Raw genomic sequence first — 142,932 nt, 5'->3', positions numbered from 1 at the left:
AAAAAGGACTCGGATTTCAGACTTTCTGCTTCCTGGGGTCCCCAGAGCACTCTGCACTGACTCCCTTCTCATGCACCGTGTGCTGAGGTGTTTGTGTCCGTGCCCTGTTCCATACACCGGACAGAAGTCTCTCCCCACCACCACCACCCCCCCACCGCCTCCCTTCCTTCCCCACCTGCTGCTGTGTGCTGCAAGACAGGTGGTACGACCCTCTGGCTTGGTCTCAGACCCACCCAAGTTCAGATCCCTGTCGCTTCCATATTTGTCTTGAGCAATTCATTTAAATCTGTAAGCCTCAGTTTCTTCAGCTGTGAAAGGGGATGGTGGTGGTGTTTATCCTGTAGGGTTAGCGTGACAATTACATGCTGGTCAATTGCCTCCTACTTAAAAGGTTCCCCAAGGTGGCAGCCACTGATAGCCAGAGTCAGGATGAGGGCGGGTCCCAGCCAAGTAAAGGAGCCAGAGGGTACGATATTTGGTAAGTAGAGGGTCAACTAACCCAGCCAAGAGGACCCAGGAGACACCTTTGTCGACGGGGAAAAGAGGCCGAAGCTGAAACCAAACCAAAAAGCATTTATGTGGGGTCTCGGAGTTACAATTCGAGGAACACAGATTCGAGTACCAACCCGAATAGTGTCCCTCCCACCCCTACCACTTGCAAGACAAAAGTCAAGGTTTCTGAAAGATAAAAGGGAACGTGTGTTTCTGTGTATGTTGTTTACAAAGAATTCTGATTGGTGTTGGCGGCAGAAAACTACTCCTGGCTGAATATAATTGGTTTCAAAGCAAAGTCTCTTAGTGTCGCAAGCTGCACATGTTACGACCCAGTCCTCGGGCTATTTGTGGGTTGGCCCCGTTCACAAGTTCACGGGTCCACCTGGTAAGGACATGCATAAGGCCCGCCTCCTTATGGCCTCCCGGCTCAATTTTATTTATTTAATTTTTTTTTAACACTTATTCAGTTTTGAGAGACAGAGAGAGACAGAGGATGCGTGGGGAAGGTTAGAGACAGGGGAAGACACTCAATCCGAAGCAGGCTCCAGGGTCTCAGCACAGAGCCTGACGCAGGGCTTGAACTCACAGACCCAAGAAATCATGACCCTAGCTGAAGTCCCTGACGCTTAACCGACTGAGCCACCCAGGTACCCCCTCCCGGCTCCGTTTAAAAACGCTTTGACATAATCGACCCCTCTTTATTTGACTTTTTTTTTTTCTTTTTTGGCAGCTTTTTTAAAGATTTCACAGCTTTGACTTTTTTACAGCTTCCAGGTGGGGCTTGAGGAATGGCTAGGGGTTGCCTGCAGTCAGGCTTCCCAAACTTGACTGCACGTGCAGACCCCCAGCGATCTTTATCTTGTTCGGATGCAGATTCTGACTCGTGGGGCCTGAGATGGGTTTCACGTTTCTGATTGCCTCTCAGGTGATGCCGCGAGGCTGTTCTGAGGATCCTGCCTTGAATAGCTAGACGCCAGGGGTCGGCGGGGAGTCGGGATCCGAGACCAGTCTGACCCCAAAACCTGCCTTCTCATGAGCCCACCAGGAAGATGAGGGAACAGGTACATTGGGACATCCGGCAGGGGAGGTGGGCCAGGGGAGCTGTAGCCTGGGAAACCTCCTTGGCATTTCTTTATTTTATCCTGAACTTCTGTGGCTGTTTTGCATTGGACGCTGTGCTGCATTTGAGCCTTTTCCGATATAAAAATAACCGTGTCCGGTATTTTCGCTGCAAACTTTGTTTTTGTTGTTGTCGTTGCCATGTAACTAATTGGCCGTAGCGAAGTTTTGCCGTAAAAGAGAAAATCACGAAGAACACAAGAAGGGCGTTCGTTACAAAGGATATCACGAAACACAAAAGAAGACAAAATGAAAATTCTGCTCTACTGCGGAATAACAAAATATCTGAGTGCATTTCAAGTGTGTGTAGAGTCATGGCAATCCTGTGGGAGTAATCAATTTTCTGAGTTGTACCTGAGCACTTAACTTCAAAGTCTTTCGTTCGTACTGTCCTACTTGTCGTTGTTGTTGGTTCGGCATCACACTTTTTCTTCACTGAAATGTCTTCCTTCGTTAAGAGAGGTATCCGTTTCCCCATACCAGGATGCTTTGGGTTGTGTCGTGAAAGGCCTTGTACGCTATCCTTCGTTCTTGGCACATTGTCACAAGTGCGTTGGTGGACCTTTTAAAGTTCCGTGGGAAATGTGCGTTCAAAACTCTGTGCCTGTGTGTAGCCCATTAGGAGGGCTGAGATCAGTGGGGAAATGGAAGGGTCGACCAGTTGATAAAACCAACGAGCTGTCAAACCAAACTCTCAGCCGGCTATTTTGTTTTTTAACTGTTTCCAGCAAAATTGCCTGACAGCCGATGAGGTCCGCAGGAAAAACGTGTGTTGTAAAGACGCTTATGGCAAAAGTACTTAGAACCAAGATCGCAGTCCCCTCCCTGAAGATTCTTCTAGTACAACTGATAGTCCAGAAAGCAGTGACTCCCCATATGGTCCCACCAGTGGGTGGTGGGCATGTGTGATTGCTGGGCTGGACACCCGTTTACTGGCTCTTCCTGGGTCTGTACTGTCTGCCTTGGGCCCCGTCTCAGCCCGACTGTGTGAACTCCGAGAGGCATGTGTCCTGAGACGCTTGAGGTGGGTTTTGTTAATGCAAGAATCCTGCGTGGAGAACGTTCTCTAGGAAACCCCTGGCACCGTGCCTCTGATTCTATCATCAGGGCTGGAGGCCTGGGCTCCAGGGCTGGCCTTGCCTCTTAGCAGGTGTGTGACTCGCTCTTCCAGCCCTAGCTTCCTCGTCTGTAAATCGGGGCTTATGACAGCCCCCCCCCCGGGGCTGTTTTGAGACCTAAGTGAAAAAGGGGGGTATACGACTGAGGGCACACCTGCCCATTTTAAGTGCTCACTAAGCATATTGCTGTCACAATTTGAATATAACCGTGTCGTGGGCATCTAAGTGCTTCACGTGTGGCGTTCATTGATGTGCTTAGTTCTTTCCTCTCTAAGGTTCCATTTGCTCAACTGTACCGTAAGAGAGTTGATCTAGTCCAGGGGTTGCCAGGCTATAGGCAGTGGACCTGCACGCAGCCTCGTTTTGCAAATACCTCATGGGTCAGGGGTGCTCGATCCTGCAGAGTCAAAAATCCACATGTAACTTTGACTCCTCAAACAGTAACTAATAGCCTACTGCCGACCGGAAGGCTTAGTGATAACGTAAAAGTTGACTCACCTGTATTTTGCATATTAAGAGGTATTATACACTGTATTCTTACATTAAAGTGAGCTAGGGGAGGGGCGCCTGGGTGGCACAGTCGGTTAAGCGTCCGACTTCAGCCAGGTCACGATCTCGCGGTCCGTGAGTTCGAGCCCCGCGTCGGGCTCTGGGCTGATGGCTCAGAGCCTGGAGCCTGTTTCCGATTCTGTGTCTCCCTCTCTCTCTGCCCCTCCCCCGTTCATGCTCTGTCTCTCTCTGTCCCAAAAATAAATAAACGTTGAAAAAAAAAAATTTAAAGTGAGCTAGGGGAAAGGAAATGTTATTGGGGATATCCTAAGAGAAATTGCACGTATAGTCCCGCGCTGTAAGAAATCTACAGATAGGTGGACCCGTGCAGTTCAAATCCGTGTTGAGGGTGAGTTGTACAGTTTTATTGGCCCACGGCCTTACCCATTCCTTTATGTACCGTCTGGCTGCTTCCATGCTACAAAGATTGAGGTGAGCAGTCTCAACAGAGACCTTATGCCCACAAAGCCTAAAATATTTGCTATCCAACCCTTTACATAAAAGGTTTACTGACCTACTCCAGCGAATTGCAAACTTTTATTAGCTGATGCAGGGAACACTTTGGGTTGCGTCTCTGTTGCACGTCAGGTTTTCAGAGAAGCAGGTTCTGAAATGGAGTTTAACGTGCGGGATATTCCTTAGGGCATGCTTTTGGATCACCACTTGTTCCAGGTGGGGAAGGAAGCAGAAAGAAAGAGGTCGATCTGTAATGCAGGCTCAGTGACCGCCTCAACTGACCCCATAGAGAGATAGGATGGCCTTTTGGGGTTGTCCTAGGTTGGGGTAAGGTGTTCAGCCCTTGAAACCCTACATTATGGGGCGCCTGGGTGGCGCAGTCGGTTAAGCGTCCGACTTCAGCCAGGTCACGATCTCGCGGTCCGTGAGTTCGAGCCCCGCGTCGGGCTCTGGGCTGATGGCTCAGAGCCTGGAGCCTGTTTCCGATTCTGTGTCTCCCTCTCTCTCTGCCCCTCCCCCGTTCATGCTCTGTCTCTCTCTGTCCCAAAAATAAATAAACGTTGGAAAAAAAAAAAAGAAACCCTACATTAATCAGTTGTTGGATGTCCACTGTCCCGGGAAGGGTGCATGGTCCCTGGTGAGGTGGTTGTCTGCAGCTGAATCAGTCCTTAAAGGGGCTGACAGCTGAGGTCAAGGGCTTTATTGAAAGGGGTGGTGGGGCACCTGGCTGGCTCAGTTGGTTAAGCGTTCAGGTCATGATCTCATGGTTCATGAGATCAAGCCCCGCGTTGGGCTCTGCACTGCCAGCACGGAGCCTGCTTGGGATGCATATTCTCTCTCTCTCAAAATAAATAAATGTAAGAAAAAAGAAAGGGGTAGCAGATTCCACAGTCTTCTCACTACCCCACAGATCTTCTTGACATCTGCCTTGCCATCAGAACTCTGATTTTGTTTGAAGCAGCAATATGACGAGCCCCCAGGATACATCCTGACTCTGTTAAGCCTCTCCTGCTTCTCGCCTGGGCCTGTGCCACCTATTTATTCTTCAGCCTCCTTTACAGCCAGCAGTGGCTTACTGGAGTCTAGCTCTGGCCAATAGAGTATAAGGGGAAGTCTGCAAGGATGGGGCAGTGTGGTTCTAAGATAGTTTGTTTTCTGATGAAAAGGGACAAGCATGAGAGAAGGAAGAGTTGGCTGGCAGCCCCCCTCCACTTTCTTCCTCCCTCAAATGTAGGCATTGATGCCTTGGGCTGTGGCAGCCATCTTGAGGCCATGAGGCAACACCTATGCATTCATTATCTTTTGATGATGACACTAAGAATGGCGAAAGAGAAAGAAAGAAAGAAAGAAAGAAAGAAAGAAAGAAAGAAAGAAAGAAAGAAAGAAAGGAAGATAGATTGGATCCTTGGTGTCATTATTTGAATCATTATATTGGGCCTGGAACTGTCTACCTTCAGTCCTCTTGTTCAGTGGGATAATAGTATGGCAGGTCATTCCTTGCCTCAGGCACTGGGTTTTCATTCTCCATCTGTAAAATGGGATAAGAATAATACTTCCCTTGTGGAGCTGCTATGAATCATCAAATATCTTGGCATATTTAAAGTGAACTATATAGGAAATAAAGCCAAGGAGGATTCTATGGTAACCGATCTAAAGAGAGGAATGACAAATATAGTAAAAGCCATCGTTACCAATGAGGATCACCAAATTCCTAGAAAGAAGCAGTTGGCAGCTTGAGGCAATTAGCTCTACAAGATTTCTCTTACCTTTTAAATATATAATACATGATACAGATATGTATATAAGGATCTATATAAAGATATGTATTACTATATATATATATATATATATATATATATACACACACACACACACACTATGAGTTAGATATTCTAGTACTTAGTGTCCCAAGCATTCTAAACTGATAAGGAGGGGATTGTTTTATCATATGAAACCCTGCACAAAACTTCAATGTGTGAACAGAAAACTATCACAATTCTAGTTAAAACTAATTTGGCGGCTTGCATCGCCCTCCTCTACTCCCCTCCTTCTGGACACTTTCATAGACCTTTAGAACCCTGAGGGAACCCTAGTTTCAAACCCCTAGAATGGGTGGTATATCAGTTACCTACTGCTACAATGATGCTGTCTAGCAACACAAAATTTCAATGCAGTTAAAAATCAGGGTTCGTTGCTCTTTCGTCTGAGCTGGTTGGCTAGACAGTTCTGCTGATCTTGGCTGGACTCCCTCTGATGTGTGGGGATGGCTGATTGTTGACTGATCTAGGATGGCCTAAGCTTGGGCAGTCGGGGAGAGCTTTGCTGGCATCCTCCAGCAGGGGTAAGAGGCATGTAAGAGGGAGATCAAAGCTAATCATGCAGGTACATTTCCCGCCTCTGGTTACATCACATTTACTAACCTCTCTCTGCCCAAGGCGAATCACATGGCCAAGCCCAGAGTCAGAGTGGGAGGGTGCTTCAAAGTCACATGGTGACAGGTATAAAGAAGGGTGAAAAGCTATGGCTTCATATATATACATGGTGTGTGTGTGTGTGTGTGTGTGTGTGTATCACCTGTGGTCTCGGAGAATCCTCCTGATTTTAAACACATGATCTTGAAAGCTCCATAGAAACCCGACCTTAAAAAGGTGGCTTTTTCTATTTCACTGGTTGGGCCTCATGGTGTGTTGTTTGTTTTTTTTTTCCTTAGGGCTTATGCTGCAAAAAATTATGTGCTCTCAGATGTTCAGGCCAACTAGCTGTTGATCAGTTCCCCCATTTGTGTGACTACAAATAGGACTTACCCACCATCTGTATCCCTAAGTTTAAGCACAAGACTAGAAACATTGCACTAGGGGGATCAAGGAGCTTATGGTCCCAACTCAAATTGCCTAGAGTGGGGAGGGGTGACTCGCAGTTCAGCAACACAGGAAGACTGTCAAACGTCCTGATGATATGAAATCAGCCATATAAAAGAGTGGAACTTAAGTCACAGTTCTGCTTGTTCTGTGATGCATAATTTCATCAGGATAAAAAGGAAAACACGAAGCATGCTTGTATATCTAAGTGAGGCTGGCACAGCAATTAGGCCCTGTTGATGGGGGCTTGGTCTACTCTCCTGCTCCGAATAATTTATTTGTGTGGCACCCACACAGCTTTGTGCCACTGAGCACATGTGTTCTCACTCTCCTGTAAATACTTGATTTTTCTAGTCCTGCTCCCAAGTGGTTTCTTTCTTGGGAGCTGCTACCACTTGAAAAGTTTGTCCAAACAAACTGACCAAGACCTGGTCAGTCTTTTAAGAAAACTGTCTGCCTCTATGCATTTTGTTTTTATTCATGTCTTTCATTTTTCTCCTCTTTCACCTCGATTAAAATTCCCAGGAGGGTTGGCCTGAAGTTATGGGAGTCTGTAGAGAAACCGTGGTTATGTAGCATACATGATGTTTCAGGACCACGGACAGAGCACCTCCCGCTGTGTGGATCTCGTATGCCTACAACACAGCCTGTGGAGAACAAACCTGTTGTTTAATTTTCCTCTGTGTAGGGCACCATTTCATCAAGAGCTGGTTCAATGGTTAACAGCTTGAGTCTGGGGTTAGAATGTCTGAGTGTAATTTTGCCATCTCTCCCGTTACTAACCGCTTGACTCAGCCTCGGTTTCTCATCAGTAAAATAGAAATCATAATAGTGTCTAACTCCCTAGAGTTGTCGGGATTAAATGGCACGGTAAATTGAATTATTGGCCCCGATTCTTCATTCCTACTGGTTTGCATGCTATGAAACTTGGCAGTCGACAATATGGCTTGTTCATCCTATAGAATGGTAGCAGATGAGATGTAAACAGTGACAACAAATATGCTTAGAAACCCTCTCCTGTGCTTCTGTCCTTACCATGAGCAAAGCTTCCCTTAGGTAGTTCCTTCCTCGTCATCCTGGGCCCTGGGGTAAACCTATGGGGTCAAATTTGAACTCAACCCTCAATCTGGAACATAGAGTCTGGAGCCCCGTCTATCCCTGCCAAGTTGCAGCCCACACCTAGACCCATGAGAATAAATGATTGCTGTATCGAATCACTGAGTTTTAGGGCTGTTTGTTATGCAGCATAATTGAGGGAGTAGCTGACCAATAAAAGTAAAATAAAGTATGTAATACACTTAAAACAGTGCCTGTACAAAGTAAGTGAATTATTCATTTTGGCTCTCCAGGTCATCATTATCAGGAGATGTGAAGATCAGTGGTACATGACTAAGATCTGGCTGTCTGGCCTTGGGCAAGTCATTTAACCTCACTGGTCCTCACTTTGCTTGTGTACAAAATGAAGCTAGGAATGCCCCTTCTGAGTATGTCTGAAATCATCAAAGGAGATCTGAACCTAAAATGGTATTGGAAACTATAGGTTGGTCAACTGTAAAAGCAATGTGATCAGGTGCTTCTAACACATCCTATGTGTCAGAAACAACATTCAGATTATGAAATCCAGTCTGAAGACCCAGTAGTACCAATGGGGGAAAGAGCCATGAAACCAAAAAGCTACTAGCTTTAAACTGATTTACCAGTACAACCCTTTTTACTGATTGGATGCTAATTCCCAAGTACAGAGTCAGGCCTCACCAAATAAATCACACACATTGTGTAATTTAGCATCAGGAGAAGATCCAGGTAGCTCCCATCCAAATAGCTCTTGGGTCCAAGAGACTCTCCAAGTAGTATCTTGTGATGGCTGGAAAAAAAAAATGCTTCCATGAGCAGCATTCTCTTGGAATAAGGATCTTGATTTTGCAGGTCCCTTTGAAAAGGTGTCTAAGTTACTAACAGACACACAACGATAGTTACACATCTAGCAAAAGATGAGCAAGCTGTCTACCAGCTGGGAGAGGGAATGAGACTGAGAGCAGATGTGTTCTGATGGTGGGGGTGAGGTAGGCTGGAGGGACAAAACACAAAACATGAAATCCAGTCAAGCAGGAGGAATTGGGGGGGGGGGAAATAAACAGTGGTAATTGTGGAAGGTTGTAGGAATTCTCAATATGCCTGGGTTCATAAGAGCATGTGGAATTTACAAAAAGATTTCTTAAATCGGATGCAAGAAATACTAAAACAGAAGAACTGATAAGTTGGGCTTTGTTAGAATGAACAATTCTTCCCCTTCAAAGATGTTAGGAAAATGAAAAGGAAAGGCACATACTTAAAGCCCTTACACCTAGAATATACAAAGAACACTTATAACTAATAAGAAGACAACACAATTTTTGAAAGGGGCCGATTATTTATTTTAAATTCTAGTATAATTAACATGCAGCGTTATTAGTTTCAGGTGTACAATATAGTGATTCAACAATTTCATACATGACTCAGTGCTCATCAAAATAAACGTACTACTCTTTCAACGTTTATTTATTTTTGGGACAGAGAGACAGAGCATGAACGGGGGAGGGGCAGAGAGAGAGGGAGACACAGAATCGGAAACAGGCTCCAGGCTCTGAGCCATCAGCCCAGAGCCTGACGCGGGGCTCGAACTCACGGACCGCGAGATCGTGACCTGGCTGAAGTCGGACGCTTAACCGACTGCGCCACCCAGGCGCCCCAAATGTACTACTCTTCATTCCCTTAACCTATATCAAACATCTGCCCACCTCCCTCTGGAAAACACCCATTTTTTTCTCTATAGTTAAGGGTGTGTTTTTTGTTTTTTCGTTTGTTTCTTAAATTCCACATGAGTGAAATCATGTAGTATTTGTCTTTCTCTGACTTATTTCACCTAGTATTATATCCTCTAGATCCATCCATGTTGTTGCAAATAGCAAGATCTCATTCTTTTTTATGGCTAATATTTCTGTGTGTGTGTGTGTGTGTGTGTGTGTGTGTGTGTGTGTGTGTGTAAACACCATATCTTTATCCATTCATCTATGAATGGACATTTGGGTTGCTTCCATATCTTGGCTATTGTAAATAATGCTGCAATAAACATAGGGGTGCATATATCTTTTTGAATTAGTATTTTCATTTTCTTTGGGTAAATACCCAGGAGTGGAGTTACTGATTCATATGGTAATTCTAGTTTTAATTTTTTTTAGAAACCTCCATGCTGTTTTCCACAGTGGCTGCACTAGCTTACATTCCCACAAACAGGGCACAAGGGCTCCTTTTTCTCCACATCCTTAACAAAACTTTTTGTTTCTTGTGTTTTTGATTGTAGCCATTCTGACAGGTGTGAGGTGGTATCTCATTGTGGTTTTGATTTACATTTCCTTGATGATTAGTGTTGTTGAGCATGTTTTCATATGTCTGTTGGCCTTCTGTATGTCTTCTTTAGAGAAATGTCTGTTCATGTCTTCTGCCCATTTTAATTAGATTGTTGGTGTTGTATATTGGTGTTGTATAAGTTCTTTATATATCTTGGATAATAACCCCTTATCAGATATATCATTTACAAATATTTTTTCTACTTGGTTATTGTTTTTATTTTGTTGATGGTTTCCCTTGCTGTGCAGAAACTTTTTATTTTGATGTAGTCCTAATATTTTATTTTTTGTTTCCCTTGCCTTAGGAAACCTTTCTAGAAAAATGTTTTTATAGCCAGTGTCAGAGAAATTATTGCCTGTGCTCTCTTCGAGGATTTTCATGGTTTCAGATCACACATTTAGATCTTTAATCCATTTTGAGTCTATGTTTGTGTATGGGGTAATAAAGTGGTCCAGTTTCCTTCTTTTGCATGTAGCTATCCAGTTTTTCCAACACCATTTGTTAAAGAGACTGTTCTTTACCCGCTGCATATTCTTGCTTCCTCTGTCAGAGATCTATTGACCATATAATTGTGGGTTTATTTCTGGGCTCTCTATTCTGTGCTGTTGATCTATGTGTCTATTTTTGTGCCAGTGCCATACCATTTTGATTACACAGCTTTGTAGTCTATCTTGACATCTGTGGTTGTGATACCTCTAGTTTTGTTCTTTTTCAAGATTGCTTTGCCTATTTGAGGTCTTTTGTGGTTACATACAAATTTGAGGATTATTCTAGTTCTGTGAAAAATGCTATTGGTATTTTGATAGAGATTGATTGCATTACATCTGTAGATTGCGTTGGGTAGTATGGACATTTTAACAATACTTGTTCTCCCAATCCATGAGCATGGGATATCTTCCCCTTTGTACATGTCATCTGCACTTGCTTTCATCAATGTTTTATAGTTTTCAAAGTACAGGTCTTTTACATCCTTGGTTAACTTATTTCCTAGGTGTTTTATTATTCTTGGTGAAATTGTAAATGGGAACGTTTTCTTAATTTCTTTTTCTGCTACTTCATTATTAGTATATAAAAGTGTAACAGATTTCTGTATATTGATTTTGTATCCTGTGACTTTACTGAATTCATTTATAGTTATAGTAGTTTTTTGGTGGAGTCTTTAGGGTTTTCTATACATAGTATCATGTCATCTGCAAAAAGTGAAAGTTTTACTTCTTCCTTACCAACTTGGATGCCTTTTACTTCTTGTCTTTATTTCTCATCTGATTGCTGTGGCTAAGAGTTCCAGTACTATGTTGAATAAAAGTTGTGGGAGTGGACATCCTTGTCTTGCTCTATATCTTAGGGGGAAAGCTCTCAGGTTTTCCCCATTGAACATCTGGATTTTTCATATATGGCCTTTATTATGTTGAGGTGTGTTTTCTCTGAGCCTGCTTTGTTGGAGGTTTTTATCATGAATGGAGGTTGTACTTTGTTAAATGCTTTTTCTGCATCTATTAAAATGATCATAAGGTTTTTGTTCTTTCTCTTCTTGATGTGATGTAACACATGGATTGATTTGTGAATATTGAACCACCCTTGCATCCCAAGAATAAATCCCATCTGATTGTGGTGAATGTTTTTTTAAAATATATTGTTGGAATTGGTTTGCTAATATTTTTTGAGGAATTGTGCATCTATGTTCATCAGAGATATTGGCTGTAGTGGTTGTTTTTTTTTTATTATTTGTTTTTGTACTGTCTTTATCTGGTTTTCTTATCAGGGTAATGCTGGCCTCATAGAATGAATTTGGAAGATTTCCTTCCTTTTCTATTTTTGGAACTAGTTTGTGAAGAATAGGTATTAAATATTTTTTAAATGTTTGGTTGAATTCACCTGTGAGGCCATCTGGTCCTAGACTTGTTTGCTGAGAGTATTATTATTATTGATTGAATTTCATTGCTAGTAATCATCTGTTCAAATTGTCTACTAATGATTCAGTTTTGGGAAATGATATGTTTCTAGGAGTTTATTTCTTCTAGGTTGCCCAACTTGTTGGCATATAATTTTTCATAATATGCTCTTATAATCCTTTGTATTTATGTGGTGTTGGTTGTTTCTTTGCTCTCATTTCTGATTTTGAGTCCTTTTTTTATGAATCTGGCTAGAGATTTATTAATTTTGTTGATCTTTTCAAAGAATAAGCTCCCAGTTTCACTGATCTGTTCTATGTTTGTTTGTTTGTTTTGTTTTTTGAGTTTCTATTTCACTTATTTTTGCTCTAATCTTCATTATTTCTCCCCTTCTACTGTTTTTCTTTTTCTGGCTCCTTTGGTGTAAGATTAGGTGTTTACTTGAGATTTTTCTTTCTTCTTGAGGTAGGCCTATATTGCTATAATCTTCCCTTTTAGAGATGCTTGTGCTGCATCCCAAAGATTTTGGACCCTTGTGTTTTTATTTTCTTTTGTCTCTGTGTATTTTTAAAATTTCCTCCTTGATTTCTTGGTTGACCCCTTCATTGTTTGGTAGCATGTTATGCTACCGATATGATTAGATTCCTCCATGTATTTGTGTTCTTTCCAGATTTTTTCTTGTGGTTGATTTCTAGTTTCATAGTATTGTGGTCAGAAAAGATGCATGATATAGTTTTAATCTTCTTGAATTTGTTGAGACTTGTTTTGTGGCCTAACATGTAATCTATTCTGGGGAATGTTCCATGTGTACTTGAAAAGAATGTGTATTCCACTGTTTGGGGATGGAATGTTCTGAATATATCTATTAGATTCATCTGGTCCAATGTGTCATTCAAAGCCACTGTTGCTTGTTTTTTTCTGTTTGCATTATCTATTAATTGGGATGTTAAAGTCCCTAGTATCATTGTATTCCTATCGATTTGTTTCTTATGTGTGTTAATAGCTGCATTATGTATTTGGGTGCTTTCACGTTGGGTGCATAAACAGTTATAATTGTTACATCTTCTCTATTGGATTGTTCCTTCTATGAGTATATAGCATCCTTCTTTGTCTTTTGTTACAGTCTTTTAAAATCTATTTTGTATAATATTAGTAATGCTACCCCAGCCTTCTTTTCACTTCCATTTGCATGATAAATGTTTTCCATCCCCTCACTTTCAATCTGCATGTGTCATGAGGTCTGAAAGGAGTTTCTTGTAGCCAGCCTAAATATGGGGCTTCTTTTTTATCCATTCCATCACACTATGTCTTTTGATTGGAATGTTTACTCTATTTACCTTCAAAGTAATTATTGATGTGTTTGTACTTATTGCCATTTTGTTATTTGCTTTATTGTTGTTTTGTAGTTCTCTGTTCGTTTCTTCTCTTGATCTATTTTCTTGTGGTTTGATGGCTTTCATTAGTAATATGCTTAGATTCCTTTCTCTTTATTTTTTGTATATATGTATTACAGGCTTTTAATTTGGTTATCATTAGGTTTATATGTAATATCCTATATATAGAGTAGTCTATATTAAGTTGATGGTCACTTAGATTTGAACCCATTTTAGAAGCACTAAGTTTTTACTCCTCCCCACCACAACACACATGTTTTAGGTATACGGTGTCATATTTCACATCTTTTTATTTTGTGAATCACCTGCCTGATTTTTATGCATACATTTCATTTTTCTGATTTTCTTCTCCCTACTTTTCTTACCCCTGTTTTGGTCTTTCTTTGTCATTCAAAGAATCCCCTTTAACATTTCTTGTAACGCTGATTTAGTGGTGATGAATTCCTTTAACTTTTGTTTGGGGAAACATTCTCTCCTTCTATTCTGAATGATAGCATAGCTGGATAGAATATTCTTGGTTGCAGGGTTTTTTTCCTTTTAGGACTTTGAATATATCCTGCCACTCCCTTCTGGCCTGCAAAGTTTCTGCTGAAAAATCAGCTGATAGCCTTATGGGGTTTCCCTTAGATGTAACTGTTTTCTTTTCTCTTGCTGCTTTTAAAATTCACTATCACTACATTTTGCCACTTACTATGCCTTGAGTGGACCTCCTTAGGTTGATTTTTTTTTTTTTTTGAGGGCTCTTTGTGCCTCCTTGATCTGGATGTCTGTTTTCCTTCCCCAGATTTTGGACGTTTTCAGCTATTTTTATTCAAGTAAATTTTGCTCCCCTTATTCTCTCTCTTCTCCTTCTGGAACCTCTATAATGCAAATGTTATTACACTGATGATGTCATTGAGTTCCCTTAATCTATTTTCATTTTTAAAATTCTTTTTTCTTTTTCCTGCTCTGCTTGCTTGATTTCCATTACTGTCTTCTAGCTCACTGATCCATTTTTCTGCTTCCTCTACTCTACTATTTATTCCCTCTAGTGTATTTTTAATTTCACTTACTGAGTTAATCTGATTATTTTTGATATTTTCTATCTTTTTGTTGGCAGTCTCCCTGAGATCCTAAGTCTAGTGAGTATCTTTAGGACAATTATTTTATATTTTCTGTCAGGCATATTGCCTATCTTTTTCATTTTGCTCTCTTGCTCTGATTTTGTCTCCTTCTTTCATTTGGGACTTAGGCTTCTGTCTCCTCATGTTGTCCAACTTTCTGTGTCTGTTTCTATATACTGGGAAAGTCAGCTATGTCTCCTGCTCTTGAAAGTAGGGCCTTGAGGAAAAAGAGGTCCTGCAGTGAAAAGGACAGAGTATTTGAACAGACACTTCAGCAAAGAAAATTTAGAGCTAGTGAGTGCGTGAAAAGATGCACAACATCATTCACCATTAGAGAGATGCACATTCAAACCACAGTGAGTACCACTCACATCCAATAGGATATCTAAAAGTAAAAAGAGGGGCGCCTGGGTGGCGCAGTCGGTTAAGCGTCCGACTTCAGCCAGGTCACGATCTCGCACTCCGTGAGTTCGAGCCCCGCGTCAGGCTCTGGGCTGATGGCTCGGAGCCTGTTTCTGATTCTGTGTCTCCCTCTCTCTCTGCCCCTCCCCCGTTCATGCTCTGTCTCTCTCTGTCCCAAAAATAAATAAACGTTGAAAAAAAAATTTTTTTTTAAAATAAAATAAAAGTAAAAAGACAGACAGCACCAAGGGTTGGTGAGGATGTGACTTCTCCTCTACTGCTGGTAGAAATAGATAATGGGACAGGGTTTTGGGAAAACAGTTTGGCAGGTTTTTTTAAATAAAATTCAACATCCATTTGTGATCCAGCAGCGATTCCACTCTTAGGTATTTACTCAAGAGGATGAAAACTTGTATCATCACAAAGATCTGTATGTCAACATTTATAGCAGCTTTACTGATAATAACTCCAAACTGGAAAGAAGTCAAATTGCTATCAATTGGTGAATGAGTTAAAAAAAAAAAAAAAAAGATGTGGTATGTCCATACAATGGAGTACTACTAAGCAATGGAAAGGAGTGAACTCTCGATACTGATCACGCAACAATATGGAAATATCTCAAAACTATGAAGTTAGCTGAAAGAAGAGATACTTGTATGATTCCATTTATATGAAATTCTGGAAAATTATAATGATAGAAAGCAAACCAGTGGGGGAGGGCACAGTGGAAGGAGGAAATCAACTGCAAAGGGCATGTCAGAACTTTTGAGGAAAATGGTAATGTTCTATAGCATGAAAGGGATGGTAATCCTATGATTATCTCATGAGTATTAAAATTCACCAACTCCTATACGTGAAATTGGCAAATTTTGTTGTAGGTAAATTTTTTTCAATAAAAGTGACCAAAAAAACCCACCGAGCTCGTGGTAAAGAAAATATTAATATTGACAACAATAATTAAATCCCTTTAACGAGTCAGATGCTCTGCATACATTTGTCTTCTTTTCTAGATCTAGGAAACACATGCTCAAAGGTATGAAACAACGTTCCTAACGTCACACATCAGGGAAGTAAGTGGCAGAGCTGGGACTTGAACCTGGAAAGGTGAAAGCACAGCCTACACATTTTCTACAGGACCCCTCAACTGGGCTCTGAGACCAACAACCTACCATCCTGTGGCTTGGAAATGGAGTCAATTGCTGGGGAAAGATGCAACCCTAACACCTGAGGAGCATCTGGTTTCTCCTTGGGAATTAGCTAACAATTACCAAATCCATGCATTTAATGAGGTGGAAAGTGGCCTATGATAACAGTAATTAGCACTTAAACATTGCTCTTTAATATTAGCTTGCTTTAAAGGCATGTTTATTAAACACTTTCCACAGCCCTGGGAGGCAAGAGAAGGATGGAATGGCTGGCTTTCCAAGAAAGCCAACCGAGGTGAGGAAGTGGGCACATTATCTTCCAGGCCAGTCTCCTACCAGCCTTCCATAAGAAAACAGTGGCCTCAGTTCATTCAGCCAACAACATGCAGAGAAAGGGCACATGGTGGGTGAAAGATCTCTGATTCACAGCTTTGATGTCAGGGAAAGTAGGTGTGAAATGTGGTATGCCTTTTGGCAAGGCCCTTCCCCTCTCTGGGCATGTTCCCCCGGTGGGTTAGTATGCATGACTCCAAGCCCTGCATATGCCCCTTGAATTCCCATTCCAGGGATGACTGAATCCTTAGGGGATCACCCAGTTCAGCACACTGGTTTTGCAGAGGGAGTGACTGAAATCTGGAGAGGGTGGAGCCTTGTTTAGGCAGTCTTTCTGAAGCAAAGTTTAGTTCCATGATTTAGGGAGGGTGGAATGAATAGGTTTGGAATGAAGGAGGAGTGGCTGAAAAAGCCACTCTGTGGTTCAGTACTCTTGGGACAGCCTGAATCTGAGGGAGGGCTGGACACATTTTGGGGAATATGTTGGATAAATAGAACTCACCAGTGAGTGAGTAAGGGTGTGATGATAAGTAGGTTGTAAGCCAATGAGTTTCCAAGGAGCGAGTGACCAAGCAAATGAATGAATGACGGGCCGTACTTTCCTGTTTCTTTGCATGCTTTGTGAATTTTTTGTGGACAGCCGGGCATTTCGAGTATTATAATGTGGTAACTCTGGAAATCAGATTTTCCCCCCTTCCCTGAGGTTTGCCCCTGTTGATGGCCAGGGGTTGCACCTGTCTGTTTAGTGACTTTTCCAAACTCTCCCACCCCCTATCCCACAGAGATTGTATTCCTTGTCAAGTGTGGTCACTGAAGCGTCCACTCGGCTATCCCAGTGGTCAGCCCGAGACCTGAGCCCTGTCATTTCCTTACAATGCAAACATTCAGTTCTTAAGTCATTTTCTTCACAAAGCATTGTCCTGGCTGTTGGAAGTCTTGGATTAGGTGTCGAAGCTTTGATTTTTGTCCAGAGTTGACTTCATCAGGGTTCGAAAGTTTGTGGCGGTTTGAGTGGAGGCTCTGATTCTCTAAGCGGCTTGCTCCATGATTTCTGGTAATGCCAGTGGGATACAGAATTCCCAGTTAGTCACGGTTCCCCATCCTTCCTATTGCCCCCCACCCCCGTGCCAAGTTAGCTACCATGTAATGCTGTCCTGGTATATTTTTCTTAGAGAATTACCTCTCTCTACGTGTCTCTAATAAAAGTGTGAAAATTAAATAAGGGATATGAGAACCCGTGTTTTAAGAAAATAAAAGGGGGAGAGTATGTTTCTATATGGAAAAGAGGAATATTATTTTGTGCTCCGTGTGTGGATTGACTGCATGCGTATAACTCACTTGCAGTTACTCGCGTGGTTTTTCTCCTTGGAAGAGTGGAGAAAGGAAGATTTTTGCCCAGTCTAGCTGAGCCAGTGTCCCCTGGAACCTGCTAGGAAGCGAGCCCACAGGTAGGGGCTGGGGGTGGGTCAAATGAGCTCCTCCGGGAAGATCATTATTGTGACATTAATCGCCAAAGAGCCTCTTGGTAACTCCCTCCCTCCCCTGCCAACCTGTCCTCCACCCTTTGTCTCAGAGTCCCTCCGGGTGACCCAATTTCACTTCCTAGGAATTCATTCTATGGCAGAAATCACATCAGCCAGGCTCACGAAAGTGAGGCAGATCGCAGAGGCAGGAAAAGCCACTTTCAGGTCAGGGCTGCCGCTCAGGCAGAAGGGTGACCACTCCGCTTTGCTGAGCACCTACTGTATGCTTTAAAAAAAACATAAGCTCATCCCATCCCCCCAGAGGCTCGAGTGAGATAGGCACCATGACTTCTACCTTATAGAAGGGAAAACCAGGACGGTTTCCTCACTGGCGGAGGTGAGATGTGAACCCAGCTAGGGAATTGTATGTCCATGGTGAAGCACACTTGTTTGCTCACTTCTGTCTGTTGCTCACTTCCGTCTGTGCTCACTTCCAATCAGTTGCGTCTGGTGTGGACAGTTCTGTGAAGGCCCCTATTCACATCCTCTTTCCTGCCTTGCCTCAAGTGCGTGCTACACAACTTGCTTTTGGTCCTAGGCCTCTCGAGTGCCATGAACTCCTGCTGCATCTTGTGGGGACCCCCACAAGGGAGTCTGAAGCCCCGCTGAAAACCCTTGACCAGTGAAGGTGGAGAGCTGATGGGCAGATGGGCCTGGGAGGCGTTCTGTAGACTTCTCAGGAGGTCCTGGTGAAATGGCCCCTTCCCTTCCCCGCATGGCCCTCAGCCAAGACACATAATACGCATAACATGTAACATTGGCCTTTTCTTCTTCTTGTCTTGTTTTCTCTGCTCCCCGGGGTCGCCCCTTGATGAAAGGACCTGCACACAAAGCCTCACCCCAGCTTCTGCTTTCAGGAGACCCCACGCAAAGGCAGGCACCATAGATTTCTTAGATCAGGAAGCATTCTGGAGATGGATGTTGGGATTCTGATTGGTGAATGTAGGAGGGGTAGGTATGTAATTACAAGGTGGAGTTTTGCACAGACTGCCAGACCAGACATGCCCACAAGGGGGTTGTCTGTCTTCTTCAAGACAATCCTTATGACCAGTGTCTTGCTTCACACTGATGGGAGAAGTTCCTACACTTTGGGGCTAGCTTACAAGCTACCCAGGGGGAAACCGTCCCATGAGCACACTGTTGTGCTAAGTTTTCGGTGCGACAAGACCCCTCCACGCGACAAGACCCCGATCGTGTCCATTGAGGCTGCTATAACAGAACGTCACAGACTGAGAGGCTTAAACAACAGACATGGGTTTCTCATGGTTCCGGAGACCGGAAAGGACCCGCTTCCTGCCTTCTTGCTGGGTCCTCCCTTCGTGGAGAGAGGGAGGGAGGTTGAGTCACTTAGTGTCTTTTTCTCCATTTATAAGGGTATTAATCCCATCATGACCTAATCTAATCCTAATTACCTCTAAAGGCTGCCCATCCTAATACCATCACACTGGAGATTCGGAGTATACCTTTTGGGAGGACACATTCTGTCCCTAGCAGTCTCTGGTCCCTCAGGTTAGCCAGTGAGAGATGCTTCTCCTACTTACTAGAAATTGAATCCCTCGGGGCGCCTGGGTGACTCAGTCGGTTGAGCACCCAGCTCTTGATCTCGGTGCAGATCATGACCTCACCGTTCATGAGATGGAGCCTTTCATCGGGCTCTGCGCTGACGGTGTGGAGCCTGCTTGGGATTCTCTCTCTCCCTCTCTTGCTGCCCCTCCCCTGCATATTCTCTCTGTCTCTCAAATAAATTAAAAAAAAAACACACAACAAATCGACTCCCTCATTTGTGAGATCTTCCCCAACACCATTAATAACAGTCATGCTAATAAAGAGAATAATACCCTTGTTCTTTCCTTCCCCTGTAGAGATGGTCCTGTGCCCAGGACAGCAAGCCCTGTAGTTCTATTTCATAATCTCCATTTTAGAGATGAAGACATGAAAACCCAGGATGTGTAGCAGCTGGCCTCAGGTCACACAGCTGAGTCCCGACGTGAGTCAGGTTGGATGTCAGAGGAGCTCTGTATCCCACACCTCACCCAGTTCACTGAATGAATGAATAGCTCCCCTTTAAAGTATTTTTTAATGTTTATTTTTGAGAGAGAGAGAGAGAGAGAGAGAGAGAACGCATGAGTGGGGGAGGGGCAGAAAGAGAGGGAGACACAGGACCCGAAGCAGGCTCCAGGCTCTGAGCTGACAGGGCTTAAACCCACGGACCACGAGATCATGACCTGAGCTGAAGTCAGACACTTAACCGACTGAGCCACCTAGGCACCCCTACCCTTTTTTGACATTACCCCAGAGACTGTCAACCTTGGCACTATAACGTTTTCGGTCAGGTCCTTCTGTGTTGTGGCAAGAGCCGTTCTGTGCTTTGTGGGGTGTTGCACAGCATTCCTGAACTCTACCCAGTGGAGGCCAGCAGCACCTCTCCCTCCCCCCACTGCGACAGCCAAAATTATCCCCACTCATTGTTAAATACCCCCTGGGGTGCAAGATCGCCCCTGCTGAGAACCCCACTATTGGAGGTATCACGTTCGGTTTTGATTAAAGCTAGGATTCCGTTGCCCTCATTTGGAAACCACTAGATTAGATGATTTTTTAATTTCCTACTTCAAGTCCCAAGGGGTTTACACGCTCCCCGAAACTACACACAGAACTCTGTGTGCGTGGGTACACGTGCATGCTCACGTCTTGCCAGGGAGGTAATTCATATTTTCATGGTTTTTTTAAGGTGGCCTGAGAACCGCCTTCTGCAGTCCCTTTCCAGTCTGATGACTGGGCCTTTGGGGTTTTCAGCCCCTCTTTCTCTTTGCTTCTGCCCCCTACCCCAGTGTCCCTGCTCCATTGTCCCAAAAAAAAAAAAAAAAAAAAAAAAAAGGCATCTGGGTTCATCCTTTCTCCATTCCTCCTGGGGAAGAAGCTGTCACCTTGCCTCTGGGGGCTGGGGAGAGTGGCAGTGAAGGGAGGAGGAAAGAATTTCTAGAGAATCACTGAGCTGTGGAGTAAGAGATTATTGCCTAGCTGTTGCCATGGGGATCTATAAATCAGCCTTGCTGCTTAGAACCCAGAGCCGTCTGGGACACCAGCTCCCTGCCTGCTTCCCCAGGGGCAGCCTCGTTTCTTTGCACCCCCCCCCCCCCGGGGACCTCAGCCCCAGAAAGGCCAACCCTTCACAGGGTCTCTTTTCCTCTCTCATCTCCTGTGCTTCGGCCTGTCTTCTCCCTATTGTCTTGCCAGACCTGCCCCTTCCTTCTTGGCTTGGGGCTCATTTCTCCCCCTGGGAGGCAGGGTAGTGATTAAATATACAGCCGCCTGATGTCAAAGTCCAGTTCTGTCATTTCCCAGCTGTGCGACCTTGGGCAAACTACTTACCTTCCCTGACCCTCAGTTCCCTGATTGCAAAAGGGGGAGACTGAGTCTCTGCCTCCCAGGGTCCTGGTCATGACTCAGGGACATTATACGTGTGAAGCTTCTAGCACAGTGTATCTATAACTAGTACTCCAGAATATAACTAGTTCTCCGTAAATATTAGCTCTTCTCGTCGCTGTGAGTAGTTTCTCATTTCCATTTCTTATCAGCCATTGTCCAGGCAGCTGGATCCTTCTATCCATTCACTGCAAAGTTTGTGAGAGCTGAGGTTGGTAGAGAGTGTTAAATGTGATTGAACAATTCATTCTTCCATTGGCTAAATGTCTGTTCATTATCTAGTCTTTGTTCGGAGGTGAAGGCATGGTTTCTGTCCGAATAGAGTTCATACCCTGGTGAGAGAGAGAAGGGGGCGGTGGGGCAGCGGGCCGGCGGGGGGGGGGGGGGCGATCCTAAATTACTGAAGTGATAACAATGGCCACGTCCAATGCTGTGATCCAGGGGGTTAGAGGAGGAGCTGAATTTGGTCTTTGCAGTCATGGGAGGCTGCCTGGAAGAGGAAGAGCCTGAGCCAGGTCTTAAGGAGGCAAAGATGTTAGCCAGATAAAGCCTTTCCAGAAAGAGGGGACGGTAAGAATAAAGGCACAGAAAAGAAGCACGAGGACGGTGTGCACCTGTGTGCTTGGGGCCACGCCCCCACCCCCCACCCCCCACCCCCCGCGCCGCCAACAACAAAAAAAAGACAACCCTGCTTGATTTGGAGCATTTGCCAATATCCACGGTGTAAATATTGTCACCACTGTCAGTTTCAAGCTCCCAGTGCGACATCACGGAGTGTGAATATGAGAAGAGATGTGCACAGTTGGTTCTCAAGGGTCCGTAGGAGTGGGCTATGCCACGCCACTGGCTTTGGGGACTCAAGCAGGGGGTAATTCAGTATTGCTGCAGATAGAATCCAGCGCAGCTAACGGAGTAATAACTCAGGTCTGCTTTGGCCGCTGATTGGTGGCTCTTCTCTGAGTCCCAAAGCATCAGCCTTGAGTATTCCTTAACTCCCTGAGAACAGTCCACACACACTTCCGTCACACCTACTATGTGCCAGGCGCTGAGCTAGCTCTGGGGGGTACAGAGATCATAATGCCAAAGAGCCAGGATGCACGGATGATACCAACCACGGTGCACTTTCTGCTGCAGTGACTGCCCAGGCTGGCAGGTGTAGACACCCGTTTGCCTCTCGGCAAGCACAGAGGGTCCCTCCCACCCACTCCTGGGCTCCGTCGTTGGGGGAAATCTGACTCTGAAAGTCTGACCTCAGGCCTGGGCATTCCGAGTTTTGGAAGCCCGGGTAACTGGTTAGAGGTTGGGCGCTAACTTGGGTCACAGAAGAGAATTTGGTCCCGGAATTGCCGCCCCCCCCCCCCCAGTTTAGGACACCCCCAAGTGTGGTCCCCACCAAGATGGACCTTCTCTCTCGCTTCTGGCCGACTGTTCGTTCCCCATAATTATTTAGCACATGACTCCAGAAGACCCCCGAAATCATTTTGTTACACCACATTCCGTTCTATAACGACTGTTCGTTTCAATTAGCCGTCAGAGACCTGAGGTAGAGACGCTCGGCCCTGCTCGGATACATCACCACCTTTGTTTGAAATTGGATTTAAGGCAGCCGGGGCGTGGGGGGTGGAGTGGGGGGATAAATATTTTATCATTTCTTCCTCCCCGATGTTCTGCCGGTTCTCATTTCCATGTTTCTCCCCCTGCACGGCAGCAGATTGCCGACTATAAATTTGAAGGGAAATAGTAAACGTGCGAACATGATAAATAAACATGTTGCTTTTGCGGGGACGGATATTATCATACAGATTTATGGCTCTCCTCGCCTGCCCGTTTTATTGCATTTGGGGAAAAGCCGAGCGAGGTTTCCGTGTTCCATTGATCAACTATCTGCCCTTCGCCCTCGTCACCCCCCACCCCCCCTGAGTCACTGAAATATCAACCTGGACCGGGGACGCAATTTCTCTCCCAGGAAGTGAATGCATCTTGACAGGTGTTTTCTTTGGGGACAGTTATTTATAGCTGCAACCACGACTGCCCCGCTGGGCACTATTGTCTACACCCGCCCCTTCCTCAGTTCTCAAAAGTTGAACATATTTTTGTTCTCCTGGTGGGAAAAAGTGGCCAAGTCAATGACTTAAATCTCTGTTCCTCTGTTTCTCTCTTTGTGCCTCTTTCTCTGCCTCTCCCTAGTCTCCGCCTCTCCGTCTTCCACCTTCTGGACGGTCTCTGGATCATTCCCAGGTTCAAATCCCAGCGTTGCCCCCGATTTTTGTGTCACCCGAGCAAATGACTGACCTTCTCTGAGCCTCTCGCCCTCGGGGCCACGCCTTTTCTCTGGTGTTCCTCGTCACCAATTTACAGGGAGAAATTCGGGAGTTATTTCTATGCCTGTCTCCACCTTCCCTCCCCGGTCTCACCCAACTTGCTTGGGGACGAGGGGCTACGTCAGCTTGCCTTCTTTTCTCCCTCCCGCACCTGCTCCTCCGCCCCATGTTCTCCGTCTGTCACCGACCTCTACCCGGGACCTGCCCCGGCAGAACTTGGTGGCCCCTTTGCCTTCTTGGCTGCTGCCTCTCCCCACTTCCAGTCTGTCACCAAGTCCTGTGGATTCCTCCGTGTGCCTCTCTCTGCACCCCTCCCCAGCCCTCCACCTCTATTTTTGAGTATCCCCAAAGTGACAGGCATTGAGCGGGTCTGGACCACAGTCCCGTCTCAAAAGGATCGCTCCAGCGGGGGTCTTTGCCCCGCCCCCCTCTCCCGGCTTGCCGCGCCCCACCCCCACCCCGTACTTACTGTAACAGCTAAGGGACACCCGGTGGAACCCAGGCCTGCAGTTCTGTTGCTAAGGAAACCACTTCCTTGGTTACCGGCCTGGGTAGCACGTTGCCTCACTGTGTCTGCCTCCAGCAGCGTGGCCCCCTCTCTCCCCGGGAAGATGAGGAGGCGGCAGGAGAGGACAGCAGGGGTGGGGGTGGTGAGCAAGAGACAGGCAGAGAGAGAGAGAGATCGAGAGATGGAGAGATGCTTGCACAGAGCAGAAATCAAGAAAGCGCTCCGGACGAAACGGAGGGGAGGCGAGGGGAGGGGAAGGGCGGTGAGGGCAAGACAAAAGAAGTTTAATGAGCAGCTGGAGGAAATAAAAGCACAAAGAGCGCCGGAGGGCATGTAAAGACAAATAGCCAGAAAGAAATCGATGTGAGAGCGAAGGGGTCTGGGCCTCCCCGTGGGCCCTGCCCTCCAGCCTCCCCTCGGCCTCCCCATCCTTCTCCCCCTCCCACATTGTGCCCCAGAAACACGTTTGCAGCCACCTCCTGGGTTACTGGAAAATTCGGGAAATCCCAGCCGTCAGCAGATGCCGGGTGCTGCCTGGTCTCTAGAGGTGACAGCAGGATGAGCCGGGGGTCCTGGCTTCCAGGCTGGGCATGCCCCCTGCGCTGGGCATCCACTGGAACCCCCAGCTTTCCTTCTCCGATGCGCTGGTGCCGTCACTCTGGATGTGCAGAGGGACTTTCTGGGGAAGGCCCTGACTGGCCAGTTTCTGCCATCACCTCTGTGGGACGTGGGCCGGTTCTGGCTAGTGACTGGGCATCAGCATGCAATGCCCCAGTCCACCGGGGTTGAGAATACCCTCCTGGGGTCAGTCACAAGCCACCTAGGGACTTTCCTTCTTTGCTCCCGCCCCATCCCCCTCCTTAAAAGCTTTCCGATTACTTACAAGTATCTGCTCGGTACTTGGTAAAATGCAAACTGTGGGGACCAGGATTTTTTTTGTCCCTTTTTAAGCGTCTAGAAGCTAGAGGAGTGCCTGGCCCACAGTAGATGCCCAGTAAAATATTTGTTGAAGAAACGAGGGAATGAATGAATGTTGCCTTGGTTCCTTCTGGGTCTGACCTACAGATTTGATTCAAGAGGATTGCTGAAGTGTGATACAAATGGGCAGAAATTGGCCAGAGAGAAGGTTGCCTAACTGGCCATCTTGCCCCGGCCTAAAGGGGTGGGAAACCCCTTGCCCCCTGCCCTGCAGTGATCTGTGGTGGGAGAATATGGCAGAGAGTCTGTGAGATCTGAGGAGGAGAGTCCAGGAAAGCGTGGGGCTGCAGGTTCCATGGCTTCCCTCCCTTCTGGCCAGGGAGGAACAGATCATAGAAAGGGGAAAGGAGATTGGCATAGGGCTTCAGGGCTCAGCTTGGGACCAGAGTCAAGGCTCTGTCTGAGGTCAGATGAGGGCCCAGACAGCGTTCAAGGTCAGGGCCCAGAGTGACCAAGCAAAAGCCCCATCCAGGACTAGGTCTGGGGCTCAGTCTGTGGCCACAATCAAAGCAGTGGGCAGATTCAGGCTCAGTCTGGAAATACCATCAGGATCCATTTTGGAGGCGGGCCAGGGTTTAGCCTGTGACCCAGGTGGAGTGCTGTCGGTGACTTGGGTCAAGACTCCGTGGACACTTCTACCACACCCACCCTCTCCCTCCCTCCCTCTCTCTCTCTCTCTCTCTCACACACACACACACACACACACACACGCCCATTTGTGAAATCGCCTCACACAACACTCCATGACATGGCAGAATACTCAACAAAACTCGCTTTTTAATGATGGTGTTGACCTGAGGAATCTTCAGACTGAGGCTTGTGGCCTGAGTGGCCACCAGCAGAGCTGGCCCAGGTCTTGGACCAAGAGTCACCCCAGAGAGCGCTGATCTCTAAGTGGGAGGGGAGGCCACGCCCTCGACTGCTTCTCAAAAGACTAGAAATTAGCCTGGGTGGGGGGTGGGGGAAGAAACATGGTATAAAATACATTCAGGGCCCCCTGGCTGGGCCCTGCGGTGGCCCGAATCCCACAGCTGAGGGAATCAGGGAAGAGAAACACAGGGTCAATCCCTAAGCCCTTCTCTTCGAGTGGCCAAGTGCCAAGGGGCAGAACATATTAGTTCTATTCCTCTTAAAAAAATATATCTCTTTACACGCTCCTTCTCTCTAGTCTCTTGGGTATTTGGGAACGGGCATTTTTACCTGCCCCCCGAGCCTTTGAAGGGGCTGAGTGGGGGGGGGGGGCGCTGCTCCAGACAGAATAGCAAAGATCTGTGACCTATGGCTTTCGCATCTACGTGGTGGGGAATGAGACAGGTGCACGGGTATGGGCTGGATGTGAAGCTACTGGTATCCGAGGCGGGGGAAAGATGGGTCCTGAATCGATGCTTTCCAAGACAGATAATTAGCAACCCAGGTCCTTGAGAATCCTTTGGTTTGAGGTCTTAACCACCAAGGGGCAGTGCTTGTATGGAAATGAAGAACCATTCCCATTCTGAGGGAGGCCAGCCCCACTGGACTATGACCAAGGGGAGGTCAATGGTCTGAGAAGGTAGTAGGCTCATGGTCCCACCTGATTTGGAGCACTTTGCTCTCTCATCCGGATGGCAAAGGACCCACTGGTAGGGGTCAGAGGGCAGTGTAGGATCAAGGTGTTGGGCGCCACAACAGAGAGCTGTGTTACTCAAGATTCTGCACGTGGCCATCCTGGTGGGGTGACTATTGGCGCCTGAGAACCCCTAGAAGGGAGATCAAAGATCCCAAGGTCACCTTCTGGCTACAGCAGGGGAAGAAAAGGGCAGAATTCCGGCCCTAGAGGTGGCCAACCAACCCGGTGGCTTCTCAGGAGCACTGTGGCGAGAGGTGGGCTCATGACAACAGCGGCCCCATGCAGTGGTGCCCGTTAACGTCCTGTGAGCATCATGGCCTCCGCACCCCACCCGGGCTGTCTGAGACCCTTCTTCAAACAGAAGCGGCCCGGATAAGTGTTGGTGCCTGTGATTCCGGGGGTGGAGGGGAGAAGGTGGGGGGAGGCCGTGAATGTTCAGCCCAGAGGGGAAGAGAGTCTGGGGCCACTTTCTCCTGCTACAGTCCCTTCCACCCCGGCATCGAGGTCCTTGGCATCTGCAGTGGGACACCCATGTCCTGGGGCCACCGTGAGCCCTCCCTCCCACAGGTGGGGCCCAGAGTGGCGGGGGGGGGGGGGGCAGGGGCAGAGGAGACAGAAAAGGGTCCACATGGCTAGAATGTCTCCAAACCAGGGGCCCCCTGCGCCTCCAAGGGTGGGGAGCGCCCAGTCTCTTCCCTCGAGCCTCCTTGGTCATGCAGCAAAGTCACTGAAGGCCGACAGCGGCCAAGGGGATTGTCCCCAAGCCAGAGAGAGAGGACAGATGGGTTGGGGTGGGGGGGGGGGCGTCCCCAGGAGTCTCGAGACCCCTGCTCGGGCGGGACTCCCGGCCCCTTCCCTGCCTGATGCATCATCTGGGGTAGTAGTCGTCAGGAACACCGGTGAGGTTCCTCCCCTTCAGGGCCGCGTCCACCATCTTGATGTAGGCAGAGATGACCTTCTGCATGTCGGCCGTGTAGGGGTCGTACTCGAGCTTCCGGAGCCCCGAGCGCTTGAAGTTGCCGTCCTTCTGGCTCTCCACGCACAGCAGCCGGTCCTCCCTGACGGCCACGCCCAGCAGGCTGACCATGCGGCCCAGCTGGACGAACAGGTCCCGCTTCAGGTCCTCGAAGTGCACCACCAGCACCTTCTTGCCGAACTTGAGCCAGTCCAGCGTGTGAGTGGCCCACCACGGGGCGTAGTTCCGCACAAACTCCGGCCACTCTGGAGAGAGGAGGCAGGGCCGGGTCAGAGGGAGGCGGGGCTCTGGGGACAAGGGTCAGGTGGCAGCGGACGCAGTGACTGACAGCGACACCCTTACCCAGTCCTTCGGATCCCCAAACTGGCCTGATTCCTGCCCCCTCCGTGCCGCCGCTTCCTCCTGGAAGGTTCTTCACCTTGTCTTTGGGGATAACACCACCACTCGTTTGGTGCTCACTGTAGGCCCGGCACAGACTTATCCACAAATACGTGTATTTACTGTACTTCTATATGCATTTGTATTCACATACAACAAGCGTATGAATAGAGCTACTCATTCACTTATTCCTCACGACTCTGTGCGACAGGTACGCTCGTTTTCATTCGACAGGAAAATAAAAGAGGCACAGAGAGGTTAAGTCAGGTGCTCTTGGACACACAGCTAATCATCGGTAGAGCCAAGATGGGACACCGGTCTGGCTTCAAAGTCTAGGCTTTTCACCATCAAGTTACCCTGTGTAGTAGCAATTCTCCTCCTTGGTAACGGTTATCTACTCCCAATCTACTCCCAGGTCCTACGATAGTAGGACCTTTGTATGCGCAAGCGGATTAAAGCATAGGAGGTTTTGAGCTTGGGGCCCCAGGCCCAGGAAGTGCTCAGTAGATGTTGACTCAATACTATTCCTGTCATTATCCTGAGATGAGATCTTGTCTTCCCCGGCTCTCCTGGCTCTGGGCTCCGCAGCCCCCTTTGAACTCCCCGCGTATGTTGTCTCTGATGGACTGGGCTGGGGGTAGAGTTGAAGTCAGATGCTCTATATCATCATCTTTGCCTTCGTGTTGTTTCTCTACTTTTTATCATCATACACTATGTTTTGTTCTGTGGTGTATTACCTTGCCATGGGAAAATGGCAGGGTGGATTGTCACCAGCATCGGGAAGGTGTTTGGGGATGGTCTGACTCGAAAGGCAGGCTACAGGAGAATGTGAGTGACGGCTTGGGGAAACCCTAGAGAGGACCTCAAAGAGACACCAGCCAGCCCTGAAGCTGCTGAAACTGACAGAACAAGAATCTGGGTAACTGTGGGAGGAGATCACAGAGGATGCTGGGAAGGCAGAAAGGGATTCCAAACCCCCACTAGGACAATCAGAGGGGTCAGGCGCCCCAAAACGCTGAAGCCAGACCCTCTGCTGCTCACAGAAGCACCACCGCCCTGCCCCCTCCAGAGGGATTTGTTTATTGAACGACAGTCTGGTGAGTTTTCCAAGCTGGGTTGGGGGAGCCCAACTGGTTCTTAATAACTAAATCCTCAACCTTTGCTGGGTGATGGGTGCCCATGATCTCATTTAATCCTAAAAACTACCCTGCAAGGAAAGGGCTACTGTTCACTTGTATCACCAGTGAGGAAACTGAGGCTCAGAGAGGGCAAGTGACTGGCCCGAGGTCACACAGCCCCAGGCAGCACCCTCCAGACCAGGCCTGTCTGATCCCAGGTCCTAATCCTTCCCAGGCACCAGGAGCCTCACCCCCACTGCCTTACACCCAGCAGGGGCTCAATAAATGCTTGTTGAACTAAATTGAAATTCCCAACCGCCAAACTGTGACGTGATAAAGGGCTCCTCTTTCTTTGCAGAACACATCAAGACCTGTGGAGAGGCTCCGGCTCTCCCAGTGGCCCCCCCGGAACACCACCGCTGCTTGGGAAATCTATATCCTGGTGACAAGGATAGATTTTATCCTGACGATAAATTATTTACAATGTATCTGGCTAATTGGGCCCACACTGTTGTAATGGGTTACGACCAGATGTATGAGTGATTAAAAGAACATATAGCATGTGTATAGTTTTGTTTTTTTTTTCTTTTTAAGAATCTCTCCACTCCTGAGTCACCTCACGGCGTCCCGGATGGTTCAGGACACCTGCTGCTCTGATGGCAGAGGCCCAGGTGGACGGAGATGGTACTCAGTCACCTAGTAACATGCAGATCGGCTTTCCAGGCTTGGCCGCTTCTGACCATCTCAAATATTTGCTGGAGGGGGTGCTGCACGGTGGTCGTCGAGGAGAAGGAAGGACCCGCCTGCACGGTGGTCAGAGTCCTGCAAACGGGGCTCCTGGCCTTCAATGCAGGCGGGCGGAGACAGCATGGCATCCTTGCTGACTGGAGATCACCGGGGGATGAGACCGTATGTTGCCTGAGCACCTACTATGTGTCGGCCACCTCCCCTTTTCCCAAGAAGCCTGGAGAGTGAGACTTGGGCCCATTTTACACACAGGAAAAAGGAGGCTCAGAGACATGAAGCCAGTTGCTCAAGGCCACACAGTAATCACCCAAGACAGGATTTGAACCCTGACTGAGCCCGGCTCCTGCCCTCCTAGGAAACCCTTCGGGATCAGCTCCTAGTTTACCACGGCTCACTTCACCTTGGGCTGTTGTTCTACGACTCGGGGGTCTGTTCACGGACAACTTGGGAGTCAGGCGGACAGCATTCGCGACCCCTTTCCTCCCTAGAGTAGCTGAGGGGCTCGGTCGGTCTCCCGGTGGCTCAGTTTACCCATCGGCAGAACAACTGCGCGAAGACCTCCATCCTGGGCGTGCTGGGCGGAGGGAATGGAGTAAGCGCGGCAAAAACCCTGGCACCCCGGCCTGGGATCCAGCAGGTGCTCCGTAAGTGCTGGCTACGGTCACGATCATCCTTGATGCTGGTGCCCTGGCGTCACCGAGGTGCCCCAGGTGCCCCACCCGTCGCATCAGAGCTTCCGGGCAACACCCGAGCTGCCTCGGCAACAGCTGTGTGCCTACCCCCAAAGATTGCCATCCTGGCTGTTCCTAACCCACTTCATCAGAAAGAAGGATAAAAGGTGAAGACAGAAGCCCCGATTAGCACAGGATTCCCGGTAACTGATCGCTGCCTTCAAAGCGGGTAATAAAGGCAAGCCGAGCCACGGACCGTTGGTCACCAGTGCTGGTTCCACTGGAACGGTCCCACACGTGAGCCTGGCAGGGCCCCTCGGGCCCCTCTTTGCTCCCTCTTGTCGAGAAGAACCGGGGCCTGATTAATAGCTTAACTGCACTTAATTCCCCACGGAATCATCAAACACAGTCTGTTTCATTAGACAGATCAGGACGATTCACCTTGTGTAATCATATCACATAAAACTTTGCTTTGGACCCACTCCAGGGAGACTGTAAAATTAACGTTATGGAACCCAAAATGGGGGGGGGGGTTGCAAGGGCCTTGACCCAGCTCTAAAGGGGAAGGGGGCAGAGGCAGGGTGGGACGGATGTGCTCAGCAGCTAGGGGAGCTCTGCTCTTAGGGAGGTGACCGTCACCTGCTAGGGGAGGGCATTCTAAGCCAGGCGTTCTCAAACTTGCAAGTGCCTAGGAAGCTTCCCAGAGAATCTTGTTAAAATGCAGATTCCCATTCAGGGACCCTGGCAGGGGGTGGGGGAGGGCTGAGATGGGCTTTTTGAGAAAAGCTTTTCAGAAGCTTCCAGGTGATGGACACCACTGATCCACAGGCCACACTCTGAGCTGCAAGGTTTTTATGAAGGCAGTGGTTCTCATGTTGGGGCATCAATGTGTATCAAACATCTGGAGGGATGGGTAAGACCCAGATTTGTCAGGCGCCCGCCCGGAATGTGACTCCGCAGGTCTGCGGTGGGGGCCGCAGAATGTTTTTCTAACCAGTTCCCAAGTGACACTGATGTTGCTGATGCAGGGACCCTAAAAGCAAGGGTCTCAAACAAGTGCCTCCAAGGGCCAGGCGTTAAAGCAGAGAGAGAACTGGTTCTTTGGGGGAAGGCTCTCAGAGCACTTAAGACCGGGGTCAGGCCTGCCTGAGAGGTGATGCAGTGGAGAAGCCCTCCCCACCCCTCCCATCCTGGACTCAGGTTGGGACCCCAGGCGCCCAACAGGAGATACATTTGCTGGAATCTCTTCTCCCCCATCCCCTGCAGCCTCGTGGTTGAGCCTGTCCTGACACCTCCCTTGTCTTTGGTTTTCAAGCTCCCAGCTGCCTTGATCAGGAAAGAGGCAAGGGGCTCCTGGGAATTGGAACTGTCTGAATCTGAGACCAGGCACTAAACCAGGAAAGCAGCAGTGAACTCATCAGGAGGTCAGAGACCCCTCAAGGTAAGAGAGCCTGGTGGCTAACGCCTGGGGTTGAACCCCAGCTCTGCCAAACCCTGGGGCCTTAGCCCAGTGAGGTGAATAAGCCTTCCTGGGATGGTTTCCTCGCCTGTGCAATGGAATGCCACCTTGACCACAAAAGCCTTTCTTCCCTCTTCCTGGGATTAGAAGGGTTAAATGCCATGAAGCATGCAAAGTGCCTGGCCCCATGAGAGCCTCCCAAGTGAGTCCCCTCCCTTGTCCCTGGGGACATCGGGATACCTGGGAGCCAGAGAGCTGGATTCTACTCCTTCCCTAACGACCTTGGCAGGTCCCTGCCTCTCTCTGGGCCTCAGTTTCCCCATTAATAAATAGACAATCAGTGGTTCTCAGTCCTGCCTGTATCCTGGACGCTTTAAAAAATACCGATGCCTGGGATCCACCACAGCAATGGTCCGGGTGCAGTCTGGGCACTGGGACTTCCCCACACTCCTCCAGGGATGTTGACGTGCGGTGGGGGCTGGGGACCCCTGGGCTTGGTCAGCCCCAGGTCCTTTCCAGCTGGTCCTTTGCTGGTGCAAAGTCTATGCTCAGGACAGGCCCTCTGCCCTGGGCGCCTGCAGACTTCTCAGCCTGGCCCTGAGTGGTGTTCATTTTCGATTGTTCTGTAAGTAAATCGGAGGACCTTTCGGGGAACAAGGGCACAAATGTCACCGCCTACGCTTCCACCCTCTGGGGGGGGGGGGGCAGTGAGGCAAGGGAAGGCGCAGAGGACCCCCCTGACTGAACTGGGAAGCCAGGGCACGGTTGGCCAGACAGGCACAAGAGTCTTAATGAACGAGGTCACTGCTGCGGGTGTAACTGTCGGATTGCTCAGTGCATACCGTCCCGTCAAGTTCCGGTCCTCTCTGGGGAGGGGCCAGGGCTGGAGAGCAGTTGTGGGGAGTCGGGCAGGGGGGGGGGGATGTGGAAAGCACCCCTCAGTGTTGAGGCTGGAGCAGGCTGGGTAAGGTGGAGAGAGCTCACATTTACAGAGCACCTACTGGCCTGCGACGCCCACCGTTCCATCGACGTTTTGCCCCATCCGTTACCACTGTGGTGGTGAAGGGCCGGGGCTCAGGAGCAAGACTTTCTGGGGTCAAACCCCAGCTCTCCCGCGTCCTGGAGAAGCCTCTTCACCTCCCTGAGCTTAGCTTGTCCCAGCTGTTAAAAGCAGGGTTAAACGAATGGGGTTTCAAGACTCTCGTTACCGCGATGGCGATGCGGGTGGAAGCCGACAGGGGATTCTGAGAGCCAGAGGGATTAAAGATACTCAGGAGGACAGAGCTTGGGTCTGACGGTAAAGCTCTCTCCATTATCGTGGGCCACCTCCCTGTGAGACATTCATCCACACAGCTGTCATCTAAGTACCAGAGGTGAATGTCAAAGGCAGATCATATTAAGATTCACTGCTGGGGGGGTCAACGGTCACCTCCCAGGTGTGTGACCGGGCGCAGGTCACTTCACCTCTTGGAGCCTCACAACCCAGAGTTGTTAGGGGTGGTTCACCGCAGTGCTGTTCTGCGAGTCCTTAGGAGCTCCTAAGTGACCTCATGGCCACCAGCCACCGACCCGGGGCTGAATTCAGGTCTCCTGACTCCCAAGGGGAAAGGGCTCCTGAAACGGTTTCAATCCATCCCATATCAATCATGTGAGGGTTTCTATCTCCATCACGAGTCACATTTACAGAGTGGTTTTAAAGGGTTAAATTCTTAGAGCCTCACGATGATTACCCCCATTTTATAGATGGGACAAACTTAAGTCCAGGGGAGGGAAGTGGCGGAGATGGGCATTGAACCCAGGGAGTTGCTCCTGGGCCCAAGCCGAGGCCCTTGCCCGCTGCCCTAGGGCATCACACTGGCTCTCAGCAGGGGACGCCGGGGGCGGGGGGAACGCGGGGGGCCTGCCTGGATCCCTCGCGGCAGAGAGCACCGGCCTCTCACCCCAACCTGCCGCACCCCTGCCTCGCGCCCCCCCTCCCCCGTACCTTTGCCCTTCCAGTGGGCATGTGCAGCGAAGCCGATGTGGCCGCCGTACTTGCGATTGAACTCTGCCATGAGCGCCTTGTAGGGGTTACGGATGAGCAGGATGGCGGCATCGAAGGCCTCGATCTCCTTCTGGCCGCTCTCGTGCGTCTTGATGCAGATGGTCCTGCCGCTGCGCCAGTGGTCCCGCTCACCTTTGAACCCTTCCCACGGGCAGGGGAAGGGGGTACAGGGCCGTGAGCAGGGGAGGCGAGGAGTCCCGCCACACCCTGCCCACCCAGGCCGCCTCTGTTTTCCTCCCACGTTCATTCACGCTCCCATTCCTTTCCTCCTGTATTTACTGAGCACCTACTACGTGCCAGGCATTGTGCTGGGAGGCGGGGATAGACTCTGCAAAGAGACCCATGCGTCTCGCTGTCGTTGGGAGCCAGATTCTGTAAACCGTGACCGAAATAAACGTAACGAGCCACAGCGCTGCCCAAGAGGCATGGGATGCTCGCTGAGGCACGACGAGAGGCACCTGACGGTGACACACTGGGGGAGCCCTCTTTGGGTGGACTCCCCATCCCCAGGCACGGCCGGTGAGTCGCTCTGGCCGCTGGGATGAGGACAGAAGCGGGTCTCCGTCAAAGCCCCCAGGTGCCCCACATGCTTGTTTACTCTTGTATGTTCCTCCATCACTGCGAGAGGGACGTGCACCAGCAGGCTGTTGGTCCCAGACGGTGAGAGACTCAGGGAACAGACACGGATATAACCCACGGTCTGGAGCTGCGCAGCCCAGCCCGCCTAGCCAAGATCGCGGACCTAGTCAGGCGGCATCCGGCAGAGTTTCCTGGAGGAAGAGGTGCTTAGGCTGACATGTGAAAGCCAAGGAGGAATCTACTAGCCCGAGAGAGGAAGGGAAAGGTGGTGGGAACAGCAGATGCAAAGGTCCGGGGGTGGGTCGGAAGGAAGGTGCCACATGAGTGACTACTGAGAGCAGAAAGAGGGGAGTGTAAAGCCAGATAGGACGGTAGGGGTTGTGACCAAGAGGTCAGCACGAGACCACAAACATTAGGCAGCCCTTAAAAGGATTTAGGCAAAAGAGAAAGGGACATGATCAGATTTTCATTTCAAAAAATGGGGATGGGGCGCCTGGGTGGCTCAGCTGATTAAGCCTCTGACTCTTGATTTCAGCTCGGGTCACGATCTCGAAGTCTGCGAGTTCGACAGAGATGGGCGCCTGAAGGTACGGAGCCTGCTCGAGAGTCTCTCTCCCTCTTGCTACCCCTCCCCTGCTTTCTCTTAAAATAAACTTAGGGGGGAAAAAAAGCTGGGGAAATGGGAGAGATTTTATAGATGAGGAAACAGGCAGAGAGAGAGATCAAAGAACGTGCTTTGACTATACAGGCAGCGAGAGGCAGGGTCAAAATTCAAACCCAACTCATCCAGGCTCCTGAGACCGAGTTCTCCAAGTCGCTTAGATGGCATCTTGCAAGCCGCGTAGCAATAGTATCGTACCGGCACCTTCAGGATACCGGCTGCGTTCCAACTCAATGTTATTTCTTTGGCTTCCGTGTCCTCGTCCATAAAATGGCACCATGCACCTTCCCTTTCACAGGGCTGCTGTGAGAAACCACTGAGGCACACAGTTGTCCGTGTTTCGATAAACAGCAGCTCAAAGAGAACAAGTCTAGGGGCAAAGCCACGGACTGAGGAGCCACCCTGCGTCCTCAAACCTCAGAGTTCATTTTTCTCTCTCCTGGCCCACGCACGAAGGTTTCTGAGGCTCTGCCTTTGGCCTTTAAGGTGGATTAAGATGAGGCCGGCATGGGACCTACTTCTGTTCCTGGAGATCAGGCTTCAGAAAGGTCTGCCCCCACCCCCCCCCCCCCCCCCGGGGTCACAAGGTAACAACGCCAGGAATGGAATGTCATGTCCTGAGCCAAATTCCGTCCTGGGACTTGCCCAGTGAAGCTGTAGGAATTAGTCCAGCCTTGCAAATCGGCGCTGGCCCGTGCCCACAAGGAAACATGAACCCACAGCCTTTGAGGCCCACGGGCAGCACAGTGTCATGGGCCACTGAGGAATGGGGTCTGGGAGCTCGAGCGCGAGCCCGGGACACGGGATTTCACGGCGTGCAGTCACACGACCGGACAGGCTGCCCTTCCTGTGCCCCACCTCCCCCTGGCCCTCCCCCCTTCCAGCACCACCAGACTATTTGATTCACCAATCACACGGTCTCCTCTCCTTTCGGGTGAGTCCTGTCCACCTTCTGCACATACAACCCCCACCCAAGACTGAATCACAAACTCTGTAAGCACGCATCCCAGAGCCGGGCCCATAATGATCAGCATTAGTACCAGAGACATGACATTTACAACAATAAGGGCCCCGCTACAAGGAAGGAGAGCCCTGGATACAAGGGAGAAAAGCAGGAAGACGTCGAAGTCGGCCAGAGACGCTGCAAAGGGGGATGTGACCCGCAGCTTGGGGAGGTTTCCAGGTAGAAGAGCTAGGAGGGGGGTGGGGCCCGAGGTCCCAGGGAGAGGAAACCCGCGTGCAAATGGCTGGTGTGTTTTCCACCTGCGAACTCATCATACCTGGGGTCTGATGTGTGAAAGGGGCAGCAGGCTGGCCCCCCAGTGGGGGCAAATCCACTCCCCACCCCCCCACTCCAGGACCCTCCAGCTCTGAGGACTTCCTTATGCTGTGGTGGTGGCAGGGACGTGGGGTTAGCAGAACCGACTGATGCTATGGGGGGGGTCCTCTACGCACCTGTCCCCCACTGCCAGCCCCCAACTCCCAGGGCCAACTCACTGTTCCCTGCAAGGGCTCAGGACACAGGAAGCATTTTGAAGCCCCTCACGAAAGGGGAGCTGCTCAAAAAGCTTCAGCTGCCCCTCTCAGAGGGACCTAAGGAAATGTGCACACGGTGTGAGCCTGAGGAACGGCCAAGGAGGGTGTATGTTCTCCCTCTCTCTCTTTTCCTTTTTAAAATTTTAATACACACCTCGCCCCCCTAATTACCAACTCTTGATATGCCCCCAAGACTCGAGTGTAAAATACACGGTATTTTTTTTTAAGTTTATTTACTTATTTTGAGAGAGAGAGAATGAGAGAACAAACGGGAGGGGTGGGGGGGGAACAGAGGATGTGAAGTGGGGTCTATGCTGACAGCAGACAGACCGAGGTGGGGCTTGAACTCATGAACCGACCTGAGCCAAAGTTGGATGCTTAACCGACTGAGCCACCCAGGTGCCCCTAAAATACACAGTATTTTTTGAATGCCGTGGGTCCAGAGGTGAGAATACTGGGCTCCCGGTCTAGGAGCCAGGGGCCCCACTCGGTGCCCGAATCACCTGGAGAGGTTTTAAAAAACTGACACCCTGTTCCCCTCGTAGGATCCTGATGGAAATGGTCTCAGGTGCAGCCCGGGCATCAAAACTTGAAAAGCTCCCCGGGTGATTCTCATGTGTCGTCAGAGGCCAAGCCCTTTCCTTTGCCTAATAGTTGACTGTCCCAGTTACACGTTGCTTAAAAAATAATGTATACTTTACAACATAGCCTCACACACACGGTCTTGTTATATTTCTTTCAAAACCGCTAGGAGTTCAGTGTGGACATCCCTACAGTATAAATGAGGAGACTGAGGCTCAGAGAGGCAAAGAAATGTTGCCCAGGGTCTTGTACCGGTAAGAGTTCGGTCTGAAAATTCAATCTCCTGACTCCATTTTAAGATTGTTTCCCGTGGTCCAACGTTAGGAGGTTGAATTAGACCAGAGGTGGTAAATACCTGGCAGGTGGCCACACTGTTCCCCCTCCTACACCGTCAACCGACATCACTACTAGATTAAGGCACTTTGGTTTCTGAAAGAGAACAGAACCTCAGAATCCTTCTTAACACATAGATTCACTGGAATGGACGCATGAGGTGATACCACTTTGCATCCCTGGACTAAATGCTCCTGAAGGACCCTCCTATCCGTAACGTTCTAGAATTCCATAAAGGAATTCCATCACAGGAAGGTTAGAATGTGAGCCAGCCACGGGATGCTTTCGGAGTCGGCTTCCCCGCTGCTGCTCCCCAGGGCAAACCGGAGAGAGTCCCGTCTGTGCCCGGGTTCCTCCCAGCAGCTCCCGTAAAGGCAGCTCAGCTTAGGGGTTAGGAGCAGAGATACTGTTGAAAGCCAGGCCTGGGTTCAAATCCTGGTATAAGCAAGTGAGACACCCAGCTTGGAGCCTCGTACGTATTAAGTGCTCAATAAATGATCACTTACGCCAAAACTAAAGCCCGATCGATATACAGAAAGTCGGGATTCTAAGACCGACCCCCCTACCTACTGCTAAGCCCATCCTTCAACCCGTCCCTTGTCATCCTTCTTGTCTTTCTTTCCTCCCGCTTCTCACCCTCAGACAGACACCCCCTGGCTCTCCCGGAGCTGGGATTGAAGGATGGGTCTCTGTCAACACCAAGCTGCGTCCGGCCAGTGCCTGGACCATAGTATTCACAGCCTCCATTTACTGAACACTTACTCTGTGCTAAGCCTGTTACACATACCAACTCACTAACCTTCACAATGACCTCACCAAGTACATACTGTTAGCTCTGATTTGCGCACGATGACACAGGACCAGAGAGGCACAGAAGCTGGCTCAAAGTCACACAGCCAGGAAGTGGTCTTCATCTGGTTTACAGACATAAAGACCCACAGCCAAGGGCTGCCCCACATACGTCCCGATATTCCCCCGGCCATGTCTGGGAGGGGGCTTCACGACCCATGGGTATTTCATCCAAGACATTCAGTTCCCCAGTGCGAACCCCCAGGACTTTCTTGCCTATGTGACAGAGAGGTAAGGATGTGGGCTCTGAAATGCAGACAAGACCCCTGACCAACAGCAGGTGCTCCATAGGCCCCCCCCCAGAACGAACCTAGTTTTGTTACCTCTGTATACAGCACAGGACTGCTGGTCAATAAAGGTCTGTGGTGAGGAACCTGCACCTAGTAGGTGCTCAAGGAGTGTTTGTGGTGACCTCAACAGAGGGAAGGTACCGCATGCACGCAGTAGGTGCCTGATGGCACAGAAGCTGCTCAGGCGATGTCGGTGGGCTCTAAGTGAAGGGGGGGGGCAAGTGCACAGTAGGTCTTGGCGAACGTGCCCGGGTGAGTGGAGTGGCGCACAGTAGGTGCTCAGGAAGGGTATTCCCATGCCCTCCCGGTGGGTCCTCTCTGCTCCCCTCTCCTCCTCACCTTTGTTGTAGAGAGAGCCGTCAAAATAGTAGCTGCCCGTATAGAAGCCAGTGGCCAGCTCGATGAGGTGGCGAGCCCACGTGTTGCCAGCACCTGGGAAGCTGGCCAGAGCGATGAGCTGCTTGGACTTGGCTGGGAGGAACCTTCTGTCCATGCAGCGGTTGTCTGCAAAAGGCAGGGCATGGTCAGGGGCGGACAGCGCCCGTCCGGAAGGGACCAGGGCCTTGAGCCCCATCCCGGCCCGCTTCCCAGCCATACGACCCAGTGCACAAGACAGAACTCCTTCCGGGCCTGCCTCCCCATCTTTAAAAGGAGAAAATGGTTCCTCATCACAGGATTGACGTGAGGGTTACATCAGCTCATGGATGAAAAGGGTTGATCGCCCAGCAGGGATTCAATGAACATCAGCTACAAGGAAGCGTCTTCTCTCCTGCCTCAGTTTCCCCCCGGAACAGCGAGTCGCTCTCTCACACCGCCCCCAACTCCACTGTCCTTTCCTCTAGATGCAAACCCTCATACGGCATCCACCTGCATGGGATCCAGTCCAAGGTTCTGATCTCGGCCTCCAAGTCCCAGGTGGCCCGGCTCCTTCGTCCTCCGGGGCTCATCCCACCCCCCCCTGCCTGCCGGCCCTTGGGGTCTCTGCGCTTCCTATCTGTGCCCTGCTCCTTCCTGACTCGGCACCTTGGGTAGGAGCCTTCGCTGCCCTCCCACCTGCCTTTGCCAGGCAGACTGCTGCTGTCCTCCCACTCCGCTGAATCAGCACCGCCTGCCTTCCCTACTCCCTGGGCTATCATTCTCGAACACTGTCCGTCTCCCCCATATGGCTCATCTCAACTGTTACTCGAACGACTATTTGTTTAGTTGGAGACCCTGCCTACATTGCTTTCTGCTGCCTCCCCAGCACTTTCCGTATCATGTGGCATAGAGTAGGGACGATACCAGTGTCTTAAAAACGGATGGATGGACAGACACGTAGATGGGCAGGTAGGAGGACGGAGGGTAACAATATTTACTTTGCAGGCATCTTGTACGGGCTGACATGATACATGTAATATGTTAACGCGCTAAAGTGCTCGGAGGGGGTAGTTGGTTTTTTTTAGCCTTCAGCTTCCTCATCTGTACATGGGTTGGGGCAGGTGGGTACCATTCTGATTCTCTGGCTTTCCAGAGTCCTCCCAATGCTCCTGTTGTCAGAGCCTCAACACCTCCCACTGCAGCCCGCCCCGGAGCTGAGAAGGCACCGCGGTGGTTTCTTTTGGCCCCTACGGATGTAAGGGAAGCTGAGGGAAGGCCAGCACAGGGGACTCTGCAGTGGAAGGGGAGAGGAGAGAATCCTAGAGTTGGGGCTCCAGCCCTGCCTCTGCACTCTGGCCCAACGACCTCAATCCTCAGTTCGGGTTGTGGACAACCCCCTCTCCCCTGCCCGAGCTCACCACACTGCTCCGCATCCTACTCCTACCCTCTCTTCCTTCCCTCCCATTCCCGGGGAGGGGCAGAGAAAAAGAGAGAGAGAGAGAGAGAGAGAGAATATCCCAAGGGGGCTCCTCACCCAGGACTAAGCCCAATGTGGGCCTCCATCCCACGACCACGAAGCCATGACTGGAGCCAAAATCAAGAATCAGACACCCAACCGACTGAGCCACCCAGGTGCCCCCAGGTCACTCCAGGATTAAACACTTCTGTTTCGAGGAGCCACTCTCTGTCCTCACCCCGTTTCCACCCCACTGCTGGCAGACTTGTCCACACTCTCCAATCCACTTCCTCCTACTGTTCCCAGCAGCGCCATTCCGGGCTCCAACCCGCTGCTGCAGGGAGCCTGTCCCGCCCGAGGCACCGGTGACCGCCCCCCGCTCAGCATCTGATACCGCCCTCCATCCCGTCCTTCCCAGAATTCCTCCCGAGGTTCCACATGGTCTTTCCTGTTCTGCCAGACCTGTCATTACTGAAATCTATGAGCCACACTGATGCCTCGTAACGGCCCCTCGAGGGAAAAGTTTGAAGTCCTGAACTGAAATTCCAATTCCTCCGGCGACTTGCTGGGTGACCTGGGGAAAATGATGGATCTGAGCCTCAGTTTCCTCACCAATAAAATGGGACTATTGACAACCGTGGTGTCCTCGGGCGGGTCAAATGAGGGCGTGTGCCCTTAGCACAGGGCTCTCCCACATAGGGGTGCCAATCAACTGTGGCTCCTACTAGTCCGAGGGCCGGCTCCCCTCCCCCACTGCCCAGGTTGAATCTGTGCAGAGCACAGCCGACTTTGGAAAAGAAGAATCCAGTCTTTGTTGAAGCCAAGGGGGTATCTGGGAATGGTTTTCGTGGAAACATACTGCAAAACAGCCTAGGTGTATAACTTTCCGGAGCATGGTACGGTCTTCTATTTTAATAAACATTTATTCATTTTTGAGAGACAGCGTGAGCTGGAGAGGGGCACCGAGGATCCGAAGTGGGCTCTGAACGAACAGCAGTGAGCCAGACGCGGGGCTCGAACCCACGAACTGTGAAATCGTGACCCAAGCTGAGGTCACAGGCTCGAGTGACTGAGCCACCCCGGCGGCCCAGGTCTTGCGTTTTGAAAGGGGCGTGAATTATCCACTTGTCACCGAATAGCCCATTTAAAATGGGTGCATTCTACGCTACGCAAAGGTCACTTCAAAAACCGTAAGCGAATATTGCATTAAAATTAAGGATACGTACCCTGAAGTGTCTCAGTGTTTGCACCTGAACAGCTGACCCTCAAACAGCATGGGTTTGACCTGTGAAGGTCCACTTATCTGCAGATTTTTTAATAAACACAATAGGCTACCCTAAATGTGTTTTCCTGAAGATTTTCTTAACACTTTTTTTTCTCTAGCATATTTACTGTGACACAGCATACGATACACGGAGCATTGAGGCTTGCAAATCAAGAGCAAGCCGTTGGTAGTTAAGTTCTGGGGGGAGTCAGAAGTGACATGTGGATTTTCGGCTGTGCAGGGTGTCAGCACCACCCCAACCCCTGACTTGTTCAAGGGTCAACCGTACCTTGAAACGCATGACGAAGACAAGGACCAAGGATGGCGAAATGGGAGGTGGAGGATAAATGTAACAGAATGCTGACAAATGTGAAATCTATGGGACACATTATGGGTGTTTACGGTAGGATTCTTTTTTTTTTTTTTTTTTTTTTAATTTCCTGGAGGTTGGACATTTTTCCATCATAAAATGCTGGGAGGGAGGAAAAAAAAAATCTGGCCCCTCAATTTCTCCAGAAAACAGAATGCTCCATTCAAATACTTGAATGGGGGTCGCCTGGGTGGCTCAGTCGGTTGAGCGTCCGACTTCGGCTCAGGTCATGATCTCACAGTTCGTGAGTTCGAGCCCCACATCAGGCTCTGTGCTGACCACTTGCTCAGAGCCTGAAGCCTGCTTCAGATTCTGTGTCTCCTACTCTCTCTGCCCCTCCCCCGTTCACGCTTTGTCTCACTCTGTTTCTCAAAAATAAATGTAAAAAAAAAAAAAATTTAAAAAAAAACAAAAACAAAAACAAATACTTGAATGGGAGGCCAAGACCCTCCCTGAGGTTAAAGGCTGTTGTTTTCAGCCCTAAAAAGAAAAGTTTATTTGGTGCTTAAGCTCCATCAATCAAACAAACGCTGGAGGCAATACTGTAGAGAACTCTGGAATCAGACAGACCTGGGTTTTAGTCTAGGGCTGTTAAGGGGGAGCTGTGTGATACTGAACGAATCTCTTCCCCTCTCTGAGCCTGTTTCCTTACCTGTAAAATGGGGCTAATCACTTTACAGGATTAAGTGGATAAGATGTGTGAAGTATTTCCAATATATACTGAGAAGCTGTGGTTAAGAGCGGAGCCTCAGGGGGTGCCCGGGTGGCTGTCGGTTAAGCGTCTGACTTTGGCTCAGGTCACGATCTCACAGTTTGTGAGTTCGAGCCCCGCGTCGGGCTGTGTGCTGACAGCTCAGAGCCTGGAGCCTGCTTCGGATTCTGTGTCTCCTTCTCTCTCTGCCCCTCCCCCACTAGTGCTCTGTCTCTGTCTCTCAAACAAATGTAAAAAATAAAAAATAAATTTAAAAGAAAACATTAAAAAAAAAAAAAAAAAGAGGAGCCTCAGGACCCAGACCGCCTGGGTTTGACTCCCAGCTCTGCCCTGTCCTAGCTGTGTGACTCTGGCCAAGCTACCCAACCTCTCTGTGCCAGGTTGCATCAACTGTAAAAGAGTAATGATGGCAATGCCTCGGTCATTGGACTATCGTGGAGGATTAGAGGAGTTAGTGGCTTAGACCGTATCTGGCACTCAGGTGTTCAATGACCATCTAGCTCCTGGCAGGAACATGAGTGTTTAGCACATAGTAAATGCTCAATAAATGGCAGCCGAGACGGACCAGGCTTTTGGCAGCCCCGATAAGCCACAGGCCTCTCAAACCTCGCCAGCGTTGAGGAGCTGCAAGCCTGATGTGGAAAAACTGACCAGTAATGGCCTGGGGATGCGGCACAGGGAAGGAGCAAAGTCATCAATGAGGGGCTCTTTATCTGCTATTGAAAAGGCTCCAATGTCTGTTCCCCATCCCCATCAAAGCCATTCGCGGTCATGGAATGATTCATCTACGTAGAACTCTCCACTAGGCTAGGGGACACAGTTCTGCACAGACTGACAGACCCTTTCTGCAGGCGAACAAAGGCTCGTCCCCCTCACGGGAGTGTAAACAAAGCCAAGAGCCACACTTGCTAAACTGATTCCCGCTCCCTGGGCTCTTAGCAGGACCTCAGGTGCCACGGAAGCAGCCACCGATGGCCACCCCTGGTAGCCCCATGGGACCGAAAAGGGGACAAGATTTTGCTGGGGCTGCCACTAGCTTTTGGCACCTCTATGCACATCAGGAAAAGGCGCTCTCTCCTTCCTCTGGGCAGAGAGAGGCACTTCCATCCAGAGGGCAGAGCACGGGCTGGCTTTCAGGCACCACCTTCCCTGTAGGTTGTGCCTGTGCAGTGTCCAACCTGCCCAACCATACGGGGTGGCCCGGTTCCTGGGAGATGAAGAGGAGTCTAGCCCAATGGTGTTCTATTGGGTCTCCAGGCTTCAGGGGGTATGGGGAGTGTTCTTTACACTGGGGCCAGGGCTTTCTAGCAGGGGCTCTGGAGTCAGAAACATGAAAACAAACCACTCTTGTACATGTACAATTGTGGCCAGTTCTCACCTCCCGGATCTTGCTTCTCCTACCTGGAAAATGGGGATGATATTGCCCTGGTCGTAGACTCACTGCAGGCTTTACATCATTAAATGAGCTGAGGCTTCGCACTCGACCAGCGCGTAGTAGGTGGTCGGCATATTCAGACATCGGGGTAACCCCTCACGGGGTTCCCTTGGGCCGAGTGTCTGTCAAGGCACCTCTCCAAGAGCCACCCACCCGTCGTGATGCCTCGGTCAGGGGGGATGGTTTTCATCTAGAAGTTTTCTCAGTGGCGTGACCTCAGGCAAGGCCCTGAACTGTTGTGAGTCTCAGTTTCCCTACCGTCAAGGGGCGGTGATGATTATTCCTGCCTCCCAGGAGAGCTGAGGGGATTCAGAGAGAAAGCGTGAACTAAGGACTCAACACGGACTCTGGCGCAAAGACTGTCCCGGAGACGCATCCTCAGCACCGCAGCCACGGGCTGGCAGCCACAAGGGGCGGAAAGGGAGCTGAACAGGAAGAGGGGGTCCCACCAGCAAAGGGAGGGAGGGGGGCAGAAGTGGAACGTGTGAGACGGAGAGAGAAGAATTTATACCTCAACAGACAGACTCCTAGAATTCAAAGGGCTCTTGGAAGTCCACATTCTATAACTTCATTTTACCGATGGGGAAACTGAGGCCCGGAAAGGGGAAGTGGCTTGCCCAGGATCCTGCGGCGGCTCTGTGTTGGTCCCCCAGGTCCCCCACGCCCAGCCCTGGGGACGTCACACTCAAGCTCACTGCCTCCACTGCAGGAGAAGAGCCACCAAAGCGGGGGGCTTCAGTATGCGGGACAGAGATGAGGGTCTGCAGACCGCCCCCACCCCCCCCTGCTCACCTGAGGCCCTCCTTCCGTTGCCCGTCAGGGTCGCTAAAGCCAAGTTCCCCAGCCAACCCCCACCCCCCCCCCCCCCCCCGGTCTGAGCAGCACCAGCGGCACGAAAGGGGCTGACCAGGGCACCTCCGGGGAGGGAAGCCCCTGGACAGCATCCGGGGGTCAGCTGGGGGAGCCCAGGCTTACCTTGGACCTGCGTCTGGTACACGATGAAGTAACGGGGGGTCCCGCAGCTCTCGAACTCCTCCGCGCTGCACTTCTGGGCGCAGAGCTGCTCGTCCTCCCGCTCGTGAAGCGGGAAGCGCGTGGTGGGGAACCCGCAGTGGCAGGCGGTGCCCGCAAGGGCCGCCAGCGGGTACTCCTGGAGCGGGACACGGGGAGGAAGGAGGTCACCAAACCGCGGGACTGACCGGGCTCGCAACGCAGAGGAGGGCTGGCGTTCCCAGCGTCCCCTTCGCGGCCAACTTCACTCTTACAGCTCTGCCCCGCCCTGCGCGCCTCCTACGCGGCTTTATTAAGGGGTAACTGACAAATAAAACCAGCACCGGCGTCCACGTCCACGCCGTAGCTGCAAACACTAGAGAAGGAAAACCATGTGATTCAATTGCAACGAGGCCCTGAGCCGGGTGGGCTCCGCTTTTCCTGCAAAGGCGGAGACTAGCGGAAGGCGGAAAGTACTGGAGACACCTGAGCTCCAAGAGGAAGCTTTCTCCGGGAGGACCGGAAGGAAAACTTACCAGGAAATGTTCTTCTCACCGTCGCCCGCCCTGCCACCGTTAAGTCCCCCGGGCCGAGGGGGGACACGAAGCCCACGCCTTGGGAGAGGCTGTGTGAGCCCGTTCTTTCACGACAAACAGGATACTGACAGCCACCTGCAGCCACGATTTCGTGGCGACAGCTGCTCCCAATTGCTTCATTTGTCCCGAGGAGCGCCGAAGCGGGAGCAAGGGGGGGGGGGGGGGACTTGGATTCGGAGGGGACTGGGCTGCCCCTTGCCCTCTGCTCCAGATCCGCAGCCCTGAATCCTCCCCGATAGCGGGTCCCAGGAATAATCTAGTAACAAACCAATTCAGCAAGCGTGGCACCATAGGATCGGTTTCTTTCTAACAGACATTGAATAGGGACTTCACCTCTTAGCGGAGACAGAAAGAGAGGGAGGGAGAGACAAAGACGCCGGTACGCAGGTGGGTCTGCGTGGGCCGTGACTGATGGCATTTTCTAACAGGTGATACACAGCGAGACTCCCCCGATATCCTAGATCTCCTCCACCCGTGGCACGGCAGCGCTGTACCCTCAGTCACTTAATCCCTGGGATTTTTTTTCCTTCCCTAAGGAGATCAGAAGAAACTGGAAGAGGGAGGTCTGCAGGGGGGGGGCTTCCTATCCACCCACATACCCTCAATTCCCAATCCCACGTGCAGTCCGACCCTTTGTTACACGCTGCTTTGCCCTGGGACCTCATTGTCTCACTGTTGGTGTCCCATCTGCAGGCTCCAGGGCCCTCGGGGACCGAGGACTGTCCACCTGGAGGGGATGCCATGGAAGAGGGGCATCCATGCCCACCCGAGAGAGAGAAAGCTGGATCAAAAGCTGGTCAAACCTCCTAAGCCTATGAACTTGGCCCCTGACTTGCCAGGAAGTCTCTTAGGAGCAGCAGAGCAAGCACTCAGGAAATGCCTGGTGACTTGAAGTTGCCTGCCTGGAGGCTCTGGAAGCCTCTCTGGGGAGGGGGAGGGGAGGTCTCTAGGGTAGCTCAGAAATTCAGAGCGTAGGTGTGGCAGGGGCCTTCCCCTGTGCGGGCCTTGGTTTTTGTCATCCGTGAAATGGGGGTGAAAATTCTCAAGTCCAAGCCTTGACGTGAGAGATGAAGCGTGAGATCCGTGCTCGGTGAGTGGCAGCCCTCTGCGTTCCTGTGAGGTGTGCCTCATGGATCAGGGGCCCCCGTGAGGCCTGGGCCAAGCAGGACAATTCAGTGCAGGTGGGGCATTCGGGAGTTGGGGGTCCAGGCTGGAGCACCCAGCAGGAGCCACGAGGCAGGCCCCCCCACAACCGCCAGCATCTTTGAGGACAGACACGCCATCTTGGTGACCGTGCATCCCCAGCACCGAGCACGGGGTCTGGCACAAAGTAGGTTCTCGGCATGGGCAACCACCTTTCTGTGGTGGGGGAGGGGCGCTTCTGCTCGTGCAATGAGCTCACCTTGAAAGAAGGACAGAGTTCCTCAGACATCACTGAGTGCCAGTGTTGTGCCCAGCTCTGCTCTGGGTATCGGGGGGGGGGGGGCACCAGTGTTCAAGGCACAGCCCCTACCCTTGTGGAGTTCGCTCTCTGGTCAAGAAGGGAGGATCTCGGGCTGAGAAAGGACCCACAGATCATCTAGTCCAACTTCAATCCAACGCCCAACGTTCTGGATGCCACACCTGCCCTGACTCGACGTGCTTGCCTCCAGTGACGGGGAGCTCACTCTGTCCCAGAGTGGGGCTGCCCTTGCCTTTCCCTGACAATCGTCTACTCATGCCTGTAGGCCCAGTTAGAAGGTCAGCCTCAGGCCTGAGCATTCCCCACAATTAGAACAAACCCGCTTCCTCAGGGGGAAAGAAATCGACCCCCTGTAACTTCCGCCCCTTAGATCCACAGGAAACTGTTGCATTTCTCTCCCGTGTCACACATCAGAGGGATGACCCCCTCATCCTGCCCGAGCTGTGGCTTCTCCAGCCAAGCACCCCCTTTCCTCCAGCTGTTCCACACTGCACCCCCCCCGCCCCCACCCGGAGCTCTGTGAACAGGACCCCGGGCTCACCTTCTCAGTGCAGAGATCCACGCACTTGTCCACGGACATGTTCGGCATGGCGGCTGTCACGGGCAAGGCCAGGGAGAGGTTGTCGGGCCTGCGGAAGCAGCCTCGGAAGACAGCGCTTCCATCTGGAGGGCCAGAGGGAAAAGCAGTGGTCAGATCTCAGCTTGGCAAACCACTTTCTAAAGAAAGGTGCTTTTATGTATTTTTTAATGTTTGCTTATTTTGAGAGAGGGTGAGAGGGCATGTGCCTGTGAGCAAGGGAGGGGCACAGAGACAGGGAGAGAGAGAATCCCAAGCAGGCTCCGTGCTGTCAGCTCACAGTCCAACTTGGGGCTTGAGCTCACGAACTGGGAGATCACGACGGAGCCCAGATCACGGGTCAGACGCTTAACTGACTGAGCCAGCCAGGTGCCCCGAAAAGTGCTTTTATTTTTAAAATTTTTTTTTTCAACGTTTATTTATTTTTGGGACAGAGAGAGACAGAGCATGAACAGGGGAGGGGCAGAGAGAGAGGGAGACACAGAATCGGAAACAGGCTCCAGGCTCGGAGCCATCAGCCCAGAGCCTGACGCGGGGCTCGAACTCACGGACCGCGAGATCGTGACCTGGCTGAAGTCGGACGCTTAACCGACTGCGCCACCCAGGCGCCCCCGAAAAGTGCTTTTAAATCGAAGCCCAGAGAAGGCAAGAGTCTTGCCCAAGGTCACACAGTGTACCAGAGTGGAGACGGATCGGCTACATAATTCAAAGTCTTCTCAACCCCGGCATTTTTGTCAACGGTCCTGCGATGTTCCTGTGGGGCCCTACTGTCCCCTTTTGTCAGCGTTCCTGTGCCTTATTCATCCTCCACAACGGTCACCCCCCTTTCAGGGGGATGATATACGCCGTGGAGGATTTTCGTGATCCCCTCAGGAGACGGCTGCTCGAGGATCGAGGGAAGCAAAGTACCCAGGGCTGTCTTCTCCCTCCCATCATCCTCTGCCCACCCAGTGCTGAGCACGTACAGGTTACGAGGGACTGATCTGCCGGAAGGACCGCCTTTAAGATAACCCGATCAGGCACACAACAGGGAATTCGGAGGCCGCACAGTCACCCCAAAGCAACAGGCAGCGATGGTGCCTGAGGCCCGGTTTGCCACGAGCAGGACCTGAGACAGTGTTTTCTTGAGGTGCGCTCTCAGGAGAAGGGGGCGGGGGAGAAGCAGGGCAGGAACCGAGCAAGGATGTCACCTCGGCTGGGTCCCACCCAAGCACGGACGACAAGCCGTGCCACAGCCGGTCCCACTGCAAGGAAAGGGGCCCGGCCTTGGCCGTGTGTCCCCCCTTCCCTGCCGCGCGTCAGATATTGGCCGCGGGACACAACGTCCCGGGAGAGCCCGCTCCTCTGGGGCCAAGGTTTATTTTTGCGCAAGTGGGCAGACGTGAACCACTGGCTGCTGGCAGTCACTGCAGGGAAAGGGGACGTGGGCGGGCCCCTGTGGCACCCACTGTGGGGGGCACACAGATGTATAAATAAGGACGTTCCCCACCGCACTCACTCGCATTAACACGTGGAAGACTGGGAACCGCCGGGTGTCCAACGACGAAGCACCGGGCAAATAAAATACAGACCACCACCACAATGGGACTCCATGCCCCCGCCAATAATAACAACGGCATTCAAGGCTCCTTTAGAGAGCTAAAGATGCATTCAAGATGCTAAATATAAGCAGAGACTATCAAACTGCCCATATGACCAAATATCAATTTTGTACAAAAGTGATCTCTCAGGGGCGCCTGGGTGGCTCAGGAGGTTAAGCGTCTGGCTCTTGACTTCGGCTCAGGTCACGATCTCAAGATTCTGAGACGGAGCCCCACGTCGGGCTCTACCCTGACAGCACAGGGCCTGCTTGGGATTCTCTCGCTCTCTCAAAATAAACAAACATTTTAAAAAGGCTCATTTATGTATTTATTTTTAACGTTTATTTATGTTTGAGAGAGAGAGTGCGGGAGGGGGAAAGAGACAGGGAGGGAGACACAGAGTCCGAAGCAGGCTCCAGGCTCTGAGCTGTCAGCACAGAGCCCGACGCGGGGCTCGAACCCACGAACCGTGAGATCGTGACCCGAGCCGAAGTCGGACGCTTAACCGACTGAGCCACCCAGGCGCCCCCATAAAAAAAGGTGCTTTTTTTTAATAAAAAAATGAACCCTCAACATTAATCTCTAGAGGGACCTACGCAAACATGTTGACAGCCACAGTCATCTCTGAACGGCAAGCATGATGGTCGTTTTATGTCAACTTGGCGAGGCTGTGACGCCCCAGTGTTTGATCAAACATACGTCCAGGTGCTGCTGGGAAGGTCCTTTGTAGATGTGGCTAACATTTATAATGAGTTCACTTGGGGAAGACTTACAGGAGAGTTCCCTTGAGCACACGGGTGGGCCTCATCCAATCAGTTGAAGGCCTTAAAAGCAAAACCTGAGGTTTCCCAGAGAAGGAATTCTGCCTCAAGGCTGTGGCATCAACTGCTGAGTTTCCAGCCTGCTGGTCTGCCCTAAAAATGTCGGGCTTGCCAGCTTCCACAACTGCATGAGCCAATGCCTTAAATAAGTCTCCTAACGTATATATAAATAAAACTCCTACAAGTTCTGTTTCCCTGGAGAACGCTGACGAATGGAGTAGCAGTAGAGGCAATTTTTATTTCCATCTTTTTAAAACCCTTTTCTTTTTCTACAGTGAATATGTATTTTTCAATGTCATTAAGACAAATTTAAAAGTTTTTAAATGCCCCTGTCAAATTTCCCAAAAGGTTCATGATGCCCATTTAATTCTTCGCTGTTGTTTATTTTTGAGAGTGAGAGAGAGCGAGCATGAGTTGAGGAGGGGGAGAGAGAGAGAGGGAGACACAGAATCCGAAGCAGGCTCCGGGCTCTGAGCTGTCAGCACACAGCCCGACCCGGGGCTCGAACCCACGAACCGTGAGATCGTGACCTGGGCCGAAGTCGGACGCTTAACCGACTGAGCCACCCGGGCGCCCCCATGATGCCCATTTAAAATTGAGGTCAGCCGTGCTCACGTTTGAGTTATGTGAACCTTTCCAGAACACGGCTTTCACGTAAAACCAAGGACACCGTTCACACAGTGCAGATCAAAACCAGGAGCACAAAAATAGACGTCAGTTACCGAGTGCCTACCACGTGTGAGCTGCTGTGCTGGGAACTTCACAAACATCACCTCACTGCACCTTGGGGAAAACTCTGGAAGGCGGGGGGCAAACTCTCATTTTGCAGCCGACAGTGGCAGGACTTAGACCAGGAGGTCATGGGACCAACCTAAGGCCCCCACCGGTGGCAAAAACTTACTATGGGTCGCTGTCAGCAACAAAATGTCAGCCCTTCAGAAAAAGGGGAGCAAGTTAAAGTTGCAAACACGTATATGCCCCCACTCTATACGTCTGTCTCTGGGTCTCTCCGGGGAGTCAGCCCGCCCTGTTGGCATATACACATCTATTCACGTTCACGTGCAGGGAAAGGGCTACGCAATCGCTCCCCAGGCAGAAAGACGGTGGAGGAGGGGGAGGGAGGGAGTTCGGGAACGATCGGCTTAAATGTCAGCTGTCACCCTAGTGATTCCTTCTACCACCTGGCACCCAGTAGCCCGAAGGCATTCCTCGCGGAGGCAAATCTAGCAAACGGAGAAGACATCTGGAATCTGGTTAAATGGCTCATTTCCAGAGCGCGCCGCAGGCTCGCACCATCCAGTTCTCTCTTCCCTGCCTTCCTGGAGCCCTCGCTCCTGCTCCAGGCTGGGGAGGGGGGTGGCGGGGGCTGTGGAGGCTGGGGGTGGCCAGGATACTGCTGACTCGCCCTGTGGTCCTCCAGGCCTCGGTTTCCCCCTTATGCATGGCAGGGTGGGGGACAGACTATGCACATTGCTCTCCTGGACAGGACAGCCCTCCAGCCCCCAGATGAGGAACCGCTACCCCCCAAAGGCCACCGGTGTCCTGTGTGGGGAACACGCGACAGTCTCCCATCCCGTGGCCCAGGATGCTCAGAGGGAAGCCCCATAAACTCATGAGTCATCCCGAGGACGATTCGATGATGCTCAGAGAATGTGCTGCCCAAGGGGAGGTCAGGGAGGGGAGCCAAGCATTTGAGCCAAAGACTCGCAGCAGTGAGGTGGGAAGCCCAAAGCAGGTGCACGGACCCTCGCTTACCCAGAAAACTCAGCTGTCAGCCCACTCGGGTCACAGGGCAGAGAGACCCCGCCTTGCTTTTAGAAACAAGGGAGGTCGCCTTCTCTCTTCAACTCTGCTACTATTCACTGAGTCCCCTCTGATGCCAGGCTCCCTGCTGGGTGCCTGGGATCCACTTAACCCTCACGGCACCCAGATGGGGTAGATGCTGGGGCCTCTCCCATTTCACAGACGAGGCGCCTGAGGCTCAAGGAAGCTGCCTTCCAGTGGCACAGAGCAATCAAATAACGGAGTGAAATGGAAGCCAGGTTTCTCTGTCTCCCAAGTCCATGCTCCTTCCAATAGTAACGATGCTGTTATGATAATGAGGCGCTTATAGTAATATCAGAGTATCCCCGTTAGGTTGTGGCTCCTGAATCATCAGTCGCGTGCTATCCTCCGGGAACCAGGCTGAGCGCTCCCAGGCGTGGCCTTGTTGAACACGCACATCGGCTTGTGATCCCAGGATCCCCATTTTGACAGATGAAGAAACGAGGCTCAGAGGGCTGAAACCACTCGACACAAGTCAGCCGTGCCACTTGAAGAGGCAGAGCGGATACTGGAATCTAAGTGACACGTCTCCTCCACTCTGGAGGGTATTATCGGAGGCTGTGTGCCAGGCAATGTGTAAACACTTGAGATACTTAAAAAAAGTTTTAGTGTTTACTTATTTTGAGAAAGAGGGAGAGCGCACGCACACAAGCAGGGGAGGAGCAGAGAGAGAGGGAGAGAGAAGCCCAAGCAGGCTCCACACTGTCAGTACAGAGCCCAACGTGGGGCTCGATCTCACAGACTGGGAGGTCATGGCCTGAGCTGATATTAAGAGTTGGGCTCTTACCCCACGCACCCTAACACTTGATATACTTGGTCCTCTATTCCCTACAAGGAAGGTCTCTTTCTCCCCATTATACAGAAGGGGAAAGCAAGGCTCAGAGGGGGACAGTGACTTGCCCAAGGCCACACAGGTGACAAGTAGCAGCTTCTGGATTCCAACCCAGGAACGTCTGAGCTCAGAGTTCTCACGCTCTCTGGGCTGTCTCTCTTTAAGTTAGCCCTAGCGGGGGGCCGGGCTAACTTCCCCCCCAGACAGGCTCAATGCCACCCCTGGGCCTTGAATCGGCATTTTCAAAACACTGGGCCATTTATTTTGTCCCAGGATCCTGCCCTTCACACTCGCTCTACTTAATCGTTCACAAAGTCAAAGCTGTCGCCCTGGGACATCTGGACACTGGAGTCGGATTTCTTGGAGCACAAAAAATGCCCAGGTCTTGACTCTGAGTCTCTAAAACCATATTCAAATTAACCTTCCTCTTTCCCACCAGGACGCGAATCAAGAGACCATCTTCCCCGGGTCATGGCTGAGGCCGTGAAGGTTGCTACGGGAATCAGTTTTGGGGTGGAGGCTAAGGGTGGCCCCTTTGGGACTGGGGCAGTCCTGGGTACACTGTAGGGACCCGAAGCCCACGACCTCTTACCCTCTAGGGTGCTTCCTTCATGGATCCCCACCCCCACCCTTCTTTTGAGTTGTGTCAGAAGTGGGGGGTGGGGGGGCGGTGTATGGGCACCCGTGGGGTGAGTGCATCCGTCTGCCCATCAGCGGGGCGGGAGGGGCTGACCGTGAGATTACCTGTGGGCCTGGTTGTAGTGAGGGCGTGTCTGGGAGGTGGGACGTGTGTGCATAAGGTGTGTGACAAGGAGGCAGTGTGTGCATCTTGTGGACACATGCGGTAACGTGAGAACCGATCTGTTTGGGCATGTGAATGCTGAGCACCGAGCCCACCAATGTGGCCACGTGGCTCTGTCTCAGTGGGAATGTAGGACCCTGAGGGTGTAGGCTGTCTCCTGACGGTGGGCATCTGTACGTGACCGTGTGGTTGTGCGTGGGACCTCTACCACGGGGCAGAGATGCAATCCTCGGTGATCTCTCTGGGTTGCCTGGCAACCACGTAGCTTGGGTGGAGAAGGGCTCTCTCTCTCTCCTAGCGGAGGGCCCGGCTAAGCCGCAGCCAACCTCCCCCCCAGACAGGCTCAATGCCACCAGGGGTTGGGCATTTCTCAAAAATTCCCTGAACAGCCAGGACCTCAGATCCTGCAAGCATGTCTGTTTCCCCAGTGCGAGGCCACTTCATGCTTGTACCGTACAAGAGACAAGATCACAAGGCTCTCCCCGGGACGCTGAGAGCACGGGGACCCCCACGCCTGGAGCGCGCAGCCGGGGCACTGCTGGGATCTGTTTCGGTCCTGTGTAACCCTGAACCTGACGTGAGTCTCTGCATAGGAGTGTGTCTGCCCATGGGCACGTGACAGCTGGCGCCCCGCCCAAGGTGGTCTTTGGGTCACCACTGCTAGGAGTCACCCCTACATCCTCTTGCAGATACGACCTTGAGTAGCTGAGGTCACCGGGGCATCACTCAAGGTCCCGTGAGCCCACACGCGTGCATCTGGACCCCACCCTGGCCAAACACCCTGCCTTCATCACCCCCAGCTGGGGGGGCCTGGCTCTTGGGCTCTGGCTGATGGGGCTACATCAGCCCTGCGTCTGCAGGTGGCCTTGAGGGGGTCGGCCCTGACCCAGGGGCTCCAGAAGAGGCACCAGTCTGGCACCACACCAAGAAGCCATAGCACTTTCCTGGAACTGACAGGCTCGGGACGAGCCGCCTGGCTAAGGAGCGGAAGCCTAGCGGCCAGGAGACACGAGCTCTGGTGCCACCTCTACTTCCCTTCCCTGGACCTTGGAGTCTGTGCCTGTCACGCAGGCAGCTCTTCCCATAGTGCCCGTTGGCGGCTACCCCCCTCCTCGGTGTTCGCCCTTGGGCAAGTTTCCTCCCCTTTTGGGGCCTCGATGTTCTCATCTTTAAAACGGAGGTGCGAATGCTGGGTGGCTCACTCTGAGACGGATATGCCTGAGTCTGGTGAGCCCGAAGTAGAGTGGAAGGGGCAGGTGAAGGTCGGTGGACCGGTCTCCTTGCCTCCTGCTCTAAGACTTAACCCGAAAAGCAGTGGGGGAGGGGGCAGGAACCTCTTCCCTGCCATCTCTCCATGTGATTTCCTCCTTTTGGCCTGGACGCCTGGACGAAGGCCATCTGCGGGCCGCCAGACTGAGAGAGTGGGAAGGCGGAAGGAAGACCGTAAGCCCAGTTCCACGGAGGTTGTCTCCCTTTGACATTTAAGCATCTGCTAATGAGTCCCTGACCCTACCAGCTTAGAGAAGAGGGCTGAGTTGAATGCCTCGAATACCAAATAAGGTGAGGTTTCAAGGAGCCAGAGTGGGATGAGGAGGCATTGCTTCGAGTCTCTCTTTGGGCCATGTGTGTCCAAGAGTGTGGTAAGGAGGGGACCAGGTGCGGGAAGGCGGTTCCAGGAGCAGTGGGCCTGTTGGATGTGGGGTTTTCCTACAGTCCTGCCCATTCCGCTTTTGGGGGGGAAACCGCAGGGTCGCAGAGGGCTTCCTGATGTCCGGCAGGAAGGTGGGGTTCTCGGGGATCAGGGGAGCACTCTGCAGTCCATTTCTCTCCACAGGTTGCTCTCTACTATGGCTTGGTGGTCAGAACATGGAGAAGACATTTAATTCTCCCACGCCCCTCCTTTCCTCCATCTGTAAAATGGACAAGTGGTCCTCCCCGTCAGCGGTGAGGCCTTCTCATTACTTGGGTCTGCAAAGGAAGGAGAGGTGGCCAGTCAGGATCCCTTGACCTTCCTAACACTCTTCTGTGATAGAATTTTGCACTCCCACAGCATGAACAGATGCCTTCCCGTTTGCAGAAAGCTCTGGTGCCCAGCAGAAAGAGAACTGGCTTTAAATTCAAACAGGGGCGCCTGGGTGGCTCCGTCAGTTAAGCGTCCGACTCTCGATTTTGGCTCAGGTCATGATCTCGTGGTTCGGAAGTCTGAGCCCTGCCATCGGGGCTCCAGGCAGGCAGTGAGGAGCCCACTTGGGATTCTCTCTCTCTCTCCCTCTCTCCCCACCCCTCCCCCAATCGCATGCACTCTCTCTCTCTCTCTCTCTCTCAAAACTAACTAAATAAATAACTAACTACATAAATAAATTCAGACAGACCTGGGTCAGGTACTTACTAAGCTGAGTGTCCTTTTGGGCATGTGTCTTCACCTCCTAAGCCTCGGTTTCCTCATCTGTAAATAGGGATCACATCTGCGCTGCACGGTGAGAGTGGAGGTCCCATGTGATGGCATTTAACGTGCCTAAGACCTAACCAGGACTCAGTATCCCTCCCTGCTCCTTTCTCCTCCGCTTGTCCATGACGCGTGAAGGGTGGCTAGACTTTACAGAGCAGACGCTCTCAATGCCCCGGTGTCAGGGCCCCTGGCGCTCCCTGTCCCGATACAGATGGACAGCGACCCACAATATATACCCAGGACTCTGCCTTAGGGCTGGTGAAGACAGGCTGGGCCATGTCCCCAGGGGCCACCCTCAGCCAATGATGGGGGTGTGTAGGAGGGTAAACGCTGCAGCTTCCTGCCCCTCCAGGGGGACACCTCTGAAGCACGTTCACCGCCATCTCCCCGAGCTCCCCAGTGGGATTAACTTCGGCTGTCCTCAGCGTGCCCTGCTCTGTAGCGGACCTTGTTTCGGCTCTTTCCCTTCCTTGTCTCATTTCTCCATCCCTCCCAGAGATGCATCCTGGGGTCACTTCCCAAGCAAACCAAGGTTCCCATCCTTGCCTCTGGGGGAACCCCACTTAAATTCGGATCTCGGAGCACTTGTAATCCCCCAGGGAAACCCCACGTGGAGTTCAGGGCCACTGTTCTTCACAGCCCAGACTCTCTGAGAATGGTCCCCCTGGACAACAGCAGCAGCCCTGGGTCATGTCTTCCTCATGGCCAATGCTACTACACACTCACGATGGTAATCACATCAGCTGTGCTACATCTTGTACACACTGTATCTCAATTAATCCTTGCAGCAGCCTGTGAGGTGGGCCATACTATTATCCTGTTTTTCAGGGGGAGGCCTCGGAGATGTAACGAGATTCAACTGCTTTTCCAGGTCACACAGCCAGCGGGGAGCAGAGTTGGGATGTGACCCCAATCCTATCCGACACCCCATTTTGGTTTCCCGCCCCTCTGCCGTTCTGTGGGAAGCCTGCCCAATCCTAACACGGTCGGGGGCTCCAGAGACCCCATACCAGCCACCTGAATTTCCCAGAAACCCTCTCCGGGCCCACAGCAGGGGCCCCAGCGTCACAAAAGCCCATGCCCCACATTCTGGTAATGTCAGCTCTTCGTTGCCAGGCCAGCTGGGATGGTGCATGACCTCGGCAGCTTGAGGCTTTTACTAGCAAGAGGTGAGCAGAGCAACTGTTCATCAACTCTCTTTGCTGGGGGCAGATGAAGAACAGCCTGGAACCAGCTGCAAGTATCTCTGAAGTCCTATCATCTCTTTGTTCCGAGGCTTCACAAAAATGAGGTAAATGTCACCAGGCATCAGCTTAAAGGCAGGCGTGGAAGAGTTCCCCTTGGTTTGAAAGAGGCCACCACCCCCTGGGTAATTAGGCCAGGCTCTACTGCATTAAAGATGCCAGCGAGGAGGAAAGGCAGTGAGCTGGGAGCTGCTAACGGCCACCTATAATCAGAGAGAGATTGAATTACACAAAGAGCCTAACTGTCCGAGAAGAATTCAAACCAGCTATTTTTAGGCAGCACCAAAGGCTCCTGAGGGCTGTTGCAAATTCAAACGGCTTGAATTGGGTGCTACGTGGAGCGCACTAAGGAGTTTTCATTCTAGGAAGAAAGGGGCATCACAACGGCTCAATAACCTTGTGCTATGTGCTTTCTCGATTTTATCTCACTTGGTGGTCACAGCAATCTTTAAAGGTTGGAACTGTCCCCATTTTACAGATGAGGCGCTTGAGGCTCAGAGAGGAAACAACGTGGCCAGAGTCAACACGGCAAGTAAGTGAGAAAGCTGGGATAGAAGCGATGTCTGCCTGATTTCAAAACTTACGCTGCCCCCCTAGCCTTTGTGGACTCTGCTTAGGGGCAAAGAGCAAACCAATTCTCCCCCCTCAGGACGCAGAAGGAGGAAATTTTTCTAGCTGTCATCTCCTCGACGCTACACAGCAGAACTCATGAAGATTCATATAAATTATAAAATTCAGGGGTCCCGGGCACCTATTAAAGTGAAGGAGAGACCTCCAGAACTGGCAAAGGAGGAGCTAGGCATGGTCCATCCATCTAGTGTGACTTTCCACGAACATCTGAGGCTCCCCTTGGCAGAAGCCACCAGAATGGAGGATCAGTGAGCACAACACAAGTACTGCACGAAATTCCCCTTCTAACCTTCAAAGACAAAAAAACTGCCAAGACTAACAGTACACAAAATACACTGTGTAAAGTGAGCCATAAGTCAAGGATCTATTTTTTCATGGTACTGTAAGCTTCATAATACTTCCACCAAGACAGAAAACAAACAAACAAGCAAGCAAGCAAGACGAAAAGGTGCTGAATCCTGAGAGAATCTGGCCTGCCTGCAGTTTTGGGGGCTTTAGGCTGCACGAAAGGGCGGTCAGCACCATGGACAGCCACCCAATGGGCCCAACGTGTATCTAACACATTCAATGTAGTTCTAAGGAATCTTCTAACACAGATCTTGCAAGAATCTTTCAAGCAAATGAAATTTCTTGCAACATCCTGTAAAGCCGTAACGTTCTCAAATCGCTGGCAGGTCTCTGCCCCTGGGAGGAGAGCTACACTTGCTGACACATTTAGCAAACTGCTGTGAAAAATGTAATCCAACCAAGAAGGAAGTCCATTTCTCGGTTCTTTTGTAACAAGGGCAAAGAGTCCACGTGCCTGAGAGTCTGTGTCAAGGAAGAATAGCAGGGTGCCTGCAGACATTTGCTCTGCTAACCTTTTAATGCTCTCACTACTTACTGTAAGAGCATTCCATCACCTCGGAAACATGTAGGCTGCCTCCCTATGCAAGGTGTATGCCCCACCAGTGGTGCTTGGGAGACAAGAAGCCTCCTTTGGATCTTTCTAATCATTAAGAATTCTGTGCCACTGCTCAGGGAAACGCAGTTAAGATACATTGTTGATATCAACTAATGACTCTACAAACGGAATCCGGTTTCCACCATACCTGTTTCCTGGTGTGTTTACTCATTTCCCTGCCTGGTATAATACTCGCTGCTATCGTGTGCCAGTACCTCGGAAGGCCTCCCTTTCTGATTTACTTATGTATAAATCGTGTCCAGGAATGGAAAGCCAAAGGTGCCACTGGGTTCTGACCCAGTCACAAGGACACTGGCAATTCTGTTTTGCTTCGAGTCCGCAAATGGGGCAGAAGGAGAGATCAGAGGTCAGGGAAAGGAGGAGGTAAGCTAGATCCAAGGAGTTCTCCCAAAAGAGAGGAGATGAGGTCCAGAATCCCTTACAAGAGGTCAAGGTGTCTACAGCACTGTAGTGAGTGAGCACCCAAACTAGCAGTCAGGGAGCTGGGTTCCAGCCCAAACTCAGTCCCTAAGAAGCACTGCGGCCTTGGAAAAATCATGCCTTCCCATCATTTCCTAAAGCTACCTTTAGGCTTTTGCATACCCCATTCCCTTTGCCTAGACTTCCCTCCCACCCCTTGGCAACTTCAGTCTGGATATCCTCCTCTTCCACACCAGGAAAAAAATCCCATGCATCTTTCAAGGCCCTAACCAAACAGCCTTCTTCTGTGCAGAGTTTCAGTTTCTAAAGCTGTAAAATGGGACATCAGCATATAAGAAGGTGCTTCCAATAGGGCACTCAACACATGACCTTTGCTGACCCTGGACTTTTTGTTCATGGCTGGAATATACGGCTCTCCCTCTCATCTAGAAGTCTCCTTAAAATGGGATCCCACCCAAATGTCGCTCCCTCGGCTCCTGAAGACAGAGCCCCTGCCATTCCCCCATATATACACCCCCATGCTTGAACAGACCCCATTGGTGCTGGATCTGTTTCTCCACTAGACCATGAGCTCCTCAACCATGGAGACTGTGCTTTATTCTCCACTCATCCTCTCCATGCCTAATCCCCATGGATGCTCATCAAGTGTTTTGGTTCAACGAATGGTCTCCATGTTCTCTCCAGACACCATGGTATCAACTGGGCGCCCACCAGGAGTCTCGATTTGGCACATCGTCAACCATCCATCTCCTTATCCAAGCCACTTCCGTTCTTATCTCAGCCATAGCAGCCCTGAGGTTAATAAGGCTTCAATTTTCTTCTGGAATCTCCAGCTGAAGGTGCCCAAGCTTCCAATCTTGTACAGTGATGATTCGGGACAACTGCGGTGGACTTGGAGAAGCCTAGACTCCACCCTCAGCAGACATGACTACGTTCCCCTCTTGGACATAAATATAAAAGACTCCTTTCTCAGAGGGAACAAAACACCATCCTGGGTAACTTTTCTGCTGCCGAGGTGGGCAAGCGGAGGGGTGCAGGAACATCCCCACCAGCATCAGGGGCTACTCTGCAGCACCCACACAGCCCCCCCACTGCTACAAGGGCAAGACACACCCCCTTATACAGAATCTACTGTCTTTGTGTGCCGAGGCTTGTATATTTCAACGGACCGAACATCTTCGATGGCCTGTGACAGTGTGCTTCACATCAGGTGATCACAACAGTGTGTGTGCGTGCGCGCACGCGAGCATGAGAGAGAGAGACAGAGAGCGAGGGGATACGTCCAGGTTATCCAGTCAATCTGAACATTAACCAAAAGCAGGTCTGGCTGATATCTAACGATCTACATGGCCTTATTCTTGTTATCCAGCCCATCGTCATCCACTAGGATGTTGTAGCGGCAGCAGCCTTCTCACGAAATGCCCATGATTTTAGGGCCATCTCTTCACATAGTCAAGGTCACCATAAAAATAACATAAATATTGGCGTAAGGGGATCAGTGTGAGGACGGTAGATTCGCCATCAAATTAAAACCTCGTGGTGCGCCTGGGTGGCTCGGTCGGTTGGGCGTCCGACTTCAGCTCAGGTCATGATCTCACGGTCCGTGAGTTCAAGCCCCGCGTCAGGCTCTGTGCTGACAGCTCAGAGCCTGGAGCCTGTTTCAGATTCTGTGTCTCCCTCTCTCTCTGCCCCTCCCCTGTTCATGCTCTGTCTCTCTCTGTCTCAAAAGTAAATAAAAAATGTTAAAAAAAAATTAAAAAGAAAAAAAAAACAACAACCTCGTTACGCTAGCGGCCAAACGAGGGACTCGCTGTGTGGCCATTCTCCCGCCTGGGTTTCACACGCCACCTCGGCCAGCCAGGACTCCAGCCCCGGGGGTGAACTGAGGCCCCCGTGGGGAGGCAGACGGTGCTTCCGCTGGCAGCAACCCGCACCTCTGCAAACTGGCAACACGCGCCACCCTACTGCGCGGCAAAAGCCCGAGTGGGGCTTCGAACACACGGGATTTGGGAAACAGAACACATGGCCAAGCAGGCCCACCATGAATTTTTTATCAACAATGGCATTCCCATGGGAAAAGCCTGTCTCTACGTTCCACCAAACCCACCTGTGTCCTGGGCAGGCAGCGTCACCTCTGCTGAGGTCTGAGGCCTTATTATTCAAAGTGTGGCCCCTAGCCCAGCAGCCTAACGTCATCTGGGAGCTCCTCAGAAATGCAAACTCTCACCCTGACCGGCCGAACCCGAACGTGCTCTGTAACAACATCTCCATAGGGTTCACGGGCACATTCAAATGTGAAACGCTGGCCCAGGGGTCAGAGGTGTGGCTGTGGGTTCCTGTCCCTGCCTCAGGGACTGCATCACAAGGGTAATCGGCAGAAACCCAGCCCTCCATCTCCTGTCAAGGTCATCAGCAATCTTCATAGGTTTGCGGATCACCTTTAAATACACTGTGTGGCCTTGGGCAGGTTTACTTAAACTCGATAAGCCTCAGTTTCCTCGGTGTAAAATGGGAATGATTAACACGGAGGCTGTAAGGAAGAGAAATGAAATTGGGCCTGTCGTGGGCTTGGGACAGTGCCTGGCACAGAGCAGATTCCTGCTAGACAGACATTACCTGTTCCAGAAGGGGGACCGAGGGACAATGTCTGCGGAAGAGGGTCCATGCTCACTCCCCTCCCTCCCTCCGTGTGGAAACTGGAGAGCACGTCCAATAAGACCAAAGCAGAGCATGAAAGACGTGGGCCCTGTAACTGGTTTAAGTCCTCCGCTGCTTATGTGACACTGACCCTCAGTTTCCTTTACTGTAAACTGGGAGTTAGAGAATAATAGCGCCCGTTTCCAGGGTCACCGTGAGGATGTGCTACTCCACATAAGGCACTGAGAAAAGGACCAAGTGTCTGCTTTTGTCATTATCTCTGTCTGCATCATCACTAGAGACAATACACTTTCAGAAAATCAGGAAGGCAGGCCGAGCTCAGGCTCCAGCTCACTCTGTCAGGGAGGAAGACAGGGGAGGAGGCGGGAAGACAGGAGGCCGCTCTGGGTGGGAGGGAGGGAGGGGACACAGCTCGTGGAAACATCCGAATTCCACGGATCAAAGCGTTCGGCAAGGGCCGCGGTGGAAGGTGGGGCGGGCGCAGGGCTGCGGGGAGTGCTGGGGAGCCCCAGCAGGCGCAGGGCAGGGAGCAGGCGGCCTTGCGGGGAGGGGCGGGGCCAACTCACGTACACCTGCGCGCAGACTCCTGGGCCAGCTGCAGCCGGAAGACGGACAGGCGGTTGGCGCCGCCGCACACGCTGCCGCGCTCGCCCTTGCACTCCATGTCGCACTCGGCCTCGCTTACGTTTGTCGCCTGGATCTTGTGGCCGCAGTAGCACTCCGCACCGAACTCCAGCCCGGCATACAGGTAACCCCTGGGGAAGGCTGCTGTCAGTCCAGGGCAGCTACCACCATGCAGACCCCGGGGACACGTAGGCTCACCCAGCAAAGTGGAGACCTGGGGCAACTGGAGGGCTCTGGGGACAAGGACCCCCAGGAACCCTCCCCCCCCCATAGCCACACCGTGTCCTACTGACACCCACTTTATACACTTCCACACGTGGCACACTTCACACACACGCGCACACACACACACCCCCAAGCCCCGAGTCCTTCTGTCCCAACCCACTCCGTTGCTCCTCCCTGCCTAGAGCCGTGCTCCAGAGTCCAGCCCCTTTATTGCAGGAAACATCCCCCAAAATGATGCCTCCATGTCCCTTGAGAAAAGCTGGAAGGAAGGGAGGAGGCAGGGGCTCTCGTATCCCCTTGGAAGATGGCAAAACCAAGGTCACATATCCAGCCAAGGAGAAAAATTCCTTTTCCTAAAACTCCAGGCACGGCAAGGTTTTTGACTTATTTTCCCCTTGGCCTTGGGATCGTTTCCTAAAAAGGACTCTGTGGACACTCGTTCTGTAAACAGATGAGACGCCACGGCCTGTCTTGGCTGTAGCGGGTAGGGGCGAAGGGAGAGGATTAGGACAAGCCCTCATCAGCCCCTCTCGCCTCGGAGGCGGAACCAGGAAGGCTCCTCTGGGAGCAGCCTCCAGAATGCTGGCCACATAAGGCTGGCCGGAGGGGAACGGTCAGCTCAGGTCGTGACTCTGGACACCTGCGGGCAGCTGGAGAGACAGACCCGCCCGGACTCGTGCCCCCACACGCCTCAGTGACTCCGGGTGGCACCTGCCCTTGCCTGCTCCACACACCCGCCTGGCCGGGTGCAGGGAGAGCAGCTTAAACCAAACGGGTGTCTCGGTGCCTGAACCCCACCGAAATCCTGGGGCTCGGCCAGCCTGCTTCCACCCGTCTTAGTCTTCCCGTCTCTCTGAAGCCTTTGCTCTGGGGTACCCCGGACCCCTCTCATGTAACTGGACCCACTAACAGAAGGAACAATTTCCAAGGGAAAAGAAAAAAAAACCACTTCCAGTGGGTGTTATAACTCCAGAGCCGGTGGGAGCTTCCTCCTCGCCCCTCCCTTGGACAGGAGACACCTGCCACGTCAGGACGCACAAGCGGGCCCCAAGGACACGTCCGTGTGGTGAGGACCCGAGGCCTCAGGCCACCAGCCAGGTGCGTGCCTGTCTCGGGAAGGGATTCTCCAGCCCTGTCCAAGCCCTCAGAGGCCGCAGGTCTCCGCGGTCCCTTGAGAGCAAGCCCATGGGGACACTGAGGCAGAATCATCTGGCTAATCCCACTCCCGGGCCATTATTTCCTGACACCCAAAAATGGTGTGGGATGATAAGCGTTTGTTGGTTTAAGACACTACATTTGGGGGGCGCCTGGGTGGCGCAGTCGGTTAAGCGTCCGACTTCAGCCGGGTCACGATCTCGCGGTCCGTGAGTTCGAGCCCCGCGTCGGGCTCTGGGCTGATGGCTCAGAGCCTGGAGCCTGTTTCCGATTCTGTGTCTCCCTCTCTCTCTGCCCCTCCCCCGTTCATGCTCTGTCTCTCTCTGTCCCAAAAATAAATAAACGTTGAAAAAAAAAAATTAAAAAAAAAAAAAAAAGACACTACATTTGGGGATCATTGGTTGCCCAGCAACGGATAACTAATTTGGGAAGGGAAACGGAGTGAGCCTTGCCATCCTTCAGGCCATTGGGGTGTCCCTGGGAGCGCCCCAGACTACTGATCCCGATAAACCTCCTGTTGCCCTTGCCGGGAGGATCTTTCCAGAATTAAAACAGATCATACCCCTCCACTCTCTAAACCAGCCCCCGCCCCCCCGGGGTCTCCACCGCAGGCAAATAAGCTTCCAGATGGCTTGGCTCAGCCTACCGACCCTCCTATCTGGGGTTCTTTAACATGGACGGCCATTAGGATCACCCAGGGAGCATTTTTTAAATGCCACACCTGGCTCCCATTTCGAGACAGTCTAATTTAATTGGCACTGTGACCCTAACGTGCAGCTGAGTGTGAAAATCGGCGCAGCGATGCTCTAACCATGGTCCCAGGACCCGCAGAGCCTGGACAGTCTTGGAACTCTTGAAAAATGCAAATTCTTGGGCTGTACCCCAAGCCCGCTGAATCAGAAAGTGAGAACGGGCAATCTGGTTTTGCAAGACTCCGGGTGAGGTTCGTGGTCACTCCGGGCTGAGGACCCTGCCCTAGATCCACCCTCCCTGCCCCTCCCCTCCCCCGCCCTGCTACCTACTGCCTCATTCTCAATGCCTGGCATCGGGTAAATGTTAAATAAGTATTTGCCGAATGAATGGACACCACTCTCCTGATGAACGCCGCCCAGCGGTTCCCCCCTTGCCTGCGGCCAAGCCAGATGCTTCGGGTGGCATTCAAGGCTCCGTGTCAGCAGGCTTCAGCCAGCCTTGCCGCTTCCCCTCTAGACAACTCCCCTCGGACCTTCTGTGCACCCCCTCCCCACTGCCTATGCAAGGATGCTGGCTATTTAGGATGTTTCAGGAGTTCTGATCTTTGAGTGTGCTGTTATTTCTGTCCTCCTAGGACTACCTAGAAAACTCCTATTCATCCTTCAAAACCTAGCTTAAGCTCTCACCTCTGTAACCCTTCCTGAGCCCTCCATTCCCTCAACCTTCACGGGCCCCCTGTACTTTAAACGGCACCCTCAGCCCAGCACCCATCACGCTTGAGGTCTCCATACCCTGGTGTCCTCGATCCGTGCAATGTGGATCACAACATTCCTGCCTCTCGGGGTCTCGTGGTGGATGAGAGTTCATATCTGCCAAGTGCCGAGAACAGTGCCTGGCACAGGGAAATGCCCGCCACGTGTAAGCTGTTGGTTTTCTACTGCCCAAGCCTGCTCATGCCTCTGTCTTCCCAACTAGCTGGGGAGCCCCCCACGGAGGGCAGGGTTATGGCGGACTCATCTCTACACCTCCAGCACCTCACACACACGTGGCAGGGATAAACACTTGCCGAACTGAAGGGGATTAAGTGAGTTCGTCTGACTCGTCCTTTGATGCTTGGCTGTCACCTCCTGGGACTCCTTCCTGACACCCCAGGCGGGCTGGGGGCCCTCTTCTGCATTTCTCGTCTGCGATTCATTCCATCTGAACCCTCACCCCGCCCTACTGCCCTTCTCTGTTCACATGTCTGTCTCCCCATCAAGGCTGTGACTCCATGGGGCCGTGGACGCTGTGGAATTCACCTGGGTCTCCCCACGGTCTGACAAATAAATTAATGAATCGATACCATCAAGGGCTCAGAGACCTTCCCAAGCCGGAGACAGCCCTGGGCTCAGGCAGATGATTATAAAGGGGACAGTGTTTCCTCATGAAGGACACAGGGAGGAGTCCCTCGGCCACCCACTTGCTCATTTCCACGACAGCCATGTAGCTGAGGTCCTCCAGAGTTGGTGACCTCAGGGCCAGCCGGCTAGAGTCTGAAAGTGAGCATGGCAGCAGCCTCTTCAAAGCTATTCTGGGTCTGGGGCGCCTGGGTGGCTCAGTCGGTTAAGCGTCCGACTTCCGCTCAGGTCATGATCTCGCGGTCCGTGGGTTCAAGCCCCGCGTCGGGCTCTGTGCTGACAGCTCAGAGCCGGGAGCCTGCTTCGGATTCTGTGTCTCCCTCTCTCTCTGACCCTCCCCTGTTCATGCTCTCTCTCTGCCTCAAAAATAAATAAATGTTAAAAAAAAAAAAGCTATTCCAGGTCCAAGGTGGCAATGCTGGGGCCCGGGCTTGGACTGAGGGTCCCATCACCACCTGACAGTCTTTTGGGGCCTCGTCCACCCTTGGAAAGTCAGCTCCCTCCCCCAGTGCGTGTTCTCCTCGAGAACATCATTTTCTTCTTCAATTGGGAAACGCTGTGTTTCTCCCTGGGGGGAAGAACAAGGGATTATGCACCCCTGACCCCCAGGCTCCCACCTCACCCTTCCCGTGGGCATCTTACAAGCCTCCCACTCAGATTCACACCTCTGGGCTTTTCCCACACACAAGCTCAAGTCCGGACCCTCGCACACACATTCACAAAGTCTCCTGCACACACAGCCGCTAGTGTTTAAAGACCATTCCGTGTGTGCACTAAGCTTACAAACATGACCCGCTGACTCCGCACGCTGTACATGCAAACTCCCACCCAGGCCACTGCGTCCCACGACTCCACGATCACAAACTCCCACAAACCACCTCCCGAACAGTCCTGCTCATCTGCACGCGTGCATGCGCGTACACACTCACACGTGAACGTACACATACACACACCCTCGTATCACTCTTTCCACGGGGCCACGGGCTCATCCTCCACTGTGCCCTTCCACGGGAGAGGAAAGAACACCACGGAAGGAAGGGGTCTGAAATGAATGGAGCCCGGGACGTCGGAGCCCTACCGTTCTGCACAGTTGTCCTGGCAACGGAAGATGGTCATCTTCTTGTAGTCGAAAAAGGACACGCCTCGCAGGGCCCGGCTCTGGGTGTCATCCAGGTAACAGCCGATGTACTTGGCTTTGGGGAGAGGAGAGAAGTCAGGTCTGGCTGGGGACAAAGCAGAAAGGGTTTCGCAAACCAGGGGCAACCAGCGTCCCTCCGGCTATGTGGCTTTCTTGACCTTTTGGTACCAGCCGCTCCCTCTGAGCAGAAAAGCAGAAACGAGAGACTAAAAGTCATGTGTGCTGGCTGACTCTGATTCATAAGGGCAGCGCAGGCCACAGAGGAGGAAGGGACTCTTCTGGGTAGCCAGGGTTAAGACCAAGCCCCTGGGCTCTACTGGTGACAGCAAAGCACACGGGAAGCCAAGCCAAGGTCATTCCCTAAGCGCCACGCAGATGAGACCCATAGTAAGACAGCTCTGAAGAGCTTGACATGGCTGAGAGCATGTTGTCATTTCTACAAGCTGCCTTAAAATGTCTGTTTTTCCCTGGACACATGGACTGGGATATCTCAAAGGCACCGGGTTAGAGAATACTAACCCAGTGAGGCCAAAATGGAAGGATCTGCGTAAATGTTTCTACCACAGCGTCTGACACACGATAGGCACAAAGGTACGATGAGTGGAACAAGAAACCGGCCATTCGCTGTGTCGTGCCGTACTTTATAGTTTGCCAACACGCGGGCCAGCGTGAGTGCTTTCATCCAAAGAAAGACTTTACATGATGTAAAACCACCAGTAAGAAACCATACACAACAGGGGCGCCTGGGCGGCTCGGTCGGTAAAGCGTCCGACTTCGGCTCAGGTCACGGTCTCACAATGCGTGGGTCTGAGCCCTGCATCGGGCTCTGTGCTGACAGCTCGGAGCCTGGAGCCTGTTTCGGATTCTGTGTCTCCTTCTCCCTCCGCCCCTCCCCTGCTTGCTCTCTGTCTCTCAAAAGTGAATAAACATTAAAAAAAAATTAAACAAATAGAAACTATACACAACGTTTTCTTAAAGTAGTAACTGGGTTCCTGTATTTCATGGTAAACAGTAATTCTCACATGAAGACCACACTTCACAGTTTATACAAGTCTTTCCCCATATGTTCTTATAATTATTATGACCTAGACATGTGCTTTGCTAAGTGGTTTCTACTTACTGTCTCACCGAATCCTTACAGTGATCCTCCTCCAAGGTAAGTACTGCTATTCCCACTCTGTACAGAAGAGGAAACTGAGGCCCAGGGAGATGAAGTCACTTGCCCACGGAAGCACAGCTGGTGGTGCCCACGCGGAGCCAGGGTGGACCTGGGCGATCGGGCTGCAGAACCGATGTTCTGAACCACTGCTCCCATCTACTGAAATCCAAAGATCCTTGCGAGGACTCACATGAACGGCGGGGAGCACTGCCACGTTCATGCTCTCGGACGACTGAACAGAGGCCCAGAAAAGTCACGTGTCTGGCCCAAATCCTGTGGCTCACTGGTGGCAGAACAAAGATTTAAGTCCAGGTCTAGGGGGCCCTAAGCCAGCGCTCTCTCCACTATTCCATTTGGAAGTAACTGGAAGATCCAGCCAGCCCTTGGGATCAAACAGCCCTCGGGGGGAAATGACTGCGGGAAATACCGCGTGCCACTTGGTCACTTTCCCTGGCTGGCCTGCTGTCTATTTCACCCACGGGCTTGTGACCCCCTCGCTCACAGTGAACAGCAGGGTCTGGCGGGGGGGGGGGGCAGGCTCGCTCCCGGGCAGTCGTGCCCCCCAGCGCAGCCCTGCTAAGTGCAGAATTTGTCAGCCCCACTGGAGATGGGCCTCGTCCTGATCACTCTGAATTTCTTCTCTAAGACAGAGGTGATAGGGTTGACTGAAGAACAGTCCCTCTTTAAGAGAAAGCTCGCCTCCCTGGAGCGGGGACGTCAGATGGTGACAGCTCTGGAGAAGCCCACGTCTTGTCCCTGCGCTTGTTCAAGAATGTATGTCCCTGCCGTCACAGATGGGAATCCCAGCCCCTGGACTGGGGCGTGGGTGCTGTTCACACCTGAGCTGGGAGGCAGCCCCTCTCGTGAGCGTGTCACACTAACTTTAGGTCAATAATTCACTAAAGGGCAGAGTGTCCCATGTATGTAGAAGGGGTGGGGGAAGAGAAGAGATTGGGGGAGGGAGAGAAAAGATAAAAGAGGGAAGGAAGGAGGAAGGGACAGGAGAGAGGGAGGGCGAGGGAGGGAGAGGAGGAGGAGGAAAAAGGTTTTTTGGGAGCATGAGGTCTTTATTGTCAGATCAAAAGATGGTGTGTGGGTGGGTGGAGCATGTATTGAGCACCTACTATATTCTCTCTACTAGGGGCCATTCCTCATTTTTAATTTTTAAACGTTTAAAAAAAATTTTTTTAATGTTTTATTTATTTTTGAGACAGAGAGACAGAGCATGAACAGGGGAGGGTCAGAGAGAGAGGGAGACACAGAATCTGAAGCAGGCTCCAGGCTCTGAGCTGTCAGCACAGAGCCCGACGCGGGGCTCGAACTCACAGACCGTGAGGTCATGACCTGAGCCGAAGTCGGACGCTTAACCGACTGAGCCACCCAGGCGCCCCAAACGTTTTTAAAAATTTAATTCCAGTTCAGTTAACCTACATTGTTATAGGAGTTTTGGGTGTACAATACAGTTATTCAACAATTTTTTTTTAAAGAATTTTTTTTAAGTTTACTTATTTGTTTTGAGAGAGAGAGAGCACGCGAGTGGGGAGGAGCAGGGAGAGGGGGAGAGTGAGAATCCCAAGCAGGCTCTGCGCTGTCTGCAAAGAGCCCAACATGGGGCTTGGCCTCAAGAACCGCGAGGGCATGACCTGAGCGGAAATTAAGTCAGACACTTAACCGACTGAGCCACCCGGGTGGCGTTCCCCACCCCCTTTTTTAAAAGTAGGCTTTATGCCCAGTGGGGAGCCCAACACAGGACTTGAACCCACAACCCTAAGATCAAGACCTACGCCGAGATTAAGAGTTGGACGCTTAACGGACTGAGCCACCCAGGTGCCCCTGATTCAACAAATCTGTACATTACTCACTGCTCATCGTGACAAGTGTCCTCTTGGTCCCCAGTCCCCTAATTTCGCCCATCCCTCTACCCACCTCCCCTCTGGTACGATCCTGTTTATTCTCTGTAGTTAAGATCGGTTTCTTGGTTTGCTTCTCTCTCCTTTTTTTTCCCTTTGACCTTTCGTTTCTCAAATGCCACGTATGAGTGAAATCATATGGTGTCTTTCTCGGACTAGCTTACTTTGCTTAGCACTGTTTTAAAATTAATATTGTCACACACTTGTGAACTCATTTTCTAGATGAGGAAACTAATTCCAATGACCGTCACACCTGCCTGCGTTAGAAGCGAGTCTGGAGTTTTGGCACATGGGGTATGTTCTGACTGCTTGCCATTGACGTTACTCCTGTTCCTCCTCTTTGCTCAGTAGAATTAGGAGCTATGGAATCTGCCCAGGTGCTGACACCCCATAAGGGTCTCGCTTGAAATTTAAGCCCAGGTCTCTTCTCCAGCCCTTTCACACGTGGGGAGGGTCCACTTCCTTTTGGCCCAAGATCACTAAAAGCCACACTGAGGGCTGACTCAGAGAAATGCTAGAGCCCCAGATAGGCCGGGCTTGAAGCTGGATGTGCTGTGGCTAAGGGTGGTCTCACCTAAGGGTGAGGGCAGGGGCGTTTGGCTGCATGTGGGACGGTGGATCGTGCTAGATGAAATTTTTGTAATCAGTCACATCAGTGAGAGCGTATACGCGCAGGTACAGGCACGTGTCCACTCTGGAGTGTGACGATACTGTTTGCATCTTCAAAGCGCCCCCTCTTCCTGTTTTTCTATTAATAGACCTTACCCGCCAATTACATTGTCCCTCCCACCAGCCAGTGACTGATCGATTGCTCCGGGAAAGGGCACGCGGCCCACACTTTGGATTCTCACAGATCAAAGACAGAAGAGAGCAATCTGTTTCCCCTGGGTTGTGACGTCGGCAGCCCGTAAGCCCAGAGCTACGAAGCCACGGTCCCTGGCACCAAAGCCTGTCTGTTTGGGGAGGTGCAGCGAAGGCAGAGGCAAGCGGAGATGAAAAGTCAGAGAGAGAGAAAGGGCACAAATCGGTCCTTTGAAACTCCAGTCCCTTCTGCAGCTGGTTGACAAGACACAATACGTGTCCTTCTTTAGCTTCAGCTGGTTCAGGACGGGTTTTTGTCCCTCGCCACCAGTGTAGCACTCACATATCAATACTCCAGCTAAGGTGCCCGAATCCACCCAGCCATGAGGGTCTAGACCAAGTCTACGCCCATGCCTGTCTGTGCCAAAGCCGCCCCTTCCCGTGTGCCACAGCAAGTCTCGGCTGGGGAGGAGGACGCCCACCAGAGAGAGCGCCCAGGGGAGGGTGGGAGAGAGAGGGTCCCTCGGAAGCCGGCTGGGATCTGACCTGAGGGCCATCTGCCTCAAAGCATGGGATTTTATTTATTTTTTTTTTTTAATTTTTTTTTTCAACGTTTATTTATTTTTGGGACAGAGAGAGACAGAGCATGAACGGGGGAGGGGCAGAGAGAGAGGGAGACACAGAATCGGAAACAGGCTCCAGGCTCTGAGCCATCAGCCCAGAGCCCGACGCGGGGCTCGAACTCCCGGACCGCGAGATCGTGACCTGGCTGAAGTCGGACGCTTAACCGACTGCGCCACCCAGGCGCCCCAAGCATGGGATTTTAAATGCTGTACCACCTGCTCTCTGTCCCCCCCTCCAGGCCAGACATCAGTGTTCGATGTCTCGCACAACAGGTGCTCAAAGCCTTTTTAGAGGAACAGACAATCCTCCGTTTCCTCATCTGTCAACAGGAAGGGGGGGGGAAAGAGACACAGTCTCTCCTTAATGTCCTGGAGAAACACAGGCGTGTCACACACTGTGACCTGATGAACTGGCTGAGCTCCGCGGGTCAGGAAATGGACACTGAATCAGTTTCCTTCCCGTCCTGGGCAAGGGCTGGTTCCTCCTTCCCCCACAGACCCTTCCGCACAGGCTGTGGCCAACACAACTGCCATCCCCACCCCTGACACCCTGCTGACCTCATCAGTGCACTTGTCGCCAACCTGCTTCAGCCAGCGCCTTGCCTTCAAATCCTGCTGTGGCGGCAGAATCTCCCCGAGATGTGGGGGGAGGTTAGGTATGCAAAACAGGGAGAAAATCACAGGCCACTCGAGGGGGGATAAATGACTGAGTTCACACAATCTATCAACTCATCTCCGCAGCTATCCAAATATCGCTGAAATGGCAGAGTTGTCCCCAGCTGTCCCATTTATCTCCAGCACAGGAACCAGTGAGGGGTGAGCCCGGGAGAGCACAGGCATCCAGAAAAGAGCACTCCCGACTATTGGGTTTTTTTCCTTCCCTTCCCTTCCCTTCCCTTTTCCCTTCCCTTTTCCCTTCCCTTTTTCCTTTCCTTTCCTTTCGTTTTCTTTCTTTTGCTTCAATTAATCTGCCCTTTCAGGAAATTTTGCTCTCTTCAACAAAAGTAATCTGTTAGAAGGATAACTAAACTGCTTTGTATTTCTCTGATTTACTGTTTGTGAGTAGATTCACAAACAGGAGGCATTACGCTGTGCTAGAAGACAGCCAGCCCTGGGGTCAACCAGATGTGGGTTCCAATCCTGACACTGCGGTGGCCTTGCGGTGTGACTCAGGCTCTTGGAGGTACTGTTCTCTTGCCTGGGAAGTGGGAATAAGAAAGAGGTGATATGGGTTGAACTGTGTCCCCCTCCCCCCACCTGCCGCCACCAACCAAAAATCAGTAAATAAGAAGACAGGTTGAAGTCCTAAGCTCAGAAGCTCAGTGTGCGACCTTATTTGGAAATAGGGTCACTGCGGATGTGATCTGTTAAGGTATGAGGGCATATCGGAGTGGGGGCAGGGCAATCACTGTGACTGGTGTCTTTATAAAACGATGGCCATCTGAAGACAGAGCCGCAAGGAGGATGCATGTGAAAATAGAGACAGAGGCTGGAGTTTTGCTGAAGCAAGCCAAGGAATGGCCACAGTTGCTGGTGATGCCAGAAGCCAGGGGTAAGGCATGGAACGGGTTCTCCCTTGGTGTCTTCGAGAGTGCACGCCCCTGCTGCCATCTTGATTTTGAACTTCTGGCCCCCAGAACTGCGAGAGCACACGTTTCTGTTGCTCTGAGGTACTCTGTTACCACTGCCCTGGAACACTAATACAAGGGATACTTGTTAAAACAGACTATAAACAGGATTAATCTATTCACGGAGCCCTAGCACCAGGATCGGCAAGAAACTCAAGAAACTCAAGGAAGAGTTCTTTTCTCCGCCGTCCTGGATTCTCCATCCTTCGAGATGACCCACTCCAGTGCTGTCTGGGTTTCCTGGCACAGATAATGAAATTTTCTGCTCGTACCTGGGCTTCTGTGGGGCAGAAGGGATGCATCTTTCACTTTGGCCAAAGCACACAGATACTACAGACTCAGCTCCATAATCTCCTCCTCCAGGAAGGCAGCCATGATACACCCCCATGACTGAATGGGATCCCTCCGTTGGGATCCCAGATGCCCTGTCCCACCCTACCACAACGCTTTTGTAAACCATTTTCCAGGTACTGGAAAATTTACTTTTTCAAATTAGAAAAAACTTAGACTTATTGTAGAATTTTTAACACAATGAAAAGGTGCTGTCATGGGGGGAAGGCAAGATACGACGCTATATATATGTAGAAACAAAATGTGTGCTTTGGAAATACGCACATGAAAGAAAGAGACAGAGGGGCGCCTGGGTGGCTCAGTCGGTTAGGTATCCGACTTCAGCTCAGGTCATGATCTCGCAGTTTGTGGGTTTGAGCCCCACATCGGGCTCTGTGCTGACAGCTCGGAGCCTGGAACCTGCTTCGGATTCTGTGTGTGTCTCTCTCTTTCTGCCCCTCCCCCACTCACACTCTGTCTCTCTCTCTCTCTCTCAAAAATAAACAAACATTTAAAAAAAAAAGAGACAGGAAGGTAAGACACCAACAGTGTTGATTGTGGTGCTGGTAGATGAGGCTCTGGGCCATTTTTATTTTCATCTCTTTCTATACATTTCCATTCTTCTACAATGAACATGGATGATTTTGAGAATTAGGAAAAATTATTTTTTGAACATATAACTTATGGTTTTACTTGCCTGTCTTCCCCCAGGGGCTGTGAATGTTCCTTAGAGGGGAAAGCTGTGTTGGATCATTCCTGTGTCTCCACCTCCTAGCACTGGGCAGGGCACATAGTAGGCATGTGATAAGTATAGGATGGATGGATGGATTGAGGAGTTAGAGATTATATAGCTCAGTGGCTAAGAATAAGAGCTTTTGGGGCCCCTGGGTGGCTCAGTCGGTTAAGCGTCCGACTTCGGCTCAGGTCATGAACTTGTGGTTCGTGAATTTGAGCCCCGCCTCTGTGCTGACAGCTCAGAGCCTGGAGCCTGCTTCAGATTCTGTCTCCCTCTCTCTCTCTGCTCCTCCCCCGCTCGCACTCTGTCTCTCTCAAAAACAAATAAAGATTTTAAAAATTTTTTAAAAAAGAGTAAGAGCTTTAGACTCAGAATTGGGCTGGAGTCTGCTCTGTCTCTTAGCAGCTGGGTGACACTGAGTGAATCACTTAACCTCTCTGAGTTTCTGTTGAGCCCCATCTGTGAAAGGGGCTCAAATTCTTGCTTGATGTGAAGCTGAGGGTCTGGATGCACAGTCCCTGACGTAGACCAGACCCTCGACACCTGCAGCAACAGCATCTTCAGCTGGAGAAGATGGGGAGCGAGTGCCCGGACATTCCTTCCAAGAATACGGACTGACCCTCCCCCAAGTCCTTCATGTTCGGACTTCAAAATCAAACTGGATTTGGCTTCTGGCTCTGCCTGTGACTGGCTGTGTCACCTCAGGCAAGCCACATCACCTGTATGCTTCTGCATTGTCTTCTGCAGAATTACGATATTGATGACAATAGCTGGCACATATTAAGTGCTTACTGTGTGCCAGCCTCTGAGCCGAGCGCTTCCTGTGCCCCGAGAAGTGAGGTGATATGATGGTTAAGGTTCAGGTGTAAGACTCAAACCACCAGGGTTCAATTAGTAGTTTACCCCCTCCTCCAGCTTGAACAACCTTGGGCAAGTTACTTAACCTCTCTGTGCCTCAGTTTCCTCCCTACAAGGTGGAGTTAATAATAGTGACCTCACTGGGTTGCTACGAAAATTATGTGATATAAGAGATGCAAAGGACTTGGGAGAGTGCCTGGCACTTAGCACATAATCGATTTGTCTTACACAATCATCACGACAGCCATCTACTCTTACGGACTTATCCCCAGGAGGAAACTGAGGCTCAGAGAGGTGAAGTGACCTGCCCAAAGCTGCACAGTCAGCAAGCTGCAGAATTGGAAGGTGCACCCTGATTTGGCTGCTTAAAGCACAGGCTCTCCCAAGGCCAGGGGAGGCCAAGGACCCAGCAAGGTACATGGCACATAGTAGGTGTCGCTCCACCTCAGAGCGGACTTCCCACCCAAGCCCCAGCCCCAGCCCCACCTCTAGCCTGGAGGCAGCTCCTCCCGCCCCTCCTGGCCTGAGCTGAAGTCCCGCATCACTGCATCAAGCAGAGCCCTTGCCAGCTTCAGAGAGAAAACAAATGTGTTCAGCGTCAGGTCAGAGAAGCGTTCGTTTTTATTAGCGTTAATCTAATACGTTGTCTTTCCTCGCTGAACTCTGAATAAGTTAATCAAGGACAGGCTGGATTTGTGTTTTCTTAATAACGCCGCCTGATTCCGAAGGCTGCCTGCTGTGAGCTCTAGGCTCCGGGCATCTTTCTTATTTTCTCTTGCTTCTCTCTTTACATTTTATAAAAATACATAAGATTTCCAGGGGCAGAGGGGTTAGCGTGGCATAGGAGGCGGCCTGCAAGCTTTGGAATTAAATGAATCTTGTTTCAGATCTCAGTTCCTCACTTCTACCCGGGTGGCCTGCGTTTCTGAGTTTAAAATTCTCCTATTTGTGAAAGAAAATAACAATAGTGTCTAACTTTCTGAGTTGGGTGGTAATTAAAGCAATGAAGCTCCTACAACATGGTCCAGCCCATAATGATCACTCAATAGACAGTAGCTATTATTACTTCTACTGATAGTAACTCGCTACCAGGTCACTATTAAGTGACCTAGAATCATGAACCAGGAGATGCGATAAGCATTTTCCATAGATCCTTCCATTCAAATACGTGAAGAGCAAACAGGACAGCGGCTGGCGTAGAGTAGGTGTTCAAGAAATGGCAGTCATTTCTGGTAGAAGTGGCTGTGACAGTTTATTCTCACAACAAATGGGAGGTGTTGTGAGTGTTGTTGGTTACTGATGCACCACAAGGAACTCCCACTCCATCCGGGACCTCAAAAGCACAGGTGATCACCATTCACCTAATGGCCCTGATAGGGACCAAACTGGGTGGGGGGTCAGGGACAATTTCCGGGAGGCGAGCTAAGCTGAGAGCGGAAGGAAGGGTGGCGTTGACCCTTGGAGGCACTCCAGACAGAGGAAGGGTCATTCATTCATGTGTCCATCCCATCATTCCTTCATTCCACAAGTATTGAGACAAGTATTTATTGAGCACTGGCTCTGGGCCGGGTGCTGTCCCTGGTGCTGAATGAAGAGAATGGGGGAAATAGGACAGGCAACGTTTCTGCCCTCATGGCACTGACAGTCTGGTAGGGGAGGCGGACTACAAACAAGGAAGAAACACATAAACAAGACGCTTTCAGATGATGGTAAGGTCTGTGACAAAAATAAAACCAGGAAATATGGTTGTGACCAGGTACAAAGTGGGGCTGTTTTAGTTAGGAAGGCCTCTCTCAGAAGGCGAGGTTTGACTGGGGACCCAAAGGAAGGGAGGAAGGGAGCCATGCAAGGATACGGAAGAAGAGCATCCCAGATAGAAGAAACTGGTTATACAAAGACCCTATGGTAGGAACAGGCTTGGCACATTCAGCGAATGGCAAGAAGGACAGTGGGGCAGGGTGTGGTGGTGCGGGTGGCAGGGGGGGGGTTGGGGGGGTTGGCGTGCAGAGCCCTACAAGATAAGTTTGGAGCGGTGGCCATAACAGGGGGCTCTGGAATTTATCCCAGGTGGGGTAAGAGCATATCCTAAGGTGCAGGCTTGTGACAAACTTTGGGATTTGTAAACTACTAGGAGTTCAGAGTGGCTAGGGAGAGATACAGCTGGGTGGGTGAAGAGAAGCCACTTCACAATTTCTCCATTCTGTGTAGCACCTCGTACCTCACCTGGACCGAGAAGATGGGGTCCCTCCCGCCAGCAGATCCACGAGGACTTCCTGATCACCTCTAAGACCCACAACGTGCCAAGCACTGTGCTGGGTACTTTCCTAACCAGTGTCCCAGTGAGCTCTCAGGAGATGCCCAGAAGGGAGGGGTCGTTATCCCCATTTTACAAACAGCAAAACTGAGTCATGAGAAAGTGAAACTATCTGCCTGGGCCACATGGCTGGTTGGGACAGAAGTGGAACATGAATCCAAGTCCCCCAATCTGTTCTGCCACGTCCCACACTCTCTTCCACCTCCCTGTGAACGCCGGGTTCTTAAAGAAGCAGAATTCTAGGAGATCCCCGAGCGTGGGAAGGTGGGGTCCCCTGGATGGCTCCTGAGCCCAGTACAGGGTGGGACCGAAGCCGGGGAACGTGCTCCCCTGTGTGAGTCCCTGCCACTAATCCCGCTTCCCTCCATGGCGGAAGAAGGGGTTTTCCATGAGCTGAATCACAGCAGAAGTGTGATATATGGCAGGGAACACAAAGGCTGGGGAGGTTTTCCTTCTGTCCTGATTGGTGCTGGATCCTCCCAAACCATCTGGCCCGGATTCCCAAAACATGCCATGTGTGTTCATCTCCAGAACTGCAGGGTTGCGGGCTCCTCCCCCGCATGCTGGTCAGCCGGGCGGACGTCGGCAGACTCTGGAAGGCGGTCCAGGGGCCAAGCGTCCAGGCCAGATGTGCCTCTCCCCAGCTGTACGGCCCTGGGCAAGTGTCTCCCTTCACCAAGCCTCAGTTTCCACATCTGTTACCTGGGTGGAGGGTCACACCCCTTGTTCATGAGGTATAGTGGAAACCGAGTAAGGTAACGCGCTCACAGAAGAAAGCCTTTTTCGACTGAAAGGCTAAGAAAATGCGAGGCAATACCTCCAGGGCAACGATGCCCTCCAACTGCCATCACCAAGAGATCCGTCAAGATGGGCCGACAGGCAACACGGTACAGCAGAGCCACGGCATGCCGTGGAAGCCAGAGCTCACAGAGTTCCTGAGCCTTCTCACGGGCAATGTCACTGACTAGCTATGTCACCGTGGGCTCTTGGTGCCTTGGTTTCCTCATCCTTAAAATGGGAATAACTGTTGTGGTAACAATTCAATACACATTAAAGTGCTTAAGTACCTGGCACATCGTAAGTGCTCAGTAGATGCTGTTTTAATGTCCATGTGTATTTATTTAACAAGACTAAAAAAGGCTGCGAGGAAATGTCAGACTTTGAACTCTGGCAGATGTAGGGTTCAAGTCCACGCCTGGCTGTTTACAAGCTGTGTGACCTTGGGCAAGCTATTTCTCTGGGCTTCAAATTTCTCCTCTGAAATGGGGATGAGAGCGAACCCCCGGGCATGTCTACAGCCGTGACTATATGGCAGCCGGTTCCTATTCAACACTGAAACCTGGCGGCGGTCACTGTATTCTTCTCACCCCCTCCCTTCCCCTTGGCCACCTTCCCTGTCTGCCCCTCTTACCTCGCTCCTCCTCCTTCTCCCGGACGATCCTCCCCTTGAGGGCTCGGCTCCAGGCTCCACCGTAGTCACCCAGCTTGGCCCTCTCGCTCCCGTCCTTGCCCTTGAACCAGGGTCCGTACCTGCGGGCAATGTTCGAGGCTTCACCCGTGTCCCGGAAGCCTCTGCCCAGATGCAGGTCACCCAAGAAGGGCAGCTCAGCGCCTTCGGCCTGGACCCCCGCGGCGGGGCTGGCCTGGCTCTGGGAGATGGCGGGCTGGCCCACGAAGCCAGAGTGAAGGAAGACCAGGCTCCCGGCCGTCAGGTAGAGCACCAGGAAGGTAAAGAAACGCACAGGCTTCCTGCGGAAGTACCGCTGGAATTTGAACCAGAGCTTGGCCATAGCAGGATCATTCCGGACTGGCTCGCTGGGGCTTGGCTGGCGGGGCGGTTTCAGGAAGGGGATGGAGGGGGGGCTGCGTTCCCGAAGTTTCCCTTCGGGATGGAACCCCTGGGGGTCTGCAGTCTTATTCCTTCCGCAAAGGTGATGCTTGGCTGATGCCAAGAGAATGGAGCCCTGCTGAGGTCAAGGTGAGCTTCCTGGAGCCACAGAAGGGACCCCACACCCAGGAGTCAGTCCTATTTTCCTACATCTTGTTCCTCACGTCAGAAAGCTCCCAAAGAACTTGGATAATGGCAGTCGCAGGAGGATTCTGTCGGTCACCAGCACTGCAGCTCACTTTGCGCCTTTTCTTGGCTCTTCCGGCCTGTCAGGGCTGGATTCGTTCACCGAGGGCCATTTTCTGGCCCCTTTCCCAGCTGGGGGCCACGCTCGGTGTCTCCACCTCGTGGAAACAGAGGCTGCCGGGTTTCCATCTGCTCACGCATTAGGGCTCAGGACTGCCACCTGCAAAACAGCACGGACACGGGCTTAAGAAGCCTCCTCACGGAGGCCAGAGCTCAAAGCGTTAAGCCTTCTCACCGCGAATGCAGAGCCCCGGGGAAGGGAGGGAACCAATGGCCTGAAGCACGGGGCTTACATTCCAGTGGGAGAGATCAAAGCCATAGCCCCTCTCCTCTACCCAAGGAAGAAAAGGAAAAGAAATCTGATTTAGCGACACAGCCATCACTCGGCATTTATTTAGCATCTACAGTCCGCCCAGCTCTGTGCCGAGCCCCCTACATGCGTTAGCTCACATGGTCTTCCCAGGGTTCCTAGGGGAGGAACAATTTCCCCACTCCACAGATGAGGAACCTGAGGCCGCACAGCCAGTGAGCGGTCGACTTGGGAATTGAACCCAGGACAGTCCAAATGCAAAACCACAGCTCTTAACCACTGCGTTTTTGACCCGGCTTTTGTCCTACACGGACTAGATATCACTTGGGGATTCAGAGATAGGCCCTGAAGCAGCAACCGGCCTCCACGGCCTCCCAGGGACACTGCTCACTGTCTGACAGGGCCCCTCAGGGTGTGGTCCACGGAGCATCTGATGCATGATCACCTGAGAACCTGGTTAACTACGAAGATTCTGGACCTCTCCAGCCCAGATTTCTGGTAGAAGGGGAAGTCTACAGGTGTAACAAGGTGCCCTCAGGTCACGGTGACGGGCACGGAGGGCCGAGGGCACTGCTTTATGAGTAAACGTTAAGGATCATCAGCCAGGAGGAAAACAGAATACAAATCAGAAAACCGAATACTCCTTTTGGCTGGTGCGATTTCATGTTATCACCAGCAGGGGGCCTCGTGACAGTCTTGGCCAATGTACAGGACTAACTGGCAGCCAATGGCTGATCTGAATGGTAACAGCCCCTCCGGAATGCAGACAGTGGCATGGGAGTTTAACTGTGGTTCAGGGGAGATGCCATCAGTAGTCCATACGCCATCCCATTCATTCAGGTACTAAGTGCTAAGCACCTAGTATGCAGTTATTGTGCTAGGCACTTGGAATAGATAAGTGAAAAAAAAAACAGCTCCAAATTTTTGTGGGGTCGAACTACCCGTTTCTCCATCGCTCCGTCTATCTGTCCACTGCTTTAACCCATCCATCAGGCCACTTGCCCACCCATCAAGTCACAATCTATCCATCCATCCACTGTCCATTCCTTCATCCATCCATCAATCCACCTGCCCGTCCGTCCATCCCTCCACCATTCGTCTGTTCATTAATCCACCCGTTCACCTACCCGTCCATCCAGACCGCTGCAGCCCATGCAACCATACCGCTCTCCCCCACCCATCCACCTACCCATCCTTCCATCCGTTCAAAAATGTGCATTGCTTGCCTACTGTGTGTGCTTGGGATACCGAAATAAATAATCCAGAGTCCCCCTTTCAGAGAATTCAGAGTCTGCCGAGGGAGATAGCAACTTTAAACCACCACTGTACGAAATCACTGCACTAGATCGTGCTAAATCCTGTAGTAGATGTATGTAGAAGATACAGAACAGCAATTAATAGCTAATGTTTACTGAGCACTTCACAGAGCCGACATTGCTCCCAACACATACATACTCTGAATCCTTGCAACACTTCTACGGGGGAGATCTGTAACCATTTTACAGAGGAGAGAACGGAGGCTCAGAGAGATTAAGTAATTTACCCAGGGCCACATAGTTGGCGGGGTGGGGGGGGGGGGACTTGAACGCCAAGTCCAGGAGTCTGGACTATGTTCTATCTGCGTGCGTGCGGAACCACTGAAGTTTCAAGGTCACACTGATACTTTAAACCAGGCAGTGGGTGGTGACCCATGGTATTCCGTGGAGATCACACACACACCAGATGTTTCTGCAGCTGGGCCAGGATGAGAAAAAGCCAGCAGCCATCATGGGGATGGGCAGAAGGACACCAGCCCTTCCAGAAGCAGACGAGGGCATGGGCTTTGGAGGTGGACTGACCTGGGTTCAGATCGCGCCTCTTCCACCCGCCGGCTTGTGGGACTGGGTCAAGACACCTGTTCTCATGAAGATCCTCACCTGTAACGTGGGTGTAAGAGTCAAGACACCTCCCCCCAAATATATTTGCTGGGAGGTCTGCACTTAAAAATGTAGGAAGAGTGCCTGGCACACAGTAGGTGCTCAAGAAAAGCACCCCCTAACCCCACTCCTCTCAAGGGCACATGTGAGCAGTCTTCAAAGGCATTTGCCGCAGCAGCTCATTTGCTGCCGTGGAGACGGCAGAGATTCTGGCTGTTGTGTTCCCTGTGGCTTTTTGTCTCTCTGAGGATATTTCTGGGTCTAGTCCTTTTTTGTTGTTCCCTTCTTGTTCTTTTCTATTTCAACACATCTTTTCTCTAAGTGGGTGCCAAATGGGTTTTAAGAGGATAATGAGCTCATTAGAAGCTGGCAGGGAACAGAAAGAGACAGAGGCATCGGTGGTGTGGGGAGTGAAGGGGACCCATCCGGGAAGGGACTGTGGGGAGGGGGGCTCCTCCAGGGGACAGGGGGGCGGTGCTGATTTGAGCCACCCACGCCACCTGCCAGTGCTGGGAGGGAGGGCACCCGGAGGGAGAACACCCTGGAACCTGGGCAACATGGGCGTGGGGGCGTCCAGTTGGTTCTCTCTCCATGTTAGCCCCAGCATCTGGCACACAGCAGGTCCTCAAGAGGTGCAGGAAATGAGTGAGAAGAGTCAGGGGACTGACCTCCCCTGGGGGCTTAAACCTAAACCCTGTCACCACAACACTGGTGACAGCCTCAGAGAATGACACTCAGGGCTCTGTGAAGGGAGTACGTTTCATTTCACAGCTCTGGGTGGTCCTGGAGTTCAGGGGGCCCCGATGAGCCACAGCCCCCCCTCCCCAAGGGAACCCCAAAGACTTCTCTGCTTCTCACCACCCTCTGTCATCCTCTCCCCATCCCCAAGCCTCTCTCTGTCTCTTTCTCTCTCTCTAGACAGAAATCCTAACCCCAAAGGGAATGCGGAAATGAAATGAACGGCCATTTATTGAACACCTACTATATGCCGGACGCTGCATTCAAAGACTTTACAAACACGTTCTCACAAACTCCTCCCTCCCAGCAACCTGTGAGAGCAATGGCTCTCCCCAGCCCACAGATGGCACATGGACAATGCCCCCGGGGAAGGGGGCACGTGTTGGCCTCCACCTCCCCGTCTCCACTTGCCCATTACATGTTGGAAGCCATAATCCCGTCAGCATCCTGTCCTGTCACTTACAGGAAGCCTTACAGAAATCCATGAGCCTGAGCAGGGGGCCCGCCCTCCCTCTCTCTTCAGCCGGGCAGGGGCCCGCGCCTCTGTGAGCTCCACTCTTCTCTTGTGAGCCGACCACAGTCTTCCTGCTGGGGCCCTGGGAGGGTCCGGTGAGATGCCCACCCCAGAGGCCTGGAGTTGGTGCTATGAGCGATCAGTCTCCATCCCTCTCCATTTTGCATGACAACCCCCTGAGCCTCAGTTTCCCCATCTACTCAATGTGGCGGATGAGCCGATCCCTCCCCTGCCTCCCTCCCAGGGCTGGCGGGGGTTTCCACCACCGTGAGGGCAAGACGTCCCCCCTCTGCAGGAATGGCAGCATTTGGTTACTGCAGTTCGTGTTTCCAGCTGGAGCCTCGCAGCGTCTAAACACAGCCTATTTTTAGCACCAGAATGAACTTCTGGTGTTGAGCTGCCAAGAAAGTAACTGGTGGGGCAGAGCTACCCTGTGGGAAGGGAAAATAGGAGGTGAGCCGACCCCGTGTCCCCCGGGGCCCCTGGGAGGGGCCGTGGCACTTGTCCTTCCAGATGGCGGGGGCAGGTGGGTCTGGCCAGAAGTCCGTGAGCCTGAGCAGGGGGCCCGCCCTCCCTCTCTCTTCAGCCCCCTGAACTTGACTTGAGGGCCTCAGTTGACCCCGGTGACCATCCAAGCCTCTCCAAGAAATAGCTCCCCAGAAACCAGGTTTGTCAAGTTTGGGTTTCTCCACACTTCTGGCCAGGGGACACACCTGGGGATCTTCAAGCGACTGGGAGCCCAGACCAGAGACGAAATTTTAGCGCTGGCCTAATGGTGACATTGGAAATCAGCAGTGTCTGTTGAGCGTTTACTATGTGCCAGGCACCGTGCCTTATTTCCACCGTGCCATTTAATCCCCTCTAGAACCCTGTGAGCTGCTTATTAACCTCTCTGTGCCTCAGTCTCCCCATCCGTAGAATGGGGGAAACAGTCCTACTTGTCTCGTAGGGTTCGTGTGGGGACTACGCGCGTTTCACCGAAGCGTTACCTCTTAACGGTAATAACGCGTAGGGAACGTGTATGGTTTTGTGTGCCCAGCACCCATTTTGTTTCACTGGTAGAGGGACCCTATTTTCCTTCACAGGGCTTCTCCGTCATCGGTTCTTAGCCTGTATGGCTGGGGTAGAATGAGTTCCCCTCCCCAGCTGCTGCCACACTCAACCCTGTCGTCTCCTGACGCCTGTGTACAAGCAACGCAGGGTGCACCTATACCCGGGAGTGGCGTTCCTAGGGCCTGCTGTGTGAACATCTCACGACTGCCCTAAGAAATGCTGGTGTGTTTTCCAAAGGGCTGCAGTGACCAACTCCCCCCAGTAGCCTACGGGCGTTCCTGTTCTTCCAGATCGGCAACGTGGCTCAACACTGTCAGCCTTTTTTGGTTTTGCCAATCGTTCGGTAGGTCTTTCACAGATTTTGTGTGCGTCCCACCCATAGACTCAACTCCCAGATGCTACTTGGAAGGAACAATGGGAGCTGGGTGGGTAACCGCCCCGGGCCCCCTCGCCCCTGCGACAGGAGAAATGAAATGTCAGGCTGTGTTGATGCAGGTTCCCTCACTTTCCCCAGAGGGATTCAGCCTCAGTCACTCTCAGCGGTAGCAGACTGGAGCACCCCTGTATTGGCTTCTTCCCTTCCCCGTCTCTCTTCCCCACTCAGGGAAGGAAAGGAGTCAGTATGCCCTCCGCCTCGGAAATAAACTACTTACCAATGATTAGTGTGTGTGTCAACTACTTGGAATATATTGTGATTCATTCAAGCTTTTCCTTGTCGGTAGGCCTATGTGATATTTCCAGTTTTCCTCCCTCATAAATAAGTAATGCTACGATAAACCTCCTGTAGGTAGATCTTTGTCCAGATTCCTGGAAAGCAATACAGGACCGCTCAATAATGATGAGACGTAGTTACGATCACACCCATTTTGCGGATGAGGCAGCCACGGCTCAGAGAGACGAAGTGACTGGTCCAAGCACACGGCTTGCAAGACAAGAGCAGGGATTCAAGGGCAAGACTGTCGAAATCTCAATGTTGTGATGCAGTGGCCCACACCGTGTGGACCCCCTGAATAGCTAGAGCCCCTTACCCACTCTGCCTCTCAGCTGAATCCCAGCCTCGATGGAAGGATCCTTCCTGAGCTTGGGGACGTGGAAAACCGTCCCTCAAACACTTCTTCTCCAGGTAGTTTACTCAAAGTTCAACTCCTTTCATCAAACTTCCTTCTCATCCTTCTTGCTCCAGGACCAGCCCCTTGGCAAGTGAAAGAAGTTACAACACAGCCCAAGAAATACCATTATAAATGACGACCTTGTGGTCACGGTCTTTAGGAATCTAGAATTTTATTAACCCAACTAACCCCGGGGAAGAACTTCACACCCCTACATGGTGTGTGGACCCCCTCTGGGACACACCCGTCCCCTCACTGGTGTCCAGAGTATAATGACACCATTGCGTCCATGATGGACCCTCGGTGTCGTTCTCCCCAGTGCCTGGCCGACCCTGTGCAAAGGTGTGACGGGTACTTCAGTCAGCACATACAGAGTGGCTCTGGGGGCCAAAAAAGTGGGATTATCGTGTCCAAGACTCTGCACATCTGTGTGTGCGCCCACAGGGGAAACCTTGCTCCGGCCTCCTAAAACCCAAGCACGTGCTGCCTTCCGCACACTCACCCGGCCGCCAGGAGGAGCCCCAGAGCCCCCACACTTCCTCCCTTCCGGTCCGAGGACAGGGACTCACCCGCCACCACCCGGCATCCACAGCTCACCGTCCGTGTCCATTATCATTCATCTTTCCCCAAATTCAAGAAAAATAAACGAGAAGGCAAAGTGCCATTAGCTTAATGGCCTTTAACACCCAGCCATCTGCCATGATGTAATTAAATAAAAAAATCAAAAGGAGCATATGGGGCCCATTAAAAATAAATATTAAAATTTCGTTTCCCCGGGTAATGACTCCAATGCCTTCTGTTCCACGGGCAAACTTTATGGCCACCTTCACTTGTTGCAGAGAAATCAGGCTGCGCCACAGTGAAGAGAAACCACCAGGGAGGAACCACAGGAGGGGGTCAGACCGAGGGTCGGACATTTCTGGTTTGAACCTGCCCCAGCGACACGGCGGCTGGGATCTTCGGCAAGTGGCTTCTCCGAGACTCAGTTTCCTCATCTGCAAAATACGACCGATCTCCCCCCGCTGGCTAGAAAGGTCTGAGGGTTATATGAGCTAACGTGTGTAAAATACACAACGCCATAATAATAGCACGTGCTAGTAGGTACTAAGCACCTACTGTGTGTCGGGCACTGTTCGAGACACAATTTGTTTCATCCTTATAACCTAAAAGAAAGGTCTCCTTTGTTAGCCCCCGATTACAGATGAGAAAACGGAGGTTCAGGAAGGTTAAGGCACCTGTGGTGAGGTCACACAGCCAGAGAGCGGCGGAACAAAGTTCACACCCGGGCAGTCCGGCTCCAGAGCCTGCATTCTGCGGAGACCCATAACGATTGCTCAACAGATGGTGATACTCTACCCCCCAACTCTGGCCAGCTCAACAAACCAACCGCCACCCCTTCTCACGACAATCCATTTGCCCAGACTTCGTCTCAGAAAAGGATGAAGGTTCAGTGACTTGCCTGTGGTGCATCTTGACCACCCAAGGGAGGTGTGAAGGACACATTTGGGGGGGGGGCCGGCCAATGAGTGGCCTCTACCCCCTGCTCATGGAGGCAGCCCCAGGGGCCATGTTTGTACCGCACAACGTGCCCACGGGCACTGCTGGTGACCACAGGGGAACTCAGATATAAAACTGATCCATCAATACATCCTCCCCCCGCCCTGGAACATGGAGTTGGGATTTGAAACATGACTATCTCTGCCCGTCACTTAGACTAGAAGCCGTCATCACATGGCCAAAGAAAGAGCAAAGAGAGGAAAACAGATGAGCACAGAGACCGAGGCAGAGGAGCTGAGAAAGTCTGGAGTTCCTGACCCACAGAGGGCCAAGGGCCGGCCTCCCAGGGTCAAACGTCTCTGAATGAGACTGAGATGTCACTGAATGACAAAACCTGAGTACTTTTCTTACTACGGTGCTGGGTGTACAGCAGGGACTCAATAAGAGCTGAAGGTAGTCTTCAAAGGGCAACCATACAAAACTAAACATACTCCTACCATCTTACCCTACGATCCAACAATCATGCTCTTGGAATCTACCCAAAGGAGTGGAACCCTTAGGTCCACACAAAAACCTGCACACAGAGGCTTACAGCAGCTTTGCTCATCAATTGCCCAAACACGGAATCAACCAAGATGTCCTCCCGGGGGTAAATGGAGAAATAAACTGTGGTATACGTGGACAACGGAGTATTATTTGGTGCTACAAATCGAGCTACCAAGCCATGAAAAAACACGGAGGAACCTTACGCGCACATTACTCAAAGATGCCAGCCTGAAGAGGCTATATTCTGCAGGATTCCAGCTACAGGACATTCTGGAAAAGGCAAGACTACAGAGACAGTAAAAAGATGACTGGCTGCCAAGGGTTGGGGTGGGGGAAGGATGGAGAGGGGGAGCACAGGATTTTCAGGGCAGGGGAATATCCTGCATGATACCGTAATGGTGGAGACACGTCACCGTAAATGTGCCCAGACTCAAAGCATGTCCACCACCAGGAGGGAACCCACATGTCAACGATGGGCTTCGGGTGATAATGACGTGTCGGTGTAGGTCCACCAACGCCCCCGCTCGGGCGCGGACGCTGACGGTGGGGGTGGCTGTGCGGGGGTGGGGAGGGGGGTTTATGGGAAATCCCTCGACTTTCCGCTCCATTTTGCTGTGAACCTAAAACTGCTTTAAAAAGTCTATTAAAAAGGGGGGTCGCAGTCATACACCTGAAAAGGCGGAACCCAGAAGAGCAGATGTCAACGAGCCATTAAAACTCCGGGCTGGGGGAACGAGCTGAGCTGCAGGAAGGGACGGAGTTGGGGAGGAGGGGTAAGAGGTGAAATGACAGCTCTTCTCGTCCAATGGTTTGATGAAAGGAGCCTGATCCCCTGGCCTCCCCACCAGACAGACAGCTGGCAGGCCCTCTCGGAGCCCAGATCACTTTCCTCCCCAAGAGGGACTTCTAAAGAAAGGCCCTAAATTCCTATCATTAAGCCATCTGGAGTCATCCTTCTCCTCCAGGAGATGCTCTGTCGCAGGTCAATTAGTGCACATTTGCATAGAGTTCCTTAATAGGTTGCTAATTGTCTGGGGGAGATAATGGATGGCTCTGGTGGTTCTGGGCAGAATGTTTACCCACAGGGGCAGACCTACAGGGGGTATCAGAGAATAGGGAGAAAGAAGGGGAGCAGGGGAAAGGAGGGGAGGGAAGGGGAGGGAAGGGAAGGCATGGAGGGAACAGAGTGAACCCTTACCGACTCACATGCAGTGAAGGAGACGTGTTATTTTGTGAACCCTTGGGTTCAGGTGTGTGTGTGCATACTGGATCCTAGCGGAAAGTGCCTTTCTCGCTGTAGGTTCGTTGGAATTACTGGAAAGCCCCAGTGATGGAGAAAAGCATGGGGGGGGGGCAACTTTGGATACGGTGGGTGCAGAAGGACCCACTGGGAAGGCGGCATTGGAGCACGGAACTGAAAAAACCAGAAAGGGGGCAGCCACGGGAAGATCTGGGGCAAGACGGTCACAGGCAGAGAGGACACGGTGCAAGGCAGGAGGTCGTACAGGGCCCAGCACATCCCAGAAGGGGGAGGGAGGCAGGGGCTAGGGAGTGTGTGGACCCCACCCCACAGGGGCCTTTCTGAATTACACTGTGACCCACGCCTGTTTCACCCACTGGACCAGCGAGGAGGTGGAGGAGGAGGCCTCTAAGGACCCTCCTGTCCCAGGGGGCTACGGCCAATGACTCAGTGAGCGGCTCTCCAAGGCTGAGCCACAGTCAAGGAGTATTTGTTGACTAGCAGAGCTGAGAGCAGGCCGAGGTCCTGGCCCTTAGCGGGGATCGGTGGTGGCTCTAGAATTTCCTTCTAGGTGGGGCTCAGGGGAAGACTCTGACCAGGAGGGCAGGCTCAGGGCTTGACCTGACACCATACAGGATGGCAATCACTTGGATGAGGTGAGAACATTCGTCACTATCAGAGGGTGGCAAACCCTGACCTTGGCCAAACTGGCTCCTGGCCTGTTTTTGTCAGCCCTAGAGTGAAGAATGGCTGTTATATTTTAAAGGGTCACGAAGAGGAAGAAAGACAAGCAGCAGCAGCCAGCATGCGACCCCCAAAGTCTATTAATATTTACGGTCTAGCTCTTTACAGAAAGGTCTGTCAACCTTGATCTTTATCGGCAATGGAGGCTGACGGTGGAGATCACAGGGGAGAAAGGCTCAGGCCCGTCCCCAAAGCTCGAAGAGGAGGTGACAACGGGTTGGAAGGAAGTCTGGAGATCCTCGGCCTAGCAAACAGTCTCCTTTTCCAGAAGGGGAAACTGAGGCCCAAGGAAATTCAAATGAAATGACCCCCATCCGTGTGCAATGCCTCCCACGGCCCTGAACCCAAGTGAAGGTTCTAGAAGTTGCAGCTCGTACTATTACTACTATTGTTATTATGTTCCCACAGTAGAGGTCAAAGGATTCTCAGAAGCCAGTTACTGCTAGTCTGACAGTTTACAGATGAGGAACCGGAGGCTCAGAGAGGTTGAAGGGTGGCCCCGGGGTCACACAGCCAGGCGAGGGCCACACCGGTTCCCAGCCCACACCTGCTGGCCTGCAGCTCTCTTCCCCATGCACACACCTCTCTCCCTGCTGCCCCCTCCCCACCCCCATCCCCACCATGAGCCAATCGACACTTGCTGGCTCCACACTGGCCAAGGCAGAATTAAACTCTGATTTAGGAACCTTGACGGCTTCCGTTAGCAACTCTTCCCGAGAGGAATTTTTCACCAGGGTTTCCCCTGCAAGAACCCTGGCTCTCACCCCCAAATCCTCCAGCCCAGTCTTTCTTCCCAAGCCAATGTGTGTGTGTGTGTGTGTGTGTGTGTGTGTGTGCGCGCACGCACATGTCAGTGTGTGCATGCCTGTGGCTGTGCAGGTGCATACGTGTGTGTGTATGTCTGTATAGGTGTGCATATATATATATGTGCAGGTGTGTGTACGTTTATAAGTCTGTGTCTCTGTATGTATGTATGTGTGTATGTGCATGCAGGCGTGTATGTAGATGTGTCTGTGTGTCTGTGTGTCCGTGGGGGGGTGGTCTCTGAGCCCCCAGCCCCAAGCTCTCTTCCCTCGCGGAGCACCTACCCCCTAGTCCTCAGAGCAGAATTAAAATGGGGGCTCACAGTCCATCAGAGCTGGACGGAAGACCCTTCACAATCCCCAGGCCACTTTCCTCATTGACAGATAGGGAAACTGAGGCCCAAAGGGGGCGGTGGAGTCAACCAGTGACTCTTCCCAGACCCAGGCCTCCTGAACCTCGGCCATGAGCCTTGACGCCCTCCCTGGGAAAGAAGGAAAATGGACAAATTACCACTTACTGTGCACCTACTGTGTGCCGGGCCCTCCCAACGACCCCGTGTCACTGAGCCTCCCCAGTGACTATCTGGCAGGCTGGCTTTCTTCTCACTTTACAGATGAGCCATCAAGGTGGGGGAGGGGGTCAGTCAACCGACCAGAAAGCAGAGGGGTGAGTGGCACAGTAAGACTCGACCCCGGGCCTGTCCAACTCCGGAACCTTAGTCACATCATCCACATGTCAGTGCCTCTGACTACGGGACCATCCTCTGACCTCTGCAGGCTGGAGTGTCCAGAAGGCTTTTCTCTGCAGAGTCTGCTCAGCAAGCTGGTGCCCCCTCGGCTGCGAATGAGGGCAATGAGCCCCTTCTAGAAGCCACAGGGGTCCTCAGACCCCGGTGGTATCTTCACCATGTCCTTCAGTGACCCAAGGACACTGCTGGCATCCAACAGAGAGACGTCCCCTCCCACGAGGGTAACTGCTGCCAGAAACTGATGAGTACTTCAGCCCCCTGGTTCACCCTCTGGATACCATCCAGGGGCGGCATGGGAGCACACGCATCACCAGACACGCACGCGTGCACGAACACGTACGTCCCCACGCCCGTCACCTGCCCTCACGGCACACGCACATATGCACACACCCCTACTTCTCCATCCCCATTCTCGGCACATGGCAGGGACGCTTCAACCCAACTCACGGACGAGAGACAGCAGACACTAGAGACCTGCCCAAACACGTTTCGGGTTGCAGCTAAAGCCGGAAACCAAAGCTTCTCATCCTGACCAAACCTGGTTTCTTATCCCCTGGGATTGCCAAAAGAACAGAGGAGTGGACCAGAACACCACCCCTGGACCCCTCGGACTCCAGATTTACAGAGTGTAGTCTCTGGTTCCAGAGCTCAATTCTAAGATTTTACCCCAGTGCTCTGTCGTAAGATTGACTATAAGGTTCCCTGCCAGGATCCCCCGCGCCCCCTGCACCTGACATCCTGTGCTGGGATACCAGGGTCGGCTTCAACGTTGGTAGGTTCTCAGATTCTGAAATTCCCTTCTGAGCCCCAAAGACCCCAATCTCCTCCTCCCGTGCCAAGGTTGAAATTCTCCCCGGGAGACAGCCATGCCTCGCTGCCTTCCAGTGACCAGGATGAAAGATGTGCGCATGAATTATACATTTCCAGGCATCTCTAAATTGCTCGGCGATTACAGAACACCAAAGGTCAGCTTGCCTGGGGCAAGAATGTTCCCTTCGGCAGAGAAAAACAGCTGGATGGAAACTCACCAATGTACATAAAGACATTACCTCTTGCAGAGTAGGTGTAGGAGTGAGTGTGTGTGAGTGTGTGTGTGTGTGTGTGTGTGTGTGTGTGTCATTTTGCCCGTCTTCTCTTTCTCCACTACTGGCCGTGGTTTAAAGAAACAGACGGAGGGTGCAGGAGTTTTGAGGTCACCGAGACTTGACTTGGTATCTTGGCTTTATCACGAGCTCTGAGAAGGGGAGGAAGCCACTTATGTCTCTTAAGCTGTAGGCTCCTCATCCATAAACTGGGATGAGAATGGTGGGTGCCCGCGGCATGGACCGTTTGAAGGATTCTTCCAAGTAACGCACGTAAAATGCTTAGGCCGGGGCCAGGCACACCACTGGATCTCAACAGGATCGCAACTCCTGTTAACTTCGCGTTTGAATCAACATAGGCAGCCAAGGCTCGCCGGAGGGTGCACGGGTTCTGGAACACACTGGAGTCCCTGAAACCCTCCTTGTCAGTTCATAACTCAAGACCACGGCAGGGCAGGCCCCTCTCCGAACCTCCGTCTTCCCAATCTATAAAATGCACAACTACGCCACTTCTCAGGGTCCCCCATGGGCATCTGGCACCAGAAGACGAGCCTCACTGTTGTTATCATTCTTCCAGCTAGTTAGCATACAGTGTTAACATTAGTTTCAGGTGTGTGATACAGTGATTCGACAATTCCATACATCCCGCAGCCAGCGCTCTTCAGGCCAAGTGCACGCCTTCACCCCCGGCCCCTATTATTACCGTCAGCTGCCAAAGGACTGGCAGGCAAGGAGCAGGGCGAGGCGCACCTGGGGCGCAGAAGTTAGAACCGGAGGCGGCTCCTGCTGTCAACTTATTCGTGATTCTTCTAAAGGAGAGACCTCACCAGTCTCAACATTAATAGGCTGTTGCTGTCATGATGTCTTTAAATTTAGACAAACACCCCCCCCAAACACGCATCCACCCACGCACCCCCAGGAATAAATCTTCCCTGGGGAGGAGGGAGGAAGGTCTGTCTCCTTACATCCTGGGAGGGAGAAGGAGGCAGGGGAGCTGGCTGTGTGCTCAAGGCAGCAGCAGCCAGGCGGCCCGGGGGGGGCAGGGAAGCTCCTCTCCTCCCTGCCCAGAGCGATGGACAGCACGTCAGGGCACTCAGGCGCTCAGCCCTGGGGGCTCAGGGGCGAGGCTAGCACACTCAGCGAATGAAGCTGATGACCACTGAAGCCCGTGGGTTCGAATCTGGACACCGGAAGACAGGTGTGGTGTCCTGGATGAAATGGGCAGCCTGTCTGAGCTGGGGTTTCCTTGCCTGTAAATGACGTGGTCACGGGGCCCTTTCCCTGGGTGTGCTACCTGTGCACTTGGTTTCACGCTCTGCTGCCGAGGTCTTGGAATTCGTAACAATTACCGAACAGGGAAGCATTTGCACTTTGCATGAGGCCCTGCAACTGACAGGGCTGCTCCCGGGGGGCTGTGAAGGTTGGAGGGAGCTCGTGTCTGAAACTCCTAGGCTGGTGCAGGCACGAGGTAAAGATTCATGTCTGTCTCTCGTTCCCTTTCCTATTCCTGTTCCAACCTGTCAAGCTCGTTCTATGACTGTGTGTCCCAAGGCAAGTGGTTTACCCTCTCTGTGCCTTCAGTTTCTCCCTTGGAAAGCACAAAAACAAAGACTGCCCAAAACGTCTTCTGGCTCCTCCTTACTGATGACCGCCCCCCCCCCACCCCCATTCAAACTACAATTCACTCACTCGTTCCCTCAACAAGCACTCGCTGCGTGCCAGCCACCTGCCAAGCCAAGATGTGCCCCGCAGGCCTGACCCGAACCCGGGGATCCCTCTAAGGTGAGAGTCTATCCTGCAGAAAGTTCACAGATGCATCATCCTCGGGGGAAAACTTCTCCTTCATCACCTCAGACCACCTCTGCTCTGATCCACGGGAGCCCGATAGTCTCCCCCAGACCCCTGTGGCGGGGGGGAGGGCGGTTTTATTTCTTCTCCATTCGGCAAACATTTATTGCGTCTCTAGTGCGTGCCAGGTGCTGTGGACCCACCCCTGAAGAAGAGGCGGCCTCTGCCGTCAGGAAGAGGACAGACGACCTTATTTTTTAGCTTTTGAAGTCTTGGGGGTGGGGGGAGGGGGGAAACAGGCGAGGCACAGAGGGATTTTTGAGGGGTGACGGATGGCTGTATATCTCCGTTTTGCAGGTGGTTCCACGGCCGAGTGCACTTGTTGAAACGTATTCACTGGGTGAATTTTACTGTAGGTAAATTATACTCAAAAACCTGCTTTTTTCCTGCTATGCCGGCCGAGCGACGAAGGAAGGGATGCTTCCAAGAAAACCAACACCTGCTCTCTTCTCATCCCCGGCTCCTGGGTGCTCACCTGGAGGGAGGGGGTGCCGCAGGCGGGGCAGGGACAGCTCCCATGAGCACCTGGGTCCCCACGTGACCCTCCTCTCCTGGCCTGCTGGGCTCCAAGAGCAGGAACAGTCAGGGTTATTTTTGCTCTGAGAAGGAGCAGCCATAGGGTACTTTCTCCCCAGGCCGCCACCCCCTGCTGGGTTTACATAAAAACACATTTGCCCAGGGCTTTGTTTCTGCATTTGCCTCCTTGGACCGGATCCTATGAAACGTGGGGAGGTCTGATCATCTGGCTGGAAGCCGCTGATGGGTGAGGGCAGGCTGAAGGAGGGTGGTTCAGGCACGTGCTTCCTCCGGGTCCCACGGAGCCCTGGGGTCTCTGCGCAGGGGTGACAGGAGTGCTCACCGCGCTCACTGGTGCACGCACCTGCGTTTCTCAACCTTGGCGTTACTGACATCCGGGGCTGGGATGATTCGCCGTTGAGGGGGGCTACCCTACCCCGTGCACTGCAGGATATTTACAAGCACCCTGGCAGACTTCTGCCTACGAGCACCCCCTCCATCAGTCATGACAATCAAAACGGTCTCCTGGGGGCGCCCGGGTGGCTCAGTCGGTCAAGCGCCCAACTTCAGCTCCGGCCATGAACTCACAGTTCGTGGGTTTCAGCCCCGCGTCGGGCTCTCTGCTGTCGGTGCGGAGCCTGCTTCGGATCCTCTGTGCCCCCTCTCTCTCTGCCCTTTCCCCACTCGCTCGCTCGCTCTCTCGCAAAAATAAAAATAAACTTAAAAAATGTCTCCACTGTCAAATGTCTCCACGCAACGATTCACACACGCAAGCCCAGCTCAGTATCCCTCTACCTTCCAAGAGCCACCTGAAGACAGAATTGACTCTATCTTTCTCACCTCTGTATCCCTGACTCTTTCCACAGTGCCCGACGCATTGGTATTTTATCATGTTTGTTTATTTTGGAGAGAGAGACAGAGTGCCAGTGGGGGAGGGGCATAGAGAGAGGGAGACACAGAATCTGACGCAGGCTCGCGGGTCAGCACAGAGCCCGATGCGGGGCTGAAACCCACGAGCTGGGAGATCGTGACCTGAGCCGGAGCCAGACGCTTAACTGACTCAACCCCCCAGGCGCCCCTCGACACAGTCGCGTTTTAGAGGCTCAAAGCCATCAGCGGGATGGGCTGACCGTGGCAGAAAGAGTGACGCTGATAGTCCCCAGCTGCCTTGGTTTGGAGGACGCTGTCCGGTAATCAGACTCCAGCCACCGCGTGTGGATTTGAACCTTGTGCCAGGCTGTTCCCACATCACCGCACCCAGCCCCAGGACGGAGGTCTGTGACGGTCTCCATTTTACAGGTATGGAAACTGAGGCACTCAGCTAGCGGCTGGTAGAGCCAGGGTTTGAGCCTAGACATGTCTGACACCAGAGCCCAACGTCTTAATTATCCAACTCCACTTAAGGCAGCTGCAGCCTTCGTTGTTTTTTTAAGGACAAGACGGGGAATAAATAGTGACAAAGATTCTCTGCTTAGCGAAGCTCTACTCAGCCTTCCCTGAACTTGTCTTCAAGTGGGCATCTCTGCATTGTCCAATTTTAGCAAGAATCTGGTCAAGTGAGTTGAGCAGAATCCCCAGCCCCCATACCTGATCACCTTCAATGCCGCCCCCCCCCCCCGCCCCCATCCCCCAGGTAACGTCTGATCACCTGACCCGCCTTCAGCACGAATCCTGTTGGGTCAGGTTAGCCAGAATCCTGCCTTGTTCCCGATGTTTCCTAGTCTTCTATCCACTGACCACCACCACCCCCAACCCTGGGCTCAGCTGTACGTCCCCGCTCGCCCTGCCGTGTTCGGGGTAGGGCTGTGCCATCCCGCGGTCTCTCTGCCCCTTGTTACCACGGTCTTGAATCAAATCTGCTTCTATCCCTCCAACTCAGCTCAGTGGTCAAAACGCAGAGACCCTCCCAAGATGAATACGGTCAGGAGCGTGGACTTGGGTGTAAGACAGACCAGCATCCGAACGCCGCTTGGCCACTTACCAGCTCTGTGAGCTGGGGCGAGAGACCAAGCCTTGATTTCGTCATCTGTAAAATGGGGACAATGACAATAATGCAGCCCAGGGTTTCTGTAATGATTAAATGAGACAATGCTGTAAAGGGCCTTTCTGGAAAGGCCTGGAAAACAGGTCTGGAAAGGTCTGGAAAACAGCCTGTGCACAATAAATATTGGTGGGATGGGTGTGCAAATAGGCTTAGGGGAGAATGGCCCCAGCTAAGGTGGAAACCAGAGATAGAGGGGAGTTTGCATCAGATCAACCAACAGGGCAAGCGTGTTCAAATCCCAGACAGTCCCCACCACACACACACACACACACACACACACACACACACACACACACACACACACAGTGAGCCAGCAGCCAGCTACTCCTCAATGGCCTCCTGCCCATTTGACCGCATCAAATGAAGGTCCGCTGTGTGTGCTGACCAATGACAGGCTGCCGCGTTGGGTAAGAGGCCCCTCGGGCCCCTCTGAATCGGCGTCAGAAGCCAGCTGACCCCCTGGAAACTACATCGCCTAATTCAGCATCCCCCGGCCCCTTCCAAACAGACACACCGAACACAGGCGACTCTGACCTGGTCTCAGCTGAAACCGCTCTTCTGGGAACCGCAGAGAGGCCCCACCGTCCCTCCCAAGCCTGACCAAGGGCCAGGACAAAGGGGGCGGGGGGTCCAGGCCATCCGTCATAGAAGGTTCCGCTTCTCCTCGTTAATTCAAGAGCATCCACGGCTCCTGCTGAGCAGCTGAAGAGCTCTCTGGAACCTCTTTTCAACTGAAAACAGTAATTTGCAAGAGCTCACAATGCGAGCAGCAGACGGGATGCACAGTTGAACCACAGCCACAGCGGCCTTTCTCATAGCCCACGGCCTGTGGCGCGGCTCTGAGGCTGGGCAGCTGCCACGGGCCACCGGGAGGGTCCGCGGACAGGAGGAGGGCACATGCTGACAGCTCCCCGGAACCAGCTGGGGTTTTTAATGTGAAGGGGCGGCAAGCCTATCGCGTCTGGAATATTTTCCAAATGAGAAATTACCAAAGTAGGGGGCTTAATACAACAGAAACGTATCTTCTCATAGATCTGGGGGCCAGAAGTCCACAATCAAGCTGTCGGAAGGGCTGGTTCCTTCCGGAGGTTCTGAGGGAGCATCCATTCCGTGCCTGTCTCCTAACTTCTGGTGGGTTCTGGCAATCTCTGGCGTTCGTGGGCTCACAGACGCATCAATCGAATGTCTCTGTCTCCACCTTCACGTGTGTTCCCTCTGGGTGTCTGTCTCTGTTTTCTCTTCTCATAAGGGCACCGGTCACTGGGTTGGGACCCACCCGATTCCGGTAGGACTGCACCTCAACTCATGACACCTATTTCCACAAAAGGCTCAATTCTGAGGTTCCTGATGGATGTGAATTTGTGTGTGTGTGTGGGGGGGTATCACTTCTGCCACTCGCTGCTAGACAAGTGACTTAGCCTCTCTGATCCTGTTTCCTCATCTTTAAATAGGAATAATTTTAAGACTGTTGGGATGACTAGGTGCCATAATGCACCACTAGCAAGTGGTCACGAGCAAAGACCGCAGCCAGATGACCTCTGCCACCGACTTGCTGTGTGGTGTCGGGCAGGGTGCCTAACCTCTCTGGTCATCCGTTCCCCTATCTGTAAAATGAGGAGATTAACAGAGATCATGGTCCTCCTCCCCCTCCCACTGTCCCAAACTCTTAAAGGTGCCTCAAGGCACCACAGGAGTCCATGGGACGTCTTAGGAGTTTTAAAACCCTAGAAATTACACACTAATCCTCAACAGTGGTACAACTCTGTGTTTGGGGGCTGGAATTGGATTAACTCAGTGCTATAGACCATCCCTCCTCAAGACAAGCAGAATTTCTCGAGAATTATTAGTGTCTCTGACGGATTTGTTGGTTTTTTTTTAATTTAGTGGGAAAAAAATCTTAAAATCATAGAGTTTGTTTAAGGAACAAAAATCCTGGGGTGCCTGGTTGAGCGTCCAACTCTTGATCTTGGCTTAGGTCATGATCTCACAGTTCATGAGATCAAGCCCGAGTAAGGCTCCACACTGACAGCACAGAGCCTGCTTGGGATTCTCTCTCTCTCTCTCTCTCTCTCTCTCTCTCTCTCTCTCTCGCTCTCTCTGCCCCTCCCATCCATATGCTCCTCTCGGTCACTCTCAAAATAAATAAGTAAACTTAAAAAAAAAAAAAAAAGAAAGAAAGAAAAATCTTTCCAGTCACAAAAGGGAAAATAATACAAAGACCATTCTCGGGGCTGGAGAGGTTTGGGCTCCACAGGGTTGGTGCAGATCAGCTCATTTAAATTTTTTTTTTTTAATGTTTATTTATTTTTGAGACAGAGAGAGACAGAGCATGAATGGGGGAGGGGCAGAGAGAGAGGGAGACACAGAATCGGAAGCAGGCTCCAGGCTCTGAGCCATCAGCCCAGAGCCTGACGCGGGGCTCGAACTCACAATCCGTGAGATCGTGACCTGAGCTGAAGTCGGACGCGCAACCGACTGAGCCACCCAGGCGCCCCAGATCAGCTCATTTAAATGACAACAACACCTCTCAGTTATGGACTGCTCACTCAACGCCAGACATTATTTTCACCACCGTCCACCTCGCCTCTCATTTACCCACAAAACAACCCTAGGAGGTAGGTATTAGTACCTTCGTTTTACAGTTGAGGAAACGAAGGCCCAGAGAGGGGCGGTGAGTTGCCCAAGGGCACCCAGCTGGTTAGGGGCTAGCTGGAGATCTGAATTCAGGTCTGAAACCCTCAAACAAGCTGTTCGATTGTTAAACTGTGAAATCTCACTTCACTGTAAGCTCTAGAACAGAGAACGGCGACGTGAGCCGTATGCATCACCTAAGATGTTCAAGCAGCCACATGACAAAGGGAAAAACAGGTGAAACTAGTCTTAATCATGTACTTGAACCCAAAAATCTAAAATATTGTCATTGCAACATGAAATAAACATAAACGTTGTGATTAACGACACCTTCTATATTCTTTGCCTCACACGAAGACCTCAGACTCTGGCGGGTGTCTTATACTGATGCGCATCTCAGATCACGCCATCCACACCTTGATGGCTTGGTAGACGCACGGAGCCGGCGGTCCCGCAGAGGAAGGTGTTGCTCGGCAGATCTGGCTGTTTGTGGATTTGCAGAGCCGGGAAAAACGCTCTAGACGCATCCCACTCCAAGTTAAGACGCGTCACGGCTAACGCTCCACCGGCCTCCTTAGGTGGGAGGCGAGGGAACCGGCGAACTGTGTCTCTGGCATCCCAGCTCTCCAGGTACCAGGTGACTCACCCCATGCGCCCCCAACCTCCAGCTCTCCTGCGTTCCTCACCCCAACCCTGTGGTCGGTCCCAGGCAGCTCAGCTGAGGGCCCGCCGGGGGGCTGACTGAGCCCAGCCCACTCTGGGGCCAATCTGGGCTCATGTGGTCTTAGCCCGGGGACCCCAGGGATCCGACCGAAGGAGCTTCTGGCGGCCAGCGCGACTGGCACGGCGCCCGTGCCCAGCTTTGAACCCAGCTCAGCTGCTCCTACCCGGCAGAGCTTGCCCCCGCCCTGTCCCGGAAGACTGGGGTCCTCATACACAGGCTTGACGGGAGGGCCCGATCAACAGCCGTGAGGATCGCCTTCATCTCTCGAACATTTTCATCAAACGCTGAGCGTGTGCCAGAGATGTGCTTTTTTTATTCCATTTTACAGATGGGGAAACCAAGACTCTGGGAGATGAGATCACTTGCCCAGCATTGCACGGCCAGCAGATGATGGATTCTGTGACAACAGACCCTTGTTCACAGGGAAGTGGTGGGGATTAAAGAAGTTAGTAAATTAAATGAAATCATTCAGAAGAGTGCTGTGTATCTAGCGTGCTCAGTGGATTTTGCTCCCGTCACCATCACCCCATCCCCATTTCCATCATCCCCATCCCCATTTCCATCATCCCCATCACCCCATCCCTATTTCTATCATCCCCATTACCCCCATCCCCATCATCCCCATCCCCATCATCCCCATCATCATCGTCACTGCCATTGTTTCATTCATCACGGTCACTATCACCACTGACGTTATTCCCGTCAGCCTCATCCTCGCCTTCTGCCTCCCCACAGGTGCTGTGACCGCAAAGCAACACGGGGCACAGAGTGGCAGGGCTTACCTGGAGAAAGTAATAAAGTGACTTAAATCCAATCAATAACACACAAAAACAAAGGTCAGGCTGAACGATGGTTCTGGTCTGGGACACACACACACACACACACACACACACGCCCTACACCCAGGACATCCGGTTTGGCCAAAGAACACTGCCAGCACACAGCGTTGAGCACGCCTCGGGGGAGAGACAAATAAGCCAGCCGCCACGGGTCCCGTGTCATTTATTCTTCCCTTCCCAGTACAAGAAGGCTCGAGGAGCCCAGCCTCCATCTTTGGGCTTCTCGGCCACCCATGGGGGAAGCGGCCAAGTGAAATAAGCTCCCTCGGGTCCTTAATGGTCTGCTCAGCAGAGGGGGCCTTGTTTGGGGCGTTCTAGTTATTTATTATTACCAGTGTTGCCAACCAAGTTTATATAAAGTCGCTGCAGGTCAAGCTCTGGGCAGAACCAAAGACGCCCTCTCCGGCTGACTTTGCTCTCAGCCAGGGAGGTGCCCGCTCAGTGTCTCCTTCCTCCCTCTATCCCTGACCCTGCAGAATTGACCAGGCCAGTGGCCTACCCCCCACAACACGCTGTTCTTCTAATGAGCTCTTTAAAGCCAGTGACACCGTGGTCATCATGGATTCGCGTGCAGGTATTTGCGCGTCAGCAAGGCCTTCCTGAACTTCAAGGCTCTGGGTGGGGAGGGGCTGGAAGGAGCAAATCGTGGAATTGAAGAGACGGGAAAGGATTTTAGCAATGCTCAAATTTTTATGCACAAGCCTCCCACTCCCAGTTTCGCACCGGCCTTTCAAGGTCAGCATTGCTGGTGAGGACCTGTGGACAAACCCAGCTGCACAATTTGGGGCTCTCAGCAGAGCTAGGGGAGTTCCCTAGAACATCAGACCTGGGCCATTTAGGCCACAAGTTTTATTGAGCACGTACTACATGCTAGGAAATACGTGAGTAATGACAGAGAGGAGAGAACGCTATGAAGCCCCAGTTCCATGGGTCTTACGTGACAGGGGACTAGACGCTTGATTTCATTAGCTCGATATTCCACTGAATGTCAGAACCATCTCGATTTTAAACTAGCATTTACTGAGCCCAGTTCCCGTGTTAAGTGCTTACTTAAGTTACACAGGGTAATGAACTGCAACAACCCCATGAGACAGGTACTGCTCCCGTTATCCCCATTTGACAGATGAGAAAACTGAGGCACAGCGAGGTTGACAGACCCGCCCCAACTCATTCGTTGAGAAGCTGGGAGAAACGGGACTCATACCTGGAAGCCTAAAGCTACAGAAGCACACGGAGGGACATTCAACCCAGTCTTGGGATGAGAAATCAGGCTGTGACCCGAGACGTGTAGCAGTGACTAGCGAAGGAGGCGGGGACAGAAGGAAAGAACGTGAAGATACTGGCCCAGGGAGGGTAAGTAACTCGCACGAGGGCTCCAGGTCAAAAGTGGCAGAACAGGAGGAGCAGGCCCCAAGACTTCGGCCTCCAGTCCCATGTTTTCGGCTCCCTTTTTATACCCTTGACCTCATGAGCCCTGCTCTGTAACCAGCTAAGCTAAACCAGGGCTCAGCAAGGGCCCAAAATAGCTACAGCTCCCAGGCAAAATTAGTGCCGAGTCAATCTTGCCCCATTCATCACTCTGACTCCAACCTTGTTATTTTCAGGCCACACGGCACTGGGAACGAGGGGGAGAGAGGGGCGGGGAGGGAGGGAGCGAAAGGGGGGTGCTCCTTCAATCCTACTGCACTGCTAGGTCTCTAACGGAAAATCCGTCACTTCTTTGTCTCAGAAAGGCGTCAGGACACTTTGACTGCAATCCCAGCATCCTTTTACCCCTCGCTCCCTTCTTCCAGCATCAGTTCCCTACAGAATCCACACCTCCTCCCCCCAGTGTGGTTTGAGTAGGGCTAACCCCAGATCCCGCTCCAAAAATGGGTCCTGACTGGCCCAAGCCAATCGACACAGCCCATCTCCCTTTCTCACTGCTGGCTGGTTTGGGAATGGGCAGGTAATCTAATTAGAACCAACAAGACTGGCTGGCAGAGGTCCTGGTCTCCAGTGGATGAGGGCATCCAGGAGGAGTGATCTCGGGTTCCTGGGAGTATCTTGCCACTATCGGAGAGCCAAGGACTAGGGAAAGGTAGAGATGCAGACAAGCCAAGATCTGATGGTCTCTGAGCCTGGATCAAGCCACACCTGAAGCAGGAAACATACTTGTGGATTTTAGTATCTGTGAGCCAAAATAAATTACTCTCTTGTTAGAAAGTCCATTCGAGTTGTGTTTTTGCCACTTTCTACATAAGGAAGTTTTACCTATGGCCGTAGCTGTTGCAGGATTTCCACACAGGATTTGTGAAAATCTGTGGTCTAGGCTGTGGGAAACAGAAATCTAAGACAGAATTACAGTTGAGAGGGAAGAGTTTTCTTTTTTTTTTTGTTTGTTTTTTTAAAGTTTATTTATTTATTTTGAGAGAGACAGAGAGAGAACGTGAGCAGGGAGGGGCAGAGAGGGAGGGAGAGGGAGATAATCCCAAGCAGGCTGCACACTGTCAGCACAGAGCCCAATGCGGGCCTTGAACTCACCAACCATGAGATCGTGACCTGAGCCAAAACCAAGAGTCAGACGCTTAACCGACCGAGCCACTCAGGCACCCCAAGAGATTTCTGAAACAAAGATTTGGGATGATCAGGAATCCAAGAGGCAGAATGGACTCTGCAGAGATTTTAAATGCAGCCCATGGCTTCCTCGACAAAGAATAATTATAAGCATTTTTGTCTATTAAATGTCTGGCTCTTGCATTTTGTGCATTATCTAATCTGGTCGTTCTTATGTCTTGAGGAGGCAGGGGTGAACATTCCCATTTACAGACAAGCAAACTGAGACCCAGAGAGATGTGGCATACGCAAGGCACAGGGTGAGTAGACCGTGGCACTAGGCTTGGAACCCAGAGGGGTCTGACAGGGGACACCCCCCTCCCCACATCACAGTCTCCCTGACAGCAGGTGCATGGGGAGCTCCTGTTACCCTCCAGTGGATGAGATTTAATGTCTGGGCCTGTGAACGAATGACAAAGTGTGAATTTCACCAGGACCATATTCTCCACTTAACCTTGGCAGGATCCCAAGGGCAATAAACACTCCCCCAGAATGGCAGAGGGCTTTGCTGAAGCTAACAGATGACTTTGCTTAGGAGTAAGAACCCTAACAGAATTGCAATGCAGGAATATCCTGGGTGTTGGTTCCCGCTAACAGCCACAAGATTCATGAGATGTCCCCATCATGGTAATACCAAGGTCAGGGTCATTCAGTGGGAACGCCAGAGGCCTCTGAAGCAGGTGCCATGATGAGCCCCTTGTACCAATGAGGAAGTTGAGGCTCAGAGAGGTGAAGTCACTGATGCAATATTACAGAGCTAGCGTAGGATTCAAACAAAGGTGACTTTTTAGGACTCCCGTGTTTTGCAAGGCGTGGACCTGACCTTGGCATGACAGAAGATTCCAACATTAACTGATATTCAATCGCCAAGTGAGAAAGTTATTCCTTTTTAATTGTCTTTCAGTGTCTCTGATGACATCTTGGGAAAGTCTTTGGGACGCCCGGATGGCTCAGTCAGTTAAGCGTCCAATTCTTGATTTCAGCTCAGGTCATGATCTCACAGTTGGGACAGAACCCTGTATCGAGCTCCTCGCTGATGGCACAGGGCCCGCTTGGGTTTCTCTCTTTCTCTTTCTCTCTCTCTCTCTCTCTCCCCCTGCCCCACCTCCTGCTCTAGCTCGCCCCACCCCCGAAATAAATAAACTTAAAAAAAGAAAAAAGAAAGTCTCCCTTTGGTGCTAACAGTTCTTTAACGCATCCCCAAAACTTGCCAATCTGCCATGAAGACAGCGAAAAGCGTCAGGGGCGTGGCCCCAGGCTGGTGACAGTGTCTGGCTGGAGCTGATCAACTTGGTTTTCCTTTCGTAAGTGTTTATCATGATTAACCTCTACTTAGGGAAAGTCTTATTGATTTCATATTTGCAGGTAAGTTAACTCCTTCAATGAGTAGTCTTTAGCAAAAAAGTCAATTCGAAGAAAAGCACGTAAATGTGGCAAAAATCTCAAAGGGAGTGTGCTAAGTTTGGAAGAAATCACCAGACTCAGCTGAACCCAAACTTATGTCTTACCAACTCAGCAAAATGGGGGAGGGGGCCAACACAGAAAGAATGAGTCCCGAGTGGAAAGCAAAGTGTCCCCCGCTCCCTTCTCCATTTGTACCCACGTCCCACCTGCTCTAAACCACCAGGTCAGATGATGCTCTCCTGGGCTGGGAGGGAGGGACCCTCGCACCTCCTTGTCTCATAATCCCGGTTACCAGCGCAGCACAGCGATAGGGAATGGAACTTCTGGAAAGAAAGCTGATGTGGGGGCAGAGAAGGCTAATCCTAAGATTAGCTGCAGGCCAGAGAACTGGGGGATCTACTGAAACTAAATACCCATCTGCCCCATGATTCTGCGACGCCACTCCAGGCATACACCTACGAGAAACGAGTGTTTCTATCCTACCACAGGACTCGTACAAGAACATTCCTAGCAGCACTGTTCATGACGGCCTCAAGCTGGAGAAACAAGCCACACGTCCTTCAACAGGAGAGCGGATGAACTTGAACGGCTGATAATACGTGTAACAGCATGGGTAAATCTCACAGACATAACGTGGAGCTAAGGAGGCGTGCACAAAAGAAAAGACGCTCTTTATGGGAAGTTCAAGGACAGGCAAACTAATCCTTGGTGACAGAAATCAGAATGGCGGGTTACCCCTGAGGGGTATCAATCAGGAAGGGGTGCAAAGGAACTTGCTGGGTGAGGAAAGATATTCTAGATCTTGACCTTGGCGATGGTGACATGAATTCTATAGGTTTGTAAAATGTACTAATATTTGATTTTACCGTATGTAGGTTGTACCTTCATAAAAAAAATTCTTCAATCCCCCTTCCCTGAAGGTCTGGGGTTTAAATAAATGCAAGACGGGGTGCCTGGGTGGCTCAGTCTGTTAAGCGTCCGACTTTTGATCTCAGGGTCATGAGTTCAAGCCCTGTGCTGGGTTCCACACTGGGCACGAAGCCTAGTTCAAAAAATAGTATAAATAAAATAAAGTAAATTCATGAAGACTACTAGATCACAGTGACAATGCCAAGCACTCCCTCCCAGGGTCCAGGGCTGGGATAAGACTGGAACCCCACTGGAATGTCACCCAGGTCAGCATTAATGTCGTATCATTCATTCATTCAATATGGCTGGGAAACCTCTCTTACGCTGACGAGCTCTCAAGACATTCTTTAATCTTTTAGTTGAGCACCTTTTATTTCTTCTCTATGCGCAGTGAATTCATTCGCTGTGGCTGTGGTAACAGACACAGCAGCTTAAAACAACACAGATTTCTTCTATTAGACTTCCACAGGGCTGGCTCCTGGAGGTTCTCTCGGAGAATCTACTTCCTTGAGGCTCCCTGGGGGCCACCTACATTCCCTGGCTTGTGGCCCCCTCCTGGTGTCTGTCTGACCTCTTGTAACTGTCTTCACATCTCCCCTGACTCTGACCCTCCTGCCTCCTTTCTATAAGGACTCTTGAGACAACTCTGGGCCCTTCCAGGACAACATCCCCATTTTGATTCGAGATCCTTACCCTAATTATATCTGCAAAGTCCCCCTGACCATGTTCATGAGTTCAAAGGACTAGAACACGGACAGTGTTGGTGGGGTAGGGGGCTTACTCAGCTGACCTCACTTACAACAGCCTAGACTTTTTATTTACTTTAATTTTTTTAATGTTTATTTACTTTTGAGAGAGAGAGACAGAGAGAGAGAGGGACAGCACCTGAGCAGGGGAGGGGCAGAGAGAGAGGGAGACATAGAATCCGAAGCAGGATCCAGGCTCCAAGCCGTCAGCACAGAGCCCGACGTGGGGCTTGAACTCACGGACTATGAGATCAGGACCTGAGCCAAAGTCGGATGCTTAACTGAGCCACCCAGGTGCCCCAGCCTAGACTTTTTTTTTTTTTTAATTTTTTTTTCAACGTTTATTTATTTTTGGGACAGAGAGAGACAGAGCATGAACGGGGGAGGGGCAGAGAGAGAGAGGGAGACACAGAATCGGAAACAGGCTCCAGGCTCCGAGCCATCAGCCCAGAGCCCGACGCGGGGCTCGAACTCCCGGACCGCGAGATCGTGACCTGAGCTGAAGTCGGACGCTCAACCGACTGCGCCACCCAGGCGCCCCCAGCCTAGACTTTTAAAAAGAGCACAGATTTTGGAATCAGGTCAGACCCATCTGGGTTCAGATACCCATCCTACCACTATTAGCTTCGCGTCCTTGGGGGCGTCGCTCAGTCTCTCTTGAAGTCATTTCCCTGCCTCTCCAGTGGGGGTATCACTACCCTCCCTCTGGGGTGCTGGAGGACAGGTGATGTGCGAGGCAGCTGGCATGGATTCTGGCTCCCTGGAAACGCTTTTGGTGAAGAGCCTGTACCTTCCGGTGACGTTCAATGAATGATTTCTTTTCTCTTGATACTTCCCACGGTGAGTGGTCACCACCTGCCATCATCTAATGGTCTTACAGGATTAGTGACTGTATTCCCTGCGCTGTACTTTCCATCCTGTGACTTCTTTTAGTTCATAACTGCAAGTTTGTACCTCTTAGTTCCCTTTACCTACTTCACTCGCTCTCCCCGCCCCCACCCACCTCGCCTCCGGCAAACCACCAGTCTGTTGTCTGTATTTACGAGTCTGTTTCTGCTTTTTTGTTTGATCGCTCGTCTGGTCTTTTAAACTCCACGTGTAAGTGAAATCACATAGTACTTGTCTTTCTCTGACTCATTTCACTTAGCCTAATTCTAAGGCTAAGGCCCTTCTAGGTCCATCCGTGTTGTCACGGATGGCCAAGATTTCATTCTTCCTTAACAGCTGAGTAATATTCCACTGTGTGTGTGTGTGTGTGTGTGTGTGTGTGTGTGTGTGTGTGTGTTTCTTGTGTGGGTGTATCAGATCTTCTTTATCCATTCATCTACTGATAGACACTTAAGTTGCTCCCATATCTTGGCTATTTTAAATATGCTGCAATACAAACAGAGGGGTGCATATATCTTACCAAACGAGTGTTTTTGTTTTCTTTGGGTAAATACCCAGCAGTGGCATTACTGGATGATACGGTATCTCCGGCTTTAATTTTTTTTAAGGAACCTCCAGACTGTTTCCCACCATGGCTGCACCAGTTTACGTTCCCACCAACAGTGCACGAAGGTTTCTTTTTCCCTGCATCCTCACCAACACTTGTTAGGTCTTGTTTTCTTGATACTCGCCATTCTGACTGGCGTGAGGTGACCGCATTACAGTTTTGATTTGCACTTCCCTGATGATGAGTGACGTTGAGCATCTTTTCATGTGTCTGTTGGCCACCTGGGTGACTTCTTTGGTAGAATGTCCATTCAGGGCCTCTGCTCATTTTTTTCATTGGTTTTTGTTGTTGTTGTTGTTGTTGTTGTTTTTGGTGTTGAGTTGTGTATGTTCTTTATATATCGTGGGTATTAACCCCTTACTAGATATGCCATTGGCAATTATATTCTCCCATTCAGTAGGCTGCCTTTTGGTTTTGTTGATGGTTTTTGCTGTGCAGTGAATAAGTGATATTGACGGGGGAGAAAAAGGCACCTACTAAGTCCTGGGTGCTTCTACTCAGTCTGTCTGACTCTAAAATCCTTCAGAAATGTTCTTGTAAGTCCCCAGGACTGGGCAGAGCTGATCTGGAGATGAGAAAGGGAAGGACCGAGCCCCCAGGCCTTCCAGAAAATGGAGGGGACGTCTTCTTCAGAATGCTGGGGGAGGGCAAGATCCGAGTCCCTCCCCGAACAGGGAATACATACGCATCTTAGCTTTTCTGGAGGCTGCCTATTGTTTATCAGAGGTGGGATTTCCTTGGCACTTTGAGGAAAGCACATGCCCAGATGCAGAACAAAATAGCTTTTTTTTTCTTTTCTTTCCCCGAAAAGCAGAACGTGGCTCATACATGTGGAGTTGGAATGACGGCTTGGTGAGCCCTGGGGACCAAAGACGTCGTTTTTATCTGTGTGGGAAGCAGGTTAGAGGCACTAACGTACCTCCTCTCCCCAACCCCAAATCCCTTTGCCAAAGTGCATGCAGACAATTATTCCACATGTGAATCTGAAGCAGGATCTGTGACCCCCTCCCCCACCTTATCTTCCCCAGTGAATGGGCAGGACTCCCAAGAGCCTGGGGAGTGACGGGAGCTACAAGGTAAACACTGGATAAGTCCAAAGGAGGAAATGACAGCAATATGGCCAATCCCATCTTCACACCCGGAGGGAATCTGAGACCACCCTCTCTTTTTCCACCCTCACCGGAGCTCTGTGGCCAATGGCCTTAGCGTGGACAGTCTTGCGTTTGACCCCATGTCTGCCACTCAGCCTCAGTATGACCTTGGGCGGGTAACTTCTTCCGTCTGTGAGCCTCAGCGTCCTCATCTGTCAAATGGGGACGACGGCAATGATAGGGGCCATCGGGAGAGTCAGGGAAGAGAGGGCACAGTGGAAGGGGAAGTGATCTCTACACACAAGGGGTCCCATTATTCTCATCACGCAGAGTGTCCACGTTACAAATTAGGGAACCGAGAGGCCCAGAGAGGGAAAGTGATTTACCCAAGTCACACGGCCTCACCAGTAAGGGGACGGCTCCTAGCTCTGACCAGCTCCTGACCCAGCACAAGCAACACAGGAATGGCAGGACATACCAGGGACAGCAATCACGACGGGCACCGCGCAGCGGGCTCTCTGCGCCCAGCTCCGTGCTGAGCCCCTGCGTCCATTTCTAGGGTTGCTGACAAAGTGCCACAGGCCGGGTGGCTTCCACAACATGAATTTATTCTCTCCCTGTTCCGGAAGCTGCAAGGCCAAGATCTGAGTTGGCTGCTTCCGAGGCTGTGAGGGCAAACCTGTCCCACGCCTCTTGTCCGGCTTCTGGCGGGTTGCTGGCAGTCGCCGGTGGCCCCTGGAGTATCTCAGAAGCCCCGCCCTGATCTCTGCCTTCTCGTCCCCATGGCGTTCTGCCTGTGTGTGTCCGTGTCAAAATTTCCCCTTTTTATATGCACACCAGTCATATCGGATTAGGACCGCCCCCCCCGCCCCCTGCCCCACTCCAATAGGACCTCATCCTCATTTAATGAACTTTAACTACAATGACCCCATTTCCAGTTAAGGTCACGTTCTGAGGTACCGGAGGGTTAAGATTTCAACCTACGAATTCTAGGCGGGGAACACCATTCAACCCATAACGGCCCCTAAAGTGCCCGATGACGTTTTCCCGCGACAGCTCTACGAGGTGGTTAGAGCTAGTAATTCTACTTTACAGATGGGGAAACTGAGGCTCAGAGAGCAAGGCTGAGGGCCGCAAACTTGGGAGGTAGATGCCTGGGTTCGGATCCTAGCTCATCGGGGGCAGAGCTGGGATCTGAACCCAGGCATCTACCTCCCAAGTTTGTGTGCCCAATCATCCTGCCGCTGTGTTTCTGTGGACTCCTGCGTTTATTACATGGTATAGTGTAGGTAATAAAGTATAATATAGATAGTATAGTATGCGATAGACAGCATAGTATGGATGGCTTAATATGCACCGTTAGTATAGAGAGTATAAACAATGCAACACAGACAGGAGAGAACAGATAGCATAGCACAGATAATATAGCGTAGCATAGAATACTCTAGTATATATCATATCATAACACATCTAGCTACACCATAACCGGGAGAGGATTTAAAGCAAGCCGTGCGCACCCCAGGCCTCAGGCTCTGAGATGAGTCCTTACAGCAGCCCTCCCTCTGCTGCCTGTCCTACCTGCCACCCTCCTGCAGGACCCACATTGATCTTCACCTGGGGTCTCGAAAAGAACCTCACGGCAGCCTCCAAAGACCCGGCAGCCCTCACGTCTGGTCCAGCACGCTCCTAAATTAACTAGAAGGCCGTAATGAGCTGCGGCCCCCGTGTCCCCACATCGGCGTCTAACATCTCCAGGAAGGCTCCGGCAGGGCCTCGGCCGAGCAAATCCCGTGCCTCGGTGCCGGGGTGACCTCTGGAGTCCTTGCAGGCAGAAATCCCCACAGCGATATCGAACCCTTGGACTCCACTCCCCACCGCAGGCGGTCTATACTGGAAAACAGTCAACACTGACAAAAACAAATGATGGCAAGGACCTTCCTCCCACACCCACATTTCCTGGTGAGAGAGGCCTCGGCGGCCGCCAGGACCCCCCTGGGGCAGGGAGACTGGATTCCTCCCTTGGCTGAACCAACTCATCGTCCAACTGGAATAATGAGAGCCTCTTACGATCAGGCAGTCCGGAGCAATTCAAGTAGGGCTTGGACCACGATGAGCTCACTGATTTCATAAGACAGTCATTCATCATGTAGTGAGAGTTTGTCGAGCACCTACTATGAGCCAGGTCCTGTGTGCTGCAGATGCACAGACAAGCAAGACACGGTCCCTGCTCCAGGGGACTCATGATGGAGTGGCCAGAGGCAACTATAACACTGTGGAGCCCCAGCAGAGCCACTCTCCTCTCTGTGCCTTGGTTCCTTCATCTGTAAAATGGGCACAGAGTCAAATATACAGAAAGCCCGGCGTGCCTCTTGGCTATTATTCTCATCAGGGCTGTGCTGGGGACACAGACAGGGCTAAGGAGGGCTGGCTGGACAATGAGGTGGCAAGAGTGACACCTGAAAAGAAGACGATGTCACATGACGAACAGGAAACCAGGGAGAGGGAACAGCCGGGGCAAACATTCAGGGGCAAAAGGGGCTCCGTCAGTCTCGGACAGAAAGGAGGCTAAGACGGCTGGTGCGTGGGGAGTTTCCATTTGACGCTAGGGGCAGCAGGGGGCCCTGGATTCATCAGATCTGTGATTCAGGAAGAACTCTGGCTGCAGTATGGAGGGTGTTCCAGGAATCCAGGAAAGAGAGTGAGGTGGTGGCCTGGATCAGGGTAGCTGGAGGGGAGTATAAAGACACAGGGAAGGTCCCAAGTGGGATACTGGTTCCCCCAGGGCAGGGACAGGGTCCATCTTGTTCACCACGGTGTCCCTGGTGCCTAGGACAGTGGTGGGCACATTGCAGGTGCTCGGTAAGTACTTGTAAATTGAGTCAATATGGAGAGCGAGGGAGACAGAGGATGTGGGTAGGACGACCTGGACAGGGGCAGAATGTCGGTGCTGTGAGGACGGATGCAGGGCTGGGGGGAGACACAGAGAGGACCCCCTGGGATACGAGAACCCCACTCGTGCTCCTGTAGGACCTTACTGCCACCTTCCTCTTTTCCATCCAGAGATGGAAATGGAGACTCAGACAGACAAAGCAACTTGCCTAAGATCACACAGCACAAAGGGGACAGACACTGGGCTCTACATCAAGTGTTCTTTTGACCACTCCTCAGCCCGTCCCGGGGGCCCTGAGCATAAGGACCGCAGAGGGGCTTGTGGGGCGGGAAGAAGGGAGCATGCTCGCATCATGCCAGCTCGTGTTTCACTGCTTAGAGATGCAGGGTTTCCTCCGAAGTAAAACCTTGCAGCCAAGTCAAAGCACCGCCTTCGGTCCTGGCTGTGTCTCGGCGACGCTCTGGCCTTGAACCTCCCAGAGTCTCCCCGTGCACCCGCCACCTCCACTCCAGGGGCAATGTAATCTCTGGGTGTCCGGTTCCCCGCCACACTCCGGGAAGGAGGTCAGTAGGGTGAATTGCAGCATTAGCATAAATAATTGACCCGAAGCGGCGGCAGCCACTGAAGGACTTTGTGCCCGGCCCACGCCAGGGTCCGTGGCCTCAGACAGCCGGCAGCTTCAGGTTGTATAGAGAACACAGGAAAAAAAAAAAAATCTGCTGAGTGGAGGATGTTGGCCGACTTCGTCCTAGCCTCAGATGGCCCTGCAGCTGGCTGTCTGCATGGCTTCGGGGGAGCCTCCCGCAGCTTACAAGCCGATTTCCAGGGGGGGAATGAATTTGCGTTTGCTCTCCCAGGTTCCGGTCTTCCCCATTTCAAGCAGGCGTCCGGGCTCGTTGTGAGACCTGGCCTCGGGAATATATTTGCAGGGCAGGAAACAGAAGCAGACCACAAACCAGAGGCTGTTCTGGCTCCGTGGGAGGCCAGAGCAGGGCTGCAAACCCAAATGCCTAGAGGGGCCAACGAACAGAGATGGGGCCGCACGCACAAGGCCTGGGGGAAAGGACGGGAGGGCGGTGCCTCGTACTCAGCTCCGGCCCGACTGAGGTTACCGGGGACATCACACGTCTTCAAGAGATACCGGACATCTGGGTTTTTACATAAAATATTCCATTCTTTTTTTTTTTTTAATTTTGGAAGCTAAACTAATTAATTTCAAAAACACAGAAAAGGCAAACCTATGGAAAGATTTAAAAGATCAGTGGTTGCTGGGGGTGGGGGGGAGGGAGGGGACCCAGGAGTTTTAGGGCATGAAGCCATTCCCTCTGATACTCTGATGGTGGGTGTAGGTCATTACACGCTGGCCAAAGCCCACAGAACGTGTAACACAGAGTCACCTCCCAACTCTAGGACTCTAGGTAATGATGACATCTGGGGCACATCAGCTGTAACAAAGGAGCTAACAGAAGACATGAATCACAGAGGAAGGCAGGGTGGGGGTGGGGCCGAGTTGAAAGACTACTTCCTGAACTCTGCACTTCCTGTTCAATTTCTCTAGAAGCCTAGAAATGCCCACTCCCAAATAAAGCCTATGAACTACACAAACTAACAAGCCGGGCAAGCAACAGTGAAACATCTGGGGGGCTCCTCCAACCCCAACAAGCGCCCATCTGCAAGGTCTTGGCAATGCTGGAGGCGAGTCGGAAAACCCCAGAGCCAGAAATGCCAGTCTGGACACAGGTTGGCTCCCCCCACCCCAACTCCCAGCTTGGCCCAGAATGAGCAGAGTTTCCAGACCTGGAGGAAACACGCAGGCTGAGGGCATCGTTTGATGGTGCAGGTGGATGTCCCTGGGGATGTCTACCCATCCAGGGTGAGGGAGCCCCAGCAACGAGGAGGCTTCTTGCAACCCAGTGGAGACTCCACATCGGATTTAAGGTTACTTACAGAGATTTCAGAAAGTTAGAATGTCTGGCAAACCCGCATTTGTTGGCTTAAATAGATTCCTCGATACCCACCGCCCACACCTGTCCTCTATGGAATGTAGCAGTCTGTCAAACCGGATTCCTAAGTGTGCTGGTTCCTGAAATGGTTCAACCCATTCTTGGAAAGGCACTGCTCAAATCCAACCAAAATTCATCCGCAGACCCCTCTGCTACTGGGTCCGGTCCACAAGGAAACCAACCCGTGGGTAGCTGGCTGTCGAAAGACCAACTGACAGATAGAAGAAACGGCCATGACGGTCCCAAGAGGGCAACGCCTACCGAAAAGCCCCTCCTGGAACCGGAAGCCCCCCGAAAATTCAGCGGTGGACACACGGGCTCTGTGAATCAGACAGACCTGGGATCAAATCCCACAGTCGGCACTTCGGAACTGCCTACCGCGTCAGCCACTTCGCCAGAATGGTCTTAAACACCTTTTAACGGCTCCTGCTGGTTGGGTCAACTGGGCACTGAGCTGGCCCGGCTGGTTACCCTGGGAGTGACCCACGGCATAGAGGAGGCAACAGTTCAGAGACCCCAGGGGGCCGTTCTGAGGTCACCTGGTCGTAAGCAGCAGAGCAAGGGGTGTAGCCAGCACACGCTCTTTCTCCCCCTCTTGGTGAGGAACCGAACCCACTGCCTTCATCAATCTATTCGCGTCACGCAAAGCCAATTAGCAATGATAGTTTTCGTGCACGTGGGGTTTTTAGTTTTGGCAGGCATTTAAGAACCATCTTAAAAATAGTTTCGGAATATTACATCTGAGCACTATCTGAACCGCCCCAGAGAGCTTGCTGGTGCAGAACGGTAGGGGAGTCAATGTGCGTTTCAGAGACCGCCCCCCCCCCCCCGCCACACACACACACACACACACACACACACACACACACACACGCCTCCTATACGTAGGGTCTCCACAAGTTCCCCACGGGCCCTGCATGGCCCTGGAGAGGCACAGGCTCTTATCTGATCATCTACATCTTCCCCAGACAACGTGGATGGCAAGGTAATGATAACAGCAGTTCCCGTTGTTATTATTTACACAGCACTACGTGCCAGGCTCCGGGCCGCGCACTTTGCGAGGATTATCTCTTTTAAATCTCAGCACAAACATTTGGGAACGCACTTTTTTTTTTTAAGTTTATTTATTCTGGGGGGGGGTGGGGAGAAGCAGAGAAAGAGAGAGAGAGAGAGAGAGAGAGAGAGAGAGAGAGAGAGAATCCTAAGTAGGCTCTGAGCTGTCAGCGCAGAGCCCAACACGGGGCTCGAATTCACGAACCGCGAGATCACGCCCTGAGCCGAAAAGCAAGAGCTGCACGCTTAACCCACTGAGCCACCCAGGCGCCCCAGGAACTCACTTTTGTTAGTATCCCCTTTGTCCACCCGAACACTGAGGCTCAGACAGGTGGTGTCATCCACCCAAGGTCAGGCAGCTCCTAGATGGTGGCTCTGGGATTTGAACCCAGGTCTATCTGATTCACAGAACCCCCATGCTCACCATTGAGTTTTCGGGGAAGGAGAGGTTCTAGTCCCAGGAGGGGCTTCTCAGCAAGCTCTGACCTCTGGGGACTGTCACGCCTTTTCTTCTCTCAGTCAGCTGGTCCTTCAACAACTAGATAACGTGTTGAATCCTTATCCCGGGTCGGGCGTGATGGCTACAAGGCTGGATAAAGCTTGGTCTCCCCTACTAAGAGCCACGATGGATGCGTGCACATGGTGCGAGGTGAGGCCCAGGGAGAACACGTAAAGCTGGTCCTGGGGTGGGGTGGACCCCCCCTACGGTGCCCCTGACAGCATCGCATAGGCTAACCATCCACGTCAAAGCTTTCCAGTCTCGTTACTGATGCACCAAGGGGCTAAAAGCAAAAGCTCCCCATGTCTGAGAACGGTCCCCATCACACAGACTAGGAAACTGATGCCCCCAGACAGAATGAGACCTGCCCAACGTTACAGAGCAGACCCAGAACCCCAGTCCCTTCCCTCCTTCCTCTGAGTTCATCCCACAACGCCACCGTCATGGCTAATGCTATGTGCCAACTTGACCAGGCCGTAGGATGCCCAGACATTTGGTCAAACATTACTCTGGGGGTGTCTGTGGGGGCTGTTTCTGGATGAGATAAACATTTGAATCAGTAGAGGGAGGAAAGCAGACTGCCCTCCCCAGTGTGGGTGGGCCTCAGCTGATCCGTTGGACGCATCAGTAGAATAAAAAGGCAGAATACGGGCGCATTTGCTCTCCCCTCCCCACCAGTCCCCCCACCCCCACCCCATTTCCTTCTGTCTTCAGACTCAGACTTACCCCGGAACCCACACCATCGGCTCCCCTAGGTCTCCAGCTTGCCGACCACAGATTAGGGGACTTCTCCACCTCATAACTGTGTGAGCCAATTTCTTGTAACAAATCTGTCTCTCCCAGCCTCTGTCTTATACATATACGCACACGTACTCGTAGTATTCTGCAAGGCACTTTTAGGTGGTGCATGTATCAGCTTTTCTTAAAATGTCACTAGTTATGTAATTGTTTTGATGGGAATAGTGAGAAAAATTACGCGAGAAAAATCACAAATGAACATCAAGCCTTGGTTTTACATGTATTGTCGCTTACAATGACGCTGAGTAAAACAGTGAGATGATGTGAGAGCCATTTAATGGCACATATGCAGATCTGGGGAAATTTTTTTTTAATGTTTATTTATTAATTTTCGAGACATAGGGAGGGAGAGAGTGTGGAAGCCGGGGGGCATAGGGGGGCAGAGAGAGGGAGACACAGAATCTGAAGCAGACTCTAGGCTCTGTCAGCACAGAGCCTGACACGGGGCTCAAACTCACGAACTGTGAGATCGTGACCTGAGCCGAAGTCGGACGCTTAACCGACTAAGCCACCCAGGTGCCCCAGATCTGGGAAAATTCTTGAGGCCAAATCAAGAAGTGGTAGAGTCTGGGAACATGATTAATCCAAAAAAGAGACATTAATAGAGGGGATTTTAGATTTCTGGGCATGGTGGTAGGAATACGTTTTTCCCTCTGAGAAGATTCTAGAATGCTTTAGTAGCGGGCAGAACTGGCAGAATAGTGGTTCCAAAGATGTCCAGGTCCTAATCCCCAGGACCTGTGACTCTGTCACCTCACATGTTAAAGGGACTTTGCACATGGACTGAACTAAGGTCCTGAGGTCAGGGAGATTATCCTAAATTATCCAATGGGCCCAATGTCATCATAAAGGTCCTTGTAAAGAAGAAGCAAATAAGGCAGAGTCAGAGAAGGAGATACAACAGAAGCGGAGACCAGAGTGGCACGACTGATCACTGGCTTTCAAGATGGAAGTGGGTCATGAGCTAAGGAATGCGGGCAGCTTCTAGAAGCCGGAAAAGGCCAGGACCTCTAGACCTCCCCCTGGAGTCGCCCAAAGGAACTTGCCCTCCCAACACCTTGACTTTAACCCCGTGAGACCCATTTTGGCTTCCGCCCTTCAGAACTGTAAGAGAATAAATGTATGCTGTTGCCACCCATCAAGTTGGTGTTGATCTGTTACAGCCGCAACAGGAAGTTTCCAACAGCTCCCAACACCCGGGGTGGGGGGCTGAGCCCTCCCTCGCAGGGCATCTGCCTTCCCTCCCTCATCAATGACGACAATACCTTCACCCTCTGGCTCCCACTGGGTAGGTGTGCGGCCTCACGCTTCACCGAGACTAAGGAAAGCCTTCCAGAACTGAGGCTGGTGGGGACATCGCCTGTCTCCCCTCTTCTCCGCCACGCTCTCCGCCTGGGAAGTGGTCCACACGGACCCCATCAACAGGCTCTCTGGGTCTCTGGCTTCCACCAGTAGCACAGCAGGAGGTGAGAAGGTGGGTAGTGAGTGGTCAGGTCACGCCTTTCCCCAGCGCCGCTCTCTCTGCGGGACCCCCAGGGTTGGCTGAGCCCCTCTACTGGATGAGGCTGGCTGAACCCCAGGTCCTGGAGGTGGTCCTTCCTACACAGCTATTTCCGACCTCCGTTCCGAACCGGCACGGGGAACAGCTTCCTCTGTTACTCACCCTGGGGTGCCGTCCCATCCCTTGTGATTTCCCCACACCGCCCCACATGAAACTCTCATCCTCTGCCCAACGTGAGTGATCCCTTCCCGCCAGCCTCCCGACTGATACCCCAGACAACGCAAATGGGACGCAGGCAAGTTGAGTCGCTTGCCCAAGCTCCAGAACCAGGCCATGGGAGAGCCGGCGCTGGAGCCTGGGTCTGCCCAAAACTCTCCGCCAGAAGTCAGCCCGGGGTGGCCCACAGGCTGTAGGCTACAGACAGCCAGGAGACGACCCGTATTTACTTATTTTTCTATTTGAATTCATTGCCCACCTTAACGGACCTGCAGCTCTTGGATACAAACCCAGAGCTCCTGCTTCTCTTAAAAGAGAAAATCAACCAGCACCGTGCTAAGAGCTTTTGTGGGTTAACGGTTTAACCCTCACAACAGCCCTATCAGGGAAGTGCTGGCACTAACCCAGGTGTCCAGAGGGGGAAACTGAGGCACAAGGTCCCACCGCTTGGGTGAGGTCACTCAGCTAGCAGGGGGAAGAGCTCGCATCAGCGGTGGTGACTGGAGCGGTCGGAGGTGGCACGGGCTCCCAACCTCGTCACAAACCTGCCTGGCCCCTGAGGCCCCTGAGGGCGTGCGTCTGCAACCCCTTCCCTGGGCTCTTCCCCGTCTCCCTCTCCTGGAGGCAGTGAGGGAAGAACACCCAAGCCCTCCCCTCAGGGCCCTGGGATGGACCGGGCTCGTTCCTGGAGTCACCTTTATCCCAGGGCAGGCCCGGCCACAGACAGGCGGAACCCCTCACGCCACAGCCGGCTCGCCGTGCAAACCCTGCTCACGGCTAGATCACCCTGCTGCCGCCCAACCCCGACTTCTCCAGCCGCATCGTGGATTTCTGGTTGCGTCCAGCGCCGGGCTGGAGCCGGGGAGCATGTGCTGCCCAGCCCTGTGCCCAGAAACACAGAGCCCTTGTTCTCCTGGCCCCCACGCTGCCCCGCTCGGGCTGGACCCTTGCCTCGGCCTGTCTGAATGGGGCCTCTGACTTTGTCCTTCCTTGGGCACCATCCCCTATCAGCCCGCCCGCCCATGGGCAGAGGCACTTCCTAAAAAAAAAAAAAAACAAGTCCCTGAAATCTGAGCTGACAGGGCCTCCTTCTCTGGGTGCACGGCCTTCGGAATGGGCAGTTTTGCTGGGTTTTGTTTCCTCTCCTTCTCCTCCTGGCTATTCCTCCAGTTGCTGCCTCTGAGGGTCCCAGGAGAGGAGGGGCCGGCTAAATGCCCTCATTGTGAGAGAGACCGAAGCACCCAGACGCCTTGAGACGGGTCCAGGAGGGCAGGGCCGCCCGCGAAAGGGGATCAGCGGCCCTCTTATCACTGAGCAGCTCCCCCAGTCTGGCCCCGGTGTGGGCAGGGGGAAGGCGGAGACAGAGAGAAGGGAACTACCAGAACGAGCTGGTCGGACCTCAGGGGAGGTGAGCGCAATTTCTAGAAAGAAAAAAACCAAAACGATGAGAAGTGTTATCTGGCCGAAGAGAGCGATGAATTGGGCCATTAGGCTGTGGAGTAGGTTTTCATCTTCCAAACTCCCAGAGATTAGAAATGGAACTGGATTAGTCCCAGGGAGCACCTCGGTGGAGTCCCCGGCAGGCGTGTGGTCACTCAGTATTTGTGCGGTGCCCTCTCGTGCAAGGCGTTCTGGGAGGTGCCTGGAGAGAGCGCCACACGGAAGGGGGCACCAGGCAGAGTGAGGCCTGGATGCCAACCCTTGAATATGATTCTAACTGGTTACGTACCTGGGCAAGCCCCTCCCAACGGAGAGGGTAGGTCAGATGATCATAGCTCATCCACGTGCAAACAAGAAAAGAGTTCTGGAGGTAGATGGTGGTGATGGGAGCCCAACATTAGGTACAGCTGACCCCTGCGAACAACACGATTCGGGCTACGTGGGTCCATTTACACACACACTGTTTTCAACATACACGATACGGTATGTGAGCGTATTTTCTCTCCCCGATGATTTCCTTAGTGACGATTTCTTTGCTCTGGCTTACTTTAAGATTATAGTATATAATACACATATTATATATAGTATAACATATACATAGTATGATAGACATACAGTATATAATACACATATATAATACACGTATATTTTACATAACACGTAAAGTACTGTGTTAATCGACTATTTCTGTTATCGATAAGACTTCCAGTCAACAGTAGGCTATGAGCAGTTAAGTTTTGGGGGAGTCAAGTTATACACAGATTTTCAATTGCAAGGGGGGGGTGTCGGCACCCCTTAACCCCAGAACCGTTCAAGGTCAACTGTTTTAATACAACTGTATACTTAAAAATGGTTCAGATGGCAAATTTTATGTTACATGTGCAGCTGACCCTTAAACTCAGGTCAAAGGAGGGACCGAGGGCCACGTCACAAACCTTCCAGCGGCTACGCTGGGAGGCTGGCTCATGGCTCCAAACAAAGGGGCTTTTCTTCCAGAGCTCACGGAGGTCCACCCAGAGCACGTGCCCAGACTGGCCACGCTAGGCCACGGTCGCCACCCACGTAAAGTGCTGGGGACAGTGCCGGCACATTTAGGTGACTAGTAAGTACTTGCTCACTAAATTTCCATGTGAGGAGTATACAGCCTAACAGGGAGGCTCCATAATGTTCACATTGGCTGGCTGGGGCTCCACAGAGAGGTACTTAGGATGCTTTGGATTCCAGGGGCTCCTGGGTGGCCCAGCCAGTTAAGTGACTCTTGACTGCGGCTCAGGTCATGAGCTCATGGTTCGTGGGATCAAGCCCTGCGTCGGGCTCTGTTCTGGGTGTGGAGCCTGCTTAGGATTCTCTCTCTCCCTCTCTCTCTCTCTCTCTCTGCCCCTTGCTTGTGCACGAGCGCTCTCTCTCTCTCAAAATAAATAAGTAAACATTAAAAAAAAAAAAGAAGTGAGAGAGCTCCCCTCCGTCTCTCGGGAAGGCTGGGTCTCAGCTCCCTCATCCGTCCAGCAGGCTGTGCACACGGCTTGGGGGCTGGCTGGGAAATCTTAGGTGGTGCTGGTGTCTATTAAATATTTCCGCTCCAGGCTCACTGGGAAAGCTTCCACACGGAGGGCGGGAGGAGAAGAGAAAATGTGGGGGAATTAAAACAATCCAAACCAAACCAAAAGTGCAAAGCGACTGCTGCAATCCTCTTCCATCCCAGCGCTGAAGGGAGCTAGCGTGGAGTCCTACTGTCTTTGGCTGAAAAGAAATAAAATCCCCTCCATTTGCTCAGGGGTGTGCTGACCTCACCTCCCAGGCAGGTCGGCTGTGACGCCCCGGCCCCATTTGGCCCAGTCCCCTGCCCCTGGCTCCGGTTGAGATCAAGGTTGAGGTGGCAGAGGTTTCTCTGGCCAGGGGGCCTTGTGAATTTCACAGGCAGGACGCTGGGAACTGCAGCCTTGATAATTAACGCATCAGTGGGAATTTTTGATCACTTGTCCTCAACAGACAAAAGGGAAAGGTAAGACTCTTCGGGGTGATGCCATTATCTGGAGTGGGCTGCGGGGGGCGGGGCTTGTACTTGCTTACAAGTCGGCCTCAGACTCCAGAGTCACACAGGCCCATCCCCGGCTGTGCGCTCGGGGCAGCTCACTCCACCTCTCTGAACCTCAGAGTCCCCACTGATAAAGATGGGATGATGCCAGTAATCTCATGACGTCGTCGGGGCCTTCCATAACACGATCCATCCTGGAGGGCGCCTGGGTGGTTCAGTCGGTCAAGCATCTGACTCTCGGTTTCGGCTCGGGTCACGATCTCACGGCTTCGCGAGTTCGAGCCCCGCAGCGAAGTCTGTGCTGCAGTACGAGGCCTGCTTGGGATTCTCTCTTCCTCTCTCTCTGCCCCTCCCCCACTCGCGCAGTCTCTGTCTCCCTCGAAATCAATAAATAAGCTTAAAAAAAATGTTTTTAAAAATCAGGCGATCCGTCCCAACCACGGTGGCTGGCAGGTAGCAAGTGCTCCGTAAATGGCAGTCATTACGATATGAGGGTGTCTGACGCTTGAAAAAACACTCTGAATTTGGTTTCTAAAGACCCAGGGTCTAGCCTGGTTCCACCACCCACTCCTGTGAGGTTTTTCCTCACATCACTTAACCCCTCCGACCCTTCTCTGCCATACGATGAAAGAAGTACAAGCCGTGGAGAGGATTACGACGAGGACCGGGATTATCACTGTGACAAACACAATGGCAGCTGTAGTTATCGATCAAGCCGACCGCTTAACTACTTCCCAAATCCTTCCCTTCCGTGCAGGCTCGGGCCGCTACTCCCACTCATTCATTCAACCAACAACTGTTCAGGAGGCACCACTGAGTCAGGCTTCACATTCCAGGCGCTGGGGGGAGACGACGGCAAAGGACCCCAATGGGAAACCAACGTTCCAGCACGATGGGTTTTTTTTTAAATATATTTTTTAATGTTTTATTTATTTTTGAGAGAGAGAGACACACACAGAGTATGAGCGGGGGAGGGGCAGGGAGAGAGGGAGACACAGAATCTGAAGCAGGCTCCGGGCTCTGAGCTGTCAGCACAGACAGCCGGACGCGGGGCTCGAACGCATGAACTGTGAGATCATGACCTGAGCCAAAGTCGGAGGCTTAACCGACCAAGCCACTCCAGGCGCCCCTCAGTGCAACAGTTCTTAACTGGGGGTGATTCCATCCCCTTCCCCTCCTAGGGACACCTGCCCACGTCCGGAGACGTATCTTCAGCTGTCAGTGCCTGCGGGAGGGGACGCTACTGGCATCCGGCAGGTAGAGGCCAGGGATACCCCTCAACATCCAACAATGCACAGTAAACCCCGTCCAACAGAGAATTACCGGGTCCCAAACATCAACAGCCTCGAGGCTGAGAAACGCCATTCTCTGGGAAAGCAGCAGAGAGTAAACAAAGTCAGTCAGTCAACCAAAGGGGAGACTGGGAGGTGGGAAGGGCTGTGGAGGAAGAGCCAAGCTGGGCCAGGATGCCAGGATGACAATGGAGGAGGTGAGAAGCGGCCAGATTACTGAAGGTCCTTTGGGGGCAGGAGAGGAAGCAAGAAGTCAGAGGTGAAGCTTCGCGCCTGAGCATCTGGAAGGATGAGGAAGTGGTCCTACCCAGTGGTCCCTTTACATCCACTCTTACCTGCCCCCTCCCCCCGTCAGTCTCCTCCTTTGTCCACATGGCAGCCAGGACCATCTTTAAATAGAAACTTGGTGCCTCCGGTCCCCTGCTCTGTTCCCTCGCAACGTTCCCAGACGCCTGGTGGGTGCCCACCCTGACCCAAAAGGTCTACCGTCACATGCCCTTTCTAGTTCTTGCTTCCCCTCCAGCCCTACTCACCTCTACCCTCCAGCCACAGTGCACCTGACTCACCTCCTCACCACACCAGGCTCTGTCTGGCATCTCTCACCTGTCAGGAACCCCACCTCCCTCCCCCCCCCCCCCGCCCTGACCCTTCACTCCTGCCTGACCCTATTCCTCCCGAAAGCCTCAGTTTAGATGCCACCTCCTCCAGGAAGTCTTCCTGGACCCCCTCTGCTGGGTGAGAGGTCTCTTCTGGGCAGGCTTTCACACCACCCGGTGCTTTCTCCCCTGAAGTGGCGATCTCCTGGTTTGGATCTCCCTGCCTCCTCTGCCAAGCTGTGAGTTCTGTGAGAGTGGGCATCAGAAGCATCTAGCTCACCGTGGGCCAGCCATCCAGGTTTGCCTGGGACCCAGAGGTCCCCGGGATGCTTAGATTTAGTGCTAAAACAGAAAATCCCAGGGACACCTGGGTGACACAGTTGATTAAACATCCGACTTTGGCTCAGGGCATGATCTCGAGGTTTGTGAGTTCAAGTCCCACATCGGGTGAGCTCGAGACCTGCTTCACGTGCGCCCCGCTCCTTTCTCTCTCTCTCTGCCCCTCATGGGATTCTGTCTCTCCCTTGCACCCTCTCTCTCTCTCAAAGCAAAAAAACAAACCGAACAGAAAATCTCAGACAAACCAAACCCAGTGGATCGCCCCAACTGCATCCCTGATGCTTTGCAGAGTCTAGTCCGAGGTAAGATCAATTCACGTTTGTTGACAGAATGGCGAGCGGGAGATTTACGTACGTTTCCTAAAGGGATGGATGAAGTTCGTCATCAAGGAGTTAATAATCCAAACCATGAGCCAGACTTGTAGAAGCCTCTGGAAGCCCTTGACCCCATTCCATTCTGGCCCAAGCTCCAAGGTCCGGTAACAATCATAGCGTTCCTGCTCTCCGGCCAGGGCCCAGATTCAAGATCAAGATCCAGGCCCACCCTCCTGTCTGCACAGAAAGGGAGGTCAAGGCCGTGGGCAAACAGCCAGGACAGCAAGTCCAGAGACCTAATTCTTCTGGACCTCTAGGCCAGCCCACCCTGGGCAGCACTCAGCTGCCCCACCTCGGGGCCCCACGTCCCAATTCTTATCCCGTCCCAGCCCTGTTATCTGACCCCTCCATCCAGGACAGCGTATCTCCCTCTTTTGGCAGCCTACAGAACCAGAAACTCGAAAACGCTTCTCGGGTTTTATTTTTCTCCTTCTTTCATGTTTTCTTTTTTTTACTCTTTCTGGGCCAATCAACCCTCCAACCTTATCACGTTCTGAAAAAAGGGGCTAATCGTGTCCTCTGGCCAGGTGGAATGGTTTAAACTCGGTGTGCAGGCACCCCTCAAACACTAAAGTCGAGCTTCTATTTCAAGCCTGTTGTAATGAGAATCGTATACTATGGGATCATCCGGGAGCGTCTCGTTTGCCTGGCATTACTCTTCTGTGATCCACCCTTTCGTGGCAGGTAGCCGGACCGTGTTCCTTTTTACTGCCGTGTGTTATTCCACGGTGCGACGGAACTTCCCCTCACGTGGCTCTTTTACCGTAAAGGACATCTGGCTACATTTCGGCTTTTTCACTCTAATGGTGTTATTATATGAGCATACGCATATCCTCACATACCTATCGTGACAGATTCACCAGGAAGTAGAGAATATATACACACACCCTGATTTTTGTGGAGTCTATCATCCCAAAGCGGAAAAGAAGATTAGAGGCGGTCTCATGCCACTTCGGCAAACACTGCCAAGTGGTCTTCCAAAGCGGCCGAGCTAATTCACGCTCCTGCCGGCAGTGTATGAGGGTCCTCGGCCCCCCTTTTGTTAATTTTTTTTTAAGTTTTACTTATTTTGAGAGAGAGCGCGCGAGGAGAGGAGGGGCAGAGGGACAGAGAGAGAATCCCAAGCAGGCTCCACACTGTCCGCACAGAGCCCGATGCGGGGCTCGAACTCCCAGACGGTGAGATCGTGACCCGAGCCAAAACCAAGCGTCGAATGCTTAACTGGCTGAGCCGCCCAGGCGCCCTCAGCCCTCCTTTTGAATTTCAGGGAATAACCACACCCTTTTGCTGCACCGTGTGGCAGGTTTGGAGTGTGAGCCCAGCAGGGGTGCTCGGGGGTGTTGTGACCCTCACCCAGAGCAGACAGTCCGGTAGAGGCAACACAGGGCAATTTAAATCGTCACTCAGCGCTAGAATCACAGACCCTGAAGGGCTGATCCAGAGTTTGGAGAGCTCATGGCAGGGGAGATCTGACCCGGTCTAAGGGAGCCCCAGAGGAATTCTCAGAAGCAATGCTTCAGCCAAGACCCAAAGCAGGAGCTGCAATTAACCAGGTGAAGAAGGGTATCGATGGGGAGGGAAGCAGGCCGGCCAGATGACGCAGTGTGTGCAAAGGCCCCGAGGTGGCGGAAGGGAACGAGGTCTTTTCAGGAGCGAGGGAAAAGAGGGCCAAGGAGGTGAAGAAATTTTCCTGAGGTGACACAGCATGTTAGCAGCAGAGCTGGGTCCAGACTCCGCAGCTAAGGGGTCCTTACAACCATCGGTTGGTGTATATGCCCAACTGATTCCCTAAGGAGGTAGGTCCCCTCCCCGAAGAGCCACGACCTCTGGATGCACACAGGCTGGAGTTCAAATTCAGCTCTGCGTGCCCTCACTCTGTGATCTCGGCGAATCCTCTCACTGCTCAGAGCCTTAGTTTCCACACCCGTACAAAAGGTGATCGTGAGGGGCGCCTAGGTGGCGCGGTCGGTTAAGCGTCCGACTTCAGCCAGGTCACGATCTCGCGGTCCGGGAGTTCGAGCCCCGCGTCAGGCTCTGGGCTGACGGCTCAGAGCCTGGAGCCTGTTTCCGATTCTGTGTCTCCCTCTCTCTCTGCCCCTCCCCCGTTCATGCTCTGTCTCTCTCTGTCCCAAAAATAAATAAACGTTGAAAAAAAACAAAAACAAAAGGTGATCGTGATGGTAAAGCCGCAAGCCTCAGGCTGCTGTGAGCAGAAAAGGGCGTCTGTGCTGGGAAAGGGCCTGGTATGTAGTATATGCAGTATGTTTATTAGTATATGCAAACTAATGCAGAAGGAGCAGAACCAGCTCCCAGGAGAAGCTGAGCTTTGCTGAGTACCTACTCTGCGCCTGACCCCTCCTCAGGAGGCAGGAGCTCCGAGGATCCCTGTTACCGAAGAGCACACAGAGACTCAGAGAGGCAAAGTGACCTGCCCTCAGTCACACAGCAGAGAGTGGGAGCCAGGATTGAATCCTCCCTCACCTGGAGGGACGGCGGTTGAATTACCTTCTCAGCCTCCGCAGGGGAAGGTTTATACCAGGAACTCAACAGTGTGAAGCAGGAAATCAGAGAGAACACTAATAATCTCAGGCAGCAAAATGAACCGCGTCTAAGCGGCTGTTCTCACAGAATTCCACCCACAGAGCCTGTTACAAACGGTGCAGCTCACAGTGTAAAGGTCCTCCTGTGACCATCCAAGAGGATGCTGAACGTGCATGACCCCGGTTTCCAGAACACCGAGCCGGGTGTGTCTTCTGAGGTCATCCACAACACAAGCTCTCTACGATTCAGGCAGGACAGGCTCCGTGTCCCCTTCCCTGGGGACACCTGACTTTACAGCACTGGTCCAAATACACCCACGGACATGCTTGTTTGGTCTGTCCTGTGTGTTACAATCAGTATTTCCTACTATATGAAGGGACCATGAATTTGACTAAAAACTTGTATGTTTCTAATAACTTCACAAGTAGCATTTTAAAATCTAGGACAGTAACTGTGCTTTTTTTTTTTTTATTTTTTTAAATGTTTATATATTTTTGAAAGACAGAGCACAAGCGGGGGAGACACAGAATCCGAAGCAGGCTCCAGGCTCCGAGCTGTCAGCACAGAGCCCGACGCGGGGCTCGAACTCACGAACTGCAAGATCATGACCTGAGCCGAAGTCAGATGCTTAACCGACTGAGCCACCCAAGCGCCCCTCTGCTGCTTAGTGTGAGGAGGGATGGCAGGGGGGGGGCGGGGGGGGGGGCAGGAAGCTTCTTTGTTTGCATATACTAATAAACATGAAAATTATGTTTTAAAAAAAAAAACAAAAAATAAAATAAAAACATCTGAATTTGGTGGCCAACATTTACAACTGGGTGAATTTTGCGTAAAGCCTCAGAATCCTCTGGGCGCCTGGTGGCTCAGTCGGTAAAGCATCCGACTCTTGATTTTGGCTCGGGTCATGACCTCACGGTTCATGGGTTCAAGCCCCACATCGGGCTCTGCGCTGACAGTGTGGAGCCTGCTTGGGATTCTCTCTCTCCCTCTCTCTCTCTCTCTCTGCCCCTCCTCTGCTCTCTCTCTCTCTCTCTCAAAAAGTAAACAAACTTAAACAAACACAAACGTTGGAATTCTCTTGGAAAAAACAGTGGAGACAGGTGGCCACCCAGGGCTCCGCACTCCCCTGCGACAGTGGGCTGGGACTAGAAGCAAGAGCCTCTGAGGACAAGGCAGCTGGTCTCTGCTTCACTACTGTCCCTCTGCTCTGTCTCCTTCCCATGGGACCCGCCCGCCCCTGAAGGGGTCTGCATATGCGACCCCTCCCCACCTCCCCTGAGCCATCACAGCTTTTGGCTGGTCAAGTGACACAAGAGGGGAACCTGTTATGGACAGTGGCTTTCAGAGCTGGAAGGGAAGGGACAGGTCCAAGGCTCGCAGCAGTCAAGGGGACGTCCAGGCCGAGTCTCCTGGGCAGGGGTGTCCCCATCACCCTAACTACTTGCAGAGCGCCCCCCCCGCCCCCACCCCACAGCTTCTAGAATCCCGTTTCGGTGGCAATCATCGCCGTGGCAATACTAACGCGAGTCAGCACACACCGAGGACCTCGCGTGCTTGAACTCATTTCAGCGTCCCAGCAACTGGTGACAAGCAGACAGCCTACCAAGAAGTCATTTTAGTCTGCCCAGCATTCACTTCCCCTTCTTCGGTTCCCCGGGTCCCGATTTCCCTTTGGGGACCCATCCCTCTCCCCCTGTTGGTCTTTGTGGCTTAGGAAGCAGCCAAGAGTATCCGCCCCACCCCCACAAGTCTCCAGGGGTCACGTGACTTAGATTGGGGCCAACTTACATGTCTCTGTTTCTTTGGCCATGGTGACTGGCCCCAGGAGGCCCCAGGGCTCAGTTCCAGCACTTGCTGGAACTGGGCTTGCAGCTGGCACCATGTAAACATGGAGACACTGATGGGCATTTGTGCCCAGAAGACAGCCAGAGCCTGCCTCGGTAGGAAGCGCACACAGAGAAAAGGAGAGCCAAAAAACCGTGAGGGAGGGAGGGAGGGAGGGAGGAGGAAGAGAGAGAGAGAGAGAGAGAGAGAGAGTGAGAGAGCTGTAACACAGTTGAGCGCCTGGACCCAGCCACACCTGAAGCTAACCTGCTAGTTACACGAGCCCAGATGTTCCCTTTCGTGCCTCAGGATAAGAATGTAGTGACGTTTCAGTTGAATCTTCTGTCTCTTGCGACCAAAAGAATCCTGGTAAGTATAAACACTAACGTCATTTCCATTTTACATGAGTGACCAATTGCAGGCTAAGGGGATTGACGTAAATTACCCAAGGCCACACAGCTGTGAACTGCTAACAATGAATTTGAGCAAGATTTTGCCCTAAACCTAAAGCACTTAGGTCAGAAATCTCACGGGTCTCTTACGGCCGTCCCCGCGCCGCTCAGAGCCCCGAGTCAAGGATTTTAGGGACAGTGTATGCGCAGAGCTGCTGGGAAACTGTGGTGTGTTGGGAAGGCCAGGAAGGGAGGGGCGGTGGCAGCGTGATGAAATATATAATTATTATTTAAATCAGTTCAGATGCCATACGGAGGAAAATCAAAGCTTTCCGTGGCATTTCCCCAGTGCCATTTTTAATTCTCTCTTATCGAGACATGGCTGGGATCTGTTTTTCAAAAAGAAAAAACTCCTTTAATTAAAAAAAAAAAAAAAAACAAATTCTCTAATAAAAGTTAAAATAGCCTATAGGCCATCAGGTGACAATGGAAGGAAGACGGGGCATTTCTGCAACTTAAAGCAGATTAAAAAACTAATTTGTTGACTCTTTTTTCCAAAGCTCACCTCTCCCTTAGAAGGCTGTGTGTTTTGCATAATGAGGCTGAAATCCTGAAATCACTGCCGTCCGCTCAGCTCCCTCTTTGTTGGGATTTCAATGGGCTCCCACCTCACATGGGGGTGCGGGGTTTTTCTTGCGGCTCTGACCAGGATTTAATGGAATCATTTCACACTGCGCTTAAAATCTTTACAAGGCTCTCCACTGCTAGAAGGATAAAGAACAAAACACATACGCAGTCCACAAGACCCTGAGAATTGTCCACTTTCATTGTGTACCAGCTCCTCCCCACCCTAAAAGCCCCGGCGTCTGTGTCCCTGGTTCACGCCACTCTCCTTCCTACCCCAGGACCTTTGCACATGCCGCTTCCTCTGTCTTCCCATCCTTCGCCTGGTTAATCCTGCTTAGCCTTCGGATCCCAGCTCATTTTTCTCTTTCTCAAGGCAGCCTTCCTTTCAAAGGCCCTCATCTGTGCCTTGCCGGTGTCAGGCACCTTGCCTCCTGACAGTTACTTTGACTTGTAACCATATGCAGGACAGCGTCTTGTTTTTGTCTCCACTGTCTTCGCAGGGCTTGCATACAGCAAGTGCTCAAATAAAGACTTGTAGAGCAAACAAACGGGTGAACCCCGCCGGGGGTCGGCATGCCACAGATTCTCTCAACACCAGGACTTCCCTTTCCCGCGTCCACAGCCCCGACCCATGTTCTCCCAGCTTGTCTCAAAATCTGCTCGCACGTCCACCTTTGGGTGTGCATGGCGCCCGAGGCAGGAGACCAGGCTGAGAAAGACTAGGGGCTCTAGGGTTGGATCCGCGTTCGAGTCCCGGTTCTGCCCCTCTAGCCTGTGCCTTGCTAGATTCGTTCTTGTTGGATGGTTTGCCAGCTGGAGTCACCTTCCAGGGCCTAGCACGGAACCGGGAAGCTCTCGTATGAGGTAGGCACCCAATAAAGGAACGCCACATAAATGAACGGATGCCCAAATGTGCTTTCGAATGGAAGAGGATGCTCAAGTTCAAAGAGAAAAACTTCCAGGCGATGCCCCAGCTGGTCTCAGGAAAATGCAGCAAATGGCAGCCTCCTTTCCCCCACGGGTCCTGAACAGAGGCCCAGGGATACTTTAATGCCAGGAGACACCTAAGCTACGCCCACGTGAGCAAACGACTTGTCTTTCTAGCTTAGATGATCACACCGTGTACTTACTGGCCACCGGGCGTGATCTCGCCGAATCCCCGTAACAACGCATCCCAGCGGGCAGGATCGTTCCCATTTCAAAGATGGGGAGACGGAGGCACGGTGCGCTCAAGCAACTTGCCAAAGATCGCCCAGCGGGTAACTGGCAGAGCTGAGAACCGATCGCAAGCCTGCTCAACCGTGCAGACCAAGGTCTTGGTCCCTGCTCCAAAATCAGGCCGGAGTGAGGCAGGCCACTGGACACGGATGTAGAAGGTGCTGCTGTCGTTCTCTGGGGCCGTGGCATCGACTAGGCTGGCTCATCACCCAACTCCATCCCAGTGTCTTGTGCTGGAGGGCCTTTCTGCACGCGAACCAGCGGACAGCCAGAACCCTGCCTCGTAGTGCCCCCACCAGCCTGCTTTCTGCAGGCGGCTGGCTCCCGAATGAGATACACGCGACGGAAGCAAACGTCCCAAGTCGGACGCCGAGCACAGACAGAGGTGCTCTGGTTTTTCAGCAGCAGCGTTAGCCCGTTTGCAGCTGCGCACCACCCCCCCCCCTTTTACAGATGAGAACACTGAGGCCAGAGATGGAACCGCTCACTGGCTGTTGTGAAGAGACCGTCACTGGAACACCCAGATTTGCCTGGGTGTTTCAAAGAGTGTTTATTTCCTGAGCTCCCACCATGTGCCAGATACTCTTCTAGGTACGGGAAGATGTCACTCACTCAACACCGTAAGAAATGAAGAGTTCTGTCTCAGAGACTTTTCAGACACCTGAAGCATCGTACACAGAAACATTTATCAGTTAACCACGGGGACTGAAGTATTTTATACAATGAATGATTCTTCACCCTTCGCTCTGCCAACTGAATGGGGCTCACTGGTCCTTAACGCCATCACAGAAGCCAGCACCTTTGCTGTTCTCCGATAGGGCACACGGTGTGACACCGAGTGGGAGAAAAGAGGACAGAAGGGGACAGAGGATTCCAAGCGGGTTCCAGACTCTGGGCTGACAGCAGCGAGCCTGACATGAGGCTCGATCTCACAAACGGCAAGATCATGACCTGAGCCCAAGTCAGATGCTTAACCGACCATGCCACCCTGGCGCCCCTTCATGCTCATTTTCTTTTTAATTTTTTTTAACGTTTATTTATTTTTGAGACAGAGAGAGACAGAGCATGAACAGGGGAGGGTCAGAGAGAGAGGGAGACACAGAATCCGAAACAGGCTCCAGGCTCTGAGCGGTCAGCACAGAGCCCGACGCGGGGCTCGAACTCACGGACCGTGAGATCATGACCTGAGCCGAAGTCGGACGCTCAACCGACTGAGCCACCCAGGCGCCCCTCATGCTCATTTTTATAATCTCTTCATCTGTACCTTGTTCTCAGGCTGCCAGCTGTCACTCCTGGCTGCGGTCACCATGTTTTCTCTACCCACCCACACATGTCCAATCTGCTCCCTCTAGAGGCTACAAGTCTGGGAAATCAGGTCACCGAGCTCATCAGAATGGTGTGCAAAGTATGAGTAAATAGTTTCTGAGCGAGAAATGCTGGCTCTTTCCTGATAGAGACACCGTGGCAATTGAATGGGATGCCTTTCTTGTTCTATTTTTTTATATAGCAGAGTTTCCAGGAAATACGGCCGCAGTCATTACGGTGTTATGCTTAAAAGCTTCATGAGAATGAAAGCAAGTCGGATGGTTCCAGAGATTCTGGATTTTCTCTCTGTCCCACAGGATGGGCACTCAAACGACAAAGAACCCAGGCCATTCGCTCGTCAATGGACACCTTGCGCAGGGAGACATCAGGGCCATCCCGGCACAGTAGGGCTCACCTTCGGGACAATCTAAGAGAAGGAGAAACACGAATGGTCTGCCGTCTCCAGAAACTACGTGGTTCATCATGGCAAACGTCGTGTGGCCCCAGCTTCCTGGAGGTCCAGGGGCTGTGAATCTGCCAATGTACACAGTCCTAGCACCTCAGGCCCTTCAGTGTCCTGGGGTGGGGGGGTGACCCTCTGGCCACGCACGGTCACTCACTCCCACCCAGACCGCAGCCTTGCCCACAGACCTGCGCTGGCCATCATCAGGCCTGTGAGAACGGAGCCCGGTCTGGCTCGTGACACGCCCACGTTAATAAATCACAGGGAAGAGAAAGCAGCCTGCCTCTGAGGGGTTCCTGAAATAGCTCATCGCCTCCACCGGGGAAAGCCAGTGGCCACACAGCAGACGGGGGACACAGGAGAGGCCGGGCACACAGGTTTTGGGGTCAGACAGACCTGGGCTCAAACCCCAGCTCTGCCCCTTACTGGCCGTGTGACCCTGCTAAGCGAACGAACCTCTCTGAGCCTCCGTGTTCTCGCCTGAAGAGACAGGGGTCCTTTGACTCACAGGACCGACTGTCACAAGGACTCCGTCAGAGAACAGCGGTGAAGCTCTGATTCACCCTACAAACGGAGGCCAGTAGGATGATACCCGTTAGCGTCACCATCATTATTCTCATCCTCAGGAGGGTCCGCAGAACAGGATCCTGCAGGACAACCCTGGAGCAGAGGCACAGATCTTAAGACTCTGGGGCTATGCCGCCTGCGAGAGAGAAAATGGGACCATCATAGGCCTTACTGGTAAAGTCCTCAGCAATTACGTTATCATTCCTCTCCCATTCTCCAGATGGAAAACCCGAGGCCCAGAAAGGGGAAGAGACTTGCTCAAGGCCACAAAGTCAAAGGGTGGCAGAGTGGGCACCCAGATCCTTCACTTCCCATCCGGAGGCCCTTCTCGTCACCTGCGCTCACGGGGCTACACAGAGAATTTAAAGGAATCGGCAACCTTAACAGTATACCTGGGAGCTGTGCTAGAAACTTGAACACCTGGATGTGAGAAGCACACGGGGCCGGGCCCTCCTGCCACCTAGGACTCCAGGATGCATTTGTTGGAGTTGGAGGTGAGAAGAGCACCCAGCTATACTCCAGTCGCCAGGTATTAAGACCCTAGTCACCTGCTTCCCACTGGCTGGATGGCCCTGGAGTGTCTTCCCTTCTCTGGGTCTACATCTCCCCATCTAAGAATTCTCCAAGCTCATAAACCTCTGGAGTTGCTACCCTCTTCCTGAGCCCCTGGAGGCAAGCCCTATGTACCACCCGATCCACAGTGATTCAGCCAAGTGCACTGACTTCTTGCCTCCCCACTCCTGGCTGACGCCCAGGACCCTGGCTGGGCTTTTTAGCTCGGAGGTCGGCAATTTTTTTTCCTGTAAGGATCTGATACTAAATATCTCAGGCTGTGCAAGCCATATGGACTCTGTCACAACTACTCAACTCGGCAGTTATCGCCGGAAAGCAGTTATGGACAATGTATTAATGAATGGCTCACCTGTGCCCCAATAAAACTTTATTTATAAAAGCAGTCGGTGGATTGGAGTTGGCCTGTGTTTACCAAGCTCTGTTCTAAATCGTTCCAAGTGGGGTCCGACGCCTCCTCTAGGACTAAGGTAAGTAGCTTTTCCTGGTTTGCATGGGATTCTTCTGGTTTGGGCACTAAATCACGCCTCTTGAAATACCTCACAGTTTCAGACAAAGACGGTTATTACCCGTGACCCCTGGTTTCGGCTACCTCGGCATTGCTCTGGCTATGACGTTCAACTGTCTCCTCCATAAAAAAGAAGAGGAGGAGAAAGAACATGAGGAAGAAAAGATACCGTTTATAGGGGTTTCCCATGCGCCAAGCACAGTGTGAAGGACTTAGTCAACATGACGACCTTTGATTTTTCTTTTTTTTTTTTTTTTTTAAATTTTTTTTTTTTTTCAACGTTTATTTATTTTTGGGACAGAGAGAGACAGAGCATGAACGGGGGAGGGGCAGAGAGAGAGGGAGACACAGAATCGGAAACAGGCTCCAGGCTCTGAGCGGTCAGCCCAGAGCCCGACGCGGGGCTCGAACCCACGGACCGTGAGATCGTGACCTGGCTGAAGTCGGACGCTTAACCGACTGCGCCACCCAGGCGCCCCGACCTTTGATTTTTCAACAGCCAGATGGGAGGGCTGAAGCTGCTCCCAGGAAGAGGTCAAGACTAGGCTGGATCCCAGTCTCTTCTGCCTCCTTCCTCCTCTCCGACTGCAGGCGCCTGAGGACAGAACTGGGGTCTCTCACCTCTGTATCTTCTGTGCCCAGCACAGAACAGGACAGTTCTAAGATTCTGAGCCAATACGGATTATCAGCAATCACTGATGCTGAGTGAATGAATGTGGGAATGAATGAATGAATGAAAGAATGAACAAATCATTCCTCGATCTAGACAGACCCTTCCCACTTCGATGACATGATTCATTCCTGCCTATCCAACCTCCAGGTGCGTTAAACGGAAAAGGCCAAATGTATGCTATGCCGTCAGTCCTGCCGAAAATGCCTGCGGGCACTGGGGAGGCACTATGACATCATCATCTTTAAACACGTGTCTCAGGGGGCGTCTGCTTGGCTTGGGCACTTAAGCGATCTGCCCTGAATGTCAGCTCCGGTCAGAACCTCATGGTTCACAAGATCAAGCCAGGCATCGGGCCCTGCACTGACAGCACAGAGCCTGCTTAAGACTCTCTTTCCCTGTGTCTCTGCCCCTCCCCTGCGTGCGCTCCCGCTCCGTCTCAAAATAAATAAATACACATGAAAAAGATTTTTGAAAAAATGGTCTATGACATCAGGGATCTGGGTGCAAATTCCCGGGATGCCTCTTCTGGGCTGTGAGATGGGGCAATCTGTGGTAGATTACAGGAGAAGACAATAACAGAAAACTACCTCCCAGGGCATTGGGGCATGATGTCTGGTCAGCACTTCCCAAAACATCATGCATCATCATCCTTATCACCACTGAGGTTGAGATGAGCGGAAAGCAAGGTAGGAAGGGGGATATCCACGGTCAGAAGTACAGGTATTCATGACGCAGCGAAAGAGGAGGAAATACAGACTGCTGGTAACTGCATCGGTTAGCTACAACCACAGTAACGGTGCGTAACAAACAACCATAAAACCCCAGGAACGCGCAATAAGGAGCACTGACCTCGCTAACCCGCTTGTGGCCAGCAGGAAGGAGCTTGGCTGAGCTAGGCTCTTTATTGAGGTTTGGGCTCAGGGTGGTCGGTCTTGTGTTCATTCTGGGGCCAGGCTGAGGGGCACCAGCGGCCTTGGGGGAGCTCTTCCCTTAGCCACGGCAGAAACGCATAAGGCCCCTCGAGACCTAAGCTTGGAACGGACCCACAGTCACGTCCACCTCCCGCTAATGACCAAAGCCAGTCACGTGGCCAAACCCAAAGTGAAGGAGCACCCTGAGGGAGAAAAATGGCAGAGCCTCACAGCTGAGGGCAGGGGTACAGGCCAGTGATGCTTCTATACCCCAATAACCAAACACCAGCCAAAGCTCGGAAAGGGGGCCCGACGCCGGCCCTGCCCTCCTCACCGGCTTCCTGTCCTGCCCCTGCCTATCAGCATGTGGTCAAAATCTGGAAGAGACCCCAAGCGCTCAACACTTACAGTCCTCGGGGACCCCATCCCCATCTTCCCAACATCTGGACCTGCTCCGGGGAGCCATTAATCTCAGGCAATTTCTTTCCTCACTTGATTTGTTTATTTAAGGAAAACAAGTTGCTCCTAATTAGAAACACTGCTGTCGAGACGTTCAGTGCATCCTAGGCTGCCTATTTTCAGACGTTCTGCCTAAAATTATACCTGCGCTCTTAACATCTGTGAGTTTTTCAGCAACCGTCCTGAGCGCGGGCTTTGGGTGAGAGAGACCCGAGATGCCGGGGGGGGGGGGGGGGCAGTACAGGGACTTCAGAGCAGAGGCACTTGAAAAACTGCACACACAACGTCACGACAACCTGCTCGGAGCTGGCACAGATCAATGAAGCAACACCTGGTGGGTGCACAGCGCAACACGGTCCCAACCTGGGGGGGGGGGGGGCAGGGCGAAGAGTGGTTTTATTGTTTTTTTACTGTTTTATTTCTTTTTGAGAGACAGAGCATGAACGGGGGAGGGGCAGAGAGAGAGGGAGACACAGAATCGGAAGCGGGCTCCAGGCTCCGAGCTGTCGGCCCAGAGCCCGACGCGGGGCTCGAACCCACGGACCGTGAGATCACGACCTGAGCCGAAGTCGGACGCTCAACCGACTGAGCCCCCCAGGCTCCCACAAAGGGCAGTTTCAAAGGTTCAGAGACGTCTTCTGTTGAGAAGCTCTCGGTAGTGCTTACACCCCCCCCACACACCCTTGTGGACACTCAGACACATACCTACAGAGATGCACATGCTCAGAACACACACACACACACACACACACACACACACACACGCACTATACACGCAGAAATCCTACCACCCCCACAGACAGGAAAATACACCCCAGGCACACACACACACTCAGAAACTCACTCATACACAGCAGATGTGTGCAAAAGGTACACCGCAACCCCCCAAACACACGTTCAGAGACACCTACACACGGACACACGCTCAAATGGACGCTGCAACAAATACACCAGGTACCGACCCTCAGAAACACACACGTACACGCAGAGATACAATCAAGCGTGCAATGCCACACACAGGCGCACACGCCCTCAGAGATACATACATATACACACGGGGATGCACAAAAAGTTTACCCTGCCACACACACAGGTAGACACCCACAGAAACAGACACAGATGAGCTCACAGAGGTTGCACCCCAACAACCAGGTCCACACACGTACACAGAGTCGGGCAAGTGTGCAACGCTGTATACACACGTGCACAGACACAAAGGCACGCTGGAAGACGTGCAGGTTCTAGGCGCGTACCACAAGTCCACACCACATCCTTGCACACGCGTGCAGGCGCTCACAAACGCCCACACACACAGGTGCCGGCAGCTCGCACAGCTGCTAAAGCACGTCGCACCCAGGCAGACCCGCCTGGCCTCTCCGACACACGCATCGCCACACAGACCCGCCAGACCCGCGTGTGCAGCCGAGCGGCCGGCCACCTGCCCGGTCACAGACACACGTCCAACGCGCATACACCCAACGGCTGCACGCTCCCAAGTGTGCACACACACCCACGCCTGCTCTGACTCACGCAGGCACCCGTTCCCTCGCAGGCATGTGCACACACACACACACTCGTAAATCCACGGACACGCAATCTCACAAGTACACACCCAGCCTGACACTATTCACGTGCGCACACACATGTAAGATTTCTACGTAAGTCAGACTCCCGTGAGCCCATGTGCACAAACCTGCGTGAGAACGCACTCGTTTACACACGCGCTCACACACGGCATCGACACACACACACCCACGTCCTACTCCGCCAAGAAAACAAAGTGCTCATTAGAGTCCTAAAAGTCAAGGCCACGGACTGAGCGAGCTCCCCGCAGAACTGCCTCTGCCCGAGTCCCTACCGCACGCCCACGAACTCACTCCGGGGCGGCCGAGGTGAGGTCTGCCTTCCCCACCAGCGGGCTCAGCATGGACCCAGGGGAGCCCTAGCGTGGGGAAGGACACAGATGTCCCAAGCCTCGGAACCAACTCAGAGAGAAAGAAGACTGACCCATCTACTGCCTTTCTCCGCAATCTCAGAAACCCTTCTCCCTTACCCCCCACCCCCCCACACACACACAGCACTTTCCCTGGCGCAGCTGTTCCTGTAGGGAACAGCAGCTTCGCCTGTTCCAACAGCCTCAGCAGACCGGGTGCCTGACATCCAGACCCCCTGAACTTCCTGGCCCCGGGTCCCTACACAGCCGCAAAGTTGAAGCCATGGAGACAGCTTACCTCCACCTTCTGTCGTCATGGCGACGCAGCAGCTGGGTGCAGGCATCCCTCCCAGACCTCCCCGAGCTCCCCTCTAGGAGCTGCTGGCCCAGCGGAGCTCTTATGAGGAAGCAGTAAGGGGGTGGGGATTGCAGGTGTCAGCTGATTGGAGAGAACAAGGGCCCTGCCCCCCCCCCAGTCGCCATCACCTGGCGCTCAGGTGGGACGGGGACAGCCTCCCCGGGGAAAACGGCACCCGCGTGCTCACACACGAGACCCGAAAAGAGACAGCCCTGCTGCTGTCTGCCCGTGTCCGTGGAGCCCCAGTCCTCACCAGACTCTACAGTAAGCACTTTCCACGCACCATGTCGGTCCCCCACCCACACCCTTCCTAACAGGAACAGGGAACTCCCCGCCGTACAGAGACGGCCGAGGTTCGGAGGGCGAAGCGACTGGACGCACTCAGACGCCTCTTACACACCGAACTACGTTACGGGGTTTTGAAAACCTCATCCCTGACGAGCGCTCAGGGCCGAAGAGTGTCTGCACTAGGACCTCCGAGGACACGTGAAATCTCTCCATCTTGCAGAGGCGGCAACCGGAGCCCAGGGAAGTCTAGCGATTTGCCCAAAGTCACACAGCAAACTGACTGCCGTCTGGCAGCTCCGTCTTCTGACCCACAGACGAGGCTGCCCTGGGCCGGCGAGCACCAGCCTCCGACCTCAGGTCTCCGCAGCCCAGGGAGGCAGCTCCTAGCAGGGTCCCAGGTCAGAATCCTAAGCGAGAACAGAAGGTCCTGAGACCCCTACCTCAAGAACAGTCCCAGAATCGCACAGCGATGCCATTCCCCGGAGGCAGAGGCCCAGCCCAAGCAGGACCAGCGAACTATTTCCACCCTTCAGGTCACAGCCAGAAGCACTTCTACTACCTGCCTTACCGACCAACCAGTCCATCGAGATGACCCGAGCCCTAGGCTGTAGCCCCCGCTAAGAAGCACGATGCATCTAGAAGGCTGCGACCACTGGGGTGGCTCCAAAATGATCCTCAGAGACCAGGTGGCCTCTGTAGACCATGCTTCTCGTTAGGAGGAAGAATAATCTGGCCGAACTCATGAGCTATGTGCCGGGCTCGGCAGAGCCTCGAGGGATCTAGATTGTGGGGGGACTACCCACTTCCCCAGAGCCACAGATGACGATGCCAGGAGCCTCTACCCAGCTGTCCATTCCAGCCCCTTTTCCACACAAAGTTGGTCCCTCCCCAGGCTCTGAATGGTCTCATTGAGCGGCCCAGGTAACTTCCGCCAAGTCTTTTGCTCGTCTAAGGAGCTGCAGTTAATGGGAGGTGATCCCCACCTCTCCTAGTGTGTCCGCCAAGGAGATGAGTTCCTTCCTGCGATGACACTTGGGGCCGTGGGATTCTGACCGCGTGGGTCCCCCGTCCCCAGTCCTCTCCTCGCCTCCTGACACACACAGGGCAGGAATGGACAGAAGCAAGCCTGCAGAGCACTCACACAAAGCCCGTCCCCTGGGCAGCGCTGGATGCCGGCTCCAGACGCCAGGAAACCGCATGCACCCCAGCATCACCGCAACGAGCACCTCGTAAAGCCAAACTGGAAACATGACCAGCTCCTTCTCCCTCGGAACTCTGAACTGGCCGAGAAAGGGGGCTAATTCGCGAATTAAATTGAAGGGGCCCACCGCCTTCCCCGTGGCCCAGCTGAGCCTGAGAAGCCTCGAGTGCCTGCCTGCCTGCCTCTGGGGACCCATTGGGATGCCCGCAGGAAGGCCGCCCGGATGAGCCGGAATGTCCCACCCTCTGCCAGAGGAGAGAAAGTTTGTCATTTACCAACGCTGGGTTGTCACCACTCGCTCGGCTTTTCCCCACACACCTGACTCCGGGCGCCGAGCCCCCAGCCTGCGGGGAAGCGGCTGGACCTGGAAGCCCGGTCTGGGGGCGGCAGGAATCGTTTCGCGGCAGCTCGGCGCCCCGCTCCCCTCCGGAGCCCTCCCGCCCGGTCGGGGCGCCTCGGCCCTTACCTGGGGTCGCGGCCACTTGCAAACTCTGCCAGCGGAGCCCAGCAGGCGCCGGGGTCTCCCTCCGCGGCTCGCGCGTCCCGCTCGGCGCGCCCGCTCCGTGGGCGCCTTCCCGGCTGCCAGCTGCTGCAGTGGCATCAGGGAAAGCCGAGTCCGGATTTCCTCGCTGGCCGCCGAGCCCGCTCCGGCCGGGGCCCCGGGGGGCGGGGGGGCTGGCTCTCCGGGGCCGGCGCGAGGGGCGTCCTGCGCGCCGCCAGCGGGAAAGTGGAAGAGTGTGCGTCCTGGATTGCAGCAGCGGCGACAGCGGCGGCCGGGGGACGAGGAGGCGGTGGCGACGCCAGCCGGCGAGCCGGGGAGGCGGGCGGGCGGGCGGCGGCGCGAAGTGGAAGCCGGGCTCCCGCGAGCCTGGCGCCCGGGCGGGCGGGCGGGCGGCACTGCGGGCGCCCCGCGCCGCGACGAGGCCCCGCGCGGGCACCCGGCCCGGGGAGGGCGAGCCCGGGGCGCGCCGGGCGCGGGCGGCGGCTGGGCGCGGGGCTCCGGCCGCCTCGCCTCCCGCTCGCCGCCTCGCGCGCTGCCTCGCTCGCCGCCCGGACTTCCCGTCTCCGGCCCGAGCTCCCCGCGCCGCCGCCGCCGCCGCCGCCGCCGCCGCCGCCGCCAGCAGCGCGCCTCGACCGGGCGCGCTCCTCGCGCGGAGCCACAGCACCGCCGCCGCTTAACTCCTTGCGTGCCACCCGGTCTTCCCGCGGCCGCCAGGCCTCCCCGCCTCGGTCTGCCCGCCTGTAAAATGGGCTCGCAGACCCGCTTCCGGGGTGGTTTGGAGAATTAACGGAGCCGATGAGGCGAAGGGCCAAGCTGCTGGCATTGAGGAAGCGCCGAATAGCTGGCAGAGGGTTTGCTCCTGCTGCTGCTGCTGCTGCTGCTGCTGCGTTCAGGAGGCTTCGCAGGTTACCTTGCAAATAGCAACTGCCACGAAGGGCAGTTGGGTCCGTTGGTACTTCGTCTCTTGTTTTTACAGGAAGTAGGCTTACGCTGTGTGACCTCGAGCTGATCACTTACCCTCTCTGAGCCTGTTGCAGAAGATTCCTCCTGAGCTCTGTGACCCTGGGTCTCAGCACCCCTCTGAGCCTCTGGATCGTCCTCTGTAAAGTGGGAGTGATAGAGATACTGCCCACCTTCAAAGGAACTCCAGCAAATCTCCCGGAAGGGAGCTGCTGTCCTGAGAACCACCATGGAGAGAGAGCCTCCTAAATGCCAAGCACCTGGCCAATGTAGTTTCAAATACATCATCGCCTTAAGTCATGGAAACCGCCCTAGGAGGAAGCTAGTTCCAAATCCACTTTTTCAGATGAGAGATTAAGAAGTTCACCCGAGTTAGCTCGGCGAGAAGGTGTCAGAGCTGGTCCCTGGACCTTCTGACTCCGAAACCAGTATCTGTTAAGCCTGGGACTGAAGGGGAAGCCCTACCATGGCCTACTGTTTGTTGGGAGTGGCAGCAAGAATTAGCAGCCGCATCACTTTAATCAGAGCACATTTTTTCCCAATTAGAAAATTAATTCTTGGCTGATGTAAGTATTTCAGAAAATAGCAAATCACATGAAGGAAAGGAAGTCAACTCTATTCCCACCATCCAGAGGTAATGATTAGTAAGATCTTGATGGAGCTCCTCGGATCTTGCTTTCTATACCTGCACACAAAGGCGGTTGGCACAAAGGGAATCATCCCATGGACACCATTCTGCATCAGGGGATGGGGAGTGCAACTCATGAATCCTTTGCTAAGGCTGTACCCCCCCCCCATTTCCCCCAACCCCAACAACTCCAGATGCAATTACCCTGCTGCTCCAGTAAAAAGCCTACCAGGGGGGCACCTGGGTGGCTCAGTCGGTTGAGCTCCTGACTCTTGGTTTCGGCTCGGGTCGTGACCTCCAGGTTCGTGAGTCTGGACCCGGAATTGGGCTCCGAGCTGATGGCATTGGAGCCTGCTTGGGATTCTCTGTCTCTCTCTCTGTCTCTCTGTCTCTCTGTCTCTCTCTCTCTCAATAAATAAATAAATAATAAATAAATATTTTTTTAACAAAGAAAAGAAAGCCTACCAGGCTGGAGATTGGGGCATCGGACCCAGTTACCACTGGACAAACCCTGCTCTGACACCTTCCATTCTCCCACTGTTCCTGTGCCTCTCTCTTAGAAATCCAATTCACTTGGGGCGCCTGGGTGGCGCAGTCGGTTAAGCGTCCAACTTCAGCCAGGTCACGATCTCGCGGTCCGTGAGTTCAAGCCCCGCGTCAGGCTCTGGGCTGATGGCTCAGAGCCTGGAGCCTGTTTCCGATTCTGTGTCTCCCTCTCTCTCTGCCCCTCCCCCGTTCATGCTCTGCCTCTCTCTGTCCCAAAAATAAATAAAAAACGTTGGAAAAAAAAAAAAAAGAAATCCAATTCACTCATTTGCCTGGGG

The 142,932-nt window shown here is 52.4% G+C and overlaps 1 protein-coding gene across 1 annotated transcript; it reads right to left on the bottom strand.

Moving 5' to 3' along the window:
* Positions 1-25,773: 25,773 nt before the first annotated feature.
* On the bottom strand, positions 25,774-140,642 carry WSCD2 (WSC domain containing 2). Its single transcript, XM_047088380.1, has 9 exons — positions 140,485-140,642; positions 79,279-80,161; positions 67,449-67,563; positions 62,847-63,031; positions 48,017-48,138; positions 45,403-45,577; positions 39,173-39,337; positions 33,944-34,144; positions 25,774-27,831 (listed from the first exon to the last, which is right to left on the bottom strand). The coding sequence occupies exons 2-9, from the start codon at positions 79,655-79,657 to the stop codon at positions 27,479-27,481; spliced, it is 1,695 nt and encodes a 564-aa protein (XP_046944336.1). The 5' UTR covers positions 79,658-80,161; positions 140,485-140,642; the 3' UTR covers positions 25,774-27,478.
* Positions 140,643-142,932: the final 2,290 nt, after the last annotated feature.

The sequence above is a fragment of the Lynx rufus genome, unplaced genomic scaffold (genome assembly GCF_022079265.1).
Source record: "Lynx rufus isolate CCGP_SWC_20201006 ecotype Redwood Valley unplaced genomic scaffold, mLynRuf1.p SCAF_24, whole genome shotgun sequence".
Classification (NCBI taxonomy): Eukaryota; Metazoa; Chordata; class Mammalia; order Carnivora; family Felidae; genus Lynx; species Lynx rufus.
This window is presented reverse-complemented; position numbering and strand designations above follow the sequence as displayed.

Coding starts and splice junctions, on each gene's coding strand:
- WSCD2 (XM_047088380.1), bottom strand. CDS start 79,657: ATGGCCAAGCTCTGGTTCAAATTCCAGCGGTACTTCCGCAGGAAGCCT. Junction 67,564..79,278: donor GGAGAAGGAGGAGGAGCGAG/GTAAGAGGGGCA, acceptor CTCTCCCCAAAG/CCAAGTACATCGGCTGTTAC. Junction 27,832..33,943: donor TGCCCACTGGAAGGGCAAAG/GTACGGGGGAGG, acceptor TCCTCTCTCCAG/AGTGGCCGGAGTTTGTGCGG.